Here is a 134441-nt window from a genome sequence, read left to right on the forward strand (position 1 = left end):
GTGTCAAGCTCCCTGAAATAAGATGTTTACTTCGAACTGAAGTTTTTCAGTGTTATATTACCAAATGCTTTAATTGCTGAAATATTTAAAAGATATATGTTTACTGTGGTTAACATCCCCAATCACTCAAAGAAATAACTTTTTTATTTTAATTTTCAAAGCAAAACTGATTGTATATTCTTAATGTAAGTTTGAATCAGTTTCAATTTTAAAATGTATTGTTTTATTTTAAAAAAAACAACATGTTTCGACTTGAACATCTTCATCTTACAGGAAATGACATTAATGTCATATGTCATGGAAAATGTATATTCAAAAGAAAGAAGTAAAATATAATGAATTCTGAAATCATGTCTTTCCATTACAATAAGTGGCTCCTTAGTTTAAGTAGCATTGATTTGCAGATTAAGTTTTAAATGCCCTGAGATGCTCTTCTGACAAATTGACTAACAATATTTTTTAAATTATATTTGCTCCTTTTTAGTTAAATGCCACAGTTTTGAAAAAAAAACTTGTCATATTGAATCTAGCAGACAAAATTAGTATAAACTACAAAGTTTCCTTTTTCTTTACCAAAGCTTTTATTGTCTCCACCATTCACTGACAACTTCTCCACATGTTTTTAGTTAAATGCCAGTTTTGAAAAAAAACAACAAAAGAAACATCTAACATAGTGCTCTTTTTTAGCAGATTAGAGGCTCATAGGGAAGACTGGGCATGCCTAACTATGTTGCCTCTTTAAATAAAGTCTTTATTATCATTATTATTATACGTCATTATAGACTAAAAAAATTCCAATTTCTTTAACAGAACTTTTATTTTCTCCACCATTTACTGACAACTTCTTCACATGTTTTTATAATCAATTGAAAATTGAAATTGGCTGCAAGAATTATTATTGCCAATATATCAAACTTTTTCTCCGGCTTTAGAGACACCATAATTGCTGCAAGTTTTAAAATGAAATTCTTTGTAATAAACACGTATATAAACACTACACGTGTATGTTGTAGAAAACAGAAACACCAAAGAAATCCTCTTGAATTTGTGCTGTTTTCGCCAAAAAGCTTTCATTTATTTGCATTAACACTTTAAAAGTCTCGTGTCATTACATGCGTTAACCCATTACTTCATGAGCATTTTGTGAAAAATGGCTGTTTTCATTGAAAAGTCTCCCGTTACAAGTTCAAATTGCTATAATACTATAAAAACTGCTTCTACACTAATCAAACTTGGCACAAATGTTGACTGGACCATTGCCCTTGCAACAACATGCTCAGGCTTAAATTTTCTGTTACCATGGCAACGAGGGGACATCTCAAAATTGCCAAAAATCACTATTTTGCGTTGATTTTTTCCATCATAATTGATTTCAAAGTGCTGCAACTTCTCAATGGATTGAGATAGAGTCAAATGCTTTTCAGCGTTGGTTACACGTTACCTTATGATCAATCTGAGGTCATTTATAGCCTCTCACAAGTCCAAAATTTTCTTGGCGATGAGGGGGACTCCGCCCCCTTCAAACCCCCCAAACAGAAGGGGGCACATCCCCCTTCTGGCAAACCCCTGATGTATCTTTTGGTTGGGGGGCCGCGCCGAAAAAGTGGTCACTTTTTTTAACAACATTTCTCAAACAAAATCAAGTGTTGGGGGCCTAAATAAGGCATTTTTTCACCATTTGAGACAACAAAAAGGGGGGGGGGGTGAAAAAGGCGTTAAAAGGCGTGTATATGAAGTAATGGGTTAACAGAAAATGATGGAAATACTTGAAATGACCCTAAATCGCGTTTTCCATGTTTAAACATGGCCTGTCATATATATTTGAAGAAAAATTGTTGTTTTGTAGATTTTTTTATTTTTTTCATTAACCCATTACTTCATGAGCATTTTGTGAAAAATGGCTGTTTTCATTGAAAAGTCTCCCGTTACAAGTTCAAATTGCTATAATACTATAAAAACTGCTTCTACACTAATCAAACTTGGCACAAATGTTGACTGGACCATTGCCCTTGCAGCAACATGCTCAGGCTTAAATTTTCTGTTACCATGGCAACGAGGGGACATCTCAAAATTGCCAAAAATCACTATTTTGCGTTGATTTTTTCCATCATAATTGATTTCAAAGTGCTGCAACTTCTCAATGGATTGAGATAGAGTCAAATGCTTTTCAGCGTTGGTTACACGTTACCTTATGATCAATCTGAGGTCATTTATAGCCTCTCACAAGTCCAAAATTTTCTTGGCGATGAGGGGGACTCCGCCCCCTTCAAACCCCCCAAACAGAAGGGGGCACATCCCCCTTCTGGCAACCCCCTGATGTATCTTTTGGTTGGGGGGCCGCGCCGAAAAAGTGGTCACTTTTTTTAACAACATTTCTCAAACAAAATCAAGTGTTGGGGGCCTAAATAAGGCATTTTTTCACCATTTGAGACAACAAAAAGGGGGGGGGTGAAAAAGGCGTTAAAAGGCGTGTATATGAAGTAATGGGTTAACAGAAAATGATGGAAATACTTGAAATGACCCTAAATCGCGTTTTCCATGTTTAAACATGGCCTGTCATATATATTTGAAGAAAAATTGTTGTTTTGTAGATTTTTTTATTTTTTTCATTAACCCATTACTTCATGAGCATTTTGTGAAAAATGGCTGTTTTCATTGAAAAGTCTCCCGTTACAAGTTCAAATTGCTATAATACTATAAAAACTGCTTCTACACTAATCAAACTTGGCACAAATGTTGACTGGACCATTGCCCTTGCAGCAACATGCTCAGGCTTAAATTTTCTGTTACCATGGCAACGAGGGGACATCTCAAAATTGCCAAAAATCACTATTTTGCGTTGATTTTTTCCATCATAATTGATTTCAAAGTGCTGCAACTTCTCAATGGATTGAGATAGAGTCAAATGCTTTTCAGCGTTGGTTACACGTTACCTTATGATCAATCTGAGGTCATTTATAGCCTCTCACAAGTCCAAAATTTTCTTGGCGATGAGGGGGACTCCGCCCCCCTTCAAACCCCCCAAACAGAAGGGGGCACATCCCCCTTCTGGCAACCCCCTGATGTATCTTTTGGTTGAGGGGCCGCGCCGAAAAAGTGGTCACTTTTTTTAACAACATTTCTCAAACAAAATCAAGTGTTGGGGGCCTAAATAAGGCATTTTTTCACCATTTGAGACAACAAAAAGGGGGGGGGTGAAAAAGGCGTTAAAAGGCGTGTATATGAAGTAATGGGTTAACATCTTAAAATTGCTCAAGTTTATTTTCAATTCTTCATCTCCAACTTTTACTTCCCTTTAATAAAACTAACATTTACTGTGAAAAGATTAAAATAATCTCAGACAATTTAACAGCCGAGTATTTTCAAAAAGTTTCCCCAGTTTTAAATGATCAAAAAAAAATTTAAAAAATGATTATAAAAATTTCCTCCATTATCAGTTAAGACTTGCATTTTCTGGTAATTTTGTCTGGTGTTTGGGATAAATAATCACACAAGAAGGCACTGACTTCTTTAAACAGCTTATTTAATCTGAGTGTTCTTGTTAAATGAAGACAATTGGGAATGATAGTACATCTTTGGGGTAATTTAATCCATCTTTGGGGTAATTCAATTCTTCAATTTATTTTAATGCTGATATATTGTCTAATACATTAAAACATAAAAGGAAACTGATTAAGTCTTCAATTTCATCGAAATTATTCGTAGCGATATTTTGCATTGTGTTAACATTATTATGTTTATCAGTCATGATTCATGGAAAACTTCTTGAAAACAATTGGACAGATGGACATGACCAACCAATTTTCCCAAGGTCCAAAGATTTTTACACAAAGTCTGTCCAATTGGCGGAAGTTATTTTATTTAGGAGCAAGGGACACTAAAATCATGAAATACACCGTATTTTTATGAATCTAAACATGCAAGATGGTCTCTTTGGTAATTTAATGAAATTTAATGAAACAGTGATTTTATTATATAAGTTAAGATGGTGTTAGTCTGAGCATTCTTTTTTGTTGGTCTGACAAAATTCCATGGCTTGTCAGACGGAAAGTCTTAAACATTTTTTTTCAAACTTTCAGGAAGTCTGTGACAGGACATGAGATTGTAAAAATAACACTGTATATATCTCTATACTCGTATGTATTTATTGTAATGTGAACACATTATAAAAGTAAACAAAAATATGAAACAAATGGAAATTTAATATAAAACAATACAAAATATCCACCCAATACTGGTATTTGACTCTAATTTCATGTGCAGTTAAAACTAAGTTTCGCACAAATATTATTGTCACATACTTTAAAAGAAGCTTAATTCCATTAACAAACGGGGGTGAAAATTTGGAATAAAATTAGAAAAACTGATATCATTAAATTAAACACAGCATTTACATTTCATCAAAATAAACAATGTTTATGTACTTTTAATATTGAAGTATGTTTCATAAGTTTTTTTGATAACTTGATACAATCATAGTCTTTATACAAAATTGAGAAATGTTATGTCAAAAGGTACCATAATGTAAAAAAATGTAACTAGAATCACCATCATGAAAAATTTATACATTTGTAATAAAATATTCAAATATTCAATTTCATTTAATGAATAAATTAAACTTCTTTACTAAAGTTTTATTTTCAGTAAACTCAGCTACATTTCAAGCTTAGCTTTTATCTGAATAGAATATTGTATAAACATTACTAAGGTTTGAACCCTTGACCTAACCATATTTTTCAATCCATATACGAGCCGTGCCATGACAAAACCAACATAGTGCTTTTGCGATCAGCATGGATCCAGACCAGCCTGCGCATCCGCGCAGTCTGATCAGGATCCATGCTGTTCGCTATCAGTTTCTACTTGTTAAATGGTTTGGAAGCCAACAGCATGGATCCTGATCAGTCTGCGCAGATGCATAGGCTGGTCTAGATCCACGCTGGTCGCAAACACACTATGTTGGTTATGTCAAGGCACGGCTCATATGATTCCACAATATTGTGATGTAAAATGATACATGCTTGTTATTTGCTAAATAAAATATGTTAAACAAACCATATTATAAGGACTGTGTTTATATAATAATTATATACCCACTATTTCTTTACAAATCTCATTTAAAATGCTTTATAATAAAGAAAATAACATCAGATTAAATGTATTAATGTCATAATGAACAATAATTCTCTAAAGTGATGTAATCTTAACATGATGGTTCCTTTTCTCATGACACAGGTCAAAAATCAAAGCTCAGTGACAGACTGAGGTTTATATGAAACATGTAAAACTCATTGACAGAGGTTTATATGAAACATGTAAAACTTGGTGACAAAGGTTTATATGAAACATGTAAAACTCTGTGACAGAGGATTATATGAGATTTGAAAACTCAATGAAAGAGGTTTATATGAAACATGTAAAACTGGTTGACCATATATGAATCTTACACCGGCTGTCGGGTGCAGAAGGGAATATCTAGCTCGAGAGTGACTGTTTACGGCGGTAACTAGGCTCTGCCGAGTTACCTCTAAACAGTTACCCGAGAGCTAGATATTCCCTTCTGCACCCGACAGCCGGTGTTTGATTCTTTTTCTTGCATATTACATATCAATTATTTTCAGAACAGAAATTACGAAGACTGATCTTTTCATTACGCACTTTTTTCTTATAGTAGCCTATGAACTTACAACTCCAGTCATAATGGTTAAGTGACGTCATCATAAGAACGAAATTCATTCACAGGACACAGGTCAAAAATCAAACCTCAGTGACAAAGGTTTATATGAAACATGTAAAACTCGATGACAGAGGTTTATATGAAACATGTAAAACTTGGTGACCAAGGTTTATATGAAACATGTAAAACTCAGTGACCAAGGTTTATATGAAACATGTAAAACTCAGTGACAAAGGTTTATATGAAACATGTAAAACTCAGTGACAAAGGTTTATATGAAACATGTAAAACTCAGTGACAGAGGTTTATATGAAACATGTAAAACTCAGTGACAAAGGTTTATATGAAACATGTAAAACTCAGTGACAAAGATTTATATGAAACATGTAAAACTCAGTGACCAAGGTTTATATGAAACATGTAAAACTCAGTGACAGAGGTTTATATGAAACATGTAAAACTCGGTGACAGTGGATTATATGAAACATAAAAAACCAGTGCCAAAGGTTTACATGTAACAGTAAAACTTGGTGACATAGGTTTATATGAAACATGTAAACCTCCATGACAGAAGTTTATATGAAACATATAAAACTCGGTGATATGTTTATATGAAACATGTAAAACTAGGTGACAAAGGTTATATGAAACATGTAAAATAAATAGTTTATCATATCATATATCACAGAATTGTTGCATGATTTACATATAGGTATGATCTGTTTATTGCCACATGTAGAAACTCTACATCTTTGAAGCATGTTTACTATGTATGGGATAGTTTCTTTTTAGTTCAAACGCAACTTTGTTGACTGTCATATGGAAGCAGCCTTCACATTAGTCCAACTAATTGTTAACTCAGAATTACAAATCAATGAAATGGAAATTGGCACTACTAAAATGTTTGTTTTCCCAATTTTAAAACAGCAAGAAGATATCTTTCAAATTTGAAATTCAGTTTGAAACTAAAAATTAACTGTAAACTTAACTTTTTACATCAGCAAAACAGAAAAGCAGACCTGCCCCCATAAAACTACCCTTGTTTTAAAAATTTACTGTCTCAGAGTGGTACTATTTTTCAAGTTTAAAAGGAAAACAAAAGTTATTTCCCCTGACACACAATGTATTCTAGAAACATATCTGAGTTACATTGAAAAAAAATCATGTTATATAAAAAAAAATACCAAAACATGTAAAAAATATTTAAAATATTGCACCGATGTGATGTTTATATCCTGCTTTTTGTATCAGATATTATATTTGGTCTACAGATCTGACATCAGCCATGTGTGTCTATATGCTTCTATATACACAAATTAACCATTGATTACCTGACAAAATTTAGAGACGGTTTTCTGACGGCTCTATCATTTACAAGATACCGCTATCATTCTGTAATGAAATAAGAAATTGCCTAGAAAAGGACAATCTTCCATTTTCTTGATATTTTTTTTCTTGATAAATAACGTACCGAGATTAAGGTATGGGAAATTACATAATTTTTCATGACCAAGATATTATTAAAAAATTCAAATCTTTGTACATTCGTGTTATACATAGTGAATCATTTAACAGTTTCAATGCTAAATATTTTTAATGGATTATTTATCATTTTAAAGGAAAATTTTAAAATTTGTACCGACTGTATATGAAACACCAAACAGACTAGGATCAGATGTCTCGATGATGGATGTGACAGCTGATCCTGGTCAATATAATAAACCCGTTAACAGTTTCCATTCTAAATATTTTTAATGGATCATTTATAATTTTTAAGGAAAATTTTTAAGATAAGTACAGACTTTATACCAAACAGTGCACTAGGTACAGATGACATGGATGTGATGGCTTATCCTAGTCTGCACTGGTCACATGGGTAGAATATGTGACTGAATCTACCCCTATCACCAGTGCAGACCAAAATCAGAGGACTGATCATGGTCTGCACTGTTTGCTATACATTCAGAGCATGTATTTATTTTGAAACTTTCCCTAAAAACGATCAACGATATTTAGCCAGATTGAAAGATTGACAAGTCCATTTAAGATATTAAGTATGGTAGAGTTAAACTATGTGGCAATAGACAAATCACAAAATCTCAGATCATTTTTGATTAACATTTACATAAACTGGCAGCACTAAAACAAGCAACACAAGTCATTTTAATTGTTCGAAATATCAGCATACACTGTACAACTTCTTCACAACCATGACTCCATCAGATAGCAATTCTACACAAACTTGCATGGAATTCACATGAGTTTTTTTTCTTCCATTTCAGCACCTTTTCTCTAATAAGTTCAAGTTCAATTTTTAACAGAGAGTAGATTCACATCACCTTGGTCTTATTTATAACCAAGCTATCAGTAAAATGTACCAGGTTCGGCACAATGTCTAGCACTGTCTTTTGGGAAACACATTATTTTTTGCCTGGTTCATTCGAAAACAAAATCCTGTTGTACCCAGTCAACCAAGTCATTACTAGTATTTGTGATTGGGTACCAATCACTTTTTGTCTCTGGGTGAAGCCAATACAGATATTTGCATAACAAAATACCTATATTTGTATGGTTACCAAAAGTAATTTAATTTCATCTATTTGGTCAATTATGGCACTGATGTAATTGAAATACCCTCTTCTCAGTTATAAGTCAGAAGGTACCCAAATTTAAACATATGATGGTACCCAGCTTTCAGATTTTTTATCCCTTTTTTCTCTGTCAATATAGGGTTTTCTCACTGTAAACTTTGGTTTTTCACCTTCTACCAAGTTCGATAAAGATCTCTCCATCGGAAATTTATTATTTGGAATTCTTTCAGTGAGATCTGTGGATTGAGGTCTAGAATTTCTATGTGGTGGTAGTGAACAGTTTTGTAGATTAGTGAGTGGATAGTTTTGTGTCCCTGAATCCGAGGGCACATAGTTACTATGATAATGTTTTTTTGGCTGTGAAAATTTTATAAACTCTGATTTTTCACCACTGCTTGGAAGATGAGGGTCTTTTTCATCTGAAAAAGATTAAAGACAAAATTAAAATAACACTGTAATACAAATAAATACATTGTATATAAAATCAAAGTGTTGTAGTTACCAAGTAATTGAAAGGACAATATTCATGGTTGGTTATTTCTAGATGGGTACCAAACAAATTACTCATAGACCTGCAAACAATTTTTCATTAGTAATGATAACTGATAATTTATAGATAACTGTTAATTCAAGGGTAACAAACTGATAATTCAAAGGTTACTGCGGTAACCCATATGTAACTGATAATTTAAAGGTTAGAGATTACTCATAGGTAATAGATAACTCATAAGTACCTGATAACTCAAAGGTAACTAATAATTCACTCAAAGGTAACTGATAAAACTGATAAATCATAATTATGTTACTGATTATTCACATGTTATTAATAACTCACAGATAAATGATAACTCATAGGTAACCGATAATTAATAGGTAACCAATAACTCATAGGTAACAGATAACTCATAGTAACAGATAACTCATAGGTAACCGATAACTCATAGGTAACCAATAACTCATAGGTAACCGATAACTCATAGTAACAGATAACTCATAGTAACCGATAACTCACAAATAACCAACTATGCATGGCTATATACAAATAATTCATGGGCAAAAAAGACTTCAAGGAAATTGACAAAAATTTTGGATTAGGATAGAAATACATTATACTGGCTGGAATAAGATTAGGAAAATTACAAACAGACAAATAAACAGAAGAATTACAATCAAATTTTACACGCTGAATAATTCTTCATCTATCTTCCCAGAATCCTATTACAATGTCGTCTGCCGTAACGTATCCTGCTATCAGAGAAATTGTGACGGAGAGATTGGTTATTGGAAACTGATATATAAGGGCATGATATTATACGATAAATTCTCAGGATAAATGAAGGGAGACAAGAACGTTTTCAATACGACGGAAAGGGAAAGTCGGCGTGTCTTCTCTTGGACAAGATTTCAAGAATTTTTTTTTTGGTATCAAAGAAGAATTCAGGACTTGTAATTTGACTTGCGGAGAAATAGAGTCAGTAATGCAATTGTTTTACAAAATTTTTTTAAAATGTATACTGTCCTTTTTGAGACGTTGAATTTACTGTGAAATCGTGAGACATTAGGCATCGAAACACCACTGATGCTAAAATATTACATAAAATTTACTTAAATTCAGTGTAAAAGTGAGAACTCTTCCATGATAAAAAGGGAGGTTACCTTTACTAGAATTATGTGACAAAGGGAGATCATCATCACTGCCTCCACGTCCACTGTCACTGGTCACTGTTTCCCGTGATGTGTCACTGTTTGTATCCTTCTCATTTGGTATGCCCTGAAATAATAAATCATAAAATTAGGTATGCCCTGAAATAATAAATTGTAAAATCAGATATGCCCTGAAATAATAAATTATAAAATCAACATTCCTTCTTAAATCATCATTTTATACGTATATATATCTATAAGTAACATCCTTTAATTTTAAAATAATTACCGACCTTAGCCTGTTTGTGGCAAGAAATTTACCCTGACCAAGATCATTGTTGGCGTTGTTCACTACTAATTCAGTACATGTGTATATTTTGAAATTGTCCATTCTAGATAATAGAGGGTTAAGGGTTAAATCAATATAAAACATTTATTTTTTTTTCAGTAAACAAGGATAAATTTCAATGTCTTGGAGAAGGATACATTTTCTATTTAAGCCTGCTGAACAGAGACATTATTGTGCACGGAAAACCAAAACAAAGCTTCTATGGAATGTAGTTCACACCTTAATTTAGTGAAATGATATATTACATATTGGCATATATTTGCATTCATAATTACAGTTGTGCTCATCTGCATGGCATAAAATAAAGCCCATCTTTCCCCTTAACTTCATGATTGTTTGTTAACAATGTACAATATATGCAAATAGCATGAAATAATAGGCTTCCTCAACAGCCCCCTTTAAACAACCCTTTATATGCAGAGCTATTCCATTAGTTACGATTAAACGGCAATTGGCCCCTTTTTTGACTTGATTAAACTGTTTCATATCTAAATTAGGGGACTGAGAGGGTTTCTAATTAAAGGGAGACTGAGAAAATCTTTGAATGGTAGCATATAGGGGACACAGTATGAAAATAAATGCTCGCCAACATTTGGATTGTCATTTAAATGATCTCGGTTAAAATCGCGTAAATTTAACACGACAAACTGTGACACACTCAGGTCTCAATAATCACCGACTACTATACAATATGAAATACCATTAGCAATAACCAATAGAATTTCTCGTTTTTCAAAACATTCCGCCATTATTTTCATCAATTTCAAACAAATAATTTGAAACTAGATTCCATGGAGACTCTATGATTACAGGTGGCCAAGTTGTAATCAAGACCTTCACAATTTTAAAGTCATGGAATTTTCATTTAAGTTAATGAAATAGCATTAGGAATTGATTTAGTTTTAATGATAATTTTATTCTAAATGTTTTCTATTTTGGAAAGCTTCTTTTAAAACGCTGAACATAACTGAAAAATTAAAATTAATGAAATTTATATAATACTTTTACACATCAAAGAATAGTTATCATTTACCACATCAAAGACACAGGTAATAATTTAATAAATTATTACTAAAACATTACAATCAAATTCATTAAATGTTAATGGTAAACAATTAAGAAATCATTATTCCCAGCAAAATATCATGGCAGAGAAATATATCAAAGTCATTATTTAAAATAGAAACAGGGGTATTAACTCTGGCTAAATAACATTCATTTTGTCAAATTAAAAACCTCAATAGCTCAAGTAAATAGCAATCCTACTCGACATTCAAATTTTTTATCTCATTTGCATTAATTTCCCTTAAACATTCTTTTTGTTATCTTTTAATTAATTGTTGAATTCATAACCAACAGTTTGCTAATGTAATGTTGGTGGTTCTACTTGGGTTCCTGTTTGTGCCTGATATAACTGCACAAAGGGGCACCTAAGGTCAGGTAAAAAGCAATCCTACTCATCAAACTTTGGTTATTTAAGGGCATTCAAAAGTTCTGATCCCTTTGGCATCAATTTCCCTTTGGCATCAATTTCTCTTAATTATTCTTCAGCAGAGATAGAGTGTGAATTCCATGACCGTGGAAAAGATTTCATGATCATCAACAATTACAATGAAAGTGACCTGCACCATCCCAGGGATTGAACAAGAGTCGCCCGATTCACAGTCCAAAGCTCTACCTAATGAGCTAACGGACGGCTTATGCGCAGATCAATGTTAATGTTTTGGTACTGACAACCCTTAACCCTCATCCTGCTGGTATCAAAAGTGTTAAGACTGTGCCACCAGTATAGAGCCAGGCCAGCCTGCACAACCCTGCAGCATTTCCAGGCTCTATACTGTTGGTGGATCAATTTTTGTATCTTGATGTTAAAATACCCTGAATTTTCAAATGGACCATTCCAAATACAAAGCTGGATGAATCCATTTCACAAATGCAGCAGGTGAAGGTATAAAGAAGAGAGCAGGACAGAGACCTGATCATAATAAACCGTCTGGTTAGCTCAATTAAGGTAGAGGGTTGAGCTGTGAATTGGGCGATCTTGGTTCTATTCCAGGATGGTGCAGGTCACTTTAATTTGATAGATCATGAAATCTCTTCTACGGCCATTCGCTCTAAACCTCTGCTCTGGCATGTACAGAAGTTTCAGTTCCTTGTGAAAGTGAAGGCAACTAGTACTGGTAAACAGCTTGACAGCCTGCCCTGAGGAACGATGCGGCAAATTGACTTTTCTCTGGTAAATTCAATGTGGCTTACTGCCATGATTCGGAATGAAAACTACCAACACCAACACCACCACAAGACATGATCATTGTAATAAAGTAAAATATTTGTTTACCATTTTGTTGTTATGACCGTTTGCCTGTACTGAAGGTTTAGTCTGAGAGTTGAGTAAGGCTTGTTGTAGCTGAAAAGTCTTCATCTGCTGGCTGGTCTGTCGTTCATGGTATGGTACCTGTTAAAATAACAATTAAATTTCAATTAAATAAGTCATAAATATCTTTTATATCATACTTAGTTATAGATATATGTAAATATAATATTAATTACAATTTGGTAAAACATGCAAACAATTTTGTAGTTTTATTGTGTGTGTGTTTTTTATCTGTGATCTTTAAATGCCATGCAAAAAGGCGATACATACAGGTAAAAATCATGGCTTTTTTTGTAAAAATTTTTTTTTAATGTAATACATGTATCTATGAAATTAAAAAAAAAAATCGATAAAAAGCTTTGTTTCAGAACACACCTTTTAATTAAAGTATGTCACTAACTTAAATATCAATTTAACAAAAGTTAAATAAATATGTCTGATTGATTAACTCAATTTTTATTAATGAAAAAAATATTCTTTTTAAATTATTTAATTTTAAACATTTTGAAGCAACATGGAAACACATCATTCTTGATTGATGAAATATTGATAGAAATGATAAATAAACCGTCCCGTTATCTGGGTAATAATTGTAATTTATTGAATTCTTTCCAGCTTTTGATTCAAGATAACTTTATATTTTCTCAATATTTTATATCATTAATTCAATTAAAGTTGCACCTGTCAGTTAAATTGCCTTTGATTGTGTCAGATTTCACGCCATCTTTATCTTATATTGACAGAAAATATTATAAATTTCGTAATAAAACGTGGACTATAGTCAATAAAGGATTGTTGAGATAAAATAACTTTAGTACTAAGTCTATCAAATTGTGACAGACAATTTAAGAGAAAATTGTAACAATTGTCGGGGTAAATATTGGACAAGATAATTTAAGAGTGGACCGTTGATCAATGTGGATTTATCAATATCTACGAGAATAAACAAAATTCTAAAATAAATAAGCTAACTTCTAGCTTATATATCTAGGCAAATAATAATTTGTCTAAAATAATTGAACATAAAGACGGAAACAGTGTGAATGTAATAAACTATAACTTGGTTATCAAATTTGTCTGACAACTTATTTTGTTTGTAACAAACTAAAACTCCCAGACAGTAATAGTAAAAGTCAATATTAAGTGACGTCTGCAACTTTCACAAAATTATTGCAGACAAAGAAAAAGTGCACAAAAATGTGATGATCGTAACCTTATCTTATTCAATAAATAAAGAAAAGGAAAATTAATTCTCTTCTCAAATTCATGGTATCTGTTATGTCAATATCTTTCATATAAATGCATGTCAAGGATTACAGGGTACGAGGTTATAAAACAAATTTCTCAGCCCAAACTTTGATCTCTGATTTTTGATTGGTTACAGGAAACAGACACAGGATGTACTCTGACCAATGAAAATCCTAGTCAGTATTGTCATCATTTTTAAGTAAAAAAAAAGACAAAATAATATGGCGTAGAGGTGATAATAATGCAAAATAACAAGAAATGGACCCTAAACTGGTCATGTTGTATAAAGCGCCAGCTTCAAATTCTAACCCATAATAACTGTGAGTTTGAATCCCTACAAATGACTTATCATTCTTTTATCATGTCTTGAAAATTATGGCCAGTGGATGCCATTAAACCTAGAAGGTTACATGATCTATACCATTAAATTAATGTAGAGCCTAGAAGGTTACATGATCTATACCATTAAACTAATGTAGAGCCTAGAAGGTTACATGATCTATACCATTAAATTAATGTAGAGTCAGTCTCTAAACAACAGGGATTGTGGGTGGAGACCTGTTTGGGTCACAACCTTATTCTATCATGTGACTTATATGACACCAGTACTGATTTAAGTTTCAGGAAGTGGTCTTAACTTGAAAGCGATTAAAATGTGATGCATAGATTAAACTTCTTTTAAAATCAAGCCTATATACATGTACATATAAATAATTATAGATCTGGTTGACCACACTCTGCTGATGGCAATCAAATTTACCCATGCAGCCAGTGCAGACCAAGATAAACTGGTATATCCAACCAGTCTGATCATGGTCTGCACGTCCGGTCCTCAGTCGGTACTTATTTTGAAATCTCCCCTATAAATTACCAATGGTTTCATCCAGATTTTATGATGGACAAGTCCAATTATGATATTTAGCTAAAGTTAAAAGTACAGAGTGCAAGTGCAAAAGTCGGTGTGACTTTATAACCTATTAAAAAATATATAACAAGAAAAAAAAATACAACTGACTACATTGTAAATGTATATGCATGCCAAAACTTTTCACAATACAGAAACACAATAAAAGTTGAACCGAGCTGATTCAAATTACTGCACGTCTAATGAAGGCTATAATACAAAAAAATGAGCACTAAAACTTAAAGCAACAGATTTGAGCTGCGTCACGACAAAACCAACATAATGGGTTTGCGACCAGCATGGATCAAGACCAGCCTGCGCATCAGCGTAGCCTGATCAGGATCCATGCTGTTCGTTATCAGTTTCTTTACTTGTTATAGGGTCTGTAAGCGAACAGCGTGGATCCTGATCAGTCTGAGCCGATGCGCAGGCTGGTCTGGATCCATGCTGGTCGCATACCCATTATGTTGATTTTGTCATGACGCGGCTCAAATTTTTATTTCAAGGGGGAAGGAGATTAAATAGTATACAATGCAAAGATAGGCTACATAAACTTTCACCTTCAGATGTAATATTCCTTAAACTGTTTCAAATGTATCCGCTAGAAAAAATAAATAGGATTGCGTTTTTATTGTAAGGAAAATTACAAACAAGTCAGTGAAATTATACATCTTTATCATGCTAAAACCAGCTTAAGAAAGCAAGCCTGTCATTGGTCAACTATAAGATATTTTATTAGATATGAATAAATACTAACCAATCAGATTTCAATACAGAAAGAAAGAAAAATGTAAGGAAAACTATTCTGGCATTATTCCTTAGATCGCATGAAGTGTAACAGATACTAAAGGTTCTTTTTTTTTCTCTCCCGAAAACCCTCTCAATTAATTTTTTTTCTAAGCCAAAATCCCAGCAGGAATAACCAGCTTGCATATGTAATAAAGTATATATGAGATTGATCAACCAATTTCATCTCTTAATTAAGCTGATGAAAACTACAAAGGGAAACCTGATTAACAGATAAAATCTGGAGAGAGAAATAAGGACAATAATAGAGCAGAGTCTAACAATGTAACCTTCTGTGCCCCATATCCCGCATTCTGTCCAGCCTGTCTTGGCTCCATGTCCTTCATTTTGTCCGTCCAGTCCTAGCTACATGTCCTTTATTCTGTCTGTCCCGTCCCAGCTTCATTTCCTTAATTTTGTCAGTCATATCCTGGCTTCATGTACCTCAATCCATTTGTCTCATCATGGCTGTCAAGTCCTGGCTCAATGTCCCTAATTCCGTCACATCCTCCCTTCATGTCACTTATTCTGTCTTTCTGTCATGAGTCAAGTTCCTTAGTCTATCCATCATGTCCTGGCTCAATGTCCTTCATTCTATTATTCCTGTCCTGGCTCCTTCCGTCCCATCCTGGCTGTCCTATCCTGCTTCAATGTCATTCATTCTGTCCATTCTGTCCATCCAATCCTGGCTCCTTGTCCCTTATCCTGTCCATCCTGTCCTTGCTTCATGGTCGTTATTTTACCCACCCTGTCCTAGCTCCATGTCCCTTATTCTGTCCATCCTATCCTAGCTCCATGTCCCTTATTCTGTCCATCCTGTCCTAGCTCCATGTCCCTTATTCTGTCCATTCTGTCCTGGCTTCATGTTTCTTACTCTGTCCCTCCTGTCCCAGCACCGTGTCCCTTATACTGTCTGTCCTGTCCCTGCACCATGTCCCTTAATCTGTCTGTCCTGTCCCAGCACCATGTCCCTTATTCTGTCTCTGGCTTCATGTCCCTCATTTCGTCTGTGCAGACCTATCTCTATGTTCCTCCTCATTCCTTACAATATATTTCATCTCTTACATATAATGTCCCATCACATATAACTATCTTCAATCACTTCATTTAAATACAGCTGTATATATTTATATATGTTTTATGAACTTTTATTGTCATGTTTTCCCGAGGGATTAAAACAAAGGAAATCAGATGGTTACTATTTTCTCACTAGAATACTTTTTCCATTAAATGCTAATGAACTAAACTGTTTAGGTATTTATTTATTCAATCATCATCAAGATAAAATACTTTCAGTTGATATTGTAAATTAAAGCAAGCTTTCTACCTAGATGTTTTAATTAATTTGGGTCCTACGATTCTACTACAACTTTGTACTTCTCAATAATTGAAATGTAACTTATTAATACTAATAGTAGTTAAATATTTAAGACTGTTTCCTTTAACCATCTGCCTTAAAATGTTAGCAGACGTAAAAAGAGTAAGCAGACGTAAAAACAGAAAAGCGGAGGATTTTAGAGAGTAGAGATTATATTGATCTTGCCTTTGTTTGTCAACACTTGGTAGCGATGGCAAAAATAAAATGCGTACCAAGTTTGGTAAAAATCTTTTTATTTAACCTGTAATTAGGTATATACTCAACAGTATAACTGTTGACATGGGTTTATTTGACTGGCAATTACTGGTCAAACAGTCGACACACCGGCAATAATGACAAAATAACTGTGAAGTACGTTACTATACTAAGTGGTAATATTTCACGATAATGTGATAAATACAAAATCATTACCAGTCATTATATTGTGACAATTTATAACAAACGTGTCAATTACTGCTAAATACAATATAAATCTACGGGCCGCTTGTATCAACACAAAAAACAGAAACAACGACAGATATTGATTAAAAATCAATCGTTGATAGAATTATCGTACATCAGTACAGCTCATTAACAATTTATGCTTCAGCCGTCAGCGGCCATTTTTTATTCCGACACTATAACACAATAAAGCCATCAGTGAAAATCACAGGGGATTATTTTGTTCGTATTTAAATTGTCTCACAATTGAAGAATTTTAGCTTACTGTCTACAACTGCAAATTTATGATAAAAGTGTAAAGAATACAGAAGTTGTAAGAATAATTTCTTATTTCCAAGCGATACACAGATGATTTAGAATTGATATTAGATTATGCTCATCAGTTTTACCATTTTTTCAGAATATGAAATTGAAATAGGAAAGAGAAAAGGAAGGAGAAAAGGAAAGAGTGTTTAAAGATTCAGTAATTACAGTTTTTTTGTCTTTACAGAATATTCTTCAGTGTTAAGATTAGACATATTAAATATTACCAAATCACAGCCATATCTAGCTCTATAGTCCTTTAATTTCAACCAGTACTGGTGTCATATGAAGAAAATAGTGTCATACTTAAACCCATGATGCTGTGGTTTGGGTAACTGAAAGGCAGATGTCATAATCTACATCTTTCTAAATTTGTATAATGGACTTGTCCTGCTTTGAAATTGGAACTGCCTATTGTTAAAGTGTGTGGGATGTTCAGGTATCAAAATGGTCAAAGTAAGCAGATGGCAGTACAGAGTTTGATCTGAGACAGCACAGAATCATAATCTTTCAAAAGTTACAAAATATTTTTCCTTTAACCTGTATTTATTTTATGGACTTATCCGTCTATTAATCTGGACCAAACCATTTATTATTTCAACGTAAAATTTCAAAAAAAATTCTCACATGGGAAGATCAAGTCCTCACATGGGAGGATCAAGTTCTCACATGGGAGGATTAAGTTCTCACATGGGAGGATTAAGTTCTCACATGGGAGGATCAAGTCCTCATATGGGAGGATCAAGTCCTCACATGGGAGGATCAAGTCCTCACATGGGAGAATCAAGTCCTCACATGGGAAGATCAAATTCTCACATGGGAGGATCAAGTCCTCACATGGGAGGATCAAGTCCTCACATGGGAAGATCAAGTCCTCACATGGGAGGATCAAATCCTCACAAGGGAAAATCAAGTCCTCACATGGGATGATCAAGTCCTCATATGGGAGGATCAAGTCCTCACATGGAGGATCAAGTCCTCACATGGGAGAATCAAGTCCTCACATGGGAAGATCAAATTCTCACATGGGAGGATCAAGTCCTCATATGGGAGGATCAAGTCCTCACATGGGAGAATCAAGTCCTCACATGGGAAGATCAAATTCTCACATGGGAGGATCAAGTCCTCACATGGGAGGATCAAGTCCTCACATGGGAAGATCAAGTCCTCACATGGGAGGATCAAGTCCTCACAAGGGAAAAATCAAGTCCTCACATGGGAAGATCAAGTCCTCACATGGGAAGATCAAGTCCTCACATGGGAAGATCAAGTCCTCACATGGGATGATCAAGTCCTCACATGGAAAGATCAAGTCCTCACATGGGAAGATCAAGTCCTCACATGAGAAGATGAAGTCCTCACATGGGAAGATCAAGTCCACACATGGGAGGATCAAGTTCTCACATGGGAATATCAAGTCCTCACATGGAAAGATTAAGTCCTCACATGAGAAGATAAAGTCCTCACATGGGTATATCAAGTCCTCACATGGGAAGATAAAGTCCTCACATGAGAAGATCAAGTCCTCACATGGGAAGATCCAAGACCTCACATGGGAAGAACAAGTCCTCACATGGGAAGATCCAAGTCCTCACATGGGAAGATAAAGTCCTCACATGAGAAGATCAAGACCTCACATGGGAAGATACATGTATAGTCCTCACATGGGAAGAACAAGTCCTCACATGGGAAGATCCAAGTCCTCACATGGGAAGATAAAGTCCTCACATGAGAAGATCAAGACCTCACATGGGAAGATACATGTATAGTCCTCACATGGGAAGATCAAGACCTCACATGGGAAGATCAAGACCTCACATGGGAAGATACATGTATAGTCCTCACATGGGAAGAACAAGTCCTCACATGGGAAGATGCAGTCCTCACATGGGAAGATGCAGTCCTCACATGAGAAGATCAAGTCCTCACATGGGAAGATCAAGACCTCACATGGGAAGATACATGTATAGTCCTCACATGGGAAGAACAAGTCCTCACATGGGAAGATGCAGTCCTCACATGGGAAGATGCAGTCCTCACATGGGAAGATGCAGTCCTCAAATGGGAAGATGCAGTCCTCACATGGGAAGATCAAGACCTCCCATGGGAAGAACAAGTCCTCACATAGGAAGATCAAGTCCTCACATGGGAAGATCAAGTCCTCACATGGGAAAATCAAGTCTGCACATTGGAAAATTAAGTCCTCACATGGGAAGTCCTCACATGGGAGATCAAGTCCTCACATGGGAAGATATGTGTATAATCCTCACATGGGAAGATCAAATCCTCGCCAGCAGACTAAGAAAAATCAATCTGAAGACCTTTATCAACTGCGATCTTGCATACTGTATTAACTTCTTATCAAAGAATCTATATTTAAATATGTAATTGAAATATATTACTTTAAATTCAACTATAAATGTGTCTGAGGGGGAAAACTGTAAATAACATTTAACTTTTATCCAATTATCATCTTTTCTCTAAAGTCTTGAAATTAGATAAATACTGGTATTGTCTTAAATTAAATTGATAAACTCTTTATAGAGGCAGGCAGTAAAGGATAACTTTGTTTTCTACAGCCCATATATATCTATCTACCAACCTGCATATCCATGCAATCTATCTGTACAGTCTGACCAAACTATCTGCTGCTTAAAATTTTAGTCTATGACCCTTAACCTGCTGAATTTCTTAAATGGACTTGTCCAGCTTCCATTTTGGAATGGCCCATTTTTATATTTGGGGATATCAAGATGAAAATTGAAAGTTTGTCAGCCAGAGCCTGGTTAGACTGCACAGACATGCAGACTTGCCAATATAATTGAATTTCCCAAAGTATCAAAATACAAAAAATCAACAGTAATAAGCCTGATCAGTCTGCATACATGTAGAATGTCAAAAGTTTAATTTCAGACAGTGCACAGGTTAGCTTTCTTAGATAATTATTCACTCTACTGTTTCCAATTCAAAGGACAAGATGTCAATTCTGGCTTATTATTTCAGTCACATAAGATCCAGTATAAATGGTACATTAAAACATTGCTTAAGCCCTTTACAACTAAAGACATGTATGCCCCTATATTCCACTGTTTTCTCACTCTACTGATAACAGCTTAAAGAACAGGTAAGAGCAAAGCTATATGTACACCCCCAACCCCCACTGGGAGCAGCAAAAATAAGCATGGGGCTAAAATAGATAGAAGATTCAGTGACAGGTGAGTAACAACATTATTGGTATATTAATCAAAACCATTTTACAACTCCATTTATTACATAAGCTAAACATTGTTCTAGGATAAAAGTTCAGGTATATTATACAATATAGCAAGTCACAGGAATACAGTAGACTGTGATTGATTGAACAATTAAGAAGTGAAGTTCTCTCCAATTACAGACAATAAAGCAGTTTCTCTCCCCATCAATTGATACCTAATTCTAAAATTGTGCAGATTTGCCAATAATGTTCCCTTCTTTTTTTTGCCAGACAATTACTTCACGTTAGAATTCCTAATTTAGGAATATTAGGAAAACAGATAATGGAAATCTTTGGAAATACCACACTATAACTTATATAGTTCTGTCTCATTATGCTGTGGGCAACATTTACTACCAATGCATCCAGTGCAGACCAAGATCCATACTGTCTGATTAATGGTCTGCAATGTTTGCTATTCAGTACATATTTTGAAATATTCTCTATTAATGATGAATGGCTTTGTCCAGTTTGAAAGATGGATTATAATAAGGCTCATTTAAGATTTTTTTTCTACTCATTCCAATATTTTTTTTATTACAAGTTAAACAAAAGATCTTACAAATTCATTGACTTTAAAAAGTGATTAACATGCAATAAAATTTGAAGAATCTCAAAACTGTTCAAATTTCTTTAGTGAAACCACTATGATAGTATGTATTGATATAACCCCTCTAGGGAGTACAATTGGGTACTTATTGTGAGCCCTAATTGGTGGGTTAACTATCACCTGTCAGTCCCTAATTATCCGTGATTTACCGCTGACCACCCATTATCTTGCATCAAAATGATTCAGCCATGTCATTTTAGGCCAAAAAAATAATAACTTCTGTTTCTAGTCTCCTACCCAAAAATAAGAGGGTAGGTACGTAAGAATTTCTTTTTTATATGGATATATTTTTATTTAATCATATGATATAATATTACATTGTAATAAAATTTTTTGAATAAGCAGAAAGTCAAATCATGATAGTCAAGAAGTCAAGGGTCAGCAGTTAAAAAAAAGTAGGGGTAGGGTGACAGGAAACAGAACATTTTTTATGGCCTAATTGATCGCCAGCCACATCATGTCATATACCAATTAAATCATCTCAAAATACTATCCATATAATATGTTCTATCCATGGCATTCAAAACTCCAAATTGAAACAACTTAACCTTTATATCATTTAAAATACACAGAAGTCAACTTTTTCTATTTTTTGTTGAAGTGGGGATAAATCTGGATTGTCACAGAAAAATCGTTTCTCTATTTTTCTTTCTTTTTTAAACATATAAATACTCAACAATGAGATTTAGTCATATCGTTAGGGAAAAAAAACAAACATGTGTCAAAGAAAAAAAGTAAAATTAACACAAGAGATGATTGTTTATATATTTACTTTAATCTTGATTTGACAAAACAAAGTCCCTATTTTACTCCTTTTTGAAACATCAACTGTATAATATAGATTATAGTGATAACTGTGTTTGAAATCAGCAAAATGATCTAAAATCTTTGAAGAAAAAAGTTTCTTTCTCTCTAATCTTTGCTGGCTGAGATGAAATTTAGAAATTAACAGTTCACATGCAAGAGAAGTATTATTCAGACTACAAAATTAATCCATTTTTTTGGTTTGTATTTTCACATTTTCGTAAAAAAAAAATTCCATTAAAAACATGTTGATCTACCCCTGCTGAATTTGTATAATTGATTTGAACAGCTTTGAAAATGGAATGGTAACTATTATAACTTTCATGAATTACTTTATTTAAAAAAAAAAAAGAAGCTCAGGTCTGAAGTTGATCAAGCCTTGGCTTTAAAACAAACATGGAGACACAAGCACAGTTCAGCCACTGCATCATTCCTGGGCAGACTGTCAAGCAGTTTACCTCACAGTACTAGTTGCCTAAACTTTCACAAGGAACTGATAACTTCTGTACATGCCAGAGCAGAGGTACAGTATCAGGAATTTATGATCAATCACAACGAAAGTGACCTGCAACACCCGGGAATTAAACCCAGACCGCCCAATTCTTAGTCCAATGCTCTACCTATAATTGAGTTAACTGGAAAGTGCTACACGCTAGCTGGCCTTTCTCCGAGAGTATTTATAGCACCGGTCAATAATCCTCTTCAACAGATTAGAGTTCAAATAGATTATGCAATAAGGCTAAAAAAATAGGGAAAAAAGAAACTTTTAAAAAGCAATAAAGCTATAAAAAAAATTAAAACAAAAAAATGCTGAAGACACATTTTATTCTCAATAACGACAGGTTTCTCTTAAAATACTTGAAAGAAAAATAACCCTACAAAATACATTTTAACAGAATATTGCTTTCCAGAAGAGGGCAAAAAATGATATTGTTAAATGGAAACAAAATAACCAATATTTCAGTCCAAGGAGTTATAAATCAAATAAACCACACTCTAGTGTAACATTTCTAGATTTTTTTCCCTTTTCTGGAAATATGAAGCTTTCATGTACATTAACTTTCTCAGGGAAACTTTTGAAATATGCAAATGCCCCGAAAAATTCAATTATACGCCAGTCACTCAAAATTCTAATGGAGCGAAAAAAGTTTATCTTGAGAAAATTTCAGAGTTTATTCACTTAAATGTTAAAATAAGAAAAGGAACAGAAGAATAACAAGATAACATATGTTTTTAGGGGTTCCGGAGACAAGGAAAACAAAAACATCAGGTGTAATGACACTAAATTCACATGTTGCAATTTCACGCTACAATTGAATTTAAGAAAATAAAAACAAAATGTAAACAGGTCTATTCCTTAATGATGTGTTTCCATCTTAAATGCCAATTTGCATTTCAAGTCAATTATAATTAAGCTTAATCTATTTACAGTGCAACCCCTGTGGAACAGCCCTCTGCAGAGCAATTACCTCTTCCCAATGAATTTAACCTCTTTAGAGCAAAACCTCTTAGTACCAAAGCCAAAGTTTTTGTGTCACAAATTACAGTTCACTTTTAAGGGGAGAGGATGTTTAAATGGCCTGGTAGCTCAGACGGTAGAGCTGCGGAACGGTTTTCTGAGGGTCCTGGGTTCATGTCCCAGTCAGGCTGCACTGTGACATTTGTCCTACATAGTTTGTCGTTCTGCAGAGGTTACACTGTAGTACCTATCATTCCATCATGTAGAAAATGGCAATTTTTTTAAAATTAATCTTGGCTCATTAAACATTGTGTATGTTAATAATTGTATTAAATTTTGTTAAATAGTAATCAAAATACTCATAACTCACACAATGTATCTTAAAGTACAAAATACTGGACCTAAATGAAATGCAAATTTTCATTCTACATAAAGTAAAATACATCTTATTTATTTTCATAAAGTAAAATACATCTTATTTAAATGAAATTTTTCTTAATAAACTTATTTGTCACTGCCTTCAATTTAAATATCTGGTTACAAACATGGTTATACTCATTACAGGGCCACAGCTATACTCATTTAATACAGGTTCATGGTTATACTCATTACAGGGCCATGACTATACTCATTACAGGGCCACATTTGCTGAACATTTTAAAAGGTCTGCCACGAGAAATGATCATTTTATTTGACAAACTGTAACAAATTCACTCCTACCCTGCCCATACCAAAAGTGACAATGATCATTTGCCACCCATATAGAATAAACTTAGACAGTTCCAAAAATGGAAAACTGGTAATGTCCTTTAAAATATTCAGCAGGTTAAGGGTTTATGGTTCTTCGATAAATTATGTTATTTAATTTGTTTAAGAAATGGTTTAAAACTATATAATGGAGTTACCTCAGTGACTGGCTCATTGAACACGGAATTGTTGGAAAAACTCATTTCATGATCTTGCATGCCGTCTAAATCATCTTCAAATGAAAAACTAACTTCTTTCCTCTTTTTCAAAGAGTCGACTTTATCATATGGGCGTGTCATGATCACACCATTGGCCGTATTGTCTCGAATCTCAGTCATGTTATTGGGAAGCTTGTTTATTTGAATATTCTGAGTTTTCATTCTATCTCTATCAAACTTTCTTATGACACAGATCACGATTATAATTGCCAACGATAAAAAAAACGTTAAGAAAATAACCACAACTACTATAATGATATTTGTGTTTGGACCGGAACTAACCGGTGTTGTTACACTGATAGTCACGTTACTGTATCTAATTAAAATATTTAATTCACATCTTTCGGACCTTTGCGGTATTCCGCCATCGTGCACGGCTATCACCAATCTGAAATTCTCCTCAGTGTTTTCTTCTACTTCATATGGCTGGGCCATCGAAAGAATTCCAGATTTCAGATTTAACAAAAATAATCTATCTACGTTTCCATCTTCAATCACATACGACAGTTTACTATTAATTCCTTCATCAAGATCGTAAGCTTCTATTTGTGTTATAAAAGTTCCGCTTGGTTTTAAATGGTCAATAACAATAGTGTCATTGACGTCTTTTTTAGGGAAGACAATTTTCGGAGATTCATCGTTAACGTCAGAAACTTTTATAATTACTTTAGCACTACTTGTTCTTTTTGGAATTCCTTTATCTATAGCAATAACAGAAAATTCATATGAACTTTTAGCTTCTCTATCTAATTCCATTGTAGTTTTTATAACTCCATCAGGGAAGAGCAAAAATGGAAGTTTTGTTTCTTTTGTATCTGAGATCGCGTATGTAAACATTCCGTTTTCATCAGCGTCGTAATCCTTCGCTGTCAACCTATCGGCTACACTATCTGATGGAAGATTTTCCTGAACATAAAAAACAAAAGTTGTATTTGTAAACTTTGGCGCATTGTCATTTTCATCTTTAATTCTTATATTAACCGTGGCATTTCCAGTTAAAGGTGGATTTCCAAAATCTCTGGCGAAAACTTTAAATGTCCAGACGCTTTTTTCTTCTCTGTCAAAACGGGTGAGAGCCCTTATAGTCCCTGTGCTGGCATCAATTGCGAAATAGTCCTTCACTGACGAGTCTAAATAATATTCAATTTTAGAATTATTTGTATTACTTTTGTCATCATCTGTTGCTCTGACAGAAATTACTAAATCCCCTCTCTCATTGTTTTCATAGAAATCTTCAAAATAATTTTTCTTTGTAAACTTTGGTACCATATCATTTTCGTCAGTTACACGCACAAGAAAACTATCGGAAGAACTAAGAACAGGACTACCTTTGTCTTCACATGTGACAACAACAGTATGTAGATCTTGTTTTTCACTATCCAATGTTTTAGCAACAACGACTTTATAACCTTTAATTGATAATGGTTCAAGAGCGAATGAGGCATCATCAACGGAACAACTAACATCGCCATTTTGTCCGGTGTCTTTATCTTTCACTTCAACATGGGCAACAAAAGTTCCTTTTGTGGAGAATTCAGATACGTTAACCATACGTCCAGTGCCGCTAGATATAAGGTTAATTTGTACAGTTGGTGGATTGTTTCCCGTATCCTCGATATAAACGGTGACTTCTGCCTGATTGGTGGACGGTAACGGTGGTTTGCCTCTATCTATGGCTTCAACAATAATTTTATAAACTTTGTTTGGGTCATACACTAATTGACCAATTATACTTAGAACGCCAGTGTGTTCATTAATGTAAAAGAGAGATTTAATTTCTTCGATATCTGACTGGCGTGAACTAAGACGGTAAAGTAACCAACTATTTTCATTTATATCATTGTCAGTGGCGCTGATCTGAAGGATACCTGCACCGTCTTGAGTATCCTCCTTTACTGTTATGTTATAGGAAGTTTGAGCAAAGAACGGAGCATTGTCATTTTCGTCTGTAATTGTAATATTTAATTCCATCGTACCAACTCTTTGAGGATTACCTCCATCTTTAGCAATTACGGTACATGTATAAGAATCTTTCTTTTCTCTATCTAATCTACCGATAACAACAAGTTTTACTGAGAAACTCTCGTCAAGTTTACGTTCAACACGCAAATCGAAAACATTTTTGTCTCCAACAAGTTCGTAATACTGTATAGAATTATTTGCACCTGTGTCATTATCAATTGCATTTTCGATAATATAAGATGAACCATTAGCCGCTGCTTCTGAAATAGCAATAGCTTGAGTGTCACGAGGAAATGTCGGGGAATTATCATTTAAATCATTAATTACAACTTTAACTGAAATAATCTCAAATAGTGAACTGTCTTTACGTTTTGAAGTTGCAGCAATATCAAATAAGAGTTCGCATTTTTCTGATACTTGGCATTCTGGGAGTGATTCCCGGTCTACAACAACAGTTGTGAAAAGGGAACCAGTCTCATCATGGATGCTTAATATAGAATTTATCATCGTCTGCTCCAAAAAATGAAACAATAAACTTCCTCGATCTGCCGCTGGGATAGAGTTTAAAAATCCAGGAGCGTCAGACACGTTCCCGACAAATGTCCATTTTGGTAACTCTTCATTTTGTGCGAAAGTTATTTTGTACTCCTGCCCATTTATCAAATTTATTGCCCCAAAAAGAAGAACCAATACAAATCTGCAGACAGCCATCATTGAAGTTTTTTTAACAGCATCAAATCATTGTATTTTTCCTGAAAATAGAAAAAAAATATCTTAATTAAACAAAATATAAAGATATCAACATCAAACTAATATTTCTTAATAAAAATCCTACAAATACTCAACATGAAACTAATATTTGACAATCAAAGTCCTTAAAAAAATTTTTCTTCGTTTAAATTGCTTCAAGGTCATGCTGATGTTTAATCAATGCATTAAGTAGCCCAAAAAAAGTTTAAGGTTACAGTTTAATCGCAAGATAATGATACAGTATGATTCTTCTAATGGAAACGTTCAGACATTTATGGGATGCAATAGCTTATGTTGCATTGAATACTCTCTTAAAGACACATTTCCCTGAAAGTGTACAAAAAGAGATATCATAACTTTGTTAGCGTAAATGGCCAGCGGAATACACGATGACAAGTGCGGGGAATATTCCGGAGTCTTTGCGAGCAACAAATCACATCTTCTCAATTATATCTTATACCTCTCAAAGAATGAGACAATTTAAGAGAAGAAAGGAAACATTTATAACCAATTTGTTCGACCAAAAGTATTCCTGACGGAAATAAGTTCCAATAGGGAATTAATATTTGTCAACAATATTATTTTTCCTTCATGGTATAACTATCCAATATAAAAACAGTGCTATTTTTATCTTTGACAGTATTTCCTGTGGGTATCATCACAAACTGTCCTCTTTAACTTTGATACAGTAATTGCTTTTCAAACTCTAAAAATGATTTCAGTAATTTTTGAAACAGAAATGTTTCCTGGAAAAGCAGGCAAGAAATTGAAAGAATGAACTATATTAAAGCCAATTAAATCCTAATCAAGTTGAATTCATAGCTAATTGCATCATGATTTTGTAACCAAAACATGAAAAGATTTCAGTGAGCCACAGGCAACCTGAGCAAACTGACACAATCACAAATTTCAATTTTGAAAAAAAATTACATAAAAAATTTGTGATTCTTTAAAAGGAAATAAAATATTAGAAAAAATAATTAATTCTTCTGAAACAGTAATGGTATCTATTTAGTCTGGATAAACCATGTGACCTTGCCACTAATTTTAACACTAACTGACGGACATAATAAATGAGGCATCAGAACTCGGCAAATGTGGGTTATCCCATCTAATACAAGTGTACAAACACACTTTTACAGTAACAACAAAGTAAATATATTAATAAGAGGCGAAATGCATTGATCACCCTGTTGTGTTTGAGTGCCCTGTCAAACACAAGGTTGTACTATGGGATTTGATGAGAATTACCCACATTTGCAAAGTTCTTAGATATCATTTATTCTTATGCCTTTGGTCAATACAAATTCTTACAGTACTGAATTTTTTCAACTCATAGAACATTAAATCATACTGACTGAACAAAATGCAAAGATTTTATTCAAATCGTACAAAAAAAGTTCAAGAATTTTTATCCAAAACAAATATAAATGATTATTGTGTGACTTTGATGGAAAATTTTCACATTTCACGTTTCACATTTATAGAATTCTAATGCCAACATATAAAATATTCTTGCAATATTACATTACATAACTAGCATTCTGGGAATATAATCGGTTCCTATTTCAGTGTATTATCTACGTATTACATAGACTATAACTGCGAGATATAGACTTTTATTATGCTGTTTATTTCACCTACAGAGACACATAGCAGACACATATAACACCTCTAACATCACAAAATATGACAAAATATTGCCTATAGAAAATATCAAGGTCGGCCAGGACATCGGCAACAACAACAACAACATCAATAAATAACAACAACAACAACAGCTTAAAACTTATTGTCTAATAAACTATTATTACCCCAAAATATATCAGGAGTATTTTTTATCTCTCACTTTTCGAAGAATGAAATAAAGAGGTAAAATTCTATTGATCGAACGTGACTTATCATCCAGCCAAAAATTTGTATTTGTTCAACAGCACTTTTAATGAAATATAAGTCACGTAACATTAATTCATAAAGAAATTTAAAACAAAAATAAAATAATAATAACGTACCAAAAATTCGAACCATTTAAAAACATAGGAATATCCTTTACTATACTTCCCAGCATGCAACATAGACAAGTACTATTAGAAATACCGTTAAATTTCACAGCTCGTAAAAGATGCAACAAAGACTTTCCATCACAAACAGCATTACAAAAAGACTTTATTTGGGCAGTAAATATTTATCATGGCTTAAATAACCCTGTATCTAAACTTATAGGAAAACATAGCGGGAGATTAAACCCATCTTAAAGAGTCTATACTCCAGCGTTTGAACAAGCTTGTATTAAACACGGAACAATTAATGTATATCGTATAAAATAAACATGCTCAGTTTGAAGAGCATCTTAAAAGTCAAGTGTCCTATTGTTCTTTTAAAGAAAAACCTCAAACAGTTAATATTTAATTTCACGATTATAAAAATTAAATTGATATCAAAGATTGGAGAGACTGTAATATGGGTGATTTATTAGCTATTCTTGATATAACATATCTTATATATAAATATATTAGTAAATAACTGAATAAATTACCTTAGGTCCTAAATATTTTTACCTTTTGAAACATCTTCAAGTATAAGCATATATCAATTTTGACATATAGATAAAATTCTATCAAAATGCAACTTAGAATTTTAACTCTAAAATACTTATGCCCTGTATTTTTTCTTCCTTTTTTACCATTTCATTTAAATTGTAAAAGAAAACAATTATTAAATCAAATTTAACCTTCAATATTACCCTAGATATGAAAACTCGAAATATGTTTTATACTAAATTACAGTACAAATGAATAAAATTACTTCTAACAATTAATTGGTTATAACAATTAAATAATCATTAACAATAGATAAATTATAAACAATACATTTTCAGATCTTAAATTGGCTAAACTCAACAAGCATATTTATTTGGTCATTCCCTTATCAACTTTAAACTGGACATAACAGTATCCGTTCATCTTTTTTGGCAAATTTTTTCAAAAATATTTGTTTACTGGCATAAAAGCAAACAGTGCAGACCATGATCAGACATCACAAATGTGCCAGCTGATTGTTGGTCTGCACTGGTCACATGGGTAGAATCTGTTGCTGCCAGTAGGCTAAAGGTTAAAGGAAAATTGACCTTGAATATAACTATAGTCTTCATCAAGGTTGTAACTATGGTGACAATTAGTTAAACCAGGACCTGTAATCACTGTCAAATACACCAAGAACACTGGTCATTAGCAAGCCTGGAACTAGCATTTAATTGTGCCAATAATCAGATCAAAAGTCCCTTATTATACAGAATGAAAAATTGTGCATATTGTAAACTCTTTAAATATAATGAGGTTGCATGCAATGTTAGTAACTGCTCTCAGAATGGTAACTTTGTTTTCTAGACTGAGTCTGCAATAAATCATGGTGACTGGTTCAAGATGGTAAAGGTCATAATAACAACTTTCCAGCTTTCCTGGCAAAGGAAGACCTCAGATGCCCCTTCCTGCATTACATGTGTACTTCTGGCATAAGAGGGCACCTGAGTAGGACAACCGATGTTTTGTAAGCCTGCAGAATAACTTACCCAAAGTCCCTGATGAAATTAAAACCAACAAGATAAGGTCAACCTTAATTAAATGGCTGTTCTGTAATAAAGATTACAATTTTAGAAAGCCATATTTTCATTAAGCAACTCAATATGTCAACAAAGACCACTTTTCAAATATTACAACCCTTGTTTTTATAAGTAAATTTGACTGTATATAAAATAGACACTGTTCTGTTGTTGTCTTTTGTAAGGACTAATCAATCATAAAAGATTATAACAAAATAAAAAATATTTGTTTTATTTAATACATCTTATAACAATATCTCAAAAATTGTCAAGAAAATGCTAACAAAATATGACAAATGACTCATGATTCTTTGTAATTTGTCTAAAATTTGTCAGAAAATTCATCAAAGATAGGACAGGCTAGAAAATTAAGTAATCTTCAAACCCTGTATCATTTTAATCCATCATAAATACTGTAAAACCTGTGATGAAGAATACTTTAATGATATAACCACTTTAAACAGAAATTAAAAAAAAAACTATTTATTATCAAAAATGATCAAAGCAATGCAAATTGTTAAAAAAAAGCAAATACTGTAAAATCATTATTATTCGTGGGGCACGAATTTTCGTGGTTTTCGTGGGTAGGTCAATCCACGAATTTAAGATCCGACGAACTTTTATCCCAACAAATACATCTTACCCAGTCTCTGTTCTATATATTACAAACATGCGTCGGCTCATTTCCGGCCAATTTTCGTGAAATGGATGTAAAACCAGACAGATAATCAGGTTAGTGACATATTAAATCCGTTTGCAATATTAAAGAAACTTGAAAGAAAACTCGATTATATGTCCTCAATTTACTGTCACAAATGTCGCATATACATACTTGATCGTTGTAGTCTACTAGGAACAAGAATACTTGACATAATCGAGTAAATATGGGAACCCAGGCAGTTCTATAATTATCGCTAATAAAAATTGTCAGTTTGCTCTTATTAATTAAAAAAAAGTCTTTGATATTAATGTCGTAAGTACACAAAATTATAAAAAATACGATCGCTAAAACAGATTTATTGTACATTCTTTTGTCGTTTTTAAATGATCCAGTTTATATGAATTTTAATCTGTATTTGTGCGAATGCTATTCCGTAAACATCAAAGACGCCACCGACTTTTACAAGATTCACATATACTCGTGTTATTTACCGAGACTAATTGATATGCATGTAAATTAACACAGTCGCTGTGACGTTGCATGTAGTTACTGTCAAATATGTTAAGACCAATTCAGGGTGTAAACTTTTAAACTCGCTGGTTAAAACGTGTCAGGTGTCGTATAAATTATGCGATGTTTACATCGGCGAATTACAGGGTCAGTGTGTCCAATGGAAGTGCATATCCTGTCACATAAATGTGTTAATTGCAGTCAATTATCGGCAGTAACTGTGCTATATTAGAGTTAATATGCCCAGAGGCAAGGATTAAATTCATTGACAAGCGCTGTGTGACAAGTAAAGATATGTACACGTTGTAAGTAAAAATGTTCGGCGGTTACGTTTAAGATTAGTTTGCATTAGGTTACTGAATTTTTTTTTAACAAGAAAACGAAAATCCACGAATTTAAGAACCCACGAAAATGCCGGTTTTGATAAAACCACGAAATTTAATGCCCACGAATATAAGTGAATTCGCAGTATATCAATACAGATCTGCCTGACATTACTGGCCACATTTTTCATAAACTGATCTCTAAAGACAGGTGCCTCTGTATTTGAATATCAAAATCTCTTAGATTTTCTTTACAATTATGCACACTGATTAAAAACCTTCCTGTTATTAGATTGGTTTGTGTATTATACTGTCAATACTTTAACTTTCAAGTTGTATTTTTGTTTTTGTATTTTGATGACATCTGCATTTTAAAAAATGTTATTAATTAATGGCAGGAAAGGTCTAAGAGAAACCACAAATCACAACCAAAAGGGTTTAGATTAATAATATCTGTCATATGTTGTGGTTCGGATCGGAATATCCGTCCCGAGGTGGCCCGCCCATGGGCGGGTAACCAAGGGACGGATATTCCGATCCGAAGCGCAAACAATATGTCAGATATTTTTTCTTGCATATTCTACCATATTCCATTATATTTTGAATTCTTTATCTTTATTTTCAATGGAAATTTTTATCATTACAACCGTAACTATTTTCTTTCAACAGCGTATGAAATTACAACTTCATTCATAACGGTAAAATGACGTCATCCTAAGCGTGCCATTGTACAGCACGCGACTCATCTGGCACCCCCCATGCCAGATGAAATTTCCGGCATGGGTAAAACTAACTGAAACGCCAGTCTGACATGCAAGAAGATTTATTAAAGTTGATTATTTTCGATTATAACAATGATCTTCATCAGGACCAAAAATTTTGTTCAATGATAAAGAAATCCGGCCAAATTCATCACAGAATCGTCTAGTATTACTATCAACTGTATCAATGAGTTTCAACATTTTATTTTTGAGGGTTTTTGCTGGGGTTTTTTTGCTGTGTCAATTTATATAGAAATTGACTTAATTGGCTGGTACATTACATCGGTCACTTATAAATCTGTTTGTTCAGATCAAGTATTGGCCTTTTAAATTCCTTTGAAATTTACACAATTTGTAGTTCCGATGTTAAAGTAGGGGGTATGTTAGCATAAGGAAAGGTCTTTATAACATGTAAATATTGTTAGCCATTATAGCAGCAATATCAATAAAATATCCAAAATATTGAAACAACGTGTAACAATCACCTTCATAAAGCATTTCTGTTTGTTTAACAATACATTAGAATGAAAATATTGTGAGAAAAACTTTTAAAGCCAACAAAGGTCAGTGTTTACTTTGTCCAAGTGACTTGGACACTTCTCATGTAACTTATTGACCAGACCGAAGTTTTTGATAATGTGAAAAATAATCATTAACTCTCCGTCTGCTGGCCAGCTGGTCGGCACTGGTCCACACTGGTGGGTATTGGTCAGTCATGGTCACATGGTCAGAATCAATTGCTGCCGCCAGTAGAGCAAGAGTTAAACACATACACATATCTTCTGCATCATCATTCAATGCTTACTGATGAGATATTTATTCAATAGGTTTAGAGACTATCTTTTAACTAAGATTAGAGAGTTTTTTATTCTAATGAGCTTAGAGACTATTTTCTACCCAGCCACTAAAAACCCATCAAGTTGGTGCCAATTTAAATAAACAACTAAATCTTTTTGAAACTGTCTAGTAATAATTGCTATTTCCAAGTTAAAAAAAAAAAAAAAAAAAAATTCCGAGAAACTTGATTCTTGAAGAACTCATCCTGCTCTCAAGAAAACTTAATTAAAAGCCACTTAAGTATTTAAATTTACATGCTTTATTAACATTTAAAGAGGTTGAATGAGCTTTTGGTGTCCCTCCTGAGAATAATATTTTGTTATTGTTTTTAAAATGATAGAGCATAGTGCAGTGTTTGTTTTAAACAACTCATTCTCGGATCATATTTTATTAAAAAAAGATTTAAAAGTTTGAAAATAAAAAATAGTTTTTTCATTGTCAGGTTATTAAATACTAAGTGTTGAAAGATTTCTTCTCCTAAATCAAATTTAAAATCCTCAATTAAATTTAAAATGCACATTAAAATGTTACTGGAACAAAAAGAAAAGACAAAAAAAAATATCAGTAACATAATTATTTGCTTGTCACTTTTTTGTGCTAAAAGAAACAAAATACAGAATGATAACATTAACACAAAATTATTTTTGATTTTTTTTTTTTTGTTTTTTTTTGGGGGGGGGGGGGAGGTCTCTCTTGAAAATATTCATAATTTAATTTTAAAGTTTTTACTTATTATATTAAGAATAAGCCAAATTATAAATACAGTCAACTTGAAACCTATAGAACTCATTAAATAAAACCTGTGTAAAAATGCATTCTGTTGAGATAATGCTTAAAAATTCATTATTCCACAATTTTTATAAAGCTGACTTTATATGGTAAATCAAAATCTGTAATTATCTCCCTTTCATCTATCTTTTTTTTAAACTTTACAAATTAAAGAGGAAGAAATTTTTTGCTGTAATAATAAAAATAATATTTATGATAAGAAAAGATTTACTCACAATGAGGAGACAAAAATAGATCCATCCAAAAACATGTACTTTTTCAGATAAATCATTTCAGTTTTAGATATTAAACGGGGCACTGTAACTAACTTCATTAGCTTTCCCCAAAAGTCGGAACAATACAGTAACATATGGGCTATCTATAAAAACAGGGAAATTAGTAAAGACAAACTTTATTATCAAAAGATGTAAATGGCTGGATTAACCAACCTCATTGACAAACTTATCTCTAATCAGGGGAGATTATCTAGCAATTCTCCCAGCCATTGACTAAGTCACGCCTTGGTGTATGAGGGTGTTAGTTCAGACAGTCTGCTATCTAAACAAGTCAGATATTTCTACAGTTCTATATCTAAACTAGTATTGTTACTTTATCATCTATGGCGTGATTAAATGATTGAATCTTTTATAACACATGTATATACGTTTGGCTTTGATCTTAATAAAAAGGCTTAAAACCATTAACAATGACAATAATATCAAAATGTCATGTGACTTTTAACACTTCATAATGAAGAGTCAATATGGTATACACCTGCAATGCTAAAAATAGCACAACCAATCAAAAACCTTCGATAGGCTGTTATTTTAAACCAGTTCAAATGGCAAATATTCCAGGACTTATGTTAAAAGCAACAGAATATAAAGTGTCTATATCAAAAAATTCTAAGTTCAGATTGACCAATCCAATACACTGCCAGTTTGACATCCCCTCCGCTATTTTGGCACAATACATTAACCTGGCAGTGTCAGGACCAACAAAAGGTACAAAACTGGGCACAATACCCATATAGCTCCAACTGAATGCTGATAAAAATTGTAAAATATTACTTTTTTACATAAAACTGTAAGGACTTTTTGTTCATATTAACTTATGAATTTAAAAAACTTTTGTCTAAAATAAATCGGAGAAAACGAGCCTGTGATACAAGACTGATTTCTTCATTCTAGATTTGCGAGTTAAAAGTCAACCTTAAATGGTTTTAAAGCTACAGCTTTTTCAAAATAATCACTTTCAGAGACACACAGCGTAAATTATCAATCAATGCCAGGAATTCGTGAAAAAAAATTTGAGATCTAAATACAGCGTATCTGTGAATGAATTTGAGTACCCATTAATTACTTTATTCTGTTCTCTTAAAGGCAGGCGCTAACGAAAACAATGCCAAACCAAAATTCTGGCATTACGTATTGAAAATGAACCCCATACTGTACAGTTTATGTTAAAAACCATTCTTTCAATCCTTTCTGAGGTGGTTATTTTTTTAACACCAGCAAACATATGTCAATTATGGTATAACACCAGAATAACCTCAGTGCAATTTGACTTGAGACTATACTGGAAGCATCTTGGCTTTTTTTTATTATTATCATACATTAATCCCCCTAAAATAAGTCAGGACTGTCCCAATTAAAAAGCAGGATCAGTCCATTATACAAACTAAAAGCAGAAAAATAGGTTAAGATTTTCCTTCTAGACCCACAGACTTACCATACTGGGAATAATATAACTGTTTTAAATATTCTTTTATTGCTGAAAATGTCATTTTTATGGAAACATGGAAAACGGAAATATATAATCTAAAATTCAATCTTTTTTTTTTACCCTACATCGGATTCTCTGTACTAAACAGAGGCAACAAGTTAGAAATATGCTGCCTTAAACCTTTAAGAGACTTCAACTTTAATCAGCACGAAATAATATTCTTTTTCAGCAAAAAAAGTTGCAAACTCAGCAAAAACGTTAACTAGGTATTTATTCATCAGTTATTTACAGTCATTGCCCTGCAATAAAAAACCACAGAAATCACTTTAATTAGTGTAATTAAGGGAGCACCCGTTCATATCACTTCCATGTACGGTAAAAGTTGTTAGAATCAGACATTGTCTGTTAAATAAAAAAAAAACAGAATAGGTTTCCTACCTAGCATTAGCTCTAATTTCCCCATAAATAACATTTAAAGATTGATGTTTCCAATTAAGCCATATAAGCATCTGGGGGGGGGGAACTTGCAAAATAACCAAATTAAACAGCAGTTAAAGCAACATATGCTGGTAATACTATTACCAGGTTTGGAACCAAAACACAACAAAAACAGCTGTAAAATATATCAGAAACTTTCAGAGAATCCTCACTTCAGGAACTTTCCAATTTTAGCTTCCTATTATTTATATATTGTTATAATTATTTATTTTATGTTAGTTTTGATGAATTTTAGAGGCAAATAAAACATATTCAAAAATATTGTTATCACTCTGATCAACATCATCATGATCATTAACATCAACAACATCATCATCACACCACCATCATTATCAACAACAACAATAGCAACATTAGCCCAACAAATTGTGCACCAAGGTTTTTTATTTTATAAACGACGGTCAACCGACATCTATGTAATATCAGTTTGTAAAATGAGTCCGTCTTGCAGTCAAAATATTGAGACAATAGCAACATCAATAATATCAACAATAAGTTTATCAATAATGACAGCAATCATCATCATAAACATCATCATCACAAGCAGCAGCATCAGCAGCTAGTCAAAATATATTGAGGTGCCAAAGCTTGATTCTGAGATATTTTCGTGCTAGGTCAGCTAGAATCTCGCTTATTATAGAGGCAAGATATTGCCCAGACATGAAAATAGCACAATATCTCGTCGTGCAGTACAATTAGTTGGACTACAGCAGCAGCATCATAACACCATCATTTTCAACATCAACAACAATAACAACATCAATATCAACAATAACTTTATCAATAACAACAGAAATCATCATCATTATCATCATCATCAACAACATTTATCATCATCATTATTATTACTAAAAACTTTTACTTCAACAACAACAAATACATAATCCTCAAATCAACCTAACAACAAAAAAATTATCAACAATATAATAATAATAATAAATAATAATAAATACCACATTTATATAGCGCCCTTTTCATTAAAATGTTCAAAGGCGCTTTACATCAATCATATATGTCTAAAACAATATAAATGAACAGGATTATGAACATTAAAAATATTTTGCATTAACTAATTAAAAGTATAAATTATGGAATTATTTTTACATATTAATACAATATAACTTAAAGATCCTTAAAACTCACTTTACAATATTATTGTCATACATTAAAATTGTCTTCAATATATAAATGTGTAAGAAATAATGTGCCTTTTAACATAAACTCATAAATAAATATTAAAAGCTACTTTAAATGCATATTGATGATTTTCATTGTTTTGTTGTCATACTTTACAACAGAAAATATATGAACGATTGATAAAAGAATGAATACAGCGACATCAGACTAAAAAGAATATTGAACCTAACGAACCTGGATAGCATGAGTACTGCTACACCAAGGTCCAGTACCGAGGGAGTCAGATACCTCCCCACAGCGCATGCAGACCCCCAGGATGAGATCACTACTATCACCACACAGGAGGAAAGGCCACGCCCCCACACCTTAACACTAAATATTCTTGAAAATCTGACCCCTCTGCATTCACGAGCCATATATTATATAACACATGTAAATTATTATGATAAATCAATGTTAGTTTTTTTTTTTTTTTTTTTTTTTTTTTTTTTTAAAAAAAAAAAAAAAAAGAAATATTCTGTGCTTAAAGGGATATTCAGGCAAAATAACGACAAAAATATTAAAATGATCTTTTGTACTCACATCGCGCTTAAATGACATTTCTAAAAGTTTCAGCATAAATTTCTGTTTAAATTCTATATATTTTGGATTTGAAGCATGAATATATTTATATATGTTGAACAAAATTTAGACGCCAATAGAATCACCAAATAATTTTAAAACAAGTCAGGAGACTTGAACAAATCGTTGAAGTTACATTAACAGATACTGTAGATATTGTATGCTTGAAACAAACCTAAATCATTCATTTGACATGTTCTTTAACATTTCCAGAGTTCACTGTGACAACTATTGTGAAATCCTAGCGCTCTAACCTGACCCACGCGGGTCAGGTTAGGAAACCGCCATTTTATTCTTTAAATGGAGAAAAGTTTTGTTCCTTTAACTGTCTAAGATATTTATTTTGACGCCATTTAGAGAATTAGGAACGAAAAATTCAAAACTAAGAAATGAAAATTTTGCCTGTGTCTCCCTTTAAAAATGCTAGCAATGGATTTATAATAATAGATAAGATCTTGCTAAATCATCGTTATAAAACAATAGAAATACTAAATTGATTTAAAAATTGTTTGTTTAAAAAAAAAAACTTTTTAATAAAACTAATATTCAAATAACAGATACTTCGTATTCACTGTTTATAAAATTCATTCATAACAGTCACTGATTATTTTCCATAAGCTAAATTGAAGTAGTGTGTTTTAAGATGTTTTTTGAAACTTTCTACTGTGTTACAGTTTTTTAGATGACTTGGTAGTGAATTCCATAGCTTAGGAGCTGATGCCGAAAAACTCCTTTCACCAAATTTCAGTTTAGTTTTTGGTTGCACTAATCGTACAGGTGCATTTGAAGAGCGCAGATTTCGGGAAGTGGAATAAACTTGAATCATTTCCTGCATATATGATGGAGATTGTTGTTTCAGTGACTTGAAAGTATGTAATAAGATCTTGTAATTCACTCTATATTCGATTGGCAGCCAATGAAGATCTTTCATCACTGGTGTAATATGATCTTTCCTAGATGTACGTTTAATCACACGGGCTGAAGTATTTTGAACAAGTTGAAGTTTTTTCATGGTTTGTTGAGGTATACCATATAGAAGAGCATTGCAATAATCCAGTCTTGATGTCACGAGAGAGTTAACGAGTGTTTTTGTAGCTTCTTCGTTGATATATTTTCGAATACGTCCTATCTTACTTATTTGGGCATACGAAGATCTGCACACGGAGCTAACATGATGTTCCATATTAACCCTTGAATCAAGGAATGCACCCAAATTCCTTACACTTGATGACTGTTTGATTTCAGCTTGGTCCACATTGACAGTTATATTTTTCACTGAGTCTGTATTGCTACCCGACGAAAAGACTATAAGTTCTGTTTTGTCTGAATTCAGTTTGAGAATGTTGCTGTTCATCCAGAATGTTATTTCTTTTAAGCAGTTTGAGACAGAATCAAGTACAAGTTCAGTTTTGGTGTTGTCCAACGGTTTGAAAGAAATGTATATTTGAGAATCGTCAGCATAGAAGTGACATTGCAGACCATGTTTTCGACAAATTTCGCCGACAGGTTTTGTGAAAAGTATGTAAAATTTTGGTCCTAATACAGAGCCCTGAGGGACACTGTATGTCATATGCACAGGGTCAGATAGTTCTCCATCAATACAAACAGTCTGATAGCGACCACTGAGATAAGATCTACACCAAGCGAGCACTTTTCCAGTAAAACCAAAGTCACATTCGAGTCGATTAAGAAGAGTGTTATGGTCTATCGTGTCAAAGGCAGCAGATAAATCGAGCATTACTAATATTGTAACTTCGCCTTTGTCAAGAGATTGGAGAATGTCATTTTGCACTTTGATAAGTGCAGTTTCTGTGGAATGAAATTTCCTGTATGCAGATTAATTTGGGTCATGTACAACAACAAAAACAACAATCATCATTATTATTATTAAAAACATTAAAATTTTACTTTAACAACAACAAAAATTACAAAAACAAGAGCATCATCACAACAACAGGAGACCAGCAACATCAACTTATCATCAATGACAACAATAGAATTATATAATTTCTTGAGAAATAATCTTGTATTTGCAACAATCTGATTTATTTTCTAATTAAAATCTCTTAAATTCAAATATTCAAACTCAAACTCAAATAATTTTATTGCGTTAAACATACAATATATGTTTATAGCACATACAACATAACCATAGGCAGAAAACATGGATTTTTCAAGGAGCACAAAAATACAATGTAAAACATATGAATTCATAATTGTGACGTGTTTGAGGTTTTGTAAAACTATTTTCTAATCAAATTTGCATAATATAAATATTTAGAAAGATCTCTTACAATTATTTTAGATTCAGACAATAATAAATTAGTAAATTTCTGCAATGTAGGCCATGTATAATAGTAGCGTCTGAGATATTTTTTGCGAAGGTCAGCATATTGTGAGCATGTAAACAAAAAGTGAAATTCGTTTTCAATTCGTCTCGAAGAACAATTATTGCATATTCTTTCCAGTCTAGGTACGTTTGTATATCTTCCCTTTTCAATTAACAAGTCGTGAGATGATGTGCGAAATTTTGTAAGCGCAACTCGAAATCTTTTGTCCTTAATATAATCAAGATAACTTTCAAATTCATATTCATATATCAGGCAATAAGCTGTGAAAAAATCTAAAAAAATATGGAAATGAAAATGAAATTATAACAGCAAAAACTTACAAATGAATTAAATTATTCCAGTGATATTTTGATACAGGCAAGAACAAATTAGATTTTTGTCTTCCACTCCACCAAACCACTAACAATATTCATGAGCACACTAAAGTTATCAGAATTCCAAATCCCTAGTACACAACTATCACAACTAAAAGCATGTTTTCACACTCACCAAAGTGGTCATTAAATGTGTTTGTCCATTTACAAAAATTATTGGAATTTACTCTTGACCATTCCAGTGTAATGCCTGCAGCATGCATAGCTGATACAAATATGATATCTAGTGATAATTTTCTGTAAACTAATCCTATTTCAGCCACTCTTCCAGTTGTAATTTCCATAATAATTTTACAATTTCTCGCCTCAAACCCCAGGGACTTTAGTGATCCAATGAAATTCCCTGTTCTAATTATTATTTGACCCTTTGCATGTAAAACATGCTGACTGAAATTAGTATCCCAAGATTTCTCATTATTAGCCAGACCTTTGTAAGGCAGTGGTCAGTGTAGGGCTGTCCATTTTAATCTAAAGTTGACCCCTCAAATCTCTAAGGGTGATGATGTAAAAAGAAGAAACAGACATTGCTAGAGGCTCGGACATCATAAACTAACTGACCAGTATAAATACCCAACAATTTATGGAATGGCACATTTTGTTAATGGCTGCATTTGATTAGTTTTACAGATTTAGTTTGTATTCTAAAATACTACAAAGAAATCTCCGGCACTTATAGTAAAACCACCATGATTCCCCGTCACATGACCAGCCACTTTATTCTCTGATTTCAATACTTAAAATTCCAGCTGGACATTTATACTGCAAACAATACTTAAACTTCAAATAAAAACACTGGTAGCAAAATAAAACAAGAAATTTGAGATATTTCAAACCATTGTAAACTCACCTTTTATTTGCTTTTCATTTAACTCCAAAATTAAGTTAGCCTTTCTGATAATTCACATTTTATTTTGTAGAGCAACACATGTGTTTAAATTCCATAGAAACTTTCATAAAAATTTAATCTTTTTAATTATTCCATGGAGTTAAACCAATAATGACGTTATCCACTCGGCTGACAAAAAATGACTGAAGGCCTTGTAGCTTATCAAGTAGCAATTAAAATCTTTCCAGTTGTTAAACTTGAATCATGACAAAAATTACAACGTAAACCTCTCATTATAAGGGTGATGATTTGTCAGATTTTAGATTTAACAAATTTTCTTCTGCTTCAAATAAAACCACAGTCAGAGCAAAAAACAAACAAACTTCATTCTGATATATTTAAGTCAGAAATTGTTATCTTTTAATTCAGTAGCTCAGTAGCGTTACTCAATAACTCTCCGATTACAATTAAGTTATCTTATTGAATAATTTGAACCTAAGATGAGCATCATTAATTCATCCCTTCATTATCAATTCAGAACAACTGAATATTTCATTCTGCAATTAATCTCTAACCCCAGTTTTATCACATTTTTTATATTTTTCACATGAACGGTTAACATCCATTGTTTACAAACTTGATTCTCAGCTACCCCTGTATCTATTGTGTCTAATTTTGATCATTTGTTGACAAAATGTTAACAAAATAAATCCGATAAATACAATCTCTAAAATCTAACCTCTAACCCAAACTGTTAAGAAAATCTTCAGTATTATTCAGCTTGGGATCAAACTGTTTTACAAGAGTCTCACTGATAAGTAAACTATCATTGTTATTTCATGAACAGGTAACTTTAGCAAATAGGTAACGATTTAACAGACATAAAACTCCTGCCTATCTCACAACTATAATTTGGTATTTTATGTGTATCAAATTGTCAGAGATAGTCCTATCTTATATCTGTTTTATAGACAAACACATCTATTAGATTCCTATCATATTCCTAAACTCATATCATGTCACCTAAACACATATCATGTCACCTTTTTTCTATAAGTCAAGATTGTTACAATTAGACAACTTGTTAATGATAAACAGGGATTGATTTTCCAGATTTAATCAGTTTTAAAATTTGCCGCCTTTTTTGTTTTGTCTTTTTCAAAAAGGGTTGTCTGCTGATTGATAATGACTCATTGATTTAGGGAAAAAAATCCGATTTGAAATTAAAACACACATTTTTTTCAATTTTTTTTTTGCAGTATATGGTTGGAAATATGGTACACATGAAAAATAGATTGAAGAAAATACCAAGTAAAAATCTGTCTATGTATACTCGCTTGCTTTTTCTTTGGAATTTTTTTTTCAATGTCAAATCATGATTACAATTTTCTGTTCCTTAATTTTTCGGTATACACCTCTGAGCTACTGCTTTAAATAAATTTCTATTATAATTATGTAATATGGACAGTAAGTTTCTCTCTTTTTACTCATATGTATTCTGCTGTATTCTTTGAATCAAACTTCGTTAATTTAATAAAATTTGCAGTCTCGGTGTTTTACTGAAGTGTAATAAATCTCTTTATTTTTTCTCCTTACAACATATATGATTGTATTTACTTTATAATCAATCAAATTCAGTTAAATCCTATTTTCGAAATGTAAAAGAAAAAAATCTGCATTCCTTGATAACTCATTGATACTTCAAATAACTCGATGACATTTGAAAATATCGTAATATTTAAACAGATTAACGAAGATACAAGAAAACAGATGGGGGTCGTATTAAAGTCAATTTCTTGGTGATTTGTTGTTATTGTCATAATCCCTTCTTTTCTATCAATGACAAGTTTATCCGATGTTAAACATAAAATACCAAACATGATTTAAGACATCTTTAACCGCCAAGCTGTTTTGAAGGTTAACTTTTCAACTCACTAGAGATTTTGTCTTAAGACATATTGGACCGTTGTTAAATCATAAAGAATTTATCATTCTACAACTCAACTCTGGTATTATAATGTCAACATTTTCTTCCGATAAAATCTGCTAAAGTAATTTTACCAAAATACAAAAAATCCAAATCAAATATTGACCAATCAGCTTCAAGATGCATGTTTATCAACATGACCCTGTCTCAAGGACCGAGGAATCAAAATGGCCGCCGTCATGACTAAGCACTCTGTCAGACATTTAGAGCTTGTATCATATATTGAAAAGCCGGGAAACAAACAATAAGATTAAGGCCATTTAAATAAATATGTAAATAACCCAGACATATTAAACAGTGGGTGGCAGCGTTGTTATACAGTGGAAAAATCACTTTAATGGTAAAGTACGACGATTTGTCACTTATAGCGGAATATAAAACACCAAAAATAAATATAAAAGTATAGAAGGTGATAATTTTTTATCAAGATTTGTTGTCTACTTTATATAATATGTAGATTCCTGGGTGAGACGGTAAATATTAAAGTCTAGCTTAAAACTCACACATGCTGAGAACAACATGCCAGTTGATCAACCTCTGCAAATGTATCAAACTTAAGCAGCTGAATTTCTTAGACAAAGTTATCAAATTTCAATTTACAGAACTGTCCATTAAAAAGTTATAGTAAATCAGGATGGAAAATATAACAGTACAAAATTGAGCAAATAAGAATCGCTAAAGAAAGCAAACCACGGCAAAATTGAAGATGTTGCGACTTTGTTTGATTGAGCGGCCTGTTCATGGACATTACTGTCAAACGCAAACTACCATCAATGCCCCCTAACACAGGCTTAAGCAGAATTCAACATTTAATCATGGTAAACCCTTGTCAAAATGAGGGATGTGCAGGGAATCTGCAAATCAAAAAGTGTAGTGGATTATAAACCCACAGAACCGAATCTCCACTAAACCGGAAACATCAGTATACCGCACATTTCTCAGGGCCTTTATTTATATCCCGGGGTTAAGAGTTTGAACCCTACCGAGGTCCTAAGGATCGAATCAGCGACCCCGGGATTACAAAACTAATGCTCTCCCTATTTAGATTAGTGGGATTGTGTTGTTATAAGCATATCATCACCTTAGTGCAACTGCTTTTGATTTATATAAGAATTTAACCCGTTACTGCACTAAGGTGACAATATTTTCAAAATAAACTGACTTACATTAAAAGCTAAACTACAACTTTCATGATGTATTGTCACCAGTATTAGAATTGATTTTTTGTTACAATGAAATTTTACATGAAACGTGAGGTATGATTCAGTGTAATTTTCATTTCATCGAAAAAAAAGTTCGGCCGCAAGTCAAAGTATTATCCACTAATGGATTTCTATCAAAATAGCTGACATGCGATTTCGATTTTACTAACATGCAATCATCATTCCCTGTACCTGAATCATATACCAGGATATTATGTCATCAGGAATTCAAAGGTAATTTACAGTTTCTATTACAGGTATTTACTTTCAGCTTTTTTTATTTATGACAAATCTTCATTAAAGTCAATTTAACCATATCAGAGATAAAATAAAAATTTGCACAACAGCCACAAAAGAAGTGTAGGCTTCAGATAAATCTCCAATGCTTTATGTATACTTCAAAGTACTTCTTTGACACAAATCAAATTAACCATCTTCAAAAGTAAGAACTAACTAACTTTCAGAAATAGAACTAACACACCTTTACAAACAGAATTTCACTCAAATTTTAGAAATAAATATAAACACCTTTAGTAACAGAATTTGCACATCTTCAAAAGAAGAACTTCCACATTTCTAAAAAAAAAAAAGAATTAACACTCCTTCACAAATAGAATTACACTTCTTCACAAGAATTATACTACTTCACAACTAGAATCATTCACCATAACAAATAGAAATACACATCTTCAAAAACAGAACTACCCACCTTCACAAATACCAGTAGAACTAAGACACCTTCACAAACAGAACTACCCACCTTCACAAATACCAGTAGAACTAACACACCTTTACAAACAGAACTACACTCCTTCACAAATACCAGTAGAACTAACACACCTTTACAAACAGAACTACACTCCTTCACAAATACCAGTAGAACTAACACACCTTTACAAACAGAACTACCCACCTTCACAAATACCAGTAGAACTAACACACCTTTACAAACAGAACTACCCACCTTCACAAATACCAGTAGAACTAACACACCTTCAAAAACAGAACTACCCACCTTCACAAATACCAGTAGAACTAACACACCTTCACAAACAGAACTACACTCCTTCACAAATACCAGTAGAACTAACACACCTTTACAAACAGAACTACCCACCTTCACAAATACCAGTAGAACTAACACACCTTCACAAACAGAACTACACTCCTTCACAAATACCAGTAGAACTAACACACCTTTACAAACAGAACTTGTAACCCACCTTCACAAATACCAGTAGTTTTTTTCTAACGGAAACAACAGCTTTCCGCCAATGGGATTTGAACCCACATGGTCAGCAAGCCTTGGATTACTAGTCCGACAAAATAACCATTCGGTCATGCCGCCACTCACTTTCACAGAATGACTGACGATATTTTAAAACAGCGTATATCTACCGATTATTTTCCTTTTATATTATTTGCAAAAGACACAATCCATTTGAACAATTAGATAAGAATTGGTCTTCAGGCAAGTCAATAACTATGCAGATGGAAACGGCAACAGGGAAAAACTAATTTCTTAATTGAATGACAATCTAGATTTGTTCCATTTTCCTGAAGTTCACTTTAAGAGCTTATGTTTCCATTGTGTACGATTATAAAAAAGTATAATACCTTTTGTAAACGGTTTCTATAAATATTCTATCAAGCAAATATTCATCTTGTTCAGCATTTGTTGTCTGCAATGTTTCTGAAAATACACAAAAAAATAAAACGGTGAAATTTTCCACATCAAATGAGCACAACAAAATATGCACAACAAAGTTTGCAGCAACATTAGACGTAAGGAAGAATTTAATATTTAATGACTTTGGTGCCGTTCTGAGCGAGGACGAGTCTACGATCTTCAGTTAAGAGCCTTAATTAACAGCTCAAGAATCAATGGCAACTACAGGTTCTAACTATTTTGCTATTAATTATGAATGTGCAGATTGTGAGAATACAATCATCGTAGAAATCAGTAAGGGAACATATTTAAATTTGTTCCCGAGATTTACAGAAACTGCCTAATGGCTAACTAACTTTTTCTGTAAATTCTGATTCAAAATATCATATGATCTGACAAATATTTCTCCCCAATTGTGATCAATGTTCCCACCGAGCATTGCACATTGAAATCTCTTTTACTGCTGGATATGAACTCTGCAGCCTGATGGTGGCAACTGAATATATTGATGTGACCAGTGCCCAGTGCCGACCAAGATTAGTCATGCAGTCTGATGATGGTCAGCAATGTCCACTTATAAAGTCAATTCTTATTTTTGAAATGTTCCCTAATAATAATAAATAGACTTGTCCAAATTGAAAGATGGACAAGTCTATTTCAGATATTTAGGGTATAAAGACTTAACAAAAGCCTTTTCTTCCTATGAATTCGGAAGGTGCCGTCAGTAGTTATACATCAAGCGGCATCTTGGTATTGATTGCAAAGCACGTAAAGGTCAAGGTCATAATGGAAATGATAATATCATGCAAAGAAGTTAGGTCAACCAGCTTCTGTTTACTTAAAAAAGAAGACTTCAAACTGACTTAATTTTTATGGCCGCACTATTTTGTATTGGCAAGACCTTATTCTGTAACTGTACAGAGCAATGACAAATTTTCCTGTCTGCTTCAAAAAACATAGACATAGGTTAAAATTTCTTAAATTGTATTAGCATGTATGATGAAAGACTGGTTTCTAGAATTTGACAATAAAACAGGCAGGAAAATTTCCTGACAGACGATAAAGTTTGATAATCATTATTGATATATTGTCTAACAGAAGTTTTAGGACAATACCTTGAACCTTAATAACATCATGTTCACAAACTTCTCTTACAACACTCTCTCACTGAGCATATATTTTAAGTGACAATGTTATAAAAATTGAAATGCGTTAAAAATGATACCGGTAATAATAATGATGGACCCTTGATTATTTATGATACGAGCATGAATCTGCTGATCATTGCTTATTAACTTTTCTCATCCTTATTTCTTAGAGGCTCAGTGCCCAAGTGGTAGTCGGCTTCAAATCACTTGTCCCTAGCTGCTTTGGGTTCAAATCTTGTCAGGGACACTGCATTCTTTCATGTGAGAATTCATAGTTATCCAGGTAGCGTACAGTACCACATTGGTTCTACTCAAGTGCCCAATAATGCACAAAGGGGTAATTGTGAGGTCTTTCTCAACCCGTACAGCTGGAAACTCATTGACATTTAGCATCTTGGTGTGACATAAAATCCAACAAACAATTCTCATTTTCTCATTCAAAATTTGTTAAATTGACTTTTTGACACATGATTTCAATTTGAAACTGTACATAATTATGAAGAACAAAATTATCGCCTAGCCCTTATTGCACGTTCTTTTGACTTGAGATCTATTGTTGTTATTTGTTTATTTCCCTAACCCATATTCAAAGTCAAGTAGCAGTAAATAATAATATAATTCTGAAATTTCTTGTAAGAAAATACTCATTCAAATTATTCTTGATTATGAAAACAATTAGTAAAGAAAAATTCACTGTTTTTTTTTCAATAAGTTACCCATGGTGGTCTCCTTCTATAGAAAAACTTGAGATATTTTCGAAAGGCAATTTTACTGTATGTGTAAAGTCTTCTAAGCCAAGTGACACATAACTTCATTATCTTCCTCCAAATTTCTATATTCTGTCATTTTCTATCAATATCAATAAAGAAAGTTTTTCTGGGGAGAAAAAAATGGATTCATAATATAATAAGACAATCATCCATCTTCCCTGCTCCGATGATTTTTTTTTCGTATAAGACTCTCCTAATCTGCAATTGTATTTATTCTGCGGATTGTATTTATTCCGCTGTTGTTCATTTCCACGGAATAAAAAACCGGCCTCTTATCCAATCAAAATATGAGATTATTTTACGAGGTTAAACAAACTTGTCATAGGAAATATCCGGAGGTTGTCTAAGTCCGTTATTGATGCTCTAAAGTAAGAGTTTTAATTGACGACTTCTGCCAAATAGTTTTCTCTCAGCTGCTGAATTAAATGATGAAATATACGTTCTTTCATCCTGCGAAGAATTCTTTGTTTAGTAATAACCCACAGAAAATAATTCAATAATAACATTTCTATAGCTGATTCATAGAGTTTCTTTCTCTATTACTTGAAGATAAGAATAAAAGAAAATTATTAAATTACATCATATCATTATTATCATTTGGTATGTTAATCATGTCGTATTTGTCATTAGGTACTGTTTATTATCATATTGTACTGTATCATTAGGTATTGTTTATTATCATATTGTACTGTATCATAAGATATTGTTTATTATCATAGTGTACTGTATCATTAGGTATTGTTTACTATCATATTGTACTGTATCATAAGATATTGTTTATTATCATATTGTACTGTTTATTTTCATATTGTATTGTGCCATTACGTATTGATTATTATCATTTTATACTGTATCATTACATAGAGTTCATTATCATATTGTACTGTATCATTACATATTGTTTATTATGTTATTGTACTGTGTCAATGACTGTATTGTTTATTATCATATTGTACTGTAATTACATATTTTTTATTGTGATATTGTATTATATCATTAAGTATTGTTTATTATCATATTGTACTGTGTCATTACATATTGTTTATTATGATATTGTACTGTGCCATTGTGTATTGTTTATTATCATATCATTATAATTGCATTGTAAAATAATGAATTGTAACATAATATTGTAATTTATATTAACTGTAACATATTGAATTTTATCACATTGTATTATACATATTCATTTTTATAACAAAATTTTTCAAATTATTGAAATTCTCTGCAAACATAGTTCATCTGATCAAATATTTGAACAAATAACAAAGTTAATATCATGATGACATCAGAAATATAAGTCATAAAAACCAAAGACATTAATGTCATATTTTTTAAGCAGCAGATAAGTTTCATTACACCTATATATTGGTAGTTAAAGAAATTAGATTTGATAATAAAAATGCCTGTGCAGCCAGACACAATTATTTTGATTTACAAGTTCCGCATGTTTCCTATGACCTTGAAAATAGTATTTATAACATATCTTGATATAATTATGCTGTAACCAGTTGAAATTCTAGTTATGAATTTAAAGCATAAAGTATATAAATCTATATTCTGATGAGATGTAAATTTTACTAATTCAATTGTAAAATTGTCACGAAATTTACTTTATTACAGGAAATTCAAAATTCCGTTTCACTTAAAATTTCATTTACAGATAGCATATTGTAACAACACCCTATAACTTTTCCTGTATTATCAATTTATGTTAAATTAATATTCATTATTCTTTAATTAATTAATTATTGTATAATCCTGCTTAATATTAATTGTTTAACTGTCAACTGGAAATATATATATTAATTAATTTAATTCAAATAAAGCAAAAGATTTAAATTTTAATTTATTTCTTTAATGCAAAAATCTAAAAATCCTTTCTAGTTCAGATTTATTCAGGGAACATATATAAACACATACTTTATATACATATATATCAACATGCATATAAAAAACACACACACAAAAATGTAACAAAAATATAATTATAAAATTAAGTAGTATGCTAAACTTTTATGTTACCCTAGGATTGCCCATAATATGCTAAAAGCTTACACTTATGAAGATTTCAGCACATTAGATTATTTAACATTATTATTTGATCATTTGACAAAATCTATGATATTTAAAGCCAAATTATTATAGTAACTCAGGAAAATTAGAAGTTAATTAACTTATTTGTCTTAATTTAAAAGTGTTTCCACACTGTTTGAATCTAAATAAAATAACATGGGAAACTAATACATTCTTTTAATTTTTTAATAGAAGAAATAATTAAAATGATAAAATTTGATAATAATATCACTTTATATATTTTACACACACATTCTTACCTATCTGAATTAAAATATCCTTTTAAAGAATGTACAAAAAAATATTCCTCAAGTTAAAATTCCAAACTAATTCTATATATCACACTTCACATAAATCATTGATTTCTCAGTTTGAAAGAAATAACACATTTATTATGCACGTCCATCAGTTAAAACACTAAAACCAGTATGTGGTCAATCCACTAAAAGCCCCTAATTCATTTCAAAGGGACAATTTTACAACCAATAAAACATTTTCATCTGACAGTAACTGGTCCATACTGACCAATGAAAACCAAGTTACAAGGCCATTAAAATGTTTCGCAGCTCCTGGGTGTAAAGATACCTCTGTATTGTATCTGGTTTACTGTGGACAGATGGACCAAATAATAATAATGTATGGGTCACTGTTCTATGTTTTTAACAACAAGATGCTGCATTTTAAAATCAAAAATTCTCAGAACAGTGTTTTATTTGAATTAATTAATTTACAATACAATCTAACTAAACTCCTTTATAACATTATCAAACAGTATTTTTTATCCAATTCAGAACTTAAAGTTTTTTTTAAATTATTCCAAAAAACTCTATTATAATAGATAATACTACTGTATTATAATAAAGAATTACAGAAATAAACAATTACTGTTATGCAATCCAAGAACTATTAAGTAGTAAGTTAATGATCAAACAACAACAACAGCAACAACACACTCATCAGCCGTGATCACAACGGTGCTTTTAATTAAACTTTGATCTTTTGATGTTTAGGTCAGTTGAGTCATGACATTGCAAACTATTTGAAAGACTTCTTTTTTAAACAGGCTAAATACTTTCAATATTTACAATGTCCAGTATATGGCTCTAGTTTTAAAACAAAGTTTTCTCTATGTAGGTGTCATACTCATGACACTCAAAACAACAAGAAATTAAAAAAGCACACATACCAAAAAACACAAGACTTCTTTACTGTATGTGTATGTTTTCTTTTTTCCCTCATTAAACAATTTCAGATAGGATCTTATATCAGATGGTATTGTTTGGTTTTATTAACCTGTCAATTACATACTGATTACACGGTCGATGCACACAGTATATTAATCTTCGGTAGATTTTCGGTAAGTTCCGTGAGATGTACGCTGTACGATGGAATTTAATTTAATTTGTATCTATAAACTAAGTGCACTCAGCGGTATAGCGCAATAGGGTAAGGCACGAGTTTATAATCTAACTGCCACACGTGTTTTTAAGTTCGAGACCGCGTTGGTCCATGTTTTTTTCTTCTTATTAATACTTTCAACATTATTGAAGCTATATATGATTATTTTATATTGTTTGTTTTGTTTTATTATGTTTTACTTAATTTTGTTATGTCTATACTCATTTAAATAACATGTTTAAGAATTCATGTTAAAAAATTAAAACGGATTAAAATCAATAAATGTATTTTCAATGCCGTAAAACACACTACAAATAAAATTATTGTCCTTTAAAATATACTGCAAAAATAAAGAAAGAGTATTAGTGGCAACAGTAAGGATCGAACCACAGACCTCTCAATTATCAGACATTCTCTTTACCGTCTGTGCTATCGTGAATTAACGAAATCCTTCACATTAAACTGGTGTGACTTTCAATCCATGACTTATATACTCCACATTAATTCTCGTAAACTACACGGACCAAACCGAAGTGGGATCGAATATTTAAATGAGTCCTGTAATGTATTCATAATTGACAGGTCAATAAAATCAGACTATAAAGTATGTTTCAAGATTTCAACAGTGGTTTATTTGTCAATAAAACATTGATAAGATGTCAGATAATGTCCTACAAACAGTTAAAGTACCCCCTCAATTAGTAACATTGACTGATTTATTGACTTTCTTCATTTTTTGAAAAACAAAATTTCACTGAAAAAAATGTCAATTTTATACTAAGTATTGCCATTTTTCTCTTATATTTAAAAAAAAATTTAGCAAGAATAAAAAATGGAATGCTTTGTATTATGTTAATTGTATACATTGCAATTGACAGTATGAAATGTTGAAAGGAACTTCATATAAGTTTGTTCATATGATTTTATATAATGAATAAATGAAATGATTAAATCTTAGAATGAATGTTAAATAAAGCAGATTTTATTCTATTACAGTTACTGATTTACTGGTTAAAATGATAGCAAAAAAAATACAATAAATCACTTACAATAATTGGCAATAGCAGACATATATCTCTACCAATGTATACTTTGATATTATATTTTTTATGTCTCAAAATTTTCATCTCTGCAGTAACAATTGTTATGGCTGGCAAGGTTACTTTAGTGTTAATTCTGGTCGGCACTTCATAATTTACACGCCTTCTTTACGAAATGACTGAGTATTTTCCTTCGAACAATATTTAAATGAAACCCCTGTTATCTTGAAATATAAAACACTTTATTTTGCTATATTGCTGTATTTGATAAAGTAAGTAAAGTTCAAGGTCATATAAACTAAGAATGTTTTTACAACAAACCAAAACAAACCTGAAAATTCTAGAAGAGAGCTACAAGAAGGCAAGATGCCACTGTGGGAGATCAAAATTTGCAAAAAACTGTCAACACAGCAAATTTAACAACTAATTTTAAACTCTTCTTAAGAATTTGTTAAGAATGAAAAAAAACCCACAAAAAACACCTTGCAATTTGATTCATTAGTTTATTTCAAAATCTGCAACTCTTGCCCTTTAAGGCAATTAGTTTTAACAAGCACAGCTTAAATTTTATTAAGAAAATGATGATGCAGAATGCTTCAGGTAATGACAGTTTTCATAATAAATGCATCCATGTTTCTTAAAATAGTATCATCAGCAGTTCAAAAATGCCAGAAGCAAACTTAGATGGGCAAAGATTTGATTAGAAAATGCTATTGTACAATATTTTGTTCTTTTTTTTGTTCTTTTTTTAGGAAACTAAATTATCAGCCACAAATCCTTTTAATGATTAAAAAAGTGTATAACTGACACCTGAAGCCTTGTCTTGGAACAGCTGTCTATAAGGTTGATAGCTATTTTGACAGATTCCTCCTATCTTTCTAAAATAAAGTAAAACCAGAACCCTTCTACAGCACTTTGTTCAATAAAAATAGAAAACCAGTCTGTGTCTCACAAATTAAGACAAATCTCATTGGTAATATTCTTCATGGGGTGCTGCCCTATACACCCATTAAAGCAGGGTTTCATGTTTTAGAACATATTCCATTGTGCATAAAGCTTGAATATCCCTGCAGAATTTAATCAAGCAGACCATATTAATGTGATCAAATTAATGGACCATGTGCTTGCTTGTAAAGAACAAATGAATATATTTTCTTCTAAATGTGCATTTAGGAGTCAAGTTGATGTTACCCAAACCAGTAAAGAAATGTAAGAATTTTAACACTTTGATCCTATTTAATGTTACAGAAAGTGCACTACAGTATGGTGGAGGTTTTTAACTGTGATATCAGAGATAAAAAGAAACATAAAAAGACGGAATCAAGCTGAGAAAACTCCCATAATTCATCATTAAATACCAATCAAGACAGTTTCTAAAACATATTTCTGTCTAAACAATACTTTAAAAGTCACCAGGTTAAATAAAAAGAACAAGGAAAACAATGTCAGAGGCAAAATATTTAAACATTAAAATCATCATTTCACCAATTTCACAAGAACTTTATAAAATACAAAATGATTATCTTTAAAATGCCAGACAACAATAACTAATGGTTTAATCCAGCTGAGATAAAGACTAAGTCAAAATTGATAAAAAATGTTTAAAATCAATCTGAACAGATTCCCAGGGTGCATTTTGGGTAAAAGGTAATTTAGTTTCAATGATTTATTTTTAACGATTGTAGTGTGAAGGTATTAATTAGAGAAACCTTATTTAGACAAACTGTCTGAAGATATGCTTACATAATTAAAAGGTAGCTTGGCCATTAAAAATGTAACATTTTTAAAACCTAAGTTTAAGCAGTTTCAAACGAAGTTAAATTACAGGACGTTTAAGATGTGCCGGCTGATCTTGGCCTGCGCTGGTCACATCGGTTGATTCAGTTGTTATCAGCGGTGAAAAGTGTCTGATGGTAAAGAAAAAATGAGCTGCATCATAACAAAACCAACATAGTGCGACTGCGACCAGCATGGATCCAGACCAGCCTGCGCATTCGCGCAGTCTGATCAGGATCCATGCTGTTCGCTATCAGTCTCTCTACTTGTAATAGAGTTGGTAAGCGAACAGCATGGATCCTCGGATCAGACTGTGCAGATGCGCAGGCTGGTCTGGATCCATGCTGGTCGCAAACGCACTATGTTGGTTTTGTCGTGACACGGCTCAGATTATGACATTTTGTGAGCAGAATGGTATGGGTTTGCTTTAAGCCAGCATCACCAAACTAATCAGATTTAAAATAAGACAGATAAAACTAAACAGGCTTTTAAGCAATAGATAAAACAAAAAATTCCTCTTAAATTTACACATTTTTCTAAGTCTGCTTTTGTCTACTTTTCATACTGACAAACAACAAAACACAACAAAAGAAGTGTACCTGCAGATATTCCAAGTACAGTGGCAGAAGAGAAACTTCTAGAATTTTATAGCAATATACTCTATGATTACCAGCAACAGAGGGAGGGCGCATGTTTTGCGTGTAACTTAACACTTACCACAACTGAAAGGCGGCACTGAACTACAGATTTAATTTCCATATGCCTTCAGCAAATTATGAATATGATTATGATAATGTGAAAGGCGGAAGGAGTGAATTATGAGGTAATTGCCAGTAATGTCTGGTATTGTGTACGATATATCGTAACTTTTTGTAATTTTGGTTCCTGGCAGCAGGGCATCATACTTTTTTGTCATAATATAGGAATAAAAAATGCACGTTAAATCAGCGGTATAACGTCATGGAAATCATTCATCACAACAGAGAGTCATAAATTTTCATTAAAAAACATAAAATAATACTTGAAAACATCGTACGACTATTTAATATATGACTTTCCGGTTGTTTTGTGTGGCTGAATGTTGCCATGGTACCACAGTCTGACTATTAAATCTATGACTTTCCGCTGATTTTGTGTGGCTGGACATTACCAGGGAGTGTATTCTGTGAACTATGATCTGCTCTGTTGATCTTTTAATTAATATTTTACAAGTTTATCTTCATATTCATATTTTAAAAGTATTAATTTCTTAGTACTAAGATTACTGTTATGACCCTTAAAATAAATCGGAAAATTTGCCTGAAATCAGTCAGTGTGATTCACCTTTGTAAAGAATGGTCTCCTTGCTCAATTGGTTAAGACAGTGAAACAATAAGACAAACTTTTATTTATAGTCAGGTATGGTTAACAGAACAAAACATTAGCTTGTGTCCATCGATGAGGTAATAAGTCTAAATGAATCACTAGTGCTGTTGATTTGATTAATCTCAGGGACCTAGCTAATACAATGTAGTCCTTTTCTTATCCTGTGAAGAAGGTTACATTCTACCAAGACCATGTCAATGGTTGGCCTTATTAGTCCACACTTTTGTTAATTCCAATTATGGTGTTTGTACACAGTTATTCTAGATACTAGCAGATAGCATTCTTAATAACCCATAACCATAATTATTGACATTTAACACAATATTAAATTTTTACTAAGCTATTTTAGATTTCAGCAGCTTTAACAAGGCACTTGGGTCTTATATTCTAATACAGAAGAAGAAGAAGAAGAAGAATTTATTTTCAACTTGTACACAACATATGGTACATCGTTGTACAATATACATTTACAAAATACATGGCATATGGTCACTATGATTGACAATGTTAACATTCTGTATCAGCAATCAATAATGTTTAAGTATAAAGATTAAATAAGTATGTGTATGTTCTTAAGACATTACCTTAGAAAATATGTACTTAAGTATTCATCTTAGAAAAGGAAAAGTCAAATTTGAAAATTAACCTAAGTAAAGTGAACAAATACTTTCTATCAATTGAACAATCATACAAGTTAGAATAAAGTTAACACCTGTTCTAGAAGTATTTTTTTAAACTGATTACATCAAATATTATTTTTGGCAGTAAAGAAAAACAATTTATAAAAAGTACTATTGGAGAACGAACGGAATATCATATAGTCGTTGATAATATGGACATGTCCTCAGCATCTGTTTCAATCAATAGCTATACATGATTAAGTAAAGTAGACATTATGCATCTGTATGCCATAAAAATATTACTTTTGGTGTTTATTGAGAAAAAGACAACAATCTACAGGAACGTACTATTGTAGCATCGACCACAGATATATGTTTAATACGTTGATGTCGTTTCAGGCCGTTACAAAAAAACACAACTGATTATAGTTGATATTGCTTATCACTTTAGAAACGTATATATTCAAACTTTAAAATAAAACTGCATTATTACTGTATTGTATAAAGCAGCTCTGTGCGAATACGACTCGCTTGGTAAATATATTTCGCCAGGTTTCTGGTGATAACTTTATTTTTAGCAGATACTAATTGTATGAATTTGTGCATATTTGGGCGCCTGTAAAAATATTGTTTAATGTATTTATGACGCAAGGTTTCATAGGCTTTGCAAATTATAGTGAAGTGGTATTCATCCTCAATTTCTTGAGAATCACAGAGCTGACAAACTCGCTCGGACCGTTCTATGCGATTTCGACCGTGTCTACCAGTTTCAATGCGCAGCCTATGTGCCGATACGCGTATTCTTGTCAAAGACTGACGTAAATACTTAGAGTTTATTACATTCAGATAGTCACTCGTGACGAACTCATCTTTAAGGTATACATATAAAGTGTTCAGAACATTATTTGCTTGCAAATCAGCTCGCCAGCTCTGTACGTAACAGTCAAATAGCCGTTGTCTAAATAAAGGTAAGAAGAGTTTGGCATCTACGTTATCTTGATTTTCCCAAACGTCAGAAAACCCATACTGATCGAGTAATATCTTAACTCTACCGGCCCAACTTACTGTACATGTATTACTATTTAGGCATCTTTTCAACGATTCGTCATATACACGTTTAATTATAATGTTATCCGTAGATAGAATTTGTAACCAATACTTAATAATCTGATAGTATCTTGTAATATGCAGCGGATACCGCGCTAGTTCCCCATAATACGGCTGCGTTACTAGTACTTTGTTTGACTCCCAAGATTGACTTGCAAACCTCAAGTGCTACGCGTTCTATTTCCTTTGTTTTCGAGAAACCCAAATCGGACATGCATAGTTTAAGATCGCACCGACAAATGCATCAAAAAGTTTCATAGATAACGATGGGTTTTAATTCATATTTGTTGATATTGTTTAAAAGTATGTTTGAAGCTTTAATCGCCTTTCCAATAACGTACTGATTATGCAAAACGAATGAACCGGTATAATTAAACACGACCCCCAAGTAATTAAAATCATTTACTACTTCAAGAGGTTGGTTGTTATAGTACCAGCGCTCTTCTTGCTTAACAGGACCCCTTTTACGGAACACTACGACTTTGGTTTTTTCTATACATGTTTGTTATGTTTTGACACATGTTATGTTTTGTTCATGGAATATTCAATGAGGTTGAAAATTAAATTCTTATTGGAATAAACAATGTACAGTAAAAGATCTAGATTCCTTTAATGCCTCTCACATTCCTTGTCTATGATATATTAAGGAATGTATTTTCAATGCCACCCAAGTAGTTCTGTTTTTCAAACTTCTTTTGTGACACTAAATAAATTATGAAATTTTTTTCTCTCAAATTGTATAATTCAAGTGCACTGTCTTATTCTTTGCCTCAGTATCGATTGACAGACAGTATGGTGGTGGTTTCTGATAAAAAACCATCAACTTACAGTTTCACTGTAATGTAATTTCTACTTGCTGACAGACAAATTTTTTATCTGTTTAGTTTTATGAGACCTCATGAATATGGTAATTAAATCACTTTAGTCTAGGGAATATATGTTACGAGAAATTCATAAAATAACAAAAATGATCAAATAAATCCTGTACAAGCTCGATGTTCAATGGAAGCTAATTTACCAAACATGGAACAGCGCAAACATGTAACTAAGTGTCAATTAAGGGTACATTGTTATCATGCGCAAAAATTATAAGTTTAATCCAAGTTACAAAATGTAACATACAACTTGCGCTAATGTTAAGCTACAATAAAATTCCAGGCTCTGACAATTTCGATCAAAGTAGCCATTTTAAAGTGTCTTTTGATATTTTATAGAATGATTTTATTTTGAGAATGCCTTAATGAAGTTGATTCAAACATGAGCATGTCAATATAGAGGCTACGCTTATAAAACACCTCTAACTTATGACTACATGTAAGAGATATTACGCACTTTCCATCAAATTTTATGAAGTCAATTTGCGATTTTTCAAACAAATGTTGAGTGAGTTAATTGATTTACGTTTTATTCCATTATAGGCATAGAGCCTTAATTAACATGCACTAAGTGTGAAATGTCTAGCTAGGTGCACTCAGTGATAATGTGAAAGAAAGAAGTAATGTTTGAACCATAGTCTATTTTTGTATAATGTATAGTATAAATTATGATGATTTAATTCAAGCTTATCATCAATTAACAGCTTATATAACAGAAATTTTTATTAACACCTAGATCATACCACAGGAGCAATAATGACAAACTCTGTATCATAATGGTTAGCCAAATGGTAACCCCCCCACCCCCCATGGTGACAAACTTTAGAAGATGCCACTTGAAAAGAACCAAGCTGGCCCCTACCTATAATCTGACCGGACTCTATACCTGTAATATCAGCTTCTCAAAAGAGGTCTTCTAATATTGATAGCGTAAAATAGACAACAAGACTTTTTTTGGATTGGGTTTAACATCAATGCACCAACACAGTATAGATCATATGGCGACTTTACTGGTGGAGGGATACCTCTGTACATTATTTCAGGCACAAACAAGCTCCTGAGTGGCCATTGACGCTGTGTTAGCCAGCTGGATAGCTTTCTCACATGTAGAATCTGACAATGCTTGAGAGGCTCAAACCTACAGTGGTGTAAGGCAAGTGGCTTGAAGTCAACAACATGAACCACTCAGCCGAGACGCCCCTGTCTTTGATATTTGTAAGATAAAATAGGGATGGGGGGGTGGGAAAGGGTTGGTATATTTACTTAGATGGTTGATGTTTTCTTGGTTTTGAAATGATTATTACTGGCTGTAATATCTTGTTACCATTTTCCGCAGTGATTTACTTTACCCAAAATACTGGAAATATTCAATGTTTATGAGGTAATGCACTTGTAATAACAAGACGAGGCAGATTTTGAGTGACAATGTCATATGTTGGCTTTCAGACAGACACCTGCCTCAAGTTCCTTAAACTCACTGGTACAACTTTCTAATTAGATAATTGACTTAACAGATGGCTAAATTTTCAATAAATTTTTTTTTTTTTTTAATGATGGAATTATCTGTAGAAGTTGTAAATATATAGATTTGTTATATGGAAAATAATCTGGTTCAGGTTCATTGAACCCTCCGGTATAATTTTCTTATTTAACAAATGGCATAAATTTTAATAAATGTTTGTTTTATATGGTAATAATGGCATGCTAGAACTAATGGTAATATAGAGCAGAAATCATCTGCAGCAGATTTAAGCACTTTTAAGTGTTGAGAATTGAGAACCGGCCCTCCCGTGCCGGTGTTAGGGGGCTATAAGGATCTCACACTTTTTCATTATCCCTCATGTACAGACTCAATTAAACCGAGTGGGCATGCAATTTTCATGTAATCTCCCAAAGCAACACACTTTGATAGTTTTTGATAGTTGCTCTGTTAATGAGATATGATATTCTAGGGTGATTCTAGTCAAGGTGCAGACCAGTCTCCACTTTAGTCAGTACTGGACAGTTAACAGGTAATAGTTTAGTTTATACAAATTTATTTTAGTTCAATTGTGCTGGAAGCTATCAGCTAATTGAAACACTCTCAAATCTGTTACTGGAATCAACCAGTACTAAGCAATGAGTTTTAAGTTTCTTGCTCAGTGAACAAATTGTCTTGCCCCACTGATGGGGTTTGAACTCACATTGCCATCAATGCTTAGGTTACTACAATCTTTAGATTTCTAGTCTGAGGCATTTACCACTTGGCCATGTCACCACTCAAACTAGTAATAGCGTTGTTAGTTTTTAAGTTAATGACCATAGGCCAGGAAACTTAACAAAAAAGGTTTACCAAAAAGTTAACCAATGCCCCTTGCACCCGAAAGAGCCATGAAGACAATAGATTCTCCTTTTCTGTTAAAAAATTGGCTTAAAAAGCTTTACCTCTTGAGTTCTAAGTAATTTTTTTTTAAAAACATAGTGAATGATGAACAATAATTTATCTTATTCCAAAGTCATTAATTCAGGAAAACCAAGTACTGTTAAACACATCTTCACTTGACTTAGCTCTATAAATATACAAGAATGTAATTTCTTCTGAAAAATATAAATGAGTAGTTTGTTTGTTTGCTTATTTTTCAAGTGAGGTATGAAATGAAGAGAGAAATGTTGTAGAAACAGCCAAAACTTTTCCTCATTATACAGTAACACAGCCAATAAACTGCTTCCCAGAAAATAAACAACTTTCCCCCAAGAAAAAAAAGCACCTAAGTTATAATTTAAAGTCTTGGAAAATGAATTACTAAAATAGTGTTTGTGTAAGATTATTCTTAAAGTTATCCATTTCCAAACTTTTTTATCCCCTCTAGGTTTTTTTTCTATTTAAATAAATCCTTCTGTCTCATAAAACAAATCATTCAAGTAAAAAATCAGCTTTTCTGTTTTAAGAACTATCTGTCAGGTTGGGTTAAGAATCATAATTACTTTAGTATACCATCAACATAATGTGCCGCAAGACATATCCCAGACTGCCTACCATGCCACAAAAATCACAAAGAAAATATTTTAACCTGCTGAGATAAAGACAAACTGTGATATATTTAAAACTTAAATGATTGTGACACATATTTCCTTGATAAAAGAAATGCTTATTTTAATCGAAGTAAAAAAATAACAGCAAATACAATATATTCCTGGACCCTTCATTTTCATTTTGAATTGTCTCATGGTTTTATATACGGTACACTTTATAAGAAATTCTGAGCTTTGTGTTTCTCCTGGAAAGCACTTAAACGCCTGTACTATGTGAAAATGTGAATAAATTTTAACATTTTACAAGAAATTCAGAACTTTGAGATTTTCCTTTGAAAGCACTTGAAAGCCTATATGTGGGTATGTGAATTATTTTAAACATGATTTAGGACGTAAGGTTCTAAATCTATATTTGCTTTTTAATAATCCTACCTGTAAATATTCATTGTAATGAGTAAGATTAAATAAATGTCTTACTTTGAGTAAGTTACTCTTTATGTTTGAAATTATTTTTTTTCCCATAGGATTGCAGTATTTCAAATGAATCATAACACATTTACTTCGGTAAATCAGCAAACTGTGAATGATGGTCTAGTAAATCAACCGTTTATTTTTTATTTTTTAAAATTAATTCAAAACACAAAATTGGTTATAATTATAATGCTCGTTAGACTTAGTATTTATCAAATTAGACTGGTCGAACTGTTCCTGACCAATTTACTTATAAGTATAAACTATACTTAGATGTTTAATAATGAGAATTAAGCAGGGCAATTTGATAATCATATTTTTTATTAAAACATTTTTATCTTTAAAACATCCGGTAAATAATGTTGAAATATCTCAGAACCTACTAGAGTTAGTATTACAAGTGCAACTATTATTGACTTGATATTGGTGTCTGATAATGATAAAATTACTCAGTCAGGTGTAATTCATACTTCATTTAGTGATCATAGCTTAATATTTTGTACAAGAAAAGTCAGTAAAATTCCTATTTGTTTTCATAACAATGTCACTTTAAGATCTTTGAAAAATTATAACAAAGATGACTTTCAAGCTAGTCTTCTAGATACTGACTGGTCTCCTGTTTTGCTAAGTGATAATGTAAATGATGCCTGGAATATATTTAAACAGTTACTTTTATCTGTGATAGACATATAGCACCTGTGAAACAGACCAGAATTAAACAGAGAACAGAACCATGGATTGACTCAGACATTCTTAGTGTAATTAATGAAAGGGATAAAGCTTTTAATAAGTATAAATGTGATAGAAACTGTGATAATTATGATTCATTTAAGACTCTCAAGAACAAAGTTCAGTATCTTGTTGCCAAAGCAAAAAAGGAATATTTACTAATACACTGGATGAGAACAAAAATGACTCAACCTCTTTATGGAAACTGTTAAAAATCTTGGTTTGCCTTCCAAGAAGGGTTCATCTTCAACCAGTTCAAATATTTGTTTAAATATTGATGATAATGTGTGTTTTGAAAAGAAACTTATTGCTGAATCATTTAACAAATTTTATACAACAGTTGCATGTAAACTTGTTGAAAAGTTGCCAGAAAGTATGCATAAATTTGGTACGAATTTTGTTAATACTTTTTATGCAAACAAGGGTGTTTTTGCAAACAGTTTTTCTTTTTCCATTGTTTCTGAAAGTAAAGTTCTTAAATACTTAACTTCATTAGTTGTCAAAAAAGCTACTGGCTTAGATGGTATACCCTCACGTTTTATCAGAGATGGATCCCCAGTCATTGCTAGTCCATTATCTCATATCATAAACTTATCCCTTATCCAAGGTCAAGTCCCTGATGATCTTAAATCTGCAAGAGTTGTTCCCCTCTATAAAAAGAACGACAAATTGTCTGTTGGTAATTACCGGCCTGTGTCCATTTTAAATGTTGTATCTAAAATCCTTGAAAAGGTGGTTTATGACCAGGTTGAAGCTTATTTTAAGGATAAAGATCTGCTGTATAAATTTCAATCAGGTTTCAGGAGTGGCTTCTCTACTGATACTTGTCTGATTCACCTTACAGACTTTATCAGGTATGAAAATGATAAAGGTAATGTTGTTGGTATGGTGCTGCTGGATTTGCAGAAAGCGTTTGACACAGTCGACCATTCCATTCTTTTAATGAAACTGCAAGCATCAGGTCTTAGTATTGACGTCCTAAATTGGTTCAAATCATATTTATCAGATAGACAGCAGCTTGTAGATGTCTCTGGTACTTATTCTTCCAATTCAAAATAACATGTGGTGTTCCTCAGGGCTCAATCCTTGGACCCCTTCTCTTTTTAATTTATGTAAATGATATGTCAGCTGTGGTCAAAAATAAATTGCTTTTGTATGCTGATGATTCTGGTATCCTTGTATCTGGTAAAAGTTTATCTGTTGTTGAAAAGGCATTGACAGATGATATGGAATTGGTCAGCCAATGGTTAGTGGACAATAAGTTGTCATTGCATTTGGGTAAAACCGAGTCAATTTTATTTGGGTCCAGGCAAAAAACTTAGGTCACAATCTAACCTGCATATAACTGTGATGGTACATCCATTGAATCAACTTCATCTATCAAGTATCTTGGGATTACTATAGACCAAAATCTGTCATTTTGCGCCATGGCCGAGTCTGTTCTTAAGAAGGCCAACTCTCGGTTAAAATTTCTTTACCGCAAGAAAGAGTTTCTTACTCAGCATACCAAGAAACTTCTGGTTATGTCTCTTATTCAGTGTCACTATGATTACGCATGCTCTGTTTGGTATAATAGCTTGACACAGTAATTAAAAAATAAGTTACAAACTTGTCAAAACAAAATAATGAGATTTGTACTTGACTTGGACTCTAGAGCCCACATTGACCCATCCCACTTTAAGTCCCTTAACTGGTTACCGGTCCACAAAAGAGTTGAACAGATAATGTTGTGTCATGTTTTTAAGATAAAAAATGGCCTATCTCCGGATTACATGTCTGAACACTTTATTTCACAAGATTCCATTCATATTATAGTACAAGACTTAGTCAAAAGGGTGGATATTGTCTACCTAAGGTCAAAGGCCAGGGTTCTAAATCATTTGCTTTCTCTGGTATTAAATTATGGAATGATTTACCTGTAAAGTTAACGGAGATCAACAGGTTACAAAGTTTTAAGGTTGCCGCCGATGATCAAAAGTCATCTTATGAACAGTATTTAAAATTTTTTTTTAAACATGTTTTTACATATTTCGGCTCAGGATTTTAAATTGTCTGCTATCTATCTTTTTACAATTTTAGTAATGTGTTTAAAATCCTAGCTGTAAACAGGAGATCATTAACTCAAGATTTGACTGTGATATACATTTTTATGATTTATTAGTATTTTTAAACATGATTATATATTAAGGTTTGCCTCTCTATGTCATGCCGCCAATACAAAGGACCACAATGGAAATAAGAGCTTTTTTGCCCTTTTTTGTGTTATCCTTGGTTTTGGTGAGCATGTCATAGTTTTACTCGTATGTGATATAGTATTTAATAATGCTCATTATTTTATCCTATGTTATATTGTCAACTATGTATATGCTTCCTTTGCCGAAATAAATCTATCTATCTATCTAGGTAAAAAAAATGTTTTAGCATTTAATCTTTTGATTGATAATTGCTTAAAAGATTTTTGAAAATAAAAGAACACCAAATCTTATATTTGAGACACAAATTAAGTCACTGATGTATTATAATCATCAAGGTTGTAATGTTAACCATTGATTTAATGTTATCCATTATTCATGGCTTAAGGCAATAAACCATTTTTCTTTTATTTGTCAAAACAGTATAAGAATGTATTTCTTCAGTTATTTAATGTTTTATGACATTATTTTATTGTTTTAATTTTCATCCTTCCTGGCATTTTCATTGCATGCAAGCAGGAAATTTTCACACTAGTTGTGTGACAGAAATGTAATAAATTTCAAAATTCTTGCAATAAAACATGTGTCACAAGTCAATCAAACAATCAATACTGACTTCTCCCTCATTCAGCAATCTGTCTAATTACTTCTCCCTATTCAAAAAACCTGTCTATATTTAGCAATAAAATTTAGTGTTGACAGTATAACAAGATTGAAACTGCTATAAACAATTTAGGATTTAACTAACTTACTTGGTTAGTATTTTTTAACTGCTTACTATACAAAATATTTTATTTAGAATTAAAATAAAGAAAACAATTTGGACATTGGTGTTGAATTCATTTTGATCTTTTTCTTGCGACTGTATTTTTTATTTTGGACTCTTATTAATATCTGTTGTTTAATAATGTATTAAAAGCTACATAAAATGGCAATCAATCAAATCTAAGCTAACGATGGTGAAAATTATATCTATATCTTATATAGCAAACAACTACAACAACAAATACAAATTTCTAAATTGGCGTACTTTTAGTAACTTTCATTGGAATAGAGTCATAAATTTGCATCAGCCTTGTCTATAGGAAACGGTCACAATTATCCGATGGAAATCAGTCGTTTTATATATATGTGCAGGATCATCAACATTTTTATAGCAAAAAGACATGTCGGCACCATCAACTGCATGGTACTGGACATTTTAACAGAATTTCCCTATATACCAATGAATTACTTCATCCAGTAATTGTAGATTGCTGATAGCTTATGATTAGAGAGATTTTAATGAAATTACACAGACTAAAACCGTATTTCGTAGCCATAACAACCAGATTAATAGTTCTTTTTTTATTTTTATTGTATAGGCTGGGTGTAAAGTCACACTCAGCACTATTTAAAGGTCATATGGCCACTTTACAGCCTCTGCACATTTTTTCAAGCGCCAGAATTGCATAATGGTAATTTTTTTCCTTATGAACAATGCTTTGCTTTATATAAAGGCATGTATTTCCTCCATGTACAAGGCAATTTTTGTTTTGTTAATGAGAAAGAAAATAGCCCACTCTTTTATTCAGTATATATGGCGATGTACATTTACTCACAAAATCATATAACAAGCAATAAAGTCTCTTTCATTCCCTTCTGATTTTTTATGGAAATTCTGGTGGATGTAGGATACAAGAATGGCCAATTAGTTAATACATAGATGTTCAATTACATTCAGGCTTATCTTGACTTATCTTGACCCATTTATTTCCTTTTTTAGTGTTAAAATCAGGCCAATGTGTCTCCTGGTTTATTCCAAACAATGATAAATTGTCAGATTAATAGTAGAAATAATACAATCTCCCTGTTCTTTAGGATTAGTCGTCAAGATTTGTGGATAAAGAAAAATGGATAAAGCTATGTGTCTATTCGTTTGTTTTTGTCTGTGATCAAATTGTTCACAATTAGCTCTTGTATTTCAACAATTTAACATTTAAAATACATTAAAAATTTACAAGAGCAGTTCGTAAGACTGCATGCTTGACTATTCTCAGTGCTTGACAGTAAGAAGGGGGCATAACTCTGTAAAAAGGTAACCCAAAATTATAGGCCCTCTGCCAATCATGTAGAACAAGTGTGTGAAGTTTCACCCTATTCCCTTCAGTATAGTTTTGGAGATAACAACTTGCACGCAAAAAACTTAACAAAAGTGCACTTCGACACAAATCTTGTTCCCCGGGTGTCCACAATATTATATAGAGGATATTATATGAGTGTAGTTTAATACTAAATTTATTGAACGAGTTGAATAAAATAATATTATGCGAGCCTCTGGCGAGCATAATATTGTTTTATTCAACTAGTTCAAATGCGACTGCGACACAAATCTTGATCCCCGGGTGACCACAATATTATATAGAGGATATTGAATGAGTGTAGTTTAATACTAAATTTTGTTTGTTTGTTTTGGGTTTTACATCACATCGACACAGTATAGGTCATATCGCGACGTTCCAGCATTACTGGTGGAGGAAGACCTCAGGTGCCTTTAATACTAAATTTATTGAACGAGTTGAATAAAATCATATGATGCGAGCCTCTGGCGAGCATAATATTGTTTTATTCAACTAGTTCAAATCTACACGAATATAATATTCTATTTATCACATATATAAAATAAGAACAATAAACTGTTAAATGAGTAATTTTTCAATGACGCGTCCATAGTGTAACGCTAAGATTTGGGCGCTTTATTGCTATGTTTCTATATAGCGCAAATGATGACACGTCAAAGTGTTATTACATAAGTGTAATATCGTTTTTATTAAATGCCTTTATTACACACCTGTGCCGCGGTTTATGTGATAATATTAGCTCTCCCGCTTCTTGGAATAGTCAAGCTAAAAATAAGACTGTTTAAAATTACAAAGTTGGCCAAGGCTATAACAGAATTATATCATGGTTAATGTTGAACCGTTGTTAATGTTGAAATGTTGCCATATTTGAATAATTTCTGACCCAAATAACTGGCAAGTTCTGGACATTGACACTGTTGAAGGGCAAAAATTTTGACAACATATTAAAAACATTATATTTAAGTTATATAATAATCATTAATATTTTTGATGACACTTGTAAAAAAAAGAATTGTATGTTCAGAAACAACAACATATGAGCAACAATGGTCCATAATTCACTGAAATGCCATCATATAATGATGGTGTGGACAGCTGTAATGTACATTATTTTGACAGGTCCAGCTCTCACACCTTTCATTATAATGATGTTTTTACAATCTGCAGATACTATTATATATATATGACAGTTATAATGTACATGTACCATAATAGTAGTAAGTATGTAAATAAATACAAAAACAGGTCAGTGGTCAGTTATATTTATATATATGCCAGCTTCAAATACTGTCCTAAAATGAAAAGGTGCTTGTCATTCCAAAAACAAAACTTCTGTTCAGCCTTGTTATAAATGGCCTGCAAGCAAGTATACTCTGTGAAACAGGCTTTTGTTTTGCTATATCCATTGTTTTGCTATATCACTAAAGAAACATAGAAGAAGAAGAATCATTATTTTGCAAATTAACTCTCAAAAGAGTCTTGTACAAGCATTCATGATATATACAATTACATGTATGCATAAGTAAATAACTAATTACATAGCAAGATGACGTGACTGCAAGTATTTCTATAATATTATAACATATAAAAGGTAGTCTGATGTTTACTGAATTTTGGAAGAGGAAAGGTAGGTCTATATTCAACTGCCCATTGAGCATGCAGCCTTTAGTTCAATTAAAATAATGAATTAAAACACTGAATTTACTTTATTATCTAAAGATACGACCAGAATGATATGAAATCACTGTTATATAAAGTAATGGGCTAGTTTTTTTTAAGAGGCCTGTGACGTGGAAGATTGGGAAACCAAATGTGTAGCCTTGCTTGAGGTAGCGGAGGACTTAGAGAAACCACACATCACCACCTAATAGGTTAAAATTATTTACTAAAGTCTACTAGTTTTGATCAACAATGATCTTCATTAGGACCAACCAACGATACTTACTTACTTACTAACTTACTTTTTCTTACTGTGCCACACAGTACAATACTGCCAGCATACTTAAATCTACACACATATCTCCCATAGATATGTATCTACCATTGACATATATCTACCATTTTAACGTAGATAACTCGGGATAACTGTCAAGATGACCAGTTACTTAGTACACTAACTGGACACCACAGTTAATTATATACACTGTCCTTCGACCAAATAACCAAAATAGACTTTATTTTACAATAACTCTTAATGGAGTTGCTTTAACTACCAGCATTACATTCTATTACTTCACCAAAACAGGCGGCCTTTATTAAACAGATCTTCTATCAGTTAACTTTTGTAATTGGATTTTTGACCCTGAGGCAGTGCTTGCACAAAAAAACGTTATGACCCAATAAAGAGTGATCAGATGGCCGAGATAAAAGGATTTAAACAAAACAGTCAACATTATCTGCAGAAGACATTTAACAATAATAAAAGATCTAAAGACATGGATAGGTTGTCTAGTCAAATAAATGTTCAATTAAAACAGAAAAAGGCGCAATCCCAAAAGATTGCAAAAAAACCAACAAACAGCAAAATAAGTTTTTTCGGACTCAGTTCAAGGGGTCAAGGTCCAATTTTTAAAGTTTTTATTAACTCTTCAACTGCTTATGGTAATATAACTAGAAGTAAGGAAACAATATAATGTTACAAGTCAGGCCACACATGCAACACATTTTTGTTTATATTAAAACCCCTAACACAAAGCCTGAACCCACTAATGCAACCCTGTGCCATCTGATCATGGTCTGCACTGTTCAGTCAGAACTTGTTTTGAAATTTTCTCTATTTCTATTGTTCTATTGTTCTGATTAAAAGATGGACAAGTCCATTTATAAGCTTGTCATGATGTAAGGGTTATTCATATATATTTTGATATTTATTATAATTATTTCTAAATTGGTAAAATTGCTTTATAAGTATATATATATATAAGTATGTATATATAAGTATGTATATATAAGTATGTATATATAAGTATGTATATACACACAGGCGTCCAGCACAATTTGTCTTGTCAATGATCAAATTATCATAAAATAATCTCCCATTGAACATTAAGAACAAAATTACTGTGCAGTACCCTTTTACTGTATAAAATATATATTTAAAAGTTAATAATACATTATTAATATTGTTTTTGAATACTTTTTTTAATTCTTAATATGAAAAAACGCATAAATCTGGAGGCACGTTGCTAAAAAAATAAAAAAGTTCTTTATGTTACAACATATAAGATGCAAAATGACAAATGAAGTATCAAACTATCATTAATGAGATTTTAATTTACTGTTATAAATGAGCTGCACAGAGAATTAACATCAATTAACAACAAAGTAAAGTAAATAGCCAAGCAATTATTCCTGCTTCAAATGAATAATTTTAATTGAAACTAATGCATTTTGCAATTAGGAAATCACTTAGTACAAGGACCCAAGGCTAAATCTAAATTACATACCTTATATAATAAATTCAGAGGAAAATTATATACTTCTCAAAGACCAATGCACAAATGTTTTATCAATATTCAATAACATAACTTGTTACCATTTCAAATAATTTTTCCTTATTTGAACATCAAAGAAGTCATAATGGATAAAAGACTTAATGACAAATCAGTAAATCGTTAATAAAGACTTCAATGTCAAAATAATATCAATTTTATATTAATGAAAAGGAAAATTGTTCCGAACATATTCTAAACCGAGACTTTATCTTGATTTCACATCTTAACTGATTTTCAATGTCAAATGGAAACATTTGACATCACAATTTCCTTTAATACAACACAGAGGCATTATTATTGTAACAAATCTATTAGTCTGCGTTCTATGCAATAACCTTAAAAAATATATAATTGTATAATTAAATTTGATGAAAATTATGATTACATTAGACAGGGATACAGAATGATAGAGCAAAACTAGTCGATAGAAATGATCGTAATTAGGAACGTTGTATAAAACATTCATTGAAATTATTTGCTGCGTCAACATTTTAGTAAACAACGCTGGATTAATAAATTGATTATTATGTAACAATAATAAATTATAGCAATGCATTGACTGTCTTTAATAATTACGACTGTTGTTCAATCATATTCATGTGGGCCACCTCACCCCATGGTTAGGGTATAATCAAACTTACATGAATATATAACCTAAATGACACTGTGATAATTATGTAATACATAGCAATCATTTTCAGGGGTGGGGGTGGGGCAGAAAATAGGTCTGAATGAACAATTTCAATGAAGCTTCATGATTATGCAAAGTGATAAGGGGAGTTAACTGCTGCAATAGACAGAGGATTTACACAACTGTAGAAATTTCCTGTAAACTCCCTAAATTTTGTGTTTTAGTATTTCCAAAAAGTTGATAATTTTATAATTATATATCAAAAAAATTTTTTTTTTTCTTTTCTGATTAACTATATTTGTATAGGTACTGTAGTTGTTGAGCAATTTGAAACAACAACATTGCCTTCCCACCTTGTGCACCTTTAAGAGGAACTAGACTTAGTGATTCCTGCTGGAATATGAAACAAGAATGGTAAACGTTTTAAAAAGCTACAGGCAGTAGTTCCTTTTGGGCTGTTTAAACTGTTGAATTTTTCTTAGTAGCTTAGTCTGTCAACTCTCTAGCTAAACCTTCTTCTGAATCAGCAAACGACATAAAGAAATTTAATATATTTGTTTATTTTTAATTTCGGCCCTCTTTATTACAGTCAGCATACATGTTTTTTTCTCATTCTTACAATTTTTATCAATTCTTCTCCAAAAGAAAAACGCCATTCAAGTCATTTTTAATATAAATTTTTAATAATCTCTATTCACAATTAATTTTTCTTTTCAACAAATAATGACACACAAAGCATCAATTAATATGTCAAAGTTAAGAAATAACTATGAAATTACTATTCATTGAATCGGTGAATGGTGAAACCTTGACTTTAAACTATTATTACTATTTACTTTATAATTTTGTAAACTGATATATTCAATGTATAAGAATGGTGTACAACATTAGAATTAAAGCATGGCTTGATTAATTATTTAATTGTTACCAATTAAACTCCCTGTGAAACACCCTGTGAAGAATATAATCTATTTTATTTCTCAAAATTACTGCTTAAATAGAAAATGTTTCTGTTAAAAAAAAACATGGTTGACTGGGATAAATAAATTGCTACTCGGGTACGGCCATTATGGTAAAACCTTATAATCAGCACAGGAGTCTAATAGAACTAGTCTTGGAAAAACAGGGATAAACAGGCCATCCTTTAATCAAAGGGCTGCAAGCTCTGTAGTATTTTCTGATCTTTTCAATCTAAATCGTACTGTATATCTGTATGTTTTTTCCTGTTTAAGTTTACTTTTATGTACTATAATTCATCTTGCAAGGCACCAGAGTTTGATACATACGGAATTTTGCATAACTAGAGTTGCATCAAAAAATCATTTATGTTCATTTTTTATAATAGCCACACTTTATCATTGCATATCATGGCTACTTCCTTAACAAAGACACTTAAAAAAGAATTTTTAAAAAAAGTTGCCTCGACTTGGATTTGAACTCCAGACCTCTCACACACTAAACGAGCATGTTAGCCCTGCACCACGGAGAAGTTATACAAACAATGCCTGAATAAAATCAAGTCTTTCTAAATTTAGAACTTCCATTGCATTTCGGGTTTGTAATCCTTATTAAGTTCGAGGTATTTTGTTCAGGATAAACCTGTTGTTTAAAATTGAAGTAAATAATTAAGCGAAAATCTTCTCGCCCAAACAGTCCGACATGTAGAATCTATATATTCCACTACTCGGCAGTCAGATTTATTTGTGTAGTATTCGGTAATCAACATCGCTAAAAATAGCATTTTCATTGATTAAAATCATATTCATCCGCGTAATTTGTAAGTGCATTTATTGACAATTCTATACACCAACGCTACTTTTAAACTTTGAATGCGTTGTAATTTGTTGGATACTTGTAACAAAATAAAAATATTTCTTTCTTTTAAATCGCTAGTTTTAAGCTGTTTTGAGAACTACTTGTTAGGTTGAGATTGAATGTTAGCTTTGTATTTACTAATCTTCGATCAGAAAATACAAAAAAGAAACATCTTTCATATATTAGACTCTTTGCTTTGTTTAAGCATCTTGTTTTTTACATTCTCACTGGAAAGCAATTGTACAGAGAACAATAATTTCAATGGCCTGCTAGAAAGCATCCCAATGTGCAATAATTATAAGCCCGATCAGTAAAATGTACAACATGAGCATAAAACCAGCAGACCATTTACAGAAAAAAAATGGTCGTAAGATCCAAAATTCTCACACACAGTGACATATCGTACAATTAAACCTTGACACTCACATATTTACTATTGTTTTATACTTAATCAATTCAAGAGTTAATCGCAAAACTGTTGTATCTCAGTGAACTTGAACAACAAAATAGGACAGTTTTTCTGATGCACGCACAATAATTCCGAAGAAATAAAGTATGACTGATGTGAACAGCTCCGACTCTCTTATAACGTTCTATGACCACTTGAGAATCTCGTGCAATGCCAACAAAGCAACGCAGAGGCTGAAGTGCTCTCAGCTGCTCGGAACATTTTTTTGCCCGTAAAGTGTTTCCAAATGAGAAACTTTCCTTTCAAGACATAATAACTGTATTTCAACCCTCAGAAAATATTGAAGTGCAAAATACCAGTTAGTTTCTCACAAATACCTACTTAACTCTCTAAGACTTTAATTACGTCCTACAAAAGACAGATAAAATAGTAAAAACAAAATTAATTCCAGGTTTCTTAATTACTCTTTCACAATAAGTGCATAAGTGTAATGTATTATGTACTGTAGCACTATTGTGTATGGAATGTAAATGAACTTTAGTCATGTTCAACTTAAGTATCACATGAAATTGGAATATATATTTTTTCTTTCGGTCTCGGCTCCTTGAAAACAAAAGCGACTGTTCCATCTATACTGCAATGGAACTAATACATACAACAAAAACAAAGAATTAAATTCATTGATTGATGGATTGCTTACTCCAAGATCAGAAAACTTGCTCACAAAAACATCAGTAAAGTAGTAACGATTGAATCAATGGAAGTGCGAGACAAAATCGGTTATTGGCACAATCAACCTGTCACATATTTGCTTCTCAAGGTATCTGTTTGCCAATAACCAATTCCAAAACGACTTGCGATTCAACGTATTGTTTACTGTAATTATTAAAATTAAAAGGTATATGTTGTTAAACAATTGATAAAAATTATAAATAATTGAATTTCATAAACAAATATTGTCAATCTTTTCAATACAACTATCAAAAAATATGATTTCAAAATGTTGGTTTGTAGTATTACACAAGTTATATAACATAATATAGCCAGCCAATAAAATTGAAATGAACATACATTGTTATTATCATAATTTATAAATAGCACTATTTTTCAAGACCATTGGATTTGCATGGTTATTGACAAGGCACAAAAGTTGTTGATATTTATAGTAGGCATCTAATGATGATTTACCTGAATACTGATCTGGCTAAAATGGCAATAAGAAAATATATAAATATTTTGGTTATCGGAATCTTGGTAACAATAAGAAAATACAAAAATATTCTGGTTATCCTCACCATTCACAATTTTGTTGATTCGGATTTTAGTTAATGATGACTTACAAAATAATGATCTGGTTAGAGTAATAAGAAAGTACAAAAATAAATTCTGGCTATCCCAGGGTACCCTTGTTATAAGGTTCACAATTTTGTTGCATCTATAGGAGTTAATGGTGATTTACTGATAACTGATCATTCTGTAGTAATTATCCCCTGAGTAATTACTAAACTGATGTAAAATGACAATATAATTATCCCTATACCTTAGTAAATGAGGGGCAATTTTTTGGGGAATCAAGACCAACAATTATTCTTCCATATTCTAGGTAACAATGTTTGTCTATATTTTACAATTAGGGGACATTATAACAGAGTTATAGAAGGTCCTAACAGTGTGTGTGGTGGCAGGGTAATTATAGTTCTTTTTACTCCAGGCTAAATAACTAACCATTCACATGTCCCTGTCACTTGCACAGTGTGCAGATGACAGTTCAGTTATTAAAACAAATATTGCAGGATGAAAATACACATTCTGTGATGTTACAGAAGTTTCAATGAAATTGGTATATCTATTTCTGCCCCTGCAGTGCTTAAAACTAATTCACAGAAACATTTAATTAAACTAATCCAGCTGGAAATAAATATGTCCTGTCATTTAGGGATAGTGGGTGGGTGGGGGTTAGCATGTTTGTGTGTGGGGGGGATTATCACTATAATCGCAGAGCTACATGACAATGGAGATGTAACCTTAAGGTGACAACAGACACTTTCCGTGGTACTCACATAAATGTCATTTAAACCAACTTATTTTAGTAATAAAATTGTTATTTATTTAATCTTTGTGCATTAATGTCGTTGATCATCATAAAAAAATAACATATTTGAAAATAATGCCTTTGTAAATGATTGAATTTTTAATAAAAATCCTAAAATTTTAAATCGTCATATCAAAGTTATTTTTTATTTTTTTGTCATCAAAACTTTTGGAAATAACATACTTATAATATCTGGGAACCTTGTCTCAAATTTTTTCTATCTTTCTCAAAAAAATATTACGTAACGTCAAACATTTTATGCGACTTTTTTCACCATACATATTACGTAATTAAAGATAATTAAGTCGCTGATTGAGCAAACAAAATCCCTGACACGGTTCCCTCCGTAAATGAATTCCCTTTCATGTGCTTTAAACCGCATGTTAATTGCTTGATTATTAAAAAGTTATGCCGATTCCAAAGTTAGTCCGACCCGCATCAAACGAAGTGTCATAAATCGGCTGTTCTCTCTCGGACCCCTACGTTTCACGCTAAATAATTGCATAATACACAAATATCGCACCAGAGAGGGTCACAAGTTGCGGTAACATACTCTAACAACATTTTTATGACCCAGTGACATCTGACCATTAAAAAGTTGCTGATAAATATCAATTTATAACAGAAATATCTTCAAATCTTAATGTGATTTACCTTCCGTCTGATATCGGTCGCAACATGTCAACGTGAACTTTCGGTAAAATTTGAGCACTCGTGGGGGGGGGGGAAATGGAACGTAGCGGGGTATTTAATTGTTTCACTTTGAAGTTTATTATTATTATTATTATCATCGCATTATTATTATATTACACCAGTGTCACTCTGTCTGTGTATTCGTGTATGAAATTCCGTTAAAATATAAATTAAAATAACAAAAACTGAGCTTCTGACGGTCTTTTAAAGTCCACGTAGAACGGATATTATATATTTTTTCCTCCAAATTGATATAAATGCTTAACATATTTTAATAGAAATAAAAGGTATCACTCGATCATTATGATCTGACCTTCTTGACTTCTATGATCATGAAAATCAATCTATGCACGGCATAGAGATCCAGTTTCTACTGGGATACTACAATAAATTCCATAATTTGTTCCAGGTTTTATTAGTACTGTGTTCGATTTACTGGGCGAACAATTTATTCAAAGCATTCACTGATTAATATACTCGTATTTTATTATCTTTTTTATTGATTCATAGAGAAATAATCATCCTTAGACAACCTAAAATGGTTTAGAAATTTTGTCAGGGGACACCTTAAATTACCACAAGTCATATAGGCGTTCACATAAAAATGTTGTCTGTTTTGTTGTTGTTTTACTTGACATTGTTTAGAAAACGAGGTTGAATGTAAAGCAAGCCCTTGAAAATCCGTACAAAAAGTCCATAAACTCAATGTAATATCTATCAGATTAACGGGACAGACAAATTATTTTCACACATTATATGGATATTTAGCATCAACCACGTGGTCGTGCGATTTGCCGCTATATATTTATGTTTCATACATTATGTTACGTACATTGGCCGACAATTTCTTATTTTTATAAAAAAAAGGCTAAATAAAAGGTAGACGATATTTCAATAAAAGATGTACGGTATTTGTACGATACATGAATTACGGGTAGTATGGACCAGTATGGACCGGTAATTCACGCATATATGGAACTACCGATTTCCCTCATTGATGCCTCAACAGGGGGCGGAGCGTTATCGATAATTGACAGGTTACGCGAATAGCAGATAAAAATGGTACAGGTACCGTTTTAAAACGTTTAAAAACACATTTTTTGGACTAACTACTTCCAAAATTAAATCACGAATGTGTTCAGAAAAGGTTGATAAATCTATTAAGCAAAAAATCTCATTTTAGGTATTTTCAGTGATAATTGACTCCGTTGTCACCTTAAGGAAGAAACATTCTCTTATTGGGGTTCACCAAGAAATGTAAAACAATTCTGGAAACTGATGGATCAAAATTCTTATTTTATTACTGACCACCAGAGACTTTACTAGCTCCAGAATGGTTACCACAATAATTCAAAATGTAACACTAGACTGGTATAAATTAATACAAAGTGTCATATAATTATCAGTTAACCAGTCCAGTAGACCTATAAACAATATAAGTGATGCAAACCAATCTAAAACAATGCCAGTAACAATTATTATCCAATTAGTGCAGCTAATTAGTGAACCTGGGCAGTCTACCCCGCATTGTTTAATGGTTAATTGTTTCAGTGTAGGTAATTATTGTACAGAAATAATGGAATACAGTGCTAATGAATTGTGACTTACAATAAAACACATTTCTAATCTTGTATCATAATGAGAGTATCCAAGCATAAGAACTGAGATTACTTTCTGAAACTTTCAAAATCAACAAAACCCCCTTTTTCTTCTTTAAATAGCTTGAAAACAAAATTAATTGTATCATTACTTTTTTATTCACAGTGTACATGTTGAAATACAGATAGTTTGTAAATAATTCCACCTCTTATGTAAGTAAGTGTTGAAATAGAGGAACAAAGATCAGCAAGGCAAGGCGCCCTGACATAACTGAGCCACAAAGGATCACATGCAAGCCACATAGGATCACATACAAGCAACATAGAATCATAGGCAAGCCACATAGGATCACATTCAAGCAATATAGAATCATAGGCAAGCCACATAGGATCACATACAAGCAACATAGAATCATAGGCAAGCCACATAGGATCACATGCACTGTACATATGATTATTAAAGGCAAGCTACATATGATCACTAGCAAGGTACTGACACCAGAGCACAGAACAAAAATTGGAAGTCAAGACAAGGGCACAGACAAGAGAGGAGGGGCATACCTCGTAAATGTTGAACACTTCTGTCTAAATAATTCTAGAGATCTGGTTTGGGAAAATACCTATCCACCAAAAGGACTGGCTTGCAATTCTTTAATTTACTAAACATATAAATTTGCTTCAGCTTAAGAAAAGCAATAAAGAAATGTCTACCTCTATCATAGAGCCAGGATGAGACCAAATATACACTAAAATAAAGACAGTTACAATTATAAAGTGAATTTATGAGTTAACCAAGAGGAAATGATTACAGGGGCAAAGAAATGAGTATGTCCAGTGTCCTGGTAGAATTCCAGTCATAATCACCATCTAGAGGAAATAATGGAAGTCGTTAAGTTCTGTTGACCGGTGATTACAGCCATTTCTAAAAGTTATTCCTGTCACAAACATTTTAAATGCCTGACAATAAAAAGAGCAATCTACTCTGGAATAACTACATGGGTTATATGAAATGATATGGACTGTCAGAATAATAAACATCTGTTGTCAGTCCCAGGAACATGCCCTATGTTTTATAATCTTATCATTACTAGAAATGAAATAGTTCATGAGGCATAATATGTTGCTGTTTAAGGCATGAAATGATTTCATTATAATTATTATATATCACATAAGAAATAAAACGATTTTTCATATTACTATGTTATAAGCCAGACATTTTCAGTCAATGCCAAAGTTGGCCTATACTTAATCTTGTTTTGGGATTATTGGTTCCAATACTTTTATATACAGTTGAAAATTGACTTTACTCCTCTGAAGGTCTGATAATGATTAGCTGTCATAAATAAAGTATGTAATTTTTATCTTGATTTGCTAAGTACTTTTAAAGGGGCCATCTCTCCCCCTTTTCCAGAATTTTTAAAAGGCAGAATCAGCTGTACAAAGGAAAGCCCTTTTAAAAGCTTAAACATCATTATGCTAGATCACAATAGTGGATATTCTAGAGGAATATTCTAAATCTAAACAAATATCAACAGGTCTTCAAAAAACAATATGAAAGTACAAAACTGAAGAAAATTTATAAAGACAATCATGTTAAAGCAAAAACTTGTGTATTTATCTTTTATATCTTTGACAAAATCAGCAATAAGATTAATTTCCAAAGGAGTTAATGGAAAGTAAAGTATGTTATCTTTCTGAAGACAGAACATGTGCCCTCCAATTAAGATCCAATTAGGAGAGATAGATATATATATATGTGTCCATCGCCCTATCCAGAAACAATCTGAAATCCAATGATAAACTTACGCTGTGAAAAAACTTACTTTACTGGTTTGATAACTCATTCAAACCCTGACCAGACAGCCCATGTTAACAAAGTTCTAAACTACACAATGGTGATTTCTGATTGCATAATATTTACGGAATTTTACCAAAATCAAAGTAAATATGATTGAAAATATCAGCAAGTGTGACATTCTATGAACGCAGAACCATAAAGGACCATCGGAAAAGCAACCACATTTAGGGCAACACACAATCACAGTTGGGCACCAAGCAGGCCAACAAAAAGAAGAAGGGCACATAAGCACAGTAAAGACAGTGCAAATGAATTATAGCTAATTATAGCAAAATATAAGAAATAATCAAATTTATCAGTTCCTGTTGGGAAAAAGTCCAGCAATTTATTTCATTAACCACAAGCAAAAATATGAGAAGGAAGGGCAAGTCATTTAAGGTACACATCCTGTAATAAAAATAGGCAGCATAGAACCTTGGTCAAGGAGCATTGCAAGGCAAGTATTAATGGTGATAAGTAAGTTTGTATGCCACTAGACTTGAGCCAGGCCTTTATAAAATAGTCACACTTCTTGTCTTCTGACCAGAACCTTTATGCTACAATGTCATATCTTATTTCATTTATCATAAATCAATAGTACAAATCAGTTCATAATACAAATCTACTAATAAAATCAGTGGGAACAGTTGTTCATGAAACAATTTTTACTTTTTTATACCACTTGACATATAATATGAATTTACAACCACTCTTCTCTAAATCTTAAATAACAAAACAATAATCCCCTTGCTATTAAAGTTTCAAACAACACAAATGTGATTATATCTTTCTTCAAGAAAACTTACATTTTATCTCAAGTGACTATAAAACACAACTTGATACCAATAAACTATCAAATTGTGGTACAGAAATTCAGCTGGGAAAACCTACCTTTGCCTCTTGTTGTCTCTAAAATCCAGGAATAAAATTCTCCCTATCTCCTAGCTTGTCATGCAATCTGAAAGTAAAAACAATACACAAATCAAGATCAATTCTAAATTAACTTCCAAGATAAAATAATCATAAAATAATGAGCAATACCCAATCACTTTGATTGTTTTTTTACAGGGATATTTTTTTAATCAATAAAACTTCTGCTTTTTACAGTTCATAAACTTTAAAGGTCCATAGAATTCAATTATATAATGTGAGTTGGTATGGTGCCGTCATACCTTTGTGGCATGGTGCTGTCACACCTTTGTAGCATTGAAAATTGAAAATGTTGCTTGTTTGGTGTGATTGAGCTTGTTGGAATGTGCAAGTTACCATCCACACCCCCTAGCACTGGCTTAAGTACAATTGAAAACCATATATATTGAACTTCGTCACAACTGCCGTAAGTAATAGCCAAGTCAAGACATTTTTCACTGACAGGGTGATTTTAGTCCCCCTTCATTCTCCAAGGGTTGGGATGACGTACAGTAAAAACCCTCAATTAAGACCAACATTGGGACTGGACCAAAGTGGTCTTAATTGTCGGGTGGTCTTAATTGTGGATATTTTTATCATTGCTTAAATACTTTATGACCCTAGTCTCACTCGAGGAGTGCAATTTTGTATGAACAAAACAAATGTCTTAAACCTACCAAATAAATATAGCTTATGTTATAATAATTAATCAGCTATAGCAGAACATTTTTTCTGAAGAAATTTAATTATTATCAATTCTCATTAGGATTTTCATTATATTTTATTATATAGATATAGATATATATAGAATAATTCGGTTAGGAGTGAAGTCCTGAAAGCAGACTGGAAACATCAGTAACTCTAAAATTTATAATAACAAATATGTGATCTTCAGGTAGGAGTTTACTTTAAAATCAGTGGTCTCAATAGTGAGTTAAACTAAAGAATAAATCAAAGAATTGGTGATCTTAAAAGTGGATAACCGTGGTGGTCTTAACTGCCACATATAACTATTGACATAAAATTCTGTTCTTTTAAAAAATGGTCTTAATAGTGGAGTGGTCTTAAATCTGAGTTGGTCTTAAGTAGGGATTCTACTGTAGTTACAATTGAACATTTGCATTAAAAGCCCTGTCACACTAGACTGCGCTTTCACTGCCTTTGCAAAGCGTTGTTAAATTTAACAAAGCACCTTGAGGTAAAAATAAAAAATGTGATATTTTTGATGACATGGAGACTTCAAGGCTTCCTCACAGTGATCATGGCAATGCTACGGAGCTTCCATGGTGTTTTAATTGGCGATTGTTTGCATTTGGACTGCTCTTCTATTGAGTTCTTTGACGGTGTTTGTTTTGAGCATGCTCAAAATGTGCGCCATTGTTTGGCGTTCTATGCGATGCCACAACGATGGTAATTGGAGATGATGCGGCAATGTTTGCAATCTTACTCGCGCTCACCACGGCATTCTGAATTTATTTTCTTTGCACGCCGTGAGAACGCCGCCCTAGTATGACAGTGGTTTTACATCATGTCAAAGCAAATGTCCCAAAAACAAAAATCATTTTTTATAGTAATGATTTTTCCACTGAAATTTTCAACACTGGAATCTATGTCTGTTATTAGTGCATGAAAGTATAAATCTTTCTTCATGTGACTCAATCTGTGCCAGAAACTAAAACCTTTCTCTTGTATTCTATATTATGGTAGTTTTAGTACTGCAATGAAAATCCCATCTTTCTCGGATTATGGGGTTTCCTGTGAAATGAACAATCATAAAATAGTTTACAGCATTCCTGATTACATGCCACTGTCTACAAATTTTATGTACTATACCAGAATGACATGGATCTGTTGAATGAATTGAATGAAAATTTTCAATCCTTTTGAAAAATAAAGCATCTGTATTTCCTGCATATGTATCATGATGAAATGTAGTTGGTGTTTTTTGGTCTGTTGTAAGAAGTATGTCTGTTAAAAAGTTTTTATTGGTCTGTTAAAAAGTGTATATGGGTCGGTTAAAAAGTGTATTAGTGTACATGTATATTGGACTGTTAAGAAGTGTATATTAGACTGTTAAGAACTTTAGAAGTGTATATTGGACTGTTAAATAAGAAGTGTATATTGGACTGTTAAGAAGTGTATATTGGACTGTTAAGAAGTGTATATTGGACTGTTAAGAAGGGTATATCTTTCTGTTATGTAGTGTATATTGGTTTGTTAAGAAGTGTATATTGGTCTGTTAAGAAGTGTATATTGGACTGTTAAGAAAGGTATATCTATCTGTTATGTAGTGTATATTGGTTTGTTAAGAAGTAAACATTGGTCTGTTAAGAAGGAAATATTGGACTGTAATGAAGTGTATATTGGTCTGTTCATAAATTATATAGGTTTGTTAAGAAGTATATTAGTATGTTAAAAAGTGTTTAATTGGTCTGTTAAAAAATGTTTATGTTTAGAAATGTATATATATTGTTTCCATATTATACACAATGACAAATACAGTGGTGGCATGGCCATTGTTAACATATGTCAGAACAGTCATCTAATGATTGCTGGCCGAGCAGGTTCAAACCCCCTTTGGGACCAAGTCATTGTTACCTTGAGCAAGATACATCACACTAATTGCTCAGTACTGGTTGGTTCCAGAGAGGGGTTCAAGAAATTGTGTAGCTTTTTACAAAATCAAAGTAACATAAATTCTGTATAAACTAATTAACCAGTACTGGTATCATATGAAGAAACATTGTCATGACCCAAGTAGGGCTATCTTAAGTCTTATAGCTTCCTACAAAATCAAACTAACATAAATTATTTAGAAACTAAATATAACAGATCATAAGTGAAGGCACCGACTATAATTAAAACCCGTGGTGAAGGACAACATGGAACAGTGACTTTAGCTGTAGTCTCTGCAGTCCATTTAACACATATCCCAAACAGAGATGGTAATTTTAGTTTCTCGATATTGAAAATCAATCACAGCTGATCTATAGACTGCATCTCTTTTGAAAACAAACAAACGTAACATGTTCATGTTGTGTGTGGCTGGAAACAAAATTAATGTTTTACTTTTTTCAGTCTGGTAATTTTATTTGTGATTTATCAAAAAAAGAAACAAAAAAAGTACTGTAAAATGTTTCAAACTAATACCTTACCCACATTTCACAGGAATTGTTTTTTCATGAATATATACTCTCAGAATGCAAAAGAAAACTGCTCGAGAATTTGAAATATTATCCGAAATGTAAATAAATAATTTCATCTGCGATCTTTCAAATTATTTTCACATTTTTACTACTCTGAATGTTAAGGATGGTAATTGGGGAAGTCTGAGTGTGATATTTTTAGTCTATGGATTTTCCTTGCCTTGGATTTGGAATACGAAAATAGAGCCCTAATCACACTGTACTGAGAATTCAAAATTCTTAATATGACTCTGTAAGTCAATAAATATTCAAATTTAGTGCTGGCAAGGGTTTTTAAGTACTGTCCAAACCTAAGTAGAACGTAGCTTCTTTTTTTGTAAATATTAGACAACATATGAGCCTCGTCATGACAAAACCAACATAGTGCGTTTGCAACCAGCATGGATCCAGACCAGCCTGGGCATCCACGCAGTCTGATCAGGATCCATGCTGTTCGTTATCAGTTTCTCTACTTGTAATAGAGTTGGTAAGCAAACAGCATGGATCCTGATCAAACTGCACGGATGCGCAGGCTGGTCTGGATCCATGCTGGTCGCAAATGCACTATGTTGGTTTTGTCGTGACGCGGCTCATATGTTTTGAATGAGCAATTGATCAGCTTGTCAGAGTTGTCTCAGATATAAATTTAAAAAATATGCTTAAAATTTTTGTAACCCTCCATCTCAAGCAAAAGAAAAAAAACTATGCAGAATATTAATACAATTATGAAGAATGTATAATTTGGAATGAATAAATATCTAAATTGACCCTAAATAGTTAAGTTATTCTATGCTTTTAAAAAAGGTTATCATATTTTATAGCATGATTAAACAGTTGATAAGATGTTGAGGGGTTAGTGCAACTCTTTAATGCTAAAGAGTAAATGTTGAATAGTGTTTAAGCCGGTGTTAGGGGGAATGGACGGTTACTTGCATTTCCAGTACCATCCATGAACAGGCTCAATGCAACATTTTTCAATTTTGTAGTTTTGTAGGGATTCTATTTCTCTTGCTATTGAATAATATAATATGGTACATTCTGATGTTGTTCAGGCTTAATGACGGTCTATTTGTCTAAGTACTGAAGAGTAAGAATGCCTAATATTCATGTCATGGTTCTATAAAATATGCATGTAAATTTTATATAACAAATGTTTTAGTGGATGAATATAATTGCTATTTAATTAATTCAAATGTTGAACATATCATGTCTTATATATCTTATTTATATAGCAAAACACCCATAATTTTTTTTTTCAATGTGCCAAAGCTAGATTCTGGGTCAGAATCTCACTTGAAGAGGCGAGATTAATAATAATTTGCTCCAGACACATTGCACAGTACAATAAGTTGGACTAGTATATTAATATCTGTTTTTTTAAATTGAAACATACTGATGTTCAAACATTTTATATTAATTTTGTTAAATAATCTGACCAGTCATAAGTTATTTCACAACAGTTTTATAATTAAGCTAACAAAAAAAACAAGAGAAAAAAAAAGAGTTTAACGATAGGGGGAGGGGGTAGGATATGATGAGGTGAGGGGGCCTTTTGATATTGATTTAAATGTTCACAAAGTATAATAATAAAATTTTTATAAAGTTGGAAATTAATATTTATCTTGATTTTTTTTAAGGTTAGAGAATCTGTCCATGTTTTCTTTTCATTACAAATTTGACATCTGTATTTTCCATCTTATTCTTCTAACAAAGAGACAAGACACACGGACACACGTTTCCTTTCATACAATTATATTTTGTTTTTGTTTTGCTGGGTCATACTGACTCAGTACTGGTCTTACCTTGTTGATGAAGACAGCAGGTGCCCCTTGATACTTCACTGAAGGCCAATAAATTAAGACACTCGGGTAAAACTACCTTCATTTTACTTCTTATAAAACTAGTAAAACTAATTGTTCTATGCAACCAACAAGATATTGTGCTATTTTGTGTCTGGGGCAATATCTCGCCTCTAGAAGTGAGATTCTGACCCAGACCGAAAATATCTCAGAATCTATAAGCTTTGGCACGTCAATATTATTTTGATTACTTATAAAACCAGTCATACTAATTGTACAAGTGGAGTGTTGTGTTATTTTATATATGTGTAAGAGACTGACCTAGAACAAAGGTATCTCACAATCTAACATTAGATATCAAAATATTTTTACTATTATAACATTGAACTTGTATAATGAATTTGTCATACTTTAGGATTGGAATAATTAACAGTTGTCTTTTTTTTAAAGGTTTTATACACACAGCTTTACACGATATTCAGCCTAGACTTGTTGTACAAGGCCCAGCCCCTAGCCCCCACAATGGTTGCGCCTCCAGGAAATTTTGTTGTCTGTTAATAAAGAACGAATGTCCGGCCCTGGGTGATGCCCCACATCGGTTTGATATATTGTTTTGTAAATTGGTTAGTCCCTCGAAGTCCGAAATTTGAGACTAAGGCCCAAGCCAATAAACTTAACTGGCGAGGTAATAATAAGTCTAGCTCATTTTATAATTGTCATAGAGAGAGTCCAAGAGTTTAAGGACAGGTGCAACTTCATGCCTATAATTCCCTTCCCCATGCGTTGGGCATTTTGAATAAAATTACAATTTTTTGTTTTTTGGTAATTATAAATTTTTTTTTGATAGTTTTAGGCTATAAGATCACAATTTGCTATGTCAAAAAACATCTTCTACAATTTATTTTACCAATTTACAAGGTTATAAATTGAATAACAATTCAAATAGATATGTCAATTACAGTCTAACAAAATCTGAGTTAGAATAATTGATTACCAATTAAAATTGTAACTTAATTGTGTTCTTTTAAAACAGTGTAATGCGTCAAGGTAATTTAGTAATAAATATTTAAAACAATTCAATTAAACTTAGTACTCTGTCACAACGCTGATAAATTAATAATGCATTAAATACACTTACCCCATGCAAGATTGAAATATTCTATGTGATAAAAATCCAATCAAAAGTTATCCAAAACTCCAGTGAATTACTTCTAATCTGAGAATGCTATCAAATAATACTAAAACGATTATTCTATGAAACTGTTTCCATGGAATATTCTTATGTAAGCAATGATTTTTATGGCAGAAAATATTATCATATAAAAAACCTGTTGACATATAACTGTTAATCCTTTTAAAAAAACATCACATTATCACGCTGCAGTAAATGACCGTTTAAATTTTTATTTAATTTTTAACAGTCACATATAGGTGTAAAAAGTTTCTAGAATTTTATTATACTTTAGATGCACAGTCTAACTCAAACTCGGGATTGAAAACAATGTTCTTTTCTGTATCGCAGCGTGGATTTCCAATCATAGTATTGGAGAAAAAAATCCTTCGGCACTTAAACCTACGACTTAGTGTCAAATGCAGACCTAGAACTTCAATCTTGCACTTAAATCCACACTTTACAGGCAGTTTATAACTTCAAGGAAAAAAAAAACAAAATCCGGTTTTCTATTCCGAAACTAGAAACTTGAGACCGTCAGAATACAAAACACACAACAACGATTTTGTCGATTTTGTCACTCTGATAGCAGTAAGTGCGGAAAATACACGATTAATTCAGACAATTACTGTCCATTTGAAAACAGAGGAGAAACATTTCACTACTTGATGATGCAGTTGAATGCACTAACCAATTCAATGACAGCTTAGCCGTAGCAATGGACCACTAACAATACAGGTAGTTGTAGATAGAGTCAGTCACGTTTATACCTGTATCAATTAACTCACTGATGATATACTCCAGTCTCTTTATGGTTTATCTCAGTGGTCTCAGTGTATCAAAAGAGATTCAAAATAATGAACATGCAATATGTAATCAAATATCAAAGCACTTAATTTTTTTTTACTAAAATTTGAGAACTTAACAATTTATCATCATACTTTGTTTGTTAACCAGTGCTCGAAAGTGAATCAAAATAATGAACATGCAATAATTTTAATGGAATACAAGTATCTAAGAAGTATCTAAGGACTTTAAAAAACAACTGGAAAGCTAAACAATTTACTACATTATTTTTTTATCAGTGGCAATTCTTTTCTTTTTTCCTAGGACTGAAAAAATATTAAGAAAATAACAAGAAACATGGCAATGCCATGAAACCAGGTTTTCAATAATCACCATTGTAGATAAATATGTTGTATTTGAAATACAAATACAAGCAACAAACAATGTAACTATGTGCAATGTAAAACATGAATAATGTAGGAGGAATTGCGCACAGAAGAAGTGTTCACTATATATATTCTGTATAAGGAAAAAAAACAAAGGGCCATAATTAGGTAAAAAATTATCCAATCACAAAACCCCGACAATATGTGCTAGGGCACTTGATGACAAAGCTTCTGTGAAAGTTTGAACAAAATCCGTTGAGAAATGTAGGAAGAGTTCAGCACAGAAGAATTTGTTCAATTCTGTATAAGGAAAAAAAACAAAGGGCCATAATAAGGTCAAACATTATCCAATCACAAACCCTGACAATATGCGCCAGGGCACTTGATGACAAAGCTTCTTGTGAAAGTTTGGTCAAAATCCGTTGAGAAATGTAGGAGAAGTTGCGCACTGTAGAAATTGTTCACTATATATTCTTTATAATGAAAAAAAACAAAGGGCCATAAATTAGGTCAAATATATACCAATTGCAAAACCCTGACAATATGTGTCAGGGCACTTGATGACAAAGCTTCTGTGAAAGTTTGGTCAAAATCCGTTGAGAAATGTAGGAGGAGTTGCGCACAGAAGAAATTGTTCACTATATATTCTATATAATGAAAAATAAAATCATGTAAACAGGATTTTCAATGTTAATGTCACTGTGACCTTGACCTTGGAGCCAGCCATGCGGAACATGCGTTCTGCACGTCATCTTGATGTGGTAAACATTTGTCTGAAGTTTCATCAAAATTCTTCAAAGGGTTGAAGAGTTACAGAGCGGACAGGATTTTCAATGTTAATGTCACTGTGACCTTGACCTTGGAGCCAGCCATGCGGAACATGCGTTCTGCACGTCATCTTGATGTGGTAAACATTTGTCTGAAGTTTCATCAAAATTCTTCAAAGGGTTGAAGAGTTACAGAGCGGACACAATTTCGTTTGACGCCCGCCCGCCCATCCGCCCATCCGCCCAGCCGCCCATCCGCCCATCCGCCGCCATACCCCAATCTAATAACCAGGATTTTCAAAATTGAAAACCTGGTTAAAAAAGCTTTGAGTGAATATTGTATGTTCAAGAGATTATGAAAGATCATTTTTTTAGCAATAAAAAAATATTGCTATTTGCATGTAGTTTTTGTTTCTGAAAATATCATTAAAATAAATCCATTAAAGTAATCAAGCAAGCTAAACTTGGATCATTTACAAGTCTCCCATAAACACTGGTATGAAATTCTACAAGCTGGCTTTTTTAAACCCTTTAAATATTACAGGATTGTCAATCTTGAATTTGAGGCAGTAATATTGGTTTACTCACATACAACAAAGTGAAATTTCTAAGTTTTAAAGCATTGAGGCAGCCCAAAATGCATTTGAGACAGTAATTATGTACTACAATCCCTTCCTAATGACAACCCTAGCAACTGTTACCACACTAAATATCTGATCTTTTAAAGAAAATTTAAAACATGAACTTACTGAATAGTGAACATTGCAGTCCATGATCAGATGGCATGAACATTTCAGATGATCTTGGTCTGCACTGGTCACATGGGTCGAATCTGTTACTGCCATTGGTCTGCACTGGTCACATGGGTCGAATCTGTTACTGCCATTGGTCTGCACTGGTCACATGGGTCGAATCTGTTACTGCCATTGGTCTGCACTGGTCACATGGGTCGAATCTGTTTACTGCCATTGGTCTGCACTGGTCACATGGGTCGATTCTGTTACTGCCATTGGGTCTGCACTGGTCACATGGGTCGAATCTGTTACTGCCATTGGTCTGCACTGGTCACATGGGTCGATTCTGTTACTGCCATTGGTCTGCACTGGTCACATGGGTAGAATCTGTTACTGCCATTGGTCTGCACTGGTCACATGGGTCGAATCTGTTACTGCCATTGGTCTGCACTGGTCACATGGGTCGAATCTGTTACTGCCGGCAGACTAAACAATGACCTAATAGTTAAATGGAAAGTTTTAACTAAATTTGAACCTTTTGTGTCTTTTAATACTAGTGCAAAAGGAGATATTTATTGTACAATAAATGCTAGATAAAACTTTCACAAAATTACAGCAGATGCCAGTGCTAGCTAGTTCAGACAGTTATTTTATGAAATTCTACAAGTACTGGATAGTACGGGTAGATAATTTCTCTTGTTTACCGGCTTTTAATAGTACACTTTTCCTGGAATGTCACCAGTACTGGCTTTTTGATATAACTCATTCTTGAAATGTCAGCAGTACTAATTACTCTTTGTACTTTATGAAATGTCACCAGTACTGGGTTTTTGATGTATTTTTTTATGAAATGTCACCACTCACCAGTAATGTGTGTTTTTTATGTAACATTAATCATTAAATGTCACCAGTACTATTTTTTTATGTAGTTTATCCACGAAATGTCACCAGTACTAGCTTTTTATGTAGTTTAGTCATAAAATGTCACAATTACTGGCTTTTTGATGTAGTTTACTAACATCACCAGTACCAGCTTTTAATGTAATTTATTCATGAAATGTCAGCAGTACTGTTTTTCGTGTCGCCTTGAAAAGGTGACATATAGGGATTACTTTTGTCGGCGGCGTCGGTGGTGTCGGCGTCGGTGTCAGCGTCCCCTAAAGCTTGTCCGGAGCATAACTCAGTCACTTTAAGTTGGATTGATTTCAAACTTGGTATGCATGCTTCTTTCAATAACACGAAGTGCAGTGCACAAGGACCGGTACTCTGCACTCCTTAATTTTTGAGTTATTGCCCTTTGTAAATTTTCATACTTTAATTTTGTCTGGGCCATTTCTCTTCAACTATAAAAGCTATGGACTTCAAACTTCATACAATGATAGATCTCATTTAGAAGAAGTGCAGTGCACAAGAATTGGTACTCTGCACTTCCTAATTTTTGAGTTATTTCCCTTTGTTAATTTTCATACTTTATTTTTGTCCGGGCCATTTCTACTAATGTATAAAAGCTATGGACTTGAAACTTCATAGGATGATAGATCTCATTAAGAAGAAGTGCAGTGCACAAGAACAAGTACTCTGCATTTCTTATTTTTTGAGTTATTGCCCTTTGTTAATTTTCATACTTTATTTTTGTCCGGGCCATTTCTCCGAAAGTATAAAAGCTTTGGACTTGAAACTTCATAGGATGATAGATCTCATTAAGAAGAAGTGCAGTGCCCAAGAACCGGTACTCTGCATTTCTTATTTTTTGAGTTATGGCCCTTTGTTAATTTTCATACTTTATTTTTGTCCAGGTCATTTCTCCTCAAGTATGAAAGCTATACACATGAAACTTCATAGGATGATAGATCTCATTAAAAATAATTGCAGTGTACAAGGACCGGTACTCTGCATTTCTTATTTTTGAGTTTTCACCCTTTATATATTTTCATACTTTATTTTTGACCAGGCCATTTCTCATAAATTATAAAAGATATGGACTTGAAACTTCATAGAATGATAGATCTTATTGATAAGAAGTGGTGCAGTGCATAGAAACTGCTGCTCTGCACTTATTAGTTTTTGAGTTATTGTCCTTTGTTAGTTTTCGTATTTCATTTTTGTCCTGGCCATTTCTCCGAAACTTACATTGTTCACAAGGCGACACATCCGACTCGGGGAGTTCTAGTTTTATGTAGTTTATGGAATGTCCCTAGTACCAATTTTTATTGTTAACAAAAGATATACCTCCATAATGGGGAAACATTCCATCAACAACAATTTTTCCAGCTTACATTGAAACTATCCAATTAATTGATGGAAAATATATTAACTTGATCACAGTAATTGGCACTTGATTCACATTGAGAAACTAATTTAAAACACAAACAAGTAAATGTATAAGTGATTCTTTTGCAGACTAAAATAGCACAGCAATTTTGTAATTCACTCTTTATTGGTACTTCAGATAAAAAAATATACATGTCATTGGACTATAGTGATGAATCATGATGAAACATATCAAGCAAGCATTGTACTGCAAGGATAAATCATGGTTAACCATATTATGCCAACATGGCAGCAGGAATGAATCATGGTGAACCATGTCAAGCTACTATTTTACAGCAGGGATGAATCATGGTGAACCATATTAAGCCAAAATTGGACTGCAGGGCTGAATCATGGTAAATCATATCAAGCCAGCATTTGACAGCAGGGATAAATCATGGTTAATCATATCAAGCCAACATTTGACAGCAGGAATGAATCATGGTGAACCATGTCAAGCTACTATTTGACAGCAGGGATGAATCATGATGAACCATGTCAAGCTACTATTTGACAGCAGGGATAAATCATGATGAACCATATTAAGCCAACATTGGACTGCATGGCTGAATCATGGTAAATCATATCAAGCCAACATTTGACAGCAGGGATGAATCATGGTGAACCATATTAAGCCAGCAATGGTGGTTTGACTGCAGGGATATGTTTATGGTGAACAATATTCAGCAAGTGGTTTAAAGTTGCTTTAAATATCCTAGGTAGTATGGGTGCTATGTAATTGTAGCAAATGTCTTTAAAATGACTCCACTGAGGTTTTTTGGCATGATGGAATTGGCATAATTTTTTTTTGACACTGATGATCCATTTCATGTAGGTCAAGACCAATAACCTTGTGCAAAATTTCCAATCACTTCCCTGTTCCTTTTTACAGAAAATTAATTTGATTTTTTAAAATGACCAAAAAATGAAAAGCGTTATAACACTTTTCACTCAAATCAGACTAACCAATGCACAAAAACTGATTTTCAATTTATTTCTGAGTATAATTTCTTAATTATCTTTGCATATCTTTCTGTTTTAAGTTCCCCAGCTAAGAAATTCATATTTTATGAACTTAGCTTTTAGAATGGTCCCTTTAATAAAATGTCATATAAAATTATGATCAAATAAAACATTTGAATCAATTAAGAAACAATTAATGAAAACAACCTCAGAAATAGTCCTAATCATTTCAAATAACCCTAATCATTTTAGTCTCTTGATTCATGACATGTTTCTGGGGAAAAAAATCATTCTGCTTGAAATTGATTGGTGTTTTTTGTGAGCTTGATCAAAGATTTGTTCAAATGAAAATTAGCTCAAAATTTTATCAATTTTAATGCAGTACACCTCAGAATTTGTTTAAATATTTATGAAAACATAAAAAGACAGAGTTTTAACAAGTAGAAATGTTGTGATTTTTTTAGAGATTTATGTTACTCATCAGGAGACTACATGCTGCTTTAAGGCCAGTTATCAAATTAATTAAAATTTGTCAAATCTCAAATAAAATGTTTCATTTCCACACAATTATTTGTTTCTCATTCCACAATTAAAGGTCTTGAAAGTCGGCCCTATTCCAATGTAGAATTAAATACATTGTCTCAAACCTCTTGAAAGGAAATATTGTCTCAGATTGTGCTTTAATGCTCAATCTGAGGCAAATCTTTACTAAGGGGCAAATAAGTTTACTAGGATTTCTTAATGTTCCTTCATTTCTGGTCATATATTTGATCAAAAAGAAAACACAAGGAACAATTTGCATTTGGCTCGATAATTAAAATTGGCAATCTGTGCACTGAAGATTTGAATCATTAATTTACCATAGTAGGCTCAAAATACATTATAAAAATATACTGTATCATAATCACAAACCAATTTTAAATAAATTTTACGCTTAGAATAAACTAGCCGGAAAACTTAATACGGAAAAAAAAGTAACAATTTCAAAACCATATAGGACACTGCTGTTAATATAAACATGCAGCGTTTATATTTTAAAACGAGGGACGTATCATATATCGGAGGACTTATTATCTTAAAACTTTCTGATATCTCATCCATGTTGTTATAATATTTAAATCTCATTAAGATTGATATATGATATTCATGCTTCAATAAATTTTCAAATTTTTGTCCGAAACTTGTTATAAATCCGAACTTTTGAACCAGTAATTTTGGCTCCTGTTATATTATTTTAACAGGACACCCAAATTTTGATATGACCACAGACACCAAATGTTATTTCTGGTTTTTCAAAATATGCAGCTTAGTAATTTTACCAGTCTGGGAATAAAAACTTATTGTCACTTTAGTGCAGTAACGGGTTAAGTCCTTCTCAATTTAATAGAAGTTAACCAGTTACTGCACTAAGGTGATGTAAAGTTTTATTCTATGATTTCAGATAAAATTAGTAATTATGAGATGTTTAAATCAATGGTTATAACAATTAAACAACATTGTAATTTCTGTACAAGCTGATTTGAGACTCAGCGTCCAAATCGTGGATTTGATTGCAACCGGGCTTGCACTTTGAACACAATTCTATTTGACCATCAAAGGCTTGAACCTTAAACCTTATTAATATAGATATTGAAAAGCCTTACAATAAAACGATAGACGGTCTCTAATTTTCAGGCATGGAAATTATTTATCAAATTTATGCTGGAAAATATCAAACATTACATGCTTTTAATATCTGCGGTCATGACAATATTGAGAAAAGGGGATAGATGCTAGAGTGGTAAAGATTCCCGGCAGGGATCTCGGGTTCGAGCCGTACTGAAGTCATAGCCATGTTTCCTCATATGACACCCATACTGGTAAGGTAAAGTAATTAACACTGGGAATAAGTTCAAATGATAACTTCAAGCTTTCAATCTTTCATTACAATTCGCAATGGAGCTAAACTAAATATGTTTCAACTAAATTTAGTAAACATAATTGGGATGACAATTTTGCATAGCCTAAAGAACAAGACAATTTAGTGGATTAATAACCAGGGGGAAAGTTCTGGTAAAGTCTAATAGAGCTTAACATTGATAAGATCAAGTACATTTTTCATGGGTAGAATAAATATATTAATTCAAGTGCCACTTGTATGAAAATCTAGTGCCTCTTGTCTATAAGGGGAGGTAACTTTTAAAAATGACATTAGCCATTCAGTCCATCTTCATTAAACAAACGACAGATTTGTCTTGTATTATACATTATTTTGAGGTACAGATAGGTGGTAAAATGCTGTAACTTCTACAACTGTTATAGCATCAAATTAGACAAAATCTCAGACATCTCTTGTAACTGTACATTTTTTGGACTTAAACCATGTCCGTGCCAGCATGCAGCTGAGTTCTAACCAGGTTTTATACGCCAGCCTGTTTAACCCTTGAACTCTGCAGTATTTGTGTAATGGACTTGTCCATCTTTGAATTTGGAACAGTCCATTTAGAGTTTAAGGGATTAAAATTTAATATCAAAATACAAAAACTGAATTTTTAACAGTTGCTGTATATGGCTTGATCAGACAGTCTGTGTGTGCAGGTTTGAAGTGCTCTATACCCTGGTGCCATTATTTTTAAGGTAAATCACCTTTTGGTTCCAGCAGGTAAATTAACTGTTAAAACCATTAAAATCATGAAATCTCAGCATACTTAATATATGCTAGAGAGAATCAACAAAAATATTGTAGAACTACACTGAGGGGAGAAGGTATTTATTATGACATCATTTGGTTTCTGATGTCATAATGGTTTACAAGTTTCTTATTGAATTTTCTATGCATTACCTTGTATTATTGCATTGACTGGGGAGTGCTAATTTTATTTAACAGAAATAAATGGGAAATATACTGAAATTATAAAACTATAAACAAATGAAATGATACAATGTGTCACAGGGTGTGAAAAATGTGCAGCCTGACCGGGACTCCAACTCGGGACCCTCGGAATATCTACCGCAGCTCTACCGACTGAGCTATCCTGCTTCTTACACATCCTCTCCCCTAAATAGTGCACAGTTCTGAACTGTGACAAATGTATTTCCTTTATCATGAAACTATTAGGTTTTTCCTTATTCTAAACTGTACATATAACACAAAAAAGAAAGTAATAAAATTTTGAAATGTCATCTTTCAACAAAATTTTGATGACATTAAAGATAGAAACCATCTGCCTCACTTTTGACCCCACCAATTAAGTAAATGACCTTCATCCAAGTTAAATACTGCAAGCAAGTACATTAAAAAAAAGCTTTCAGCAATTAAAACAAGGCATTATGCATTAAGTACACATATATATAACATACATAAATATCAGCGTTTCAATAAATCAACAACATTTTCTTTTAGGAAACTCAAATGTCATTATCCACATCTTTTTGTCTCCTCACCAGAAAAAAACCTACGCCCCCTGAGGGCTCGTACCTTACGTCCTTCTGATGGTAGTACAAAACAATGTGCCCTGTCACATGTAATTAGCCACCTGATGTACAGAGGTGATGTAACTGTTAACTTTTGTTATTTACCTTGACAGTTATATCATAAAAATAACAATGTTTTGAGTAGGTTTTTATGTTACAATGGTATTTAATACAGTTGCTGTAAAAATAATGGACAGCTGCAAAATACTCGACATGCACCTTACTAACACAATACCAATAAGTAAATAGCATTTCATAAATAGTCCCATTTAGAGCCGTCCCCAATAGAAACGATATTAATGTATCAATATTAATGTACCGTATTATTGATATTTACTGTCAATCAATGATCGATACACATTATTTTAACTTCATTTTAACGAAATTAATGAAAATTCACCCAAAACATATACCAATGCAAGTGTCCATGTCCTAAACTTTACTGTGATAATATAACGGACATATTTCATAGCAGTTCAGAAAAAATGCAATCATAAAATGGGCCAAACTCCTCATAGTGATTACCTCCCTTGGCAGATTGTAATCTGCACTGCCTTCACAGATGTCACATGATGATGAAAGTCACATGACGTAACATTGAAATTCAAATGCAAATATCGACTGTTACATTGAAAATCTAACGTCATTTTTCTGTTCCTCGTTTTATTTTTAACTTTTTGTACCTAGTTATATTGTTATAGTGTATCTAAAAGTTATCAAAAGTATACAAAATTCTGAAAAAATAAATTTAAAAGGTAACAAAATATTTTCAACACAATATTGTTAAAAATGTGTTCTGTACTGATAAGGGGAGATCACTGCTTAAGAAATTGACAATGGGCATTTATTAAACTGTATGCCTCCACTGATGAGCCAAAATATTTAAAGAAAATCTTCCTTGAGAAAATTGTAATAAGATTTTAAAAAAAAGCAAACATATTCATATTAAAAGTAATAATTTTCATGTTATATGCCGTTAATGACACCATATTACTACTGCATGACTAATGTAGTAAGGGCTCACAGTTTTTACATATTCTAACCTATTTTTGGTAACTTTTGTAAATTTTAAGTGCAACTTGCAATGTGTGAATTACTTTCTTTGTTCACTTGACAATATTTTACTTTTTAATATATTTTAATATATTAAAGAATTAAATTCCAAACCAAAAACAGCATTATAAAAAAGTCAGAAATGCACAGACTTGCAAGGTTGTCATAATGTGTCAACTGTTGGCCAAAATGCCTCAAATGCATTTTGTGCCACATACACTTATCTTTGTATGCCATTAAACCATAAATGGCAGCACATGAACTCAGAATTTTGTAATGATGTCAAGATTTATAATACTAAATTTCTAGACAACCACTCCACAATATTGTTATATGAAATCACATACATTTATTATATGTTTTGTTCCCCTGTCAGTCCCTTACCAAATAGGATATAGCAAAGCATACAAACTGGAAATGAAAAACAATAATATCTCTGGAAAGTGACAGGTTTCCTTTTACATTTAGTATACTTTTTCATCAGCAATTTTTACTTTTTCATCAGCAAAATATATTTCTTTCATCAGCAATATTTCCTTTTTATCAGCGATAAATAATTTTTCATCAGCAGTTATAATAAAATTTTTCATTTCAAAGTTTTATGAAACAAAAAAAGGAAATGAACAAATACATTTTCAACAAACTGGTACTTTTAACCTAAGTAATAAATAACTCTCTGGAAAGTTTTTTATCCTTATCAATCAAAGGGAAGTAATTCAATTATAAGACAGGTGAGCTGCGTAACATCTAATAAATTGTATAGGTATTTAAATTAGGTATCTATAAATACACAGGAAAAAATAAACTAATTCACTAAACCAGTGATAATTATAAGAAACAATTCTTTTGACTTCATATAGTTTAAATTAAATGGATAACTGCCTTTTTTTATAAATCCCATAAATAAAAATCTGGGGAAAAAACAATTTTCCATTGAATAAAGATTGTACCTCACATTGTCAGAAATGAAATTTGTAAGATATTACTACAGTCATGTTTTTCACAAGTGCCATATATTTTTGACTCAATTTAATCATAAAAGTTGCTTAAATTTTCTTTCATGTTTTTACATAAATACAAAAAATGAATGAATGAATGAATAATTGTACAAACAAACAAATGATGGAACCAATAAATCACTCAATACATTTATATAGAAAATAAATAAATTTAATAGATAAATAGATTGATTTATTCATAATAATTCATTTATCATAACTGACACACAAAATGAACAAATGAACAAACAAATAAAATCAACAATGAAATATTCACATTACATATTGACAGTGAGTGATATGGATTATATCACACTGATAACTCACAATATTTTGTTTGTTCACTTTTGAAAAAAAATCTACTTTAACTTAACAACTGAACTGATATCAAAGTATTTTTTTTACTGTGGATTTTAACAAAACATGGCATGTAAAATCAGAGGTGACTTTGACAAGATAATAGCTATTAAAATTGTCACCCCAGCATCTAACATGACATTGTGTCAACATAAATTACCACATTACAAGACTTGTGTCACTTTCAATATATTTATATTGTATCTTTTTTTCTTAAATGTAAGCTTGTCACTGAGGTTATGTATAAGTTTTTTATTAAAATATCAAATGATGAAAAGTTTTCTGCATTTATATGAATAAAATCTATTACTTAATTGCCTGACTTTATACCAAGTAAGAATAATAAATTTCCTTTTCCAACCATGTAACCCTGACAAATGCCCTTTTATACCAAGTATGTAATACAATTTTCTTTTATGCTAAGTAAAAATTTTTAAAAATCCTTTTAATACAAAGAACAATAAATTGATTTTATATCAAGATAAATAAAAAATGCCTTTTTATATCATGTAAGGAAAACTAAAGAAATGCCTGTTCATATACAAAACAAATATGCTGACATATGTATTTTATTACCTAGCATGGTCTTAGTAAAAATAACAAATTCCATGCTATACCAATCAATTATAAATAGCAAATTTCTATCTATACCATGGCTAAAGCCCAGAATGTAACATGTAACCTTCTCTACCAAACAAGGATAGCAAATTAAATGCCATATCAAACAAAAACAACATTTAACAACAATTTGAAATTCCTTTCTTTACCAAGCAAAAAAACATATTCCTTTCTGTATCAGCAAAAATTACACATTATTTTCTGTACCAAGCAAATATAACACATTCTTTTCTGTACCAGTAACAATATTAAACACATTCCTTTTCTGTACCAAGTAAGAATAAAACATTCCATTCTGTACCAGCAAAAATAACACATTCCTTTCTGAACCAGCAAAAAAGAGCACATCTTTTTCAGTACCAAGCAAAAAAAAACACATTATTTTTGGTACCAAGCAAGAATAACACATTCCTTTCTGTACCAAGCAAGAATAACACATTCCTTTCTGTACCAAGCAAGAATAACACATTCCTTTCTGTACCAAGCAAAAATAACAAATTCCTTTCTGTACCAAGCAAGACTTATACATTCTACCAAGCAAGAATAACACATTCCTTTCTGTTATTCATTCCTTTTTATAGATCAAACTAGAATAACAAATGTTTCTCTGTATACATGAAGTGAAAATGGCAAAATTATTTAAAATGACAAGCAAGAATTACAAATTTATTTCTTGACTATGTGAAACATACAAATGTTTATTTCTGTACAAAGTGCTAATAATGACAAATGGTCTTTCTATTTTAGAAACAAAAAAAACTCCAAGGAATATAAGTAATGAAGATTCATGTGATCTATATAGTAATGTTCCTACATTTTTGTGAAACAAGAAGAATGATCAATGCAGTTCTATATATAGTTTCTAAAATAAACTGCTGTATTGATGAAGGACTCCTGAGTCTCAAAGTCTAGAGAATATTGTACTAAAGCCTGTCAATCAGATTAGATCAAAGAACAAAAAGTTCACAAGTACTTAAGTCCTCATCACCTGTCTGTTATTGAAACTGACAAAGTGTTATTTTCAGCAAATTCATCTTTCTTAAACTGCTAGAAGATCAGAGTGGAGCCCAGAATCTTGATAGTTCAAACTGGTTCTTTTGTTTTTATTGACTTATCATCCAACATTAAAGTTTTATTTGAAATTTATTGTTTACTCATTATAATACATGTATATTGTAAACATGGTTTAACAGTGTTGTATAAGGTGTGTTTGTGGGCGGTGAGAGGGATGTGGGCTTTGGGGGATGGGCAATGACGGGGGGGGATGGGCAATGACGGGGGGGGGGCATGGGGATGCGTCATACTGGTCAAAAATATTCAAAAATATTCCAGGATACTACTGAAATGTTTACTGTGTCACAATTTGGATTTAAATGTTCACTGCGCTACCGGGCATCAAGGAAAAAAAAAGAGAATTTACAAGCACTGATACATTTTACTTTTCTCTCGGCCTTTCAAATTCATTTTATAAAATCAACTCACCTTTTATCAATAGATCTATATTCCTTTGATCCATAGTTTTGTTTCGTCCGGGCATAAAATCGTTATTATTAAACCCGAATACCAGAACATTCTAAAAGAACGCGGTTCACATCTTCAGTAGCGTTGCACGTGACGTCGCTAGTAACGTAGCCGCTTTTAGTGTTCTTCGACCCGTTCCTAGATTTTAGTTCATTATGATTTTGTCTTGCCTGCCGAAACGTGAACATGTTAAAACAGCGACTATCACTCAAGCCGCACGCGGCATACAGCTTAAATGCCCTTAAATCATCTAAACTCTTTTTCTTTATATTAGAACGTTTCAGAATGTCTTGCGTTCATGAATCAACAAATCGACTTTTTAAAGCTTCAGAAGTTTGAACTATATAAAGATATAATATTCCTTGCTTTATCCAGTACTGGACTAGCCTGTACAATATAGCCTCACTTTTTATATTTTCTAAGAAAGGTTGACTACGGTATACATTTGGCGACAATTCAGAGATTGGATCATGGCTGCAAGACAAGACGGGTAACTCTTATTTGGACGCTTGTTTTAATTTATTTGTATTCTGGTTTTGGGCCTCCATACTTCTGAACAATAATTAAATTTAGGTATAAGTAGGGTCTTGCAAGCAATAGCTTAATGGGTTATGGCAGTTTTGACTTTTATGTTTCTGCATATAGCCCGAGTTTAGATGAAATGTTTATATGAGTATCCAAGTTAAGGTTATTTGAATAATTTGAGATGGAGTATGAAGGGAGGAGGATACGATGTTTTCTTTTTAAGATAATTAAAACAACACATGGATGGTTGAATTCCATATTTCACTACAGTTACTGCTATTTTAAACAGATTTATGTTATTTCAGATGAGAAGCAAAGTATTGTCATTCACCATTATTTAAAGATCATTTTCTACAGAAATTTATTCATTTATATAGACTAATGTAACTAAATAGCACGATATTTTGGTATATATTTTATAATACACTATTTATTAACTTGGAACATGTACATTCACTGATTATTTCGTTTTCGATGGTATATACCAAACTATTACATAAAGCTTAACCTCATTTTTATTTCTCAAAACATTTTTAATTTTGGTATCTTGTTACAGTTTCTAAAATATACTCATTTGCTTTATACATAAAGTATCTTTTGCTGATTTTGTTATGTTGGCAGTTTGTATACTTATAGTGAAATAATACTTAGTTTACATTTTGTTGCCGTTACGACAGTTTACTGCATGTTCAGTGCTACTTCCTCAGTGTTTAAGCATCTTAAATGCTCTAAATCCATTATCAAAACATTATTAAACTAATGAAGGGCATTTCTAAAGAATTTCGGAGGCACAATGTACCTTTTAACTCACGTGTAATTAGGTGTGACAGTTTCTCAGTGCAATTCTGTATCTCGCATATCTTTCAGAAATAATCAAATTTACAATAACCAAAATGTGATAAGAAGTCATGTAAAATTCCATCGTTCTTACAATATATAGTACAAGTAATTGACAGAAACTTATTTCAAATTTGATATGTAATTTCTCCAAAACGCTTGCATCTGCAACAGAAAAAAGATTTCTACGTCAACAAAACAATATTAAGAAAAGAGGATATTCAATTTACATTTAATTTGGAAAAAAAAGATCCCAGACGCAGACTTTTTGGGATATGTTATCAACGTTGTACCATCAAGTTTAACAATCACTTTCAGATTTCTGGACACATATAGAAAAATATCTGCTACATTGTAGTTTATTAAAGTCTTCTTGTCCATTTATGTACAATACTTAGATGAAATGATTTCTTTGTTTTTATTCAAAAACAGTAGGCTTTGTATCAGGCTGTAAAATCATTTGTTTTAATTTCTCTAAAATTTCTAGTATATGTCAAATTACCAATCAGCTTTAAGACCCGTTGCAAATTGTGTCACTGTTGAAATGCAGCTGCTTAGCTAATAAAGGTTTTCTAGTAGGGCGAGGAAGTAAAATTAATAAAAAAAAAATCACCTGCAATTTGTTAGGCTGTTATTTTTGTTTGTTATCCTATAGGTACACAGAATATATTTTGGTGGGTTTTAAGTCGCACCAACACAGAATAGGTCTTACGGCGACTTCCAAACAGTACTGGTGTATAGAGACCTTAGGAGCCACTCAGTGTTATTTGATATACAAATTAAAAAAACAAATACAAAAACACAACAGAACAGAATAGTTGCAAACTTGGTTTGACTTGGCCTCCCCATGAACGGTAGTTGTAAGTACAAGCAACTAGCACTTCAAATCAATATTGGTGACTTGTCAGTTTGGAACATCCACAAAAGTGATAATATGGCTGTTATCTTTTAATTTTATCAAGTGTCATTCCACGAAAAAGCTGTGAAAAAATGAATGCGTGTGCCCTAAACGAGAAATGCGGTATGTTTAATTTTAAGAATTCCACTTTAACGTTTGTACTACAATAATTGATAACATAATATAAAGTCAATGTCGAATTTTTGTTACTAAAACATCAGGACATGCGAATGCTGAATCATTGTAATTCATGTCCTTTGATATTTTCAAGGTTACACACATACTTAAAAGGTGCTGTTTTCAATTTGTTACACATACATCATGTGTTATAAACTTGATATAATTTCATTATTTCATTTTCTCTGGCAATATTTACATACAGGAAATATGCATATAATTACAAACAGAGACTAGAGGCTGTTCATTTTGTTTCTATGCCATTGTTTCAATATAAATTGAGATAAAGTGTCCGTTTGCAATTTACCCTTGCAGTGACCCAGTCCCTAGCCAAAGATAAGAGGCCATTAGACGAGATTTAGTTCTCAATAAACCACAGTTCTGACACTGGTCACTCTCTGATCTCATTGACCATGGACACATCTCAATTTGTCCAGAAAGAGATAGCATCAATTAACGCTGTTTGTTTTACAGGAAAGCCAATTTTCTTTCCTCACTCGTTTTGCTCATGACACGTAATGCTGATTGATGGCTGTGAGGAAATGATAAAAGTTAATACTATGCTGAACACTTCGAAAAGGATTGCGTGTCGAGAAAAAGTCTACTTTCTATTATAATTGTTTTGTATGTATTGTAATATTCTAAATTATACCTACACATATAATGATAAAAGTTAATACTATGCTGAACAATTCGAAAAGGATTGCGTGTCGAGAAAAAGTCTACTTTCTATTATAATTGTTTTTTATGTGTTGTAATATTCTGAATTATACCTACACAGTCATATAATGATAAAAGTTAATACTATGCTGAACAATTCGAAAAGGATTGCGTGTCGAGAAAAAGTCTACTTTCTATTATAATTGTTTTTATGTGTTGTAATATTCTGAATTATACCTACACAGTCATATAATGATAAAAGTTAATACTATGCTGAACAATTAGAAAAGGATTGCGTGTCGAGAAAAAGTCTACTTTCTATTATAATTGTTTTTTATGTGTTGTAATATTCTGAATTATACCTACACAGTCATATAATGATAAAAGTTAATACTATGCTGAACAATTCGAAAAGGATTGCGTGTCGAGAAAAAGTCTACTTTCTATTATAATTGTTTTGTATGTGTTGTAATATTCTGAATTATACCTACACAGTCATATAATGATAAAAGTTAATACTATGCTGAACACTTCGAAAAGGATTGCGTGTCGAGAAAAAGTCTACTTTCTATTATAATTGTTTTGTATGTATTGTAATATTCTGAATTATACCTACAGATATAATTAAACGAATTCACATAGTAATATGCACATTCTTTTTGTTACTGTGTTTGTTACACATTCATTTTCTGCAAAGTATTTATTGTTTTGTTAGGAATTAAACGTTTAAAATGCTACAGAAACACAATCTGATACGGTTAAAGAAGCAGACTTACAGATTCGTCTGTTTAAAAATTTTCAGAAAACGTGTTTGATTCGGAAGAAATAGTAGAATAACGCAAGATTCGTCTGTCTAAATACTGCAATGAATATACGTATAACAATAATAATCATTTACAATTACAACTGTATAATTGGACAGACACATACAACTTTCTAGATGATTTTGTCTACTGTAACAAACACATCAATCCTTTTATGAATATATAAAATAAACCATACGTCACAATAAATAATCGTTTCCTTCAAGTTTATACATTTATATTAGATTTCTCAATCAGAAAATATATCAATTTATTAAATAAAAGAGCTAAGACTCTTTGATATTATAAACGCTTGGTCTGTCGGTAATAATTTGTTCTGCCAACATGTTTAGTGACATTTTGAGGACATTATTAACAACTAAAAGATGGATGCATAAAATATTTAGTTTGTGTCTGGGACGAAAGAACGTTTCCATTTCTTATGCTGTTAGGTTTAGGTTTTCATACACTGTAATATATCATAATTATAATACATATATATTTTAGATATATTAAAATAATGCTATAAAATGTTTTCAAGAAATTATAATGAACCAAGAAATAATAATAACATTATATTAATATTAATATATTTTAGCATTGTCATTTCTCATTTGTATATTTTGCATGCAATCTATTGTAATTAATAGTGATAAGAATATACAACAAAAAAAACAACAAATGAATGTGGAACTCATAAGTAGAATTGCACGAGAATTGCCTGTCTGAATAATCCAGAAAATATGTTCTAGTTGTCTAGTTGTAACCCTTACCAATTACAGTGACAAAACAGATGATTTTGTGTATTGTGCCAAATACATCAGTCAATTCTTAAATGATCATATAAAACAAAACAAATGTCGGAATAGATCTTCGTCTTCTTCAAGCCTTATACATTTATCTTATGTTTAAACGATCTAAATGGAATAGTTTAGTTAAAGAAGGGTATATATTATACTCACTCAAGTATAATGTCTCAATAAATTATGTTCTTTTCCAACAAACATATAACATAATGCACTTCAGATTGTCAGACAAGAAGGTAATTCAGAACAAAGATTTATGAAGTTATTGTACATTGTTGCGTTCAATGCTGGAGTACATAGCAATCAAAACCTATATTGGACGAAGCGCTAGCTACCCTCTTTATTTGTTGACAATCTGATAGAAGTTTGTTACATCAAGTACAATACGGATTTTAGGTTAGATGGAGTATATTATGCATTTGATATATATGTTTTCATCAACAAGACTATTTGGGGTACGATATGCATTTGATAAAGTTATTTTGGACACTGAAAATGAAAACGAGGCTTTTTGTGGTATAATATGCATTTGATATGGATGTTTTGGCCTCCTCTGGAAATGGCAGAAAGGCTAAATTGATAGGATAAGATAACGATTCTTTCGACCATTTTTTTACATGGGGACCATATGCCGCTTTTCATGGAATGGCACTTACGTGTCACATTGAATGTTCCATGATAACCGCAATATGAACACATCTGCGGATGGCTCAAAATTCAAAATTTGTACCAGTTTATGTTAAACGTTGAATTCTGCTTAAGCCGTTGCCAGGGGGCGTGGACGGTAGTTTGCACTTTCCAGTACCGTCCATGAACAGACTCAATCAAACCGAACCTGCTACATTTTCAATTTTGCCGTGTTGGGCTTTCTTTGGGAATTCTTATTTTCTCTATTCGAACATCACGTGGTTCAAACGCTAAAAATTCATTGGTTATATTTTACATGGTGTGAAATAAGATCACTTGTTTTCTAGTGACTCTTCTAGTATCGCGGAAAATATATAATATGGTATGCAAAATCAGTAATATTTATTACTAACATCTAACAAATACAATATATCACAAAATTAGTTTTTAAATATGTTTTAAGGTCTGTCAAAGCAATAATATATAATTCGTATCAGTCGTTGATATAGATATATTTTTATTCAGACAATATTTGATTTTTTCGTCCTTAAATAAAAACGCTTTGAAGCTTCTTTGGTCATACGAATCAATCCAACTTTTAAATCTTAGTTCACTTGCTATTACATTTCGCAGATTCGAGGTGTGATTCTGTATCGTGTAGACATAAAGTCATTTTAACAACAAAAAATTATATTGATAGAACACTTTAAATTCTTGCTTACAGACAAAAAGGGACGAAATGTTGTAGGTTTAGATTAATTTCAATTTTAATGAGTAAAATATACATCAAGTGTTTTTCTCAACATTTTCCAAATACAACAAATTACCCGGAAGTAAGTCTCCTTGTCAACAAGACTATATTTAGAAAACAGGATTTTCAATTTATTTTAAATTCGGGTGAAATGTCTCAGGCACCAATATCAATTTTGAATATGCCATCAGTTTGGCGCCATCTATTTTGACAATCTATTTTGGGTTACCACACACAAATGAAAATTGATGCAAGTCTGTAAGATTCGATGAAGAAATTGCTTTTCATTTTCGTTCAGCTATAATTTAGTTAATAAAACTATCCTTTAAATTTCTCTAAATCCTGCTTTATTACAAATCGGTTCTAAAATCAAGTATTGATTTGGCAGAAGTTTAAATAGGTTGCAACATGTCATTTTTTCTAGCATTGCAATTAGTTTCGAATAACTTGTCAATTTTGTTAAATACTAATTTTATAGCATTCATTAGGAAGAAATTGATAATAAATTACAGTGTGCAGAGACTTAAAACTAACTACATACTGAATGAAAAGTTCTCAGAGAAAATTTCTAGACTAATTTTAAAGATATATTGTGTTCATGTAGATGTCGCCCCCAAAACGTCAATGAACTCATATTTAGGGCAAAATAGTTTCGATATTACTCAGCAGCAGGTGACAAGTGCTGTGTTGCAGCTGTAAAAAGTTGCTTATTACTTTACTTCAGTGTTGTAATACTTTCCTGGTCCTTCGGTATAATCTAATCGAGCATGTTAGTGTTGAAGTGCTCGTGTGAAATGTTGCAATTTTATATTATCTCCAAGAGAAGACTCAATCAAAAATATGAAAAAAAAACCATTTCAACAAGGAAGGGCGACATTCCCAACACAGCCAATGTGTCTGCAAACCGAGTCTGGTCTGCAATTTTCATGTAATATTTTTGTTTTTATTACTTTCAAGGTATCACACTTGTAATCATAACATTTTTTTCAGAATTACAACATGACGTGTGTTTTTACATTTTATATTGTAATGAAAAACACGGATTTATATGTAATATAAATCCGTGTGAAAAAGAATTATTATAAGAAATTATTTATTGAGTTATAATCCTCATTGAATGACAACGAATTGAAGGCGTGTAAATATAAATTTTCAACGAAGATGCTTTTTTGACAAAGCTAATATAAAATATACGAAACATTGAGAAAAACGATACTGAAATATGCTACTCATTGAATTTACACACTCTGTTAATTTAGTTCTACTATATTCATTATATTCAAGATAAATTATGACATGATTTCAATTTTACATACTCTCTTCCAAAAGTTGAATACGGGGAAAATTGCTTGTTACTTAATCACAGACTTAGACTTAGAGGATCTTAACTTTGTACCATTGAAGAAGTTTTCAATGTTTAGTAAGTTCTAGTTAACCTTCGTTGATCTCAGATAAGGAACCATTCGCAGATATTATTGTGTTCCAAAAAGTCATTGTACTTTAAATGGTCTCAGTCTATGAAGGAAGATCAATTTGTTCAGAAAAGAGAATAAAATCAATCATTATCATTGTGTTTTTTACAGGGAAGACAAAAGCAAAATTTCTTCCTTCATTCTTTATGCATTTGGCTTGGGTGCTGATTGATGCTAGAAAAACTAATACAATAAACAAAAGATGACTATCGTCAGTCATTCTGTGAAACAAACAGCAATACCAGAGAAGATAAATATTACCAATTAACATTTTTGTTTCTTAAGTCTAACATTGCATAATTGTATGTAGATTTTTGTAATGATTGAAAAATAAAAACCGTAACTAAATCAGTCTGTCCTTATTTAATGATTATTTAAGCGTTCTAGATATATAAAACAATAACAACAACAACAACAACAACAACAACAACAACAACACAAAAATGTTTTGCTGAACTAATTATATTCATGTATTTTAGCATTTTAATTTCATATCTTATTGTTACAGATATATTTAATGACTAGACATAACAATCTTTAATGCCACAGTATAAAATGAACAATTTGATTAAACAGAAGCGTCAATTTTTCGTACAATATTAATTTTAGGAATTTTAACCTGTACTTGTTATGCTGTTTCAGCATAGATAACCACGAAAACAGGAATTTTATGAAATTTAATCAGGAGAGAAAGAGTTACAACAAAATCATCTTTTTAAATACTACAGAAAATATGTTACAATTATAATCTTTCACAATTACAATCATATAATTGGACAGACAAGTACAACTTTATAGATGATATGGTCTCCTGTTCCAAACACATCAATCCCTTTACAATTATATAAACAAAAACACATGTCGCCATATATCATCGTTTTTTCCCTAATCTTCATACATTTATATTAAATTTCTCAAACTTGAAATACAATTAAATGAATTATACGTGTTTGCACGCCTTGTAATACAATATCAAGTCTCACTAGGACACATACACAAGCACATTGCAGGCTCGTCTGACAAAGTGTCATTCCATTGGGCTTATTCAACAGTATACCAAATATAAAATATTTCTGTTCTGTCAGCATATTAAGTTACATTTTCAGGGCGTTATGTACATTTACAAGATGCAATAAATAATCAAAGTCTGAAAGACAGGAAGTTTAAATTTACTATGCTTTTAAGTTATGCACCGAAAATACATTCTCAAATTGTATAAATCAGTTCTCAGTAAGACAGCAAAATGAGTTTTAACATTTAAAGAGAATCTAGAACAAGTACTTACAGTCCTTCGTTGTACGGCTAGATGAATCTACGAAAAGAATTATATATCAACTGCCGCAAAATTATAAATATTCTATAAAAATACAAGTTACATAAATCAGTCTGATGTCAACATCTTTCAGTATACATCTGCTCTGTCTTTTGATAAATGATGAGACAATGAAAAACTTGTTTGTGTTGTTTCACGAAGAATTTAAAAATTAAAGAAAAGAGAAAAACAAACTTTTCTCCTACAGATGCGAGTTTATTTCCATTCTATTATTGAATATGTGATACACATAGATCTGTATCATAACAGAATAGTTCCACTGGCTGCCACATGCTTAAAAAATAGGCTTACACTTTCCATAGAGCCTCTTTGTTGCTCTGCAAGTGTAAATACGTTCAAGGCTAGTTTAACACTTTGTTTGCTTCAATGAAGGAAAAACAAAACAAAACAACAAACGATATATTTTTAGTGTTTAGTGTCAAATGTGATTGATAAAAAGGAAAATATATAGATATCTAGTGTATGTTGTAATCTTTTCTGCAATTTTAGCTGCAATGTATGAAGAACAAGTACATATAATCATAGAATAGAATGCCATGACTATAACAAACAATTTATAAGCAACGAAAATAATAACAACTAAAACAATTGAAATTTTATAAATTGTAATCTGAATGCTAACATTTTTATTACATGGAAAAATTAAATAATCATCCATTTTTTAATTTATGGGGAAGCTGTTTTTTCCAACACTTTCTATGACGATAAGCAGGCCAATAAATAGAACCGGAGTAAGCAAATCACCAAACATTGACACTCACAAGTTAAAACCGTTTATTAATATTTAAAATATGATACTTTTATAAATGAGTTTTTATTTCTAATGCTTCATAGAATACCACATATTGCATTAAGCAACAAAGAATGTGGCATTTGAACCCAGCGTAACAACAAATTCCGTAACTGTTGTTTATTGGTTAATACCATGTATTTTATCATTCTTAACTTTAACTTCATTCTAAAAACAAAGAAAAAGCTTGCTTAATATCTGTTTTAGTAATCGAAAAAACTTTCAATTTGTTTTGTTTTACAAAATCATTTATGACATGAACGTCACCATTTGTTGGTCTTTGCACTCATATTTTACAATAATCCGGCTCACATAAATAAATGGTATTCGTTTTCAATTGCTTATAACAAACATAACATTTATCAAAGGGTGAAATCTTACATCTGACAGACAAGAGTATAACATAGAACACTTGATAATTATAAATGGCAAAGATAAAAGATGATTTTATACAATGGTTTATTATTCAAGGCACTGGCTGACTAAACCACCACCCACATTGCGTAATTCCCAGTTTAACAACACACATTCTTCTTCTGACAGTGCCTCGTGTTGTTTCCAAAGACAAGAATCAACAATTTAGTATCTATCAACATCATAGCTTTTGAACAAAGGATAGAAATAATGTGTATAATGCTTATATTTACCATTTGAAAAATAAAAATAAATGATATATCTATTCAAAGATATTATCAAATGAATGTAATTTTTTTTCGAATCCAAGTATCAGAGAAAGTGTGACTGTTCCTTTCAAAGTCAAAATCCACAAAATTTAAACTGTTTCAGGCTATTTTCATGTAATGTTGTTGTAATTAATGCTTCCGAGGGATCGCATTTTTTTTCCAGATTTTGATATGAATAAACCTGTTCATAAACGGAAGTGGTTAGTGTTAACTAACACCATGACCCCTAGCACTGGCGTTTCAGTTATACAACACAATAATTAAGTTCATTGTCTTACATATAACCGTTCGAGTTTTAAGGAAAACGCCAACATCAAACACTTGCACAATTTAACATTTAGAAATCAACATTTTCACTAAATATTTATCAGGTTTTTAGGTTGTAATCAAATTGGCACTGTTGAACCAAAACAGATTATATTGTTCAGAACCAGGTTATGAAGTTATAAAATACTTCTTCTTTCTTTCTGGATTGCAAAACAATTGTTCGGAGATGCTGGTGTAAGTCACTAAAGCTTGATTTTTATAATCCAATATTTTCTACATTTTCAAACAGACAATCTAAAAAAAGCATATCCTATTGCAGTACATGCTGAAATCATTTCCTGTTATACCCACCATTCTTTGCCTTCTTAATATATTTGCAATTATAAGTTTATATATAACTCACGGTCATTTTTATTGTGAAGCCGATACAATAAAGTTGTGTTTGCCAATCGACAAAAGATCAATGACAAGTCTGAAAATGCTGAATCATTGTAAATGAGTAAATGCCTGTGCATGTTTAAAACCCAATAAGTACACCTTTCGTTTAAACTCAATTGCAATCAAAGAAACATTTTTACAAAGAGTTATATTAGGGCACAAAAAATGCCGATAACGCATGATGATTTCTATAAAAGGTAATGAGCCTCTTTAAGATGTAGTATAATTAATTTTCTTCTCAGTAAAACAGTTAACAAGAAATAATTTGCGTCATGTATATTTAATCTACAGCTGCGATAAATACATTAAGATTAACTGAATCAAACTGCATTCATCTTAATTATTCATGTTGTCAAAAAATGTGTAATTTTCAAGATTTCCATCTTACTAAAGAAATAAATGATGCACCAAAAAAAGATAGGTTCCATTTAACATTATAAGATTGTTAAATGATCGCATCTTCGTATGTCTATATATCTATATCTGAATTGATATATCCGAAGTTATTGCTTTTAAATATTTTGGTTTGCCAATGGTGAAAAGGTAGGTTACTCATAAATATTGAAAAGTCATATTATTAAATCATTCTATTGTTTGTTTTTTCACATTTTTATTTGTTTTTTAGATGATAATAAATATAAATTATTGTAAAATAATTATTTCATTTGCTTGTTTATGAATACCACAAACATAATACAATTTATTTCAGACATAATAGAACTATCATGAGAAACAATATATGTACTAGGTTACAAAACGTTAAACAACGACTTCAGTATATGAAAGGTAATATATGGTTCAATGAATAGATTGTATTCAAGTCATTAAATAATTTAAACTTATATTTTATGTTTTCTTTTTTAAAATTAGCACTGCGCCTCTTTATTTGCGAGTTGCTAAGAGTAAATACCCTTGTTGTTATATTTTATTTTAATGTATGTAATATTTTTTTAAGTTTGTACTTTCACGGTCAGTATATCTTTCTCAATAAGACAATTGAATTGCTCGTCCTGAAATTTTTAATTACAGAACAAGACTAAATAACTGAAAATACTGATTAAATCATTCATGACAGTAAAGATGAGTAATTGAGGCAGAAATAATTTCCTCTATATAATTAAACGAAACATGGTGACAGACGCCCGTGTGTCGCTTTGAATTATCTTCATCAATATGATCATGCGACCTCTGACCTTGAATATGATAACGAAATAAAAGAACACATGGTATGACCTAGGTCATCTGTTGTTGTTCATTGTCATTCAATTTATTAACAAACAACTGTGTTGACTAAACTGGTTTGTAAAAAGCTACCAATAAAGGATTCGGTTGTCATAGTTTAGCCATCCAGAAAATGAGATCTTACTTTAATTGGCACTACATGACGACATTCATCAACATTCATTCTGACAGTCAAAATCATTTTATTTTCTAAAATGTGTATGTGGTAAGTTCTAATCCATTTTAAGGACTCAATTTAAGTTTTATGAACAAGTAATTTACGTAAGAAGTGTTCTATTTTTGTAACATTATATTTCTTATCATTATAAAAACTACCAATGCTTCTTATCCATCAAAGTACTGAATTACAGATGTACTAACTTTTTTATGCTATTTCATGGTAATTCATTTCCATTGTGATAAATCTGTTTGTGCATTTAACCATAAATTATCTCTGATTTCCGAAACTGACAATAAACTTTACATCTTTGACAGACTGACTTGTGAAGACAAAATATTTCCATAAAAATTAACTATCCAACACCAACCATTTTTGCGAAACCTATGTTGGCAGTATATTTAGTTTTTAAAATATCTTAAGTCAAACTGAATGTTGGTTTCAGCATGTTTTATGTCAAGTCACAATGTTTTTACATTTTATTTGGACCTCTTGTTATGAATTTTGTATGAACAAGTTGTATTCTGTAGAAATCTCATAGGAATCAATTAGGAAATAGATATCAATTTTGACTCATTTGTTGCTTTACAGTATAAAAGGAGCAATTTGATATCGCCGAAAAGCCTATCTTACATATAAAACTGGTTTTTGGCTTGCAGCATATCCTGTACTTGTCATAAAAAGTAGCTTTTCGGAATGAATAACAGCTAAAGTAAGTATATTTGTGATTTTATATATAGCAAATATTATGTTACATGTATAACAGAATTGTTTGTCTAAATACGACAGAAAATATGTCACAATTACAACTGTATAATTGGACAGACAAATACAACTTTATCATTTGGTCTACTGGACCAAACACATAAATTTCTTCCCTGTCGTCATATATCATCAAACTTCATACATTTATAATCGATTTCTCAAACTGAAAATGCAACTTAATGAATTATACGCGTCTGCAATACTTGTAATACAATATAAAGTCTCACAAGAACACATTGATTTCCATAAACCCACACGTTTCGGGCTGTCTGAAAAAGTGTAATTCTATTAAACAAACATGTTAAAGCTTATTCAACAGGATACCAGACGTAAAACATATTTGTTATGTCGGCATTTAGAATAATCGTTTTAGAAAAAAATGAACGAAAAAGTGGATTGATAAAATTATTTTAACGATAGAGAGCGTGTAAAAAAATTCTGACGTCATTTGCTTTATTGACGTCATATCTGACATCATTTGACGTGCCAGTATGCAATCGTTTTATATGATTAAGAAATAGCATCGGCCTGAGAGGTGTATATCGGCTATTTAATACCGGTTTGGAGTTTTGATGCGCAAGAATTGACCGAATTGACCACGGAGGCCGTAGGTCTGAGTGGTTAATTTTGTCGCATCAAAACGACAAAACCGGTGTTAAATAACCGATATACACCTCTCAGGCCGATGTTATTTCGATTCTAACACGATAAAATAAGGAAAATCACTTATGTTATTTTTCAAGCGGAAATAACTTCCGGTGCCGATTTTCATATAATATTGTTCGATTTTCGCACCCTACTATTGCGAAGATATAGAAATTATTAAACAAAATAAATAATAAGAAAAAATGTTATTTTACAATAAAAACTTACGTCGTATTGTGTTTACATCAGTGTCCCATTTATCATTCTTGTATGTGCTTGTTTATGAATGAGTTGTTTACTTAAGCAGCGTCACTGCTATGGATTGGCGCCGTTTGATCAAAATATTTATCAACTGATATGGATCTAATATGTGGCGTTAGTGTATTTGAGATATTATTTTGGTATTGTATGAAAAGAAAACATTATACGAACTGAAAATATAAATAAAAATGCTTTTTATTAATGCTTTAAAATGTTTTGTAAACTATAATCGAGGGTGAAAACATAGCAGCGCATATACAAGTAGTCCCTAACCGGTGTTTATTGGCAGTTTAACACCAGTTTTTTTCCTTCTTTGTCTGTAGTGGCAAAATCACGTGAGTGTTAGAATTTTGTATATATCATGTAAAATGCACTTGATTGCCCTATCTGTTAGATAAGGGAATTGTAATGTGAGAATGTTTATTTATACATCAAGATAATGGACCATTATATTACAAATCTCTATTTTATATTCATGTATAACAATCCCTGACATTCAGAGACACGATGAATTTTGCAAAACGTTAAAACAAGTAATTTATTTTATTTTATTTCCTCTTTACAGACGGAAACGACGTGGAGAAATGTAATAGATGATCATATGTTTTTTTCGATTTATTTCAAATCGTTTTCCACCCTAACAAATGACAAGACCTATGCCTCAATGTCAACATGACGATATGTATTGAGGAAACAGAATGTTAAATTTCAGTATTAGATCTGAGACGATGGTGTTTTTATGTTTTTCAGTTTGACACAATCAATTTTTGACATTTTCGTCTGGCATTTGCATGACAGACATTAAATGTACCCATTTTAACGTGTAACTTATTTATGTATGTTATAAAACTGAAACCGTTTCTTTCTCTTAGCATAAGACTATATATATATTTATGACAGCCAGTCTATCTTTGAAATTCTCTATAACTTTCTAGATTTACAAGCATTTTTCTCATGACATAAACTATAAAAAATGAAGTCTAAAGACATTTGAAGGTTGTTAAAAAACCAGCATATAAAGAGTTAACGGGATTGTTATTATTCTAATGAATTGATTTATGACTTTGTTTTGGAATCATATAGCAAAAAATGGCTTACAACATTTTAACAAACTACATTCATGAGGAAAATTTGAACAATTTTGATATACAATGATGTAATAATGATTTAATAATCTTTTTTTTATATAATTTAGTTATTTCTCAAGAGGATATTTGCACGCAAAACATTAACCATTTAAGCACTGGATAAATGTAATGACGATGTATTTATTCACAAATAATTATAACCCTGGTTACTAATTTATAGATAGATAATACTATATTTTTACAATATTTAGCTCCCTTGACAAAGCAGCTGGCAATTGAAAAAAAAAATCAAATCATATACATGAATAGACAGAATTTGAAAATAATAAATAGTAGAATATTATTTAATTTAATTGTTAGAATGTTTCTCATACACGTATATAAAGGAAAATAGTTTAACTAACCTCACCATGAAAAAGAGTTCCCTTTTATCAGCTGTTATGACGATGACACATTTACGAAATACTTTTCATTCAACCTGAAGCATATCCATATTTTATTGGGAATGATCCTGAAATATATCAATTCAGAGCCTCTCTGATCTCATTGACCATGAAAACTTCAATTTGTCAAGAAAACATCAATTATCATTGTTGTTGTTATTTCCTCCCTCCACTCGTTATATACATGTCATGTAATGCTGATTTATGACTGAGCTAACCAAAATAAGAAAAAAAGCAATGCTGTCAAAAGAGCAGTATGTGCAGAAATGAGAAAATATCAATTAATTCTATTGTTTTGTGTGTATATGTATTTTGTCATTCTTTTGCAATGTATAAATAGACATGCGATGTTGACTGATGTTAATCAGTAAAGAAATACTAAATCAGACTTGCAGATCTAAACTGACAAACAAAATGCAGACGTGTTGTTAGAGCATTTTCTGTACACAATCATTTACTTCAAACAATATCATTTGTTATATCCCTTTTCGTTATACAATATATTTTGTCAAAAACAAACATATGTCACAATGAATCTTCGTTTTCTTGAAGACTTTTTTTAATATTAAAATAGATTTTATGTCTCAATTATTAATATTGTTAATCTACCGCATTTGAAATGAACACGCAGTTTCCGGACTGCCATTCAATGAGGTAATTAAAAAATTGTAATGACATTTTGATATTATTAGAGCTGCCGTAAGATTCGTAGGGCGTTATTAACATCTATCAGCGGCAATAAATATCAAAAGTTAGTCTGAAAGAAAGGACGGTTTTATTTACTTTAAGTAATGCAATGGAAATATATGAGTCAACCTTCAATATTTTCGGCAACACGAATGAACATTTACATTTTCATAAAGGTCTTAAAATATCAGCAATAACACAGTCAGATATGATCGAAACCATACTATTTATTTAATGTCTTGCGGTATTTAACAATAATTCTGAAAATTGAACGTGTGCAACTGTGTGGCCGTACGTTTTCATTTACTTAAGGTCACGTTCCGCTCTGACTTTTAAGATATTTCGAATTTCCTCGTTTCCTTGAATTCTCATTCAAGTATTATATGTAAGCGTTATGATTATTTTTTTCAAAATTCAAAACAGTTTGCCGTGTAATTATTTTAACGTTACTTTAAATGTTGCCTGTAGTCATCCATTTTGTGGTGACAGAAGCGCAGTGCACAATTAATCACTATGATTGTCTAATATGAAAATATTAAACTTTACGGTTTGGGTAATACGTCATAATTACAATTATAACGGCAAGAGAAACCCACTAACGAAACGACAATGAGATAAAATACTAAGTAAGATTATAATTGTTAACATATAAGCTTTATTCAATACAATTAAGACTATCGTGCCTATATTTCTATCGATTCCATTTAGAAGAAAAAAACTCTTGTTTTCTTATATCGATCTCATATATGCAATGACAAGCTCTGTCAGTGTTTCTTGAAGAGCGTTCAGCACGACATTATTGTTGTGTATACATGCTATGTGGTACTTTTAGTTTCTTCTATTTGGCCATTTTCAACTTGGGTGGTTCCAGTATTCATACTTGAATACTGTATAATCACCCTTAGGATATTTTGCCTGCTTTTTAAATTTGTCTTTTGACGTCTTATCTGTGATATGCAGGCTTCATAACCTCAGATCCCCAATCAAAATACCATTTTATTTAGTTCCGCCCATTGTTTTCTCGTTTAGGGCAAAATAATTCTTTTACTTGGGGACCTTACGCCGCTTTTCATGGAATGGCACTACTGTGTCTCATTGAAGGTTCCATGATAACCGCCGTATGAACACATCTGCAGATGTTTTTAAATTCAAAATTTCACAATTTTCGTGTTAAATGTTGAATTCTGCTTAAGCCGGTGCTAGGGGGCGTGGACGGTAACTTGCACTTTCCAGTACCGTTCATGAACAGGCTCAATCAAACCGAGCCTGCAATATTTTCAATTTTGTTGTGTTGGACTTTCTTTAGGGATTCTGTTTTTCTCTATTACATGCTGACATCATTTCCGGTTTTACCATCAACCTTTTGCCTTGCTAATTAAATTTTAATTAATAGTATAGATAACTGACAATCATCCTTTATATGTTTAAAGTGACACAATGACATTGCATTTGCCAATTGTTAAATCATCCTTGAAAATTCTTATATCTCTGAACATGCTGAATTATTACTTCCCTCTGGCTGCTTGAATGCTTTTCTTCTTATTTACATATCGATAAAACTACTTTTATTTCTTCCTAAGTGAATGTCTGAATAGCATTATTGTGAGCTAATAAGATTTTACTCGATTGGAATCGAGATATTTTGTATACTGAATGTTTGCTCTAAAGCAATTTGGTTATTCGAGATAAGGCTAAAAACGGACGTTGTGTCATTTATGTATGTTCATTGTGTTATTTCTGACGAACCAACCGAGGGAATGATAGAAATTAATCTCTTTGTTCAAGCGATATAAATTTTCGAGTTTTGATAATTTCAATTATTTCACAAAAACTTTCCCAGATGATGCCGATGCAAAAGCCGCCACATTATTAATATTTAATAGTGTTATTTAGAAAGCAAGCAATAATGTACCGTTTAATCTTTGCTAATTGTAATTGAATATTTATATTAGATCAAACATACTTTATTTTCATATTTCATTCTGGTCTAATAAACTTAGATAACATTGTCCATTAACATTTTTACATGTATATCCAAACATGATTTATGCTATTAAGTACTAAAAAGTTATTTAAATACACTAATTACATAAATAGATGGTTTTAGTTCAACTGTACACAAGTTTGCACTTTCAACTGTTTACTTTCTAACTACAATTTCAAGCTTCAGAAATCATTCATGTATCAACGAAGAAAAAAATTCACTAATTAAATGACATTGAAACTGTTTGATGATTTTATCTATTGATAATTGAATTAATGTTACTGAAGTGGTTGCAAACACAACTGTTCAACTAATGAAAATCTAGAATAACCACAGTGTACTAGATATGATATCGTAGCAGGGATTTCAGCCCAGTCCATTCATGCAATCTTAGAATTAAGGTCAACACGTTAATTGTTACTTTTAAAGCTTGACAAAACACAACACTGAAGAATCAAACTCTTATAACGCAAGGTCAATGACATCTATTTTTTGTTGCTAGACAGAAGCCAATTTTTACATGAGTGGCCGTAAAGAAGTCAGTCACCATTCATTTGAATAAGTAGCATTCAAACGCGGATATTTAGGAGAGGAAATTGTACAATTAAGAGTTTTACCAAATTAATGTTGTCATCGCTTTCTGGCAGACATACAACACATGTATTGTGTAATATACAAAACATTCCTAATTGAAATACAATCAATCAGGTTATCAACTCGTAAAAATAAAAGACCGACTCGACTATGTGCCCGTAAAGAGTTTTGCGTTTAAATTAATATGTGATATATCTCATGTTTTTACATAATAACTTTGCATAATCAATAATGATAAACTAAGTAAAATGAATCTGACAACTTAAAGAGATAATAATTATAATGCTAATTCTAATTAAGGTATAATTTTTTTTCAACTAACTCGTGTATGAATTATCTTTATGACTCGTCTCTGTCACTGTCATATATTATATCATATCCGCATGAGAAATATTCTGATTCGGTATAACCAGTTAAAAATCTGGAGACAAATTCATCCATTGGAAGCATTAATCACAACAAAATTACATGAAAATTGCAGACTCGGTTTGATTGAGTCTGTACATTGGATACTGAGCAAGTGCAACATAGTTTCATTCCTTCTTTATGTATTCCAAGATGATTTCATGTAATTGATTATTTAAAGGTAATGACCAGTCATGGCATTGCATGAGAACATCAGATTTAGTTATTACCTCCAGCAGTGAATGCTCTTTTTTGTTACACTTCATTAACTGCATTTTTTGTCTTTCGTAGACATAATCAGGTTTACCTAACCAAACGCAACAATATGTGTAACACGTATTAAATTCAAAATTCCAGTAGGTCGGAAGAAAGTAATGCACATTTATTTCAATTTAAAGGTTGTAATTCGATCTATTTTAAATCGTCTTCCAACCCAGCAGACGACAATACCTATGCTTCAATGTCAACCTGACTATAGTAATTGAGGAATAAAATAAATTCCAGTATCACATCTGAGACGCTATCAATTTGACTACGTAATGTTTGACAGTTACGAAACAAAAACGGAAAATTGATTAAAGTTTATTAAATTTTAAAATTCAACTTTAAGGTACAAAGCAAACATATAAAATCGTTTCTTCTTTAAATTGTTAGACCATATATCAGTCATTGATAATCAATCTACGAAATTCTCTAAAAATTGTCAGATTTACAATAATTTCTTTCATGACAAGAAGCTATAAATCAAAGTCAACAAGATTACCAAGGAAATGATGTAACAACACGTAATGTTACATCAAATGGTCTAAAGAAATTAGGAAGTAGTTTGAATACCAGCATACAAATATTTAACTTGAGTTTAGCTTCACGATTTAAATTTAACAATTAATGGCTAACAATTAATTTTACGTACTACGCTTATGACATTTGAAATTGTTGTTTTGTCTTTTAATAATAATTTATATCTGTCACGAAGTTATGTTAGTATCCATGCAACACTTCATTTTATTCAACAGTATATCAAACGTATTTCTTCCTTCAGTGCCTTCTTCCAGCTATACATAACATTTATATCTCTTTTATTTTCTGACTCTGGTCACTCTCTGATCTCATTGACCATGAAAACTTCAATTTGTCAAGAAAAACATCAATTATCATTGTTGTTTTTACAGGAAATCTATTTTTCTTATTACACTAATTATATACATGACACATAATGCTGATATATGACTGAGCTAACCAAAATTAGTGTAGAGAACAAAGCAATGCTGCCAAAAGAGAAGTCTGTACAGAAATGATCAAACATCAATTATTTCTATTGCTTCGTAAAGAGAGGCACTTTGTCACTCTTGTGCACTCTATGAATGAACATGCTATGTTGGTCTGTTAAGACAGACTGGCAGATCTAAATTGATAGACAATATGCAGACGTGTTGTTATGAACCCACGACATATGTTAAAACAGTCATATACATTATATGGACAGAAATATCATTACGCTTTCATTTATATTATAATCTTATAATCATTTTTTGCAGTATGTGTTTTAACACATTCCCCTAAACATTTTTATTTTTGTTATATAAAAAGTTATTGTCATTGGACATCAAATGTAAAATATTAAGTTTTTATTACGCAACATTTACTCATAAGCCCATTTTATTGTGCTTCTCGTACTTTGATACAGGAATGTGGCCGCAACCTTTTACGATTATGACGTAAGGTGACATGCTTTACCAAAAAAATATAAAAATACATATTTTCCAATAGCTAGTCAGGTTTTCATATCATCCCGCCTCTAATAAGCATACGAGTAACGGCTTAGTGCCTCTTATTATTGTACTATACGTTATACAATGTCATTTATTTATGACCTTTATTCTTAGTGTTGTTGTTGTTTATATATTTATAACATATCTATCGTTGAGAATGTCTGCAAATTCACAGGATATAACGTCAGTTTTACAAAGAAGAACTAAGTAGAAGTACGAAGAAATACACAATCATATAACTTTACACAAAATTAGTTTTACCGTACCAATAATATCAATTTATCACCACGAATCCTGTTTTTGTTGAAAATTTATATCAAGAGATTAAAATGATAATACAAATCGATAGAGAAAATCAGAATCGCTGAACATCTATTTATTCAGCATCCATATCGAAATTAAGTTTTTATAGCTTGTATGTCTACCACATTTTGAAATGAACACGCACTTTCTGGGCAATCACACAAGAAGATAATTCCGGAAAATTAAAGTGTTATGACCTTCTGATATTATTATTAAAGTTGTTGTGCAATATTTGATTTCCAAAATATCCCCTGATAATGTGTGTAATGACTGTAATTTCTGAACAATTGGGGCTAAAACGTAAACAAAGTAGTAAGATTGAGTAAAGAGGACGTTGCAAAACTCTTCCGGAGGCACCAAATTGTCTGATATTCGAATCCCAAATTACTCAGAAAATGGTCATAGACTAAAAACTTTTTAAAAGTGAAGGAATTTTTATCATTACTCATTTAGGAAAATAACTTTCACTGTAAGACCACAATACAGGACAGGCTTTAGGTTTCTCAGTTATTCCATACATTTCAGCTCATGGTCCCTCCACTGCCCATCCATTTGTCCTACCTATTAATAAACAATCTACCTGTTTGGTCAATACTAACAATTATTACAGTTACACATACATGTTTACCAGTAACAATAGGGTGTAAATACGCAAATGATCCATTTGGAGGGAAATATCTTGGAGGGAAACCTGATTATTCATGTAATATAGAATTACTGTCTAAATGCAAGTGTTGTATTGCTCATCATATCAGTTTTTGTATTTTCTGATCGTAAGGTCAGTAAATACATAGCTAACATCCACGGTCTAACACAAAATTTCCTTACAGTCCTAACAACGCAAAGTAGTTCTCACTCAAAACTGCTTGAAAACCAGCAATTTAAAAGAAAGAATAATTTTTAATGTAGGCATTTAACGAATTACAGTGCATTAAAAGTTTAGATTAGTCAATAGAAATATGAGGTTACAATCACAAATTTCGCGGATGAATATCTTTTTTACCCAATGAAAAATGTTCGGCTATTTCCGTAAAGCTTCGGATTATCAGGAATATCATTTTTATCAATGAAAATGCTATTTTTAGCTATGTCGATTACCGAATACTCCAGAGCGTAGTACACAAATAAATCTGACTGTCGAGTAGTGGAATATATACATGTCGGACTGTTTTGGCGAGAAGATTTTCGCTAAATTATTTTCATCAGTGTTAAACAACAGGTTTATCGTGAACAAAATACCTCGAAATTAATAAGGATTGCACACACGAAATGGAAATTCTCAATTTAGAATAACATAATGTATTCGTTTTTATTCAAGGTACATATGTATTACTTCGCCGTGGTGCAGAGGTAAGCGGTCTCGTTGAGGGTGTGAGAGGCCTATGGTTCAAATCCTAGTCGAGGCAATTCTATTTTTTTTTCATGCAAAATTCCATATGTATCAATCTCAAACTGTTATAGAAGAAAATCAAAACGCTGTCGCTGCGTAAGATGAATTATAGTATATAAAAATAAACTTATACAGGAAAGTACATACAGATAGTCAGTATGATTTTAGATTGCAAAGATCAGAAAATACCATAGAGCTGCAGCCCTTTGATTTTAATTTGTGCTATACCACTTAATCCTACCTTCTGCTTAGGTCACAACCAAACGCTACAATTTTGTAACACGTGATAAATTTAAAATTCCAGTTTACAGACAAAAAGACGAGGAAGAAGTAATGCACATTTATTTCAATTTCAAAAATGGTAATTCAGTCTGTTTTAAACCTTGTCCCAACCCAGCAGACGACAACCGCTATGCTGACAATAGTTATTGAGCAATAACGTAAATTCCAGTATCACATCTGAGATACAACATTTTTGGCATTGCAAAAAAAGGAAAACTGATTTAAGTTTATCAAACTTTAAAATTCAAGTTTTAGATGTAAAGTACAAATATAAATTTTTTTTCTTTATATTGTTAGACCATAATATTAGTCGTTAATAATCAATCTACGAAATTCTCCAAAACTTGTCAGATTTACAAACATTTATTTCATGACAAGAAACTATAAATCAAAATCAACTAGATTACCAAGGAAATGAAGTAACAACACGTAATGTAATATCAAATTGTCTAAAGAATTTAGAAAGCAGTTTGAAAACCAGCACACAAATATTTAACGAGAGTTTTGCTTTTTTTTTTTATTTTACCCTAACAGTAAATGGCTAACAATTTATTTTACGTACTACTCTTATGACATTTGAAATTGTTGTTTTTTCTTAAAATAAAAATTGGAAGCTTATGGCAAACAATTGCTTATAATATCGTTTTACAAATTCAGCATATTAATACAATTATAATGATATAAAATGATGTAGCAATGATGTAATGATGATTGTCTATAGTTTTGTTATTTCCATACGACATCCTTGGAATACAACATATACACCTAAAGCATATTGATAGCTTATTGGTAATGACCCTGGTATTTGTGGCCGAGGAAGGAAATAAAATATCTATCTTCATAAGCTTATATCTGTCACTTAGTTACGTTAGTATCCATGCAACGCTTCAATATTTTCAAACATATATAAGACGTAAATTTAGTGCCTTCTTTCAGCTATACATAACAGTTGTATCTCCTTTATTTTCTGACTCTGGTCACTCTCTGACCTCATTGACCATGAAAACTTCAAGTTATCAAGAAAACATCTTCATTGTTGTTTTTACAGGGAAATCCAATTTCCTCCATTCACTACACGTAATGCTGATTTATGACTGAGCTAACCAAAATAAGAACAAAGTAATACTGTGAAAAGAGTAGAATGTACGAAAATGATAAGTTAATAATTAATTCCATTGTTTCAAGTATATAGGCTTTTTGTCACACCACTCCTATACACTTTTTGGATGGACATGCAATGTCGACTGATGTAGATCAGTAAAAACATAACTAAATCGGGCTGACAAACAAAATGCATGTGTGTTGTTAGAGCATTTTCTTTTACTTTATACAATATCATTTGTTATATTCATTTTCGTTTTATAATATTTTTGTTTAAAACAAACATATGCCACCATGGATCTTCGTTTTCTTGAAGACTTTTTTTAATATTAGAATTGATAAAAAGGCAGAATATTATAGAGGCTATTCGTTGCCAAAAATCCAGCCTTTGAAACTTGACAATGCATACTTCGGTTCTACTAAACAGATTAGTAAAAATCTAATTGTCGATCCGAGAGTTACATACTGCACAGGTATTAAGCATTTTGATTATCTCGATTTGATAAAATGAAAGCTGTTAACATGCAACTTAGATAAATTGCAAACTGTATTTATAAATGTATAATTTCAAATTTGCGACATGTAGAAATGTAAACGATAGAACGTACACAAAACGTTTAATGCTGTGCATCATGACGTTGAGAATGTAACTGCATCAACTTGACACACTCCGGTTTACAACACCACATTTTCCTTTTACATTCTAACGCGATTAACATTTGTAAACGATTTTGCAACTTCCATATATGGAATTATCACGGAAATAGACAAAAATTAATAGGCTGAGCCAATTTCACGAAGCAGAATATAAAGAGAGGTAACTCTTGCTGGTACAAAAACATTTCAAATTGTATAGAAACTGTTACATCCATCTTGACTTTGAACATCCTCTGATTTTGTTATTCAAGTAATGCAATATTGGTTAAGATATAATGTAAAAATGTAACAACGTATATACTGATAATGAGCATAATAATATGCAAAAACTAAAGTTGGTGAAATAACATAAGGAAATATTTCCCATATATAATGACACACATCACTATTCATTGATATAAATGATAGGGTTTTGTGAGCCACGGCAATACTCTTAGGCATACCTTTTTTACCTTCAGCAAATAGTACTAGAATGCGATACATGGAATGCACTTTTGGCAACACGAGTAAAGAGAACTGAACAATAAGCCTGTGCCTTCTTTCTTTAAAGGACTATGTTGGATTGTAGAAAAACTCATATTTTTGACCAAGTGTATAACCACGAAACAATGCAAAGTTTACTATCGATAATTTCGTTGTATAACCAAAACTTGTGAATCTATCCCTTTTGAATGTTGAAATAAATATTCAGTGTATCCTGGCAACTCTGTTTACCTCCATTGGGAGGTATTTTGAGTCATAGGATGTGATTTAGCCTTTTATTGTTAAATATATGTAATCTGGCGTAGGTTAAGGTCTTTTCATGCATTGTGCTGAATGAATAGCACCTCTAAAATATGTGTATACATGCTGTCATTAGCTGTTACCTAGATTTGCTGTCTATATGATCAAAAACAGAGAACTACTTTTATGTACATGAAACACTACACAGAATTATTTATTAAGTTTTGTAAGTGATGGCTCTTTCTAAGAGATGAAATAAACAAGGTATACATAAATTGATAATCAACATACATACATTTGGACTCATTTAAATTTTACTTATTGAAAAACAAAATGGGAAAAATGGGAAATTATATGGTAAAAATAAAGTTATGTACGAAAGGGTACATACAACTTTGGTTATAATTTTACTATTGTTAAAAGTTTTTCTTGTCAAGCCATACGCTAGAATTAAGGTTACTAATATAATAGTACTACTAGGAAAGACAACAGCCAGAATTTGGTCTGTATTAGTAATTAGTCGTATCAAAATCTCTATCAGATGTTGACTTGAAAATTTGAAAGTGGTAAGTAGCAGCTTAACTGTAAATGTTACTCATTCCTATGCAAATTGGAATACCATCAGTAAAATTTATTTGTCGTTGAATATAGTCTTTTCAATAGTTTTCACTTCCTTGAAAAATATTTAACCTCAGACAGTATGTAACCTAGTGTTTTGGTTTTTTTTTTAAGTTTCTTTTTCCATGAAATGTGGTGTCTACAACGTTTTAAAACTCATATGCCTATATTCCTTTAAAGTCCGCTGATGTTAATTGTAGGCAATCATGCAAGTGAATTATGTTTAGTAACTAAACAGGTATGATAAACGGAAACTATACGCCGCTTCTTGTCGCCGACGATAAATACCGAAAATGAGCGGAAAATACGTTTATTTACGATGATTAAGTGGGCGGGGAAATGGGCGGAGCTTATTTTATCTCCTATTGAAAAGCGTGTAAAGCTGGATTATGCTGATCTGAATCATAATGGTTCGACAATGTAAAGCTAAGAATGTAACTTCTGTTTTGAGTATTCGAACACTTGGTATTTCTACTATCAGTTAATGTTTTGTCGTTTAACAAAATGTATTTTGTTGAAATAGATGTTTACAATGTTAAATTGGCAAACTCAGTCCAAGTATGCAACATCGGAGTTTACATACAAAGAAATACAATTGTATTTTTTCCATTAACAAACTGTTCAACTCAGATCAACAAGGCTGGATTTTTGGCAACGAATAGCCTCCATAGAATATATATGGCATTCAGCTTAATATCAAGTCTTAATTGTTTATATTATTTATCGACATTTTAGAAATGATCACGCACTTTCCAGACTGCCAAACTAGGAGGTAATTAAAAAAAAATTAGAGCCGTTGTAAGATATTTGTCCTGTCTATAAGTTCAGTGACATTTTATGGCGTGATTAACATGTAACAGAGGCAATTAATACAGAAGTTAGTCTGAAAGTATGGACGGTTTTATTCACTTAAAGTAATGCAGTGGGAATATATCAGTCAACTATCAGTATGTTCGGCAACAAGTATGAACTTCAACATTTTTAAAGAAGTGTAAGAGGTCTAAAAATGTATTCAACAATAATTTAATTCTGAAAACTGAACGTGCCGTATAATGACACTAATATGACATTCAATATTAAACGTATACAAATACTTAAGGTCACGTCTCTGTCTGACTTTTAAAATATTTCGAATTTCCTCGTTTCCTTATAACGTTATACACAATTCTCATTTAAGCAATATTTATAAACGTTATGTTTAAAACTTTTAAAAATTCCAAACAGTTTGCTGTGTAATTATTGTCATTTTTGCTTGAAGTCATAAGATAAACAAGTCAGTTTTGCGGTGTGCTTTTGTTTTGACAGAAGCGCAGTGCACTCTTAATCACAAGTATTGTCTGATATAAATATGTTAAACTTTAGGTTCTGAGGAATTAGTCGAAATTACAATTATGACCGCAAAAAAAATCCACTAACGAAAAAGCAGTGATATAAAATAAGATATAAATGTGTTAACAAATTTGCTTTATTCAATACAATCAAAACCATTTTATCGGTTCCATTTAGGAGAAAATACACCTCGTATTCTCATGTATGCAATGACAAGCTCTGTCAGAGTATTTTTGTTTTCTATAGCAATACATGCTGACATCTTTTCCGGCTTTACCATGAACCCTTTGCCTTGCTAATTAAATTTCAATTAACAGTATAGATAACTGACAATCATCCTTTATATGTTTAAACTGACACAATGACATAACATTTGCCAATTGTAAAATCATCGATGAAAATTCCTATATCGCTGAACATGCTGAACTACTGCATTTCTTTGGCTTCTTGAATGCTTTTATTCGTATTTAGATTAAAATAAACTGCTACAAGTTATGCCTAAAAACCTGCATAAACGCCATATTAACCGTTATGAGACAGAAGTGTTTAAATAAATAGGTTATATGCAATATACATTGTTAAAATATTTTTAAAGTTGAAATACAATTGTTCGCTTCTTTGTTCTCTTCCTAAATGCTTGATCTATACAACGATGTGGATTCCAGATTAAATTGTCGATTAATTGTTTTACTTGTATGTATGCTTATGGTACTGTAATGGTTTTTGAAAACTAATTTTATAAACAGTTGATCAATTTAGTTCATTTGCTATCACCAATCATACAAAAGTGTGTATTTTTGATTGTTGACTTTCTTACTCTTAAGCTTCAGAAATCATTCATGTATAAACGAAGAAATTGAATGACATTGGAACTATGTTTGATGATTTTATCTAAAATCTAGAATATAACCCCAATGTACTGGATAAGATATGATAGCAGTGATTTCCGCTCAGTCCAGTCATACAATCTTAGAAATAAGATCAACATGTTAATTTGTTACTTTAAAATATTGACAAAGCAAAGCGCTGAAGATAACGCAAGGTCAATGACACCTATTTGCTTTGCTTCTAGACAGAAAACAATTTTTACTTGAGTGGCGATAAAGAAGTCAGTCACCATTCATTTGAATAAGTAGCATTCAAACGCATCTATATAGGAGAGAAAATTGTATAATTAAGATTATTACAAAATTAATGTTCCATCGCTTTCTGACAGACACTATCTGCATCATGTTATATCAAAACATTTTTAATTGAAATACAAACGACCAGGTAACCAACCCATGACATGAATGACAGACTCGTCTATGTTATTTATTGAAATACAATCACACTATCATCCTGTTAAAATATAAATTAAGGACTTGGCTATCATATATGGACAACAACAGCCCTTATAGTTTCAATGTTTTATACCGACATTCATATAAAGCTTTACCAATCTCACTTCATATCATAAAAAGTTCTGTTTTTAAATTCATATGTGATATATCTCACATTTTAGCATAATAACATATGCATAACCAATAATGAGAAATAAAAAGTATAAAAAGTAACTAATATCTTAAAACAGTATACAGGCAATATTGTGTACATCTTAATTTGCATTATCTACATAAACCGCCTTGGTCACCGTTATATTACTCTATACCCGCATCAGAAAAATATTCTCATATTGTATATGAACGGTTATGTTTGATATTCTATTTCTCAAGAAATGACAATGTTTTTTTTAACATGATTTAATTTATACGATTATATATTGGTTATAGACAAGTCACGGAAAGACGTTGCATGAGTACATTAGATTGACATCCAACAGTAAAAAAAAAAAGATTTGTTACGCTTCAAGCTCCTAGATTAACTGCAATTTTGTCTTTCGTAGACATAATCAAGGTTATCTAAACAAAACGCTTCAATTTTGTAAACATGTATTAAATGTAAAATTCCAGTTTAAAGATAATGGGTCGGGAAGAAATATATACACATTTATTTCAATTTAAAAATTGTTATCCAGTCTATTTTAAATGGTCTCAGTATCACATCTGAGACGCCATCAATTTAACACTATCAATTTTGGTATTTCAAAATAAAAATGAAAATTGATTAAAGCTTATTAAATTTTAGATGTCAAAGTTTAGATATAAAGCACAAATATAAAATCGTGTCTTCCTTGAATGGTTCAACAATATATCAGTCAATGATAATCAATCTAAGAAATTCTCTAAAGCTTGTCAGATTTATAAGTATTTATTTTATGACAAGAAGCTATAAATTAACGTCAACTAGATTACCAAAGAAAGAAGTAACAACACGTAATGTAACATCAAAGAATTTAGAAAGCAGTTTGAAAACCAGCATACAAAGATTTAATGGACAATTAATGGATCACACTTTATTTTACGTACTACGCTTATGATATTTGGAATTGTTGTTTTAAAAAAATTGGAAGCTTAGGGAGCGTTGACGGAGCTTGTAGTTAACACTACCGTCCATAAACAGGCTCAATCAAACCGAGCCCTCAACAATTTTAATTTTGCCGTGTTGGACTTTCTTTAGGGAGTTTGAATTTCTTCTCTTTTCAAACTACGCTTAGCATATTCATACAATTATAATGATATAAAATGATGTAGCAATTTTGTTATGATGATTGTCTTCAATTTTGTTATTTCCATAAGACATCCTTGGACATACAATATATACACCTAGAGCATATTGATAGCTTATTGGGAATGGCCATGGTATTGGTGGCCAAGGAAGGTGATAAATATCTATCTTCATAAGCTTATATCTGCCACTTAGTTACGTTAGTATCCATGCAACGCTTCATTATGTTCAAACATATATAAAACGTAAATTTAGTGCCTTCTTCGAGCTATACATAACAGTTATATCTCCTTTATTTTCAGACTCTGGTCAGTCTCTGATCTCATTGACCATGAAAACTTCAAATTTTCAAGAAGAAAACATTAATTATCATTGTTGTAATTTTACAGGAAATCCACTTTTCTCCCTTCACTCGTTATATACATGACATGTAATGCTGATTTATGACTGAGCTAACTAGATTAAAGAACAAAGCAATGCTGTCAAAGGAGTACGATTGTACAGAAATGATCAATATCAATTAATTCTATTGTTGCGCGTATAAAGCATACGTATCTTGCGCATATGATCATTTTGTCACTCTTTTGCACTCTATGAATGAACATGCTATGATGACTGATGTAGATCAGTACAAATAACTGTATCGGACTTGCAGATCTAAACTGACAAACAAAATGCTGACGTGTTGTTATGAGCATTTTCTGTATACAATCATTTACTTTATACAATATCATTTGATTAAAACAAAACATATGTAACCACGGATCTTCGGTTTCTTGTAGACTTTTTTTAATATTAGAATTGATAAAAAGGCAGAATATATCGTATTCAACTTAATATTAAGGCCCAATTATAAATAGTAATTATGTAAAGCATTTTGAAATGAACATGCACTTTCCGACTGTCAAACAAGGAGGTAATTAAAAAATTGTTATGACATTTTGATACTATTAGAGCCGTCGTTAGAAATATGTCCTGTCTATAAGTTCAGTGACATTTTAGGGCGTTATCAACATCTTCCAGAGGCAATAAATAACAGAAATTTGTCTGATAGAAAGGACAATTTTATTCACTTTAAGTAATGCAATGGGAATATATCAGTCAACTTTCAGTATTTTCTGCAACAAGACTGAACACTCTCATTTTTATTAAGGTCTAAAATGAGCAGTAGAAAGTCAGATATTATTGAAACCTTACTATTTAATGTCTTGCGATATTCAACAATAATTCTGAAAAGTGACGACAATGTGACGTAAAATGATACTTAAATGACATCAATAGTTTATATACTCATCTACTGAAGGTCCTTTTCTCGCTCTGACTTTTAACATATTTCAAAATTCCTCTTTTCCTTGTAAATTGTATAAACAATTCTCATACAAGCAATACAATGTATTTATACACGTTATGTTTAAAACTTTTCAAAATTCCAAACAGTGTGCCGTGTAATTATTTTAACGTTACTTTCATTGTTGCTCGTAGTCATAAGATAAACATTTCATATTTGCGGAGTGCTCTTGTTTTGACAGAAGTTCAGTGCACTCCTAATTACAAATATTGTCTGATATAAATACATTAAACTTTAGGTTCTGAGGGATGAGTTAAAATTACAATTATGACCACAAGAAAAATCCACTTACGAAAAGACGGTGATTAAAATAAGACAAAAATGTGTTCAATACAATAAAAAACCGTTTTATCGGTTCCATTTAGGAGAAAATACACCTCGTATTCTTATACTGATATGCAATGACAAGCTCTGCCAGAGTATGCAACACATGCTGACATCATTTCCTGTTTTACAAACAACTCTTTGCCTTGCTAATTAAATTTCAATTAGCAGTATAGATAGCTGACAATCATCATTTAAATGTTAAATCTGACACAATGACATTGTTTTTGTCAATTGTCAAATCATGAAAATTCCTATATCGCTGTACATGCTGAACTACTGCATTCGTTTGGCTTCTTGAATGATTTTATTCGTATTTATATTTAGATGAAACTACTATAAGGTATGCCTGAAAACCTGCTTAAGCACCATATTAACCGTTATGAGGCAGAAGTGTTGAAATAAATGGGTTCTATGCAATAAACATTGTTAAAAATTGATTTAAAGTTGTATTATGATTGTTCTCTAAAAACGTGAACAATGAGATATTTTGTATACTAAATGTTTGATCTACAACAATGTGGTTTTTGTAAATTTGAAATAAACTAATTACATAAATAGTTGATCAATTTAGTTCAATTGCATTCACAAATCATACAAAAGTGTATATTTTTAATTGTTTACTTTCTAACTAAACCCTTAAGCTTCGGAAATCAATTATGTATAAACGAAGAAAAGATTCACTAATTGAATGACATTGGAACTATGTTTGATGATTTTATCTATTGATAATTGAATTAATGGCAAACACAACGTTTCAACTTATAAAAATCTAGAATAACCCCAGTGTACTGGACAAGATATCATAGCAGGGATTTCCGCTCAGTCCATTCATACAATCTTAGAGTAAAGATCATCATGTTAATTGTTATTTGAAAAGATTCACAAAGCACAACACTGAAGAATGAAGCTATTATTACGCAAGGTCAATGACATCTTTTTGCTTTGTTTCTAGACAGAAAACATTTTTTTTACTTAAGTGGCGATAAAGAAGTCAGTCACCAGTCATTTGAATAAAGTAGCAT

The 134441-nt window shown here is 31.9% G+C and overlaps 1 protein-coding gene and 1 long non-coding RNA gene across 3 annotated transcripts; one reads left to right on the forward strand and one right to left on the reverse strand.

The window, feature by feature from the left end:
• The first annotated feature begins 5167 nt into the window (after positions 1–5167).
• Positions 5168–6689, forward strand: LOC132749648 (uncharacterized). Its single transcript, XR_009628447.1, has 2 exons — positions 5168–6141; positions 6308–6689. It is a non-coding gene; the product is annotated as an uncharacterized LOC132749648 (long non-coding RNA).
• Positions 6690–7781: 1092 nt separating this feature from the next.
• On the reverse strand, positions 7782–88445 carry LOC132749647 (protocadherin-9-like). 2 transcript variants are annotated; one of them, XM_060739496.1, is made up of 7 exons: positions 87646–88441; positions 81506–81572; positions 47295–47370; positions 24727–27500; positions 12600–12716; positions 9925–10039; positions 7782–8687 (listed from the first exon to the last, which is right to left on the reverse strand). In XM_060739496.1, the coding sequence occupies exons 4-7, from the start codon at positions 27460–27462 to the stop codon at positions 8347–8349; spliced, it is 3309 nt and encodes a 1102-aa protein (XP_060595479.1). In that variant the 5' UTR covers positions 27463–27500; positions 47295–47370; positions 81506–81572; positions 87646–88441; the 3' UTR covers positions 7782–8346. The 2 variants fall into 2 exon arrangements, with proteins under 2 accessions (XP_060595479.1, XP_060595480.1); XM_060739497.1 differs by lacking the exons at positions 7782–8687; positions 9925–10039 and adding an exon at positions 15348–15388 and having other exon boundaries at positions 12618–12716; positions 87646–88445.
• Positions 88446–134441: the final 45996 nt, after the last annotated feature.

Source organism: Ruditapes philippinarum, unplaced genomic scaffold, assembly GCF_026571515.1.
Source record: "Ruditapes philippinarum isolate M1 unplaced genomic scaffold, ASM2657151v2 ctg2115_1_1_1_1, whole genome shotgun sequence".
NCBI lineage: Eukaryota > Metazoa > Mollusca > Bivalvia > Venerida > Veneridae > Ruditapes > Ruditapes philippinarum.

What these genes read in the sequence shown, in the direction of transcription:
- LOC132749647 (XM_060739496.1), bottom strand. Translation starts at nt 27,462, where the DNA reads ATGATGGCTGTCTGCAGATTTGTATTGGTTCTTCTTTTTGGGGCAATA. An exon ending in TCAATGAGCCAGTCACTGAG is followed by an intron (nt 12,717 to 24,726) that starts GTAACTCCATTA and finishes TTATTTTAACAG; the next exon opens with GTACCATACCATGAACGACA. An exon ending in GTCACATAATTCTAGTAAAG is followed by an intron (nt 8,688 to 9,924) that starts GTAACCTCCCTT and finishes AATCTTTTTCAG; the next exon opens with ATGAAAAAGACCCTCATCTT.